General features: G+C 43.7%; 1 protein-coding gene and 1 long non-coding RNA gene across 2 annotated transcripts; one reads left to right on the top strand and one right to left on the bottom strand.

Annotated features, from left to right (window-relative positions):
- Positions 1-683: 683 nt before the first annotated feature.
- cspg4 (chondroitin sulfate proteoglycan 4) lies at positions 684-73287 on the bottom strand. The gene is made up of 11 exons (XM_030096610.1): positions 73173-73287; positions 28479-28642; positions 23128-26682; positions 21135-21323; positions 20684-20959; positions 16201-16377; positions 8135-8333; positions 7693-7824; positions 6221-6381; positions 4300-4483; positions 684-3403 (listed from the first exon to the last, which is right to left on the bottom strand). The coding sequence occupies exons 1-11, from the start codon at positions 73246-73248 to the stop codon at positions 1569-1571; spliced, it is 6948 nt and encodes a 2315-aa protein (XP_029952470.1). The 5' UTR covers positions 73249-73287; the 3' UTR covers positions 684-1568.
- LOC115392133 (uncharacterized) lies at positions 30510-32248 on the top strand. The gene is made up of 3 exons (XR_003931820.1): positions 30510-30669; positions 31688-31772; positions 32121-32248. It is a non-coding gene; the product is annotated as an uncharacterized LOC115392133 (long non-coding RNA).
- Positions 73288-121896: the final 48609 nt, after the last annotated feature.

Genomic DNA, 121896 nt, shown 5'->3' with positions numbered 1-121896 from the left:
GAGTCTCTAATTGCAGACTTGGAAATTGGACACATCCCAGTTTGCAGTGACCTCACCCCTGTTTGTTGGCCAATTCGGATGCGCTGAAGAGCAAAACTTTGGGGAAAAAAACAAAAAAGCAAACCAAAACATCCTGCCTTGAGTAGTTATGTGGTCAGTGCTGTGCCAGTCCAGTGGGTTTTACAGGAACACTGAAATAATGAGAGGTGAAAGAAGAGTTGAAGAGTTTAGCTGAACCTGTGCATATTGTCAACACAAGCTTTTTTTTAATGTGGAACGGTTCTTGTTTTTCTTGTTCTCCTTGCACACTGAAGTCACTTTTGATGCAACCCAGACTTCAGCAAAAACTGCTTTTCCTGACAACTTCAGCAGAGCTGTAGAAGCAAACACTGTTGACTCCTGCAGGCCATTACCACCCATTTTCTAAAAATAATGATCTCCTCGGGCAGAGATATTGATGACACGGACAAATTAGTCTGCTCAATGTATCAAGTAGCAGATTGTTTTGAAACGATAACCTTGTTTAAACCCAGATCATTGTCTTTTCTCCAGCTTTGGTGCCGCTACATAACGTAATTATTCGGTCGAGAAGCCCAGAAATATAAATATAGCAGTTTTCAAAAACATGTTGCTTGAACATATCAATAGTTTGCATATTTCTGGAGACTTGCTTTTTTTTCGTTAGGATTTCAAAATAATAGGAAAAATAGCTTATTTGCTCTCTTGTAAAGTGTTGCATGAAAAAGGCTGATGGTTCTCACATTTCTGTTGGTCAAACATAAATGTTTAGTCAGAAAACCATCAGCTTAGTTTAGCTGAAAAGCTCAAAACAACATAAACCCTTCATCTGGAAATGGACAGTGAACCATGTTCCTCAAGTGGATGCATCAGCAGATATGAAAGTAGTACCGATCCTGATCCATCCCTCAGAAAGAAAGTCAATGTTTTCTAAATGTGAATGTTCACCTTTAAACTGAATTTACCCCTGAGAAACGACACATGATGGTACCTTTAAAAAAGTGAAAAATCAATAGAAAACACAAAGAGGCAGTTTGTCATCTTCTTGCTAATATGACGTATCTTCACTTCACTTAAGTACAAACTCATCAACTTTTCCGATGAACCCCAAACCAAAACAAACAAGAACCATAACTCCAACTTACTTATCCACTCAAATGAATAATATTGGCCTATGATATCATATGGAATACAATAAGAGAGCACACCCAAAATACCTTTCTCTTTTGTTGCAAACATAAAGCATGTTTATGTCTTCATTTGTGCCCTTCGACAACGGAATGATGAAACTAAAATAAATAGACATGGCACAAACCTCCTAAGATAAGAAACTGCCTCTTTCTTTGCCAATCAGTATTCAGTGTTTCGTTGCCTGAGAGTCTGTCCACAGTTATGCTGAGATAAGTAAAACAATTGCATCCAGAAATTTCTATCATTTAAACTGCTGTGGCAAGAGGTCTTTAATACTGAGAGGAATGATTTTTTTTCTTCTTCTTCTTCTTCCAAACACTAGAGGATCAACCTCCCTCTGTGTCCCATCTCAAAGTGTTTCAGACCCAGTACTGGTTCTTTTTCAACGCCGGGTTCGTTGTCCGACAGTGCTGCAACAACTCCGGGTCTGCGTCTTTGGAGTTCACGTTGGACATGGGGATGTTGTTGGCCGGGTCAGTTTTGCGAAAGGTTTCTGCGCCAGCCACCTCTCCGTTTTTGGGCGGCTTGGACCCTGCCGTCTGGACGTCGTGCTTGCCCGTCTTGTTCTTTCGGATCAGGTAGTAGGCCAACATGGCCGCCAGCAGGAGGAGGAGGAGGACTACCAGGATGGGGATGAGAATGGACCAGAAGTTGGAGTTCCGGGAAACTGCTTTTCCATGGGAGCCCGGGTCAGAGGGTGCTGCGGTGGTGCCATCGCCATAAGGCCGGCCCCCCCAGTGAGGGCCGGCTGGAGTGGCTACACTGGGAATGTCCTTGGGGACGTCTGATGGAAGCCTCAAGAGAGTTGCGGGGTAAACTCCAGATGCATTGTACGGGCCAGTCTTGAAGGAAAGCACACACTCTGCAGGAGGGACCCCGTTGGCTTTGAGCAGGAAGCGGGCCTCATCGTGTGTGGAAGTGCCACGTGATCCGGAGGAGCCGTCAAGGATTTCCATTGCCACGCGGCCCTCATCCAGTTCTTTCTGACTGAACGAGTCCACAGGCTGGCCTGCCTCGGGACCGCCGGACCTCACAAAACGAGCCCCTCGAGGCTGCTGGATGACGGAGAAGCTGGGGGAGGTCCTGGTCTTGTTGGCCAGCGGTGTAGCATCCAGGAGCTTCCTGTCCAGTTGGACAAGCGTGCCCTGAGGCAGAAGAGGGTTCTGGGCAATGTTGGCCAGAGGCTGCACGGTGATGTTGAGAACAGAGGAGACATTAGCAGCCTTACTCCGAGCTTCAAATGCTACACTGTCTCGAGGCGAAGTGGACTTGATAAAACGGACGCTGACTCTGCCTTCTTGAATCAGTTTCTGGGTGAAAGCAGACGTAGGCAGCCGGTCCACCATGACAGCTGCATACTTAGGAACACTTGTGATTTTGTAAAGGATGTCCTCCTCAACGGGGCCGCCTGTGGTGGCTTTTAGCATCTCTTCTGTGAGCAGGGTCTCATCGTCGCCCTGTTTCACCTTGATCTCAGGGGCTTTGTCCAGAACGAGCGTGCGAGCCAGGATGCCGATGTGCAGCGTGTATGGTTCTGTTTGGTGTTCTCCATCTGACAAGATGAATTCAACGTAGCCACCTGTGAGACTGTCGTCACTGTGGAAACCCACCTCCCCGTGATTTACCATCTCTTGTGTGAACTCAGAGAGCGGATCCATGGTGCGCACGTTCACAAGTTGACCATTGCGCGGCGCTTTGGTCACTCTGAAGTGCACCTCGTCTGGTGGACTGTCTTCGTCTTGGGTGTTGAGATGTTTCTGGGTCAAGGTGGTCATGGAGCCTTGAAGAACTTCCAGAAGCGAGTCCATCGTGACAAGTTCAGGAGGGTCAGATCCCCGCCGTTTGATGGAGATGTTGAAGATCTCCTCCAGAACCACGGACTCGGCAGGCGAGGGCACACCGCGGCCGTCCGTCTTCAGACGGGCCCTGAAAGAAAAGCTGTCGAAGGAAGCGCCTGAGTCGTCGTGAAGGTACTCCAGTTTTCCTTGAGCTACATCTTCCTGCATGAAGGACGGGGCATTGCGGGGCAGATCCTGACCACCCAGGGTGATCCGACCGTGATCCGGAAATCGCTTTATCTCAAAGACCACATCCGCGTCGTCTCGCTTCTCTTCAGGCAGGCTCGCCAGAAGGTTGGAGGCATCCAGAATGGACATGTCAATGGTTTTCCTCTGGCCCTGCACAACATCCAGGCCTGAGGAGAAACAAAACATGCCAGCAGTATTTTAAATGTTATCAAATTTGTCAGGAAAAAAAGACATTTAGCATTCGTTTTTTTTCTTTCTCTCGTTGACATTAAATTATGCAGCACATCGCATTCGGGCTGTTGGCGGATTTGGAGCGACAGATGGAGTGGGGGCTTGTTGTTTTGGAAGCCACAGAAGCAGAGGCGTTATAAATCCTTTTATAACTTTGGATTGTTTAAGCAGTGAAGAAAATACAGTAAATTACAAGAATATTCACAATTAAAGGATGGGCTCCAAGTTCCCAGGAAAAGGTTAGATTAATCATTCATAGGAACCAATCTTATTATGATCAAACTCAATCTCTGAGGTGAGTCACCAGTGACTGGGATTTTAGGATAGACTTCGACCTTTTTAAACCTCATTCATAAACATTATCTATTGTTGCACTCTTTTAAAAAGTAACATAAAACTATAATCCCCAAAACTTATCAGAGTGTGGATCGTAACCATATGATTACGTTCTTTACCCTACAGTAATGCATTCGAATTTAATTCTACATGAAATTTAATAAAAAAATGAACACAAGAATAAAGTTAGAGGAGAAAGATGCAAAAATATTCCATTTGGATTAATCTTACATGCAAATTATGTTACATCTTTTGTCTATTGAGCAACCAAAATAAGCTGGCAACAGCCTTCACTACATCTCTGGTGAGTTTAAGGACAGTTTGTTTTTCTACTGAATTAATTAACATTCTAAGTGGGTGTATTGCTCGCTCAGAAAACACTAAAAGACTTGCACACAAAAGTTCTAGTTTTCGATGGATTTCAGGTGAATTCATCCTCTTGAGTCTGCCTTAGAGAAAAAGTTGCATTTGTTATTTTTTATTTTATTTTTGTTACCTTTGTTCTTCCACAGCTGGGACGAGATGTTTCGGTGAGCAGCGTAGTAAGAGACGGTGATGGGCAGGATGTGGCGCACATCTGGAGCCGGCTGGGACGACAGCGTGAGCTCCACGGAGTCCCTCACCACCCAGAACGGCTCCTCGGGGATCTGATGCTCGTAGTAGACGGCCCCTGCCTCCAGCTGCAGGTCAGAGGAGACAGAATCGGGGACGTTCAGATGCTTCCCACTTTAGCAAGCGTTGATCTTTGTATTTTCTTAGTTTGCGGTACGAATGTCCACTTAAATGACCTGTGCAGCACAACTGAAGTTAAATGAACTGATTCAGATGGTCATTTATTGATAATTTATTTCAATTTGACTCGCTTTGCTGAAATAAAATGCCTGAAGTTCACCAATAAATTAAATTATTTATCTAATTTCTTCTGACGTTTGTGAAAGGGAGTGGATTTGGCTCGGACGTGCTGGGATACAGGGTCCAGGAGCTGGAATGCGACTTCCTGTGAGGTCTCTGTGTCCCAAACTCAACTCCCCTCCGTCTCACACAGCCGAGCATACGTGCACGAGCGAAGCGTGCTTTTGTGTTTCTGTCAAACTGTGCAACTTTCAGGAAAAGAATTTGCTCTCATGGCCTTCCAAACATGGCCAGAGATGGAAATGAAGAAAGCATTCATGATTTATTCCCAGGTGAATGTGAACAAACTGTCTAGTGGTGTGCACTGTAATTCCTGTAAAACACTAAAAATCGCACTGGAGATGTTTACGTCTAATTTTTTTTAATTAGAATCAGTGGGTCTCAACTGAGCTCAATAAAGTAAATAAAAACGGTATTGTATGTTTGCAAAACTCAAATTAAAGAGAAAATATTCATATTTTTTCTCATTGATTTCTCTCTCGTTTTTTTTCATTTTTACCACCGATTAGTTTTTAAAGTTTATTGTTTATGGACGAGATAGACGTTCCTGCTTTTCTTCTTCTCGCTCTTCACTGTGGGGAGAAACTGGCGTGCCTGGAGAAAACCCACACACACTCACCCACACACACACGCACACACACACAAGGAGAACATGCAAACTCAGCACAGGAATGCATTAGAACTCATGACTGACCAAACTGTGAGGCGAGAGAGCGAACCACTGCTCCACCGTGTGACCCCATAATTGTGGCTATAGCACCTGATTTGACAACAAAAAAAAACTTTAGCATTAAAACTAATATAAACTAAACTAAAAGCTTTAAAAACTAACCAAGCCAAAAGAAAACACTAAAGGCAAAATCCACTGCAGCGCCCCCAGACTAGGATAACCTTGGTTACAGCACTGGGACTGAGACAGGCTCGGGCTTTTCCTGCTTTGAGTTTTGTGAAAATTAGATTTGTTCATGTCAAAGAAAAACCAAAACAAGACTCTTTCGGGGAACTGGAGCAGACCTGGGGATATTTGAATTGATTTGATTTTACTTTTGTTTGCGAGTGAGAGTGGAAGCGTCTGCCAGCGTGTGGGTTTACTGCACTATTTCGGAAAATCAAATTTTGGAAAGAGTCCACAGCCCTTTTTTTTAATTTTTTTTTTTTTTTTTTTTTTTTTTTTTTTAAAGGAAATCTGGAGGGAAAGGAGTAGGGAACCATCAGAAAAGATCATCCGATAGATGAGTAATTCTTTGAAAGGGTTTAGAGTCACACCCCGATAGACCGTTTAATAGAAAAGCATGTCAAGAATAAATGATTATTTTTTAACAGTTTTCTAATAAGGTAAGGCAGCAGGAGTTAAAACTGGTTTATTCTGCTCAGTTTCACCATTTTCCAAAAGATCCATGTGAAAATTTAAATAAAGCGCAATAGTTGCGGTTTCAGAAAGCAGTCTTGGGAGGTAAAACCAGAAAATATTTCTGCAACACCACTCACTGAATTAAAGTTACTACCTGAGTCTGTGAGAACTGGTTGATCTCCTCGTACTGGTTCCTGTCGTTGGCCAGGATCAGCCTCCCCAGACGAGGCGGGCGGACGAGCGAGTAGCTGATCTCGTTCCCGTCCTCGTTGGTCACGGCTCCCAGGTTGGCACTCGTAATCTGCTGCCTGGTTCCTGCGGGAAAACAAGCACACACACATGTTTTTCTGGGACAGTTCTGAGGAACTCCACCGTCTGGCTTCGTGAAAATCAAACAAGAATTTATTAAAGCCTCTAAATTTGGAAGGGATTTAAGCATTAGAGCAGAAAAGCTTCACAATATTGATAAATGATGTAAAGAATGCAGCAACAGATTTTATACATATAGTGTGGATTAGTAAACTTTCACACCTGAACACTGTGGAGGTTTAACAGCTGACTCAGGATGATGCGCAGCAATCTTTTTCCCCTGTAATTCATACTTTTGGCCACAAGATGTCCTTGTTCAGCAAATGTTTGATTCAAGTCCAGTTCCTTTAAATTCCAAAGTGATCAAAATAGTGCTCTGTTTGGCACATTTACATCAAAAAGAAGAAAACAAACCCTACATCTGCTGTAAAATAAGTTGAATAATCGAAAACAGCCGTAAAACTATCATAATCCTTGATTAGTCAGAGCTTGATTGCTTCCACATGTACATATTTTTAATTCAATATGACATGAATCACTTTCACATCCCCATCTGGTGCTGGACAAGACTGTATGACATTGAAATGTGTTTCTAATTTATTTGTCTGTAAATAATCCAGAAAAAAACACAGTTAAAGTAACTTTGATCCCCATAAGGAAACACAAAACTGACTTAACACCTCCTTAAGATTTGCAGTCATAAAGGTCGATCCTGTTTGTGCAGAAACACCTGGTACAGTGATCTAAACAATGAGCAGAGTTAGTCACTGCATGCAAGAGAAAACAAAATCAGCTTTCTGACCAGGGAGCAAAAGCAATGACATGGTTACATTAAAAGGATTGCCATGTAAGAACTTCAATATTTTCTGTAGTCTCTGCTCTTACACGTGTCCTTTCATCAAAGTTTAAGGATATTTCCATCCTATCTGTCGCTCATTGTCAGGAGTTTATCCTTCTTCTCTCTCCTGTGTGATGAGTGTTGATATTAAAGGTGTATAACTGGACTCAGAAACTGACATGGTGTCTTTATTATGACTAGAATTACAAAGAAAATATCTTTAACTCGTTTGACAGATGAAGTCATGGATACCCTCACAGATCAGGATTTTCTACAAACTGTCAGTGTCGTTTCAGTATCGGCGATGCCAGCTGTGGCTGGTTTCAGATCAGAAAGCAGCTCGACTGTATTGGACACCACTATTCTCAGAACACACGTGGTTTAAAGCGACACCCGCCTGTTGGCGTGAGGCAGACAGGAAACAGAGACGGCAGAAGCTGGTATTGTCTCCACTCGTCTCCGAGGTTCATCCCTCTTACCTGGAAAGACCATGAGGTCCTCCTGCGTTACCATGGTGATGGTGAGAGGCCGGGCCGTGACGACGAATCGGTAGAGGGGAGACGTGTGCTCGCCGTCTGTCACAGTGAAACTGAAGCCGCCAGACTCTTCACCTGGAGGAGGAGGAGGAGGAAGACGAATGATCACTCCTTTAGTTCAATCTACCGTTCTGTCTTTATTTGCTTCCTAAACTTTATTCCTGCTGACTGCCGTTATAGATGCAGAGGGCAGCAGCGGTGTTTAATAAAAGGCGTGTCTGAGCGGAGTTTCGCACACGGCACGGCCGCAGTATATCCACGGGGTTTAATTGGCTTATTGATCAATACCAGTGACATACTTATTACTCTACAGAGATACGGAGGCAGCGGAGAGGCAGGTGGAGGTCGTAGATAGTAACCTCATTACACCGCAGCCCGGCCTCACCTTCGTGGATGAAGATGACCTCCCCGTTGTTGATGTGCGCCTGCGTGAAGTTGAGGACGCCGTCCTCGGGCGCCTCCTTCAGCGCCACCACGCCGTTGGTCTCCATCTCCACGTGGTAGACCAGCTCGTCGGGGGCGGTGTCGGCGTCCTCGGTGCTCAGCATGCTGGAGGTGATATCGGCCTCCTCGCCCGCCAGAACCTGCGAAGCATCCAGGTGAAGTGAACGGAGGGGGGCGGCGGTGCACATATACAGAGAAACAAAGTAGAAAAATCAGCAAGCCGACTCCAAAGTAACAATTTAAAAGGTTAATTATTCCTCCATGGCAGGCCAGACGCTCCCGTTATCAGAAGATGGAGCCCGAACGACTCTCCCTGGGTAGAGGGTCTTTAATGGACTTCTAATGGTCGGCCGGCTGAAGGGAGCATTAAGTGAAAGAAATGGGCCAGATCCTGGGAAAGGCATTCTTAAATAGCAGGATTCAGTTGGGGGAAAGTGAGCCGCGGCTGCCCTGCGGTAAGAGGTGCGTATCGATCTGGAGCGCCGCTCGCCCTCCGACGCCGCCACTCCCGTCTTCCTCCAAGACCCCAGATAGAGGAGAAGACACCAGACGTTAATACTCCGTCGCTCAGTGACAGTCGGCTATATTTAGAGGTGAAAACGCTGCACGGCACGTAATATTCACATGTGACATGTGGCAGGAGTTATTTTCTCGAAGCGCCAGACAGGCTGTAATGAGTGGCTTTTGTGTTGGGCCCACTTTCTCTGAAGCTGCCTTATTTATCTCTGTGCCAGCTCAATCCGCCGACTTTCAATGACCCTTAAAGAATGGCTATGAAATTGACGGTGGCGTGTGCAAATTAAGACACGCAGGCGGAGAGTGAACGGCACTTTCGGTTGAAAAACAGCCGGTCGAAACTTCAAAATAAAACATCTGAGCGGAGTGAGGTGAAACTCTAGTCTAATGAGGACACGGGGAAGAAAAGACCTCAGCCAAGACAAATAACGGCCATTATTGATGTGTAAATCAAAGGCGGAAAAAAAAAAAAAAAAAAATGCAGCGATTTCAGAAAACTCTTTCCTGTCATGTGCCAAGTGGTTCATGGGAGCTGAACCCAGCAGATCACACAACCCAGTCACGCTACATTAACAGTGTCAGCTGTTAGCCGCTTAAGGGTGGAGTTTATTTGCAATCTACTGTGACTGCAGCCAAAATACTTTAATTAAACTCTCTTTGGGACATTCCCCTGATTTAAATAGCACCAGCCTCACTGACTCACTCTTATTTATTCTCGGTACAATAGATTAAAGGAATTCACACTACTTTTATCGCCGTGTCTGCTGAGCAGAGCTTTGTTGCCAACATGCATGGATGTTGGGAGCTACTGGAAAATGTCAAATTTAGTCATTTGAATCAGTTAAGATCTGTGTGTAATGTGTATGTAAACCTTGGCTGGGTTTATGGTAGGAAGTCGCATAGATATTTAAGAGTTTATCAGATGAAATGCGCACGTTATCTGTCTGCTGCAATAACAGTTGATGTTGTTAATGTGGTCGTTAGGTTAAAGCTTGGCTTCAGCTCAAATATCCACAGAGAGTGTTAGTAAAACACCGTACCTCTGGCAGACAGTTGTATTTACTAAATATTGAATACTGACAATCAATACAACAATACGTGATTATTCCAAAAGTCCTTGTTTTGCCTTTCCTTCTTCATGTTTTAATACTGTTCCTACATGATTTCCACAAGTTCCGTTTCATTTATTCAGACCTCCACGAGCCGCAGACTCAGCAGTGGCTTCTCCTCTGGGAGTCCGGTTCAGCTTGTTGCATTCAGAATCACTGGAGTGAATATGTGAAGACTGGTGCAAATGTTCATTTTGTAAAACAGAGCAAACGTTTCTATGTATCTATTCTTAAATTTATCATACTTATTTTTCAAATAAAGCGCTATATCGTGCAAGCTGCCGGCCTTTACAGAAATATGCTGTTTTGGTCAGCTCAATGTTTTTTTTCTTTTTTTTGGGATATCTAAACACCTCCTCACTCCAAAAAAAAAGGAAAGAAAAAAGAAGAAGAACAAGAAAAAAGAAAGCACAAACAACAGCAACAAAAATGTCATCAAATTTTGGGGGAATTTTGTAAAGAACAGTTTTAGTCATGACTGAAGTGACTTGACTGATCATCCATAACGGCATATTTTCTAATTTTTTTCACTCCTCCAAAGTGAGTTCAATCTTCACATTTTATGGCTTGGCATCACAGAAAAATATTCCTCTGTATCTTCTGCGGCGCTTCACACTCCTGTGGACTGATTCAATAGAACCAATGTGTTGTGGAGTGTATAATTCAGTTTCCTTACAGACTGCTGCTTATGGCATCCCATTCAATCAGAGCTCTCCGAGCATCAACATCTCAAACTGCCGTCCGTCAATAAAAACACTCGGGGTTGTTGTTTTCGTTTAAAAGCTAGATTTCATCTTTGTTCCATTTACGCTCAAGTGTACACTGCTGCTAGACTATTAATAGGAAATGAATTTAAGCATTACTCAGAAGCAAAAGGGAATCAGAAGGACAGAATGTGGCAAAGCAACACATTTCTGGAGTTGGTTTATTTGCAATGATTCTCATTAGTTAAGTTGCACATAAGAAGAATTGACAGAACTACCAGTCTAACAACCTATATAAAGTTTTTTCAAGTATAATTGTTGGCTGAACCGCATCGAAACAATCATATTCAAATGTTGACTTTGACTTGTTTTGCATCAAACCCATTCATTCAGCTGGGCTGATTTGGGAGTCGCTGTGTGGAGATGTGCTGACATTTGGAGGTAAACGCAGGGCGAAGCTTTCACAAAGTCCATCATGTTTGGAAATGAAAACAGCCCAGGTTTTGAAGAGTTTGTAGACCATAGCTGGTATTTTAAATAAGCTCACATTGTAGTTTACGGGTGCCTCAGATCCTGTTTGAGCTGCAGTGAAGTTTTTATGAAGGCCACCTCATTTGGAAAAGCTAATTCATACTTGTTTATCCTCCAGGCAGGGCTACTGTCATTCCCTTAAATATAAAATTCAAAGAAATGATCCAACATGTGGAAGTCAGTTTCAAGAACTGACCGAAAAGTCAGTTCTTTATTTTAAATCACTCACTTCTGTTGAATGGCTTTTATTCATCCGTGCTGTTTTTAAGTCTCCTGACGTTTCAGTCATTATTCTACGTTTTTCCGGTTTTATCCCCCGTTCTTATCGTAAATCACTTTGTATCCATAGTTACTAAGTACTACTCCTTGTGACCATGGTTACAAACCAAGAGTGAAAGATAAAAACTACATCCAACAGGAAGCATCTCAAACACCAGCAGCTCTTCAGGCCTGATGGCAGAGCTGCACGGGGCAGGAGAAAGCCCACCTGAACCAGCAAAAACCTGCACGAATACGTTGGTTTGGACTCTCCTCTGCATTGTATCATCCTACATCAACACGCAGAGCTTTTCTTCCCTCCAGCCTGTTGTTGAGGCTCGCAGCGATCGTATGATATCAGGTTTGAGAGATCTCTGCCTCCTCTGGGTGCTTTTCTTCTGGGGCCTGCGGTGAGAAAGGCTTCGCAGTTTGTCTGGGGGCTCGCCCATGCTGGGAGAGTGGAGAATAACCCAAACATTCGGAGCCCAAATCTGCACTCGGCTGGAGAGGGTGGAAGAGGAGCTGTTTGCCTTCAGGCAGAACACCCACCATCCTCTCTGCACTGCGGACCAGACAGCTACTCGATGCATGCCCACCCCTTTATTTTATCCCTCTCTTCATAAAAGTGCACAAAAAAACAAGAGAGATAGTCCTTCTGGTGGCTCCAGACGTGGTGCAGTATGCAGAGATGACTCAGCTGATAATAGCACCACCCACCTGGACAATATTCTCAGCATCAAGAAGCACTGTAGCAGGCCTAAGTGCTGTAATGACACAAAGACATCATTTTTCACCATGAAAAGAGCTCATATTATCCCACATTCAGCTTCTGGCAGCACAGCGCTAATATTGAGAATGGCGAAGAAGAGAAAAGGCTCTCTTTGCGTCAAATACGGGACTTATTTCAACAACGTTTGGCGACTGAATCTCAGGTACAACAAGAAAACGTGCCTGGATTCTTATTCACTCTCAGAAAACCTTCAGCTTCTGTGCTGGTGTTCTTCTCATCGTTCAGACTGAGGGTTTGTTTTTCTTCATACACTCTAAAAGAAAAAGCAAACACCAAAATGGGGAATTGACATGAAAACTGGAGCAATACCAATAAGCAAACTATAAACAAGCAAAATATACATTGTGATGGTAAGCTTATAGTAAATATAGACAGTTTCATGATATTCTTTCATGTTTTTACCAATTGAAATTCACTGAAATTGAATAATACTAATAATAAGACAATCAAATAAATTAAATTGTTGTATGAACGAAGCATTCTTTATTTTTCAGAGAGGAACCTGTGGCCTGTGGATTGAACATATTTGTAAAGTGTGAGGTGTTGTCGTAGAATCTGTAGTATGCATCAGTGGACTGTCTCCCAAAAATGACATTGTTTATTTTTCATTGATTTCCAACCATTGAAAAAAAAAAAGACAATTTATCCTATTTCATCTTGTTTAATCCTTTAATCTATAGACTATGATACACATGAGGGCAACGCTGATATTACATAAGTCCCAAAGTGTGCAGGAGATTCAGGGCAGAATATGTTTCCGCTGCAGTCCCCGCCTCCCGCCACTAGATGGCCCCGTTATCCCGCTCTGCCTCATGTCCAGACATCACAGCAACTGGGGCAGGTAATCTGAAAATGGCCCTGCTAATTGATGGTTTATATAACAATCAATGCATTTAGCACCAAAGAGGATGGGCTGCAAATGCAATTTGATTGAACACAGTGGCTGATATTTCATTTGGAGGCGGTAATGAAGTCGCCACCACCGGCGAATGACTGAGTTTGCTGATGACTCAACAGGATACCGCGGCCTCAGAAATGCTGACGGCTCTGAGGGGCGCCGGATGTCTGAGGCCGGGCCCCTCAGATCCTGGACCGGTTTCAGGTCAAGGCCCACTGGTGTGTTGAGTCTGAAGCTGCACGGAGGATCATGAGAAGTATTCTGTTTAGATTTCAGCAGCACATCTGCAGCTCTGACGCCCAGATGGACAGCATGGCCCATGTCCTGTTTTATGTCTCCACGAGGCATGAAACTGACTAGGATTGGTACGATAGACGGACGGACAGATAGATGGATGGATGGTGGGAAGAATGCAAACAGCCAAGAGGAAGCTGGCAGTCACCGGCCGGCTGTAAAGTCTAATCAAGACCAGCTGCGCCCTGCAGACCGGGCCAGAGGGCATCGATGGAGAGCTCGAGCCACGTTCGTCATCGCGTCTGATCAGAGGTCGCTACGCTCACACGCTTCCCGCCTCAAATCAACCCGAGCGCCGCTGTGCGTGGGTTACGCTTCCACGTATCATTATGTTGCATTCTGCAGCCGCAGCGGAGGAGTCGCGGGGATCGGATGCCGCCCTCGCTCCGCCAGAGCCGCGGTCTCGGCGACCATCTTGGTTTTCCAAAAATACGGGTTGCCAGGGAGACGGGGGAGCCACAGGCAGAGAGAGAGCGGGGAGGGCTGAACGACACAGTCAGGCTTCCAGCTCTGTGAGCTGATTACTGCTGGCTTTTTCCAACTGCCCGGGCGCCACCGAGCACCAGAATCTACCCCGCAGATCCGCACACAACTTTTCTCTCACAGCTGATGTAGATCAGCCTGAGACCTCACAGGAAACTGGGTGTGAAACCCGCTGCAGATTCAAATAAATCAAGGTGAAAACTAATAGAAACACTTTTTTTTTTTTTTTGCCACTGTGCTTTAGCGGTGTGGCTGTACAGGCGTCACATCCTCCTCTGACACTGGATAACGACCGCCAAGCTGAGTTATCAGAACAACCTGAGAAGAGGAAGACACTTAATTTCACTTCGAAATCCAATGACGGTGTTTCTGTCCGCGACTAGATAAATCAGTTATGAACAGTAATTAAATCAATTATAATATTTTAGCAGAATCCCACTGTGAGAGATAAAAATCCCAAATTGGAGTCCACGAGACAAACACGAGTAAGAAAGATTCAGCCAACAAAAGACTCACATTAGCATATTTTCAAATAAGACATATTCAAAATGTCATTATGCTTTAATTATTTTATCAGACTTGACTGTTTAATATGATCGTGCATTTCTGAGTGTTTCATTTCAGCTTGGATGTGTGTGGTGTGTGAAATGCTCATTTCAGTGGCGAGCATCTTATTGTACTGCAGCTGCGTTTTAGACCTGAAATAAAAGAGCTCAGCGGCTTCTCCGATTCTCTTTGACAACCTGTTGCAGCTCACACACTGGAGTATCGCCGGTCTGAGGATAGGTGCACTGAGCAGCACAAAGCAAGAAGAAGAACAAGAAGAAAGAAACTCTTTTGAAGAGGGAATAGACTTACTCGTTTACTGATTGAAAGCAAAAACTGTGATGGAGCTGATCAATAAGGCGAGGCTGCTGCGTGGCAAATATTCTGATATGGTGAATGAATATTATCTCCTGGCCTTCGTCTTTAAGGACATTTGATAACTGGCATCTCGACCTAGCAACAATGCATAGTCAGACTTTGTTTTGGTTTGCGTTAAATGATGCACATGAGTCACATGCTGTGGTATAAATGACTGAAAAGGTCTATTCAGCTGCTTCCTTTTGAAGGAGTCACCACAGAAAGCTATTATGGCTGCATAAATTGGGATTCAAACCTGGGTCCCCAAGACTTAAACTTGAGACTTAAACCAATGTGCCACTAAAAGGAAATGCTGGATGGTTGATTGAGGGTAAACAGCAGTTTCTTTAGTCCAGTGTTTCTTGGCTATGGCCCCAGAGTGCTCTGTGATCTGTGGGCTTCAGACTCGATAAGAAACCACTTCAGTTTACAAAACGTTTTCCGTTCACACAAAACCACATCAAGAAATCTGTCCACATAAACCCACCAACAGCAGTGAGAATGCTGCAGTATTTATCCCAGGCCTGGAGTGGTGCTCTGAAAACCACCGCTGGAATCCAAGAATACGCCAAACACTGGCGTTTAATCCTCCGATGTTTAGCTGTTGGCTGGCGTGCAGGTTAAGGGAGAGGTGGGGCTGGGAGCCAATCAGACCGACCGACCGACCGACCGACCGACCGACCGACCGACCGGCCAATCAAACAGACACAAACACTTCAGCTGTGAAACCACTGAACATCACACGCCGAGCCTCGGAGTCTCAGCACCTGTGGAGAAATTCTCTGCCTTCTCTTTAGGTGAACGGAGTTCATACAGGATTCATGACGGCCGGCTGCAGCTGCAGCTCCAGCAGTCACCCTATAGATGTGAGGAGGTTCAGTAAAGCCTGCAGAGTTCACTCAGAGTTCTCTGCTGTTTAAATCGACAACTCTGTAAAAGCCCAGATTGATACAATCATTGCACCTTTGTGTCTTCATCCCTTTGCGTCTTCTCTTGGGTGGAAATTCAGATCCTGTTTGGTTAGAAAATCAAACTGAGACTCCAGCAGAAGGCTTTTTCAGAAATTGACCTCCTTCCTGACACATCACAATCTCATCTGCTGTTGTAAAGCCATTAATCTGCCCATCTTTTATATTTTTGTGTGATTTGTGCATCACGCCAATCATGCAAAGCGCGGAGCAGGTGGGAATTTCCCTCAGCCTGTCAGTCAGTTCAGAGCTTCCCTTCAGCACACTGCAGTGACCTGAAGTAAACTGAAGGCAGGCACGTTCGCTTTCCCAGTTCCCTCTTTTTAGGATGAAACACTCATTTGAGAGTTTTAAAACACCCCAATAAAAAATGTTTTTTCCTCACACAGAATGAAGAGTGCGGTTAGTTTAGTGGAAAAAAGTAGCCAGCTAGCTAACATTTACAGTTTATAGCTATGAAAGAGTTTGCCCCAGCAGCATTTCCAGCTCGCGTGGCCTTGAGTGCCCCGGAGGAAAGGAAAGAGTAACACCTAATGCAGAGACGGGGCCGTACCTCCAGTCCCGTGTTGCGCGTCAGTCTGGGCGGCTCGTCGTTGAGCGGGATGACGGTGACGAAGACGGTGACAGGGACGCTGCGGCGCTCGATCTCGTAGGCCGAGGCGGAGAGCGTGAAGCTGTCCTCCGTGCTCTCCGTGCTGTCGTGCATGTAGTAGATGTGTCCAGATTTTATCTGCAGGAGACAAAGAGAAACCAGGCGTCACTCAGCCGACTGTTGTGGATTTATTATTGTCATTACTTTCCTCGTTAGCACAGGGAAAGTGGACGGGATCAGTCCGGTTCTCAGGCCTTTCCCGCCGGCTGCTCCTGGTCTGCAGACGGTTTCGGCCCAAAGCAACATCTCAGGTCTGCTCTGTTCGGATCCATCCACAACTCTCAGGCCATCTGGATCAAACATGCTTTCTGTTCCCAGATTCAAAGCCTAACATGCAGAAGCTGCTTTCAGTTTGCATGTACCAAATATTTGGAAGAAACTCCAGACTGCAAGACGGCTCCGACACTGAGCTCTTTCAGAACAAGACAAAAGAACTTTCTGTTTTTTCTTTCAGCCAAGAGAATGTTCTACCTGTATCTTTAAATCTTATACTTTTAGCTCTTAATTTAATTGAACTCTTCTGAATTTCAGTGTGCGACACAAATGGAATTTCACCTTTTTCTATTCTGCTAAGTGACCGGTAACCTTTTGTTAGTTTTAGATTTATCCAAAACAGTTTTTCCAGTTTCTAATCCAGAGGTTACTCGGTTCTTATGAACTACATGACAGATGTAAGGTCAGTCCGTACACCCGGCACTCTGTGAACCATCACAGAAACATTAGCTTAATAACTACTTCATATCTACTCTACTTTTACTGTTTTTCATTCCACTCCTTCATATCACTTGATTTAAAGAAATACCGACGTCCACAATACATAAGACCAATGAACTCATGTAAATTCAGCTCAGTGTTTCCAAAATTTGATATTATGTATAAAATTCATATAATATAGACCACATATCTTTTGCTTTTTTTAAAAAAACATTCTATAAAACACTTGAACTTATCTAAAATAGGACTGTGTCGAGGTTTTCAGGAAATACGTCACGACTGCACTCCGGAGCAGGTTCCAGGTTTGAAAAGCAGTCTATAAATTTGCTCTTTCACCTTCTTGTCGTGGGTTAGATGAGAAGATCAATACTGTTCTCAGGTCTGTTTGTTCAAGGTGTCACAGAAGAGACAGAGACAGAAAGAGACGGTTCGCCTGGCGCAGCATAAAGGCCGCTCTTTTGCATAAATTACACAAACAAGATAAAATCACTTCAGCCTTGCTGGTGAGTGCATTTCCTTCTTTCATTATTTTTTTTTATAGTCTTTACTGCCTAGCTCAGCTAACTATCTTCTGGCCAATTCCTAAAGTTCAGTGATCAGATATGAGAGTAATAAATCAGCCATGAATGCAGATAAAAATGTTTGTAGCGGAGGACACAGCACACAGTCCTGGAGCCAGACTGTATCTCTGGACGGTGCTGAGCAGATGATCTGAGGCAGCGTCTCAACGTTTGGAGCTTTAATGAGGCTTTTAAAATCTGACAGCAGCACAAGAACAAGGAGAAGCTCATCTGTGGGACAAAACCGAGAGAGGATCCAGATGCACAAAGGAATCAGTCAACCATTGTCAAAGCAAGTCGGATGGAAAGCAGCACCTGCGGCCGGCCCAGGACAACTCTGTTGACTTCCTGCGTACAGAAGAGCAATCTCAGCACTCAGCTCCGCTCGTTCCTATTTTTAAGATGGGGAAATTTGACTCGGATCAAATAGTCTAACTACATAATTGCTTCTTCTGATACGTTGTGAGAAATTAACGGAGATTCAAGAGTGCTTCTCTGCGAGGAGGACAGCGAGACGTTTGTCTAGACAAATGCCAGTAAGCTGCTGGGATTGAGGGGACCCGCTTTCTGAGGAGCAGGAAGAGCCAAATGGATCCCATATGACTGGCATCCTTCTGGAATAACAACCCCCATCATCATTACCGATCGGGGAAAGTCTGCAAGACAATCAGTCTGCTGGCTGGGATAATAAACAGTGGGTGGGTTGTTGGACACGAGGCCAGCTCTGAGAAAGACTGATGCGTGAGTTAACACAGGCGGTGCAATTTATTTCACTTTCAGCTTTTGACTGATGCAAACTCTCCTGCTCGGCGTGACTGTACCGCAGGAGCTTTCTCACTTTGTTCAGAAAAAACGGTTTATGGACAGAAGTTAAGTGAGCAGTGGACTTTGAAAGGGGGACCCAATAGAGAACTGGACCCGATTCATATGAAGGTGTAGAAGAGCAGAGCGTCTCTTGTCACTGTATCGTTGGTGCCTGTATTGTCGAGCCGAGCGTTTTTCTGCTGATGTGACGCACGTGGGCCGGACGGAGCAGACGTTTTCTTTACATACTTGCGGTCGGCGGACATGAGTCTCTCTGGTTCTTGTTTGGGAGAACCGACTGACTCACTGTGATTCACGGCGAGTGAGTATAGCAGCAAAAAGATTCCACACACTGACTGCTAGCATGAAGAATGGCTTCATTTTTTTTAAAATCTCTTTTTCTTTTCTGGCTTCCTTGATGATGCGCCAGACGATGTTCATCTACGCTCACTTTTTGCTGCTCTGCACTAGACTGAGCCGAGCCTTTAAGAGGCAGCGTGAGGGGAAAGCAGGAGGTTTGTGTGCACACATTATTATAGGAATATACTGGGCCAGTTTATTTTGGCTTGAGGCGGTCCAAAGGCACCGTCAGTTTTTCCACAATGGTTCAGCAAAGCAGAGAGGAGCAGGCCAGAGCTTGAAGCAGGAGCTATAAGATATGTGTCTCAAACCATGCTCGTCTTTTCAGAATGCATGAGATTTTTCCACTGGTTTCTACTCATGCATCTTTCATATTTTCCTAAAGCTGGGGTGTTTGAACCATAGGGAGGGAGACCAGATAGCTGTAGCATTGGACGCCAGAGTCCCCTCAGCCCCTCTCCATCATGTAACACACAACAAACTCAGAACAGGAGTGACTGAGGAAAGTTCCACGATGAAGCCTCGCTGCGGTAATCCTGCTCTGGTCGTCATGAGGGGAACATATTTTAGTTGTGGGAGTTATGAGAATGGGATGAAGCGTGGATTATAGTTCATTTGGAGCTTTGTGTGAAGGTGTGTAGTCATAGTTTCAAGTTTTTGTTGTCTCTAAAAACCGGAGGCAAGGCCCCACGCAAATTTATTGTATTTGATGGTTGAGAAATGACTTTCGAGCAAATAATTAGGTAAAGGTTAGGGGAAAGGTCGCAGAACTGCATTAGGTCAATATGAAGGCCCTAAAAAAACAAACGATCAGGTTTCTGTGCTCCAGTTCTGCTACACTTGTGTGACAGCAACCTGGTTACACACTTAAACACGGAGACTTTCGCCAATGTGAGGGCAAGAATTGAGTTTCTCATGCATAATACATTTAATTTAACGCTCACACTCGTTGTTAGACCGATTTGTTAAGTTTCTAGTTCTTGTTGCCCTCAGAAACTGAGTTCTTTATAAACTTGAGGAGTCAAAGTGGTAAAAGACGAACATCCTGCGTGACATAAACAGCTTTGAGGACATTACAGATCAATGTCTGTGTGCAGCTTGACATGTGACACATATCGTTTTCATGTTTTGTTGTGTTTGTGGGACCATTTGAAAGACTGATACTGTCGCTGTGCAGCTTGTGGGTAAGAAGACATGGTGTTCCTGTGAATGGATGCAGTGGAATAAAATGCAATTTAGCTGTTTTATGCACAAAAAGTAGCATCAAAACAGTTTTAGTCAATGTGTCCATTTTGTCTTCCAACTTGCAATTTTGGGATCAACCAGAGCACCACAGAAAACACCGGTGTTATTATGAATTACAGTTTTGAAAAGTAATACAATGCAGCTTCAGACATGGTATTCGAGTGTGTGTGTGTGTGTGTGTGTGTGTGTGTGTTTCTTCAGACCCAAAGTGGCAAACTCATGAATCATTAGTAGAACTCAGGTGTAGGCCCTCCCTCTCCTTCTCTTTGGTTAGAAAGAAACAATTGGGCAAATTAATTCCTTCCAGAGTTAGACTGAGCATTTCATATTTCAGAAGAACATGTGGCACACACACGCCCAGCATTTGGTGAAAGCAGCCGTTCGGTAAACAAACTGTTTCTGGCAATAAGCAGGCAAAAAACAAATGTTGAAGTTTAAAATGGAACTTCAAAAAAGCAGGGAGGAAAGCCAAATGGTTAAAAAGATGGTAATATTTTTGCAGATTATGCAGACTTTCTTGTATTCCTTCAAAGAATTTACCCTTGAATTTCTATTTATTCTGCTTAAACCTCATCTGGATTGAGTGAAAAGTGAAAAAGTGCGAGATAAGAAATGACAGTGAGAGGTGACACTCAGCCGCTCTGCATAGCGTTTGTTGTTGCGAGGTGAGTGAATTCATGGCCAGGTTTTTCTCTACGTACGTCTTCCCAGGAGAAGTAAGGCAGCTCGTCTCCATCCACGTAGCGGATCTCCCCGTGCTCCGGCGCCTCGTCCACAACAAACTCAATGTTGGCAGAGGTGTAGAAGGGATGCGAGATGTTGACGACTGCCGTGTTGATGACTTTGCTCAGGCCCTCCTTCACGGTGAAGTTGAAGGTCTGGAGGGGGATGAGCTGCGGGACGACGTCCACGGCGACGCGCAGGTCCTCCACTGAGGTGAAGCCGTTACTGACATCAACTCGGAAAGTGTCTCTGCCCTGAAGGAGATGGATGTCGAAGCACATTATTGACAAACCGAAAAATAAACCCTGGATGTTCGACCCGTCAATCTGCTGTGGCCTCTCGTCTGATTTCACTCTCATTGTGAATATGAAAGGAACCGCGCTGCCACGTCTGATTTATTACAGCCGAATAAATTAAAGGGTAAGACACCTGGATGGATGCAGACACGTAGAGAATGTGTCCCTGATCAATGTCCTCCTGAGTGAAGGAGTGAATGTAGTCGAGGACGGGCGAGGCGGCGCCGTCCGAGCTGTTTGTCAGCCTGACCACGTGTCCGAGACGCGGAGGTTCTTTAATCGTAAACACCATCTCTGTTGGCAGAATATCAGCCTGCTCCACCTAAACGCAAAGGCAGAAAAGACCCACATTTAACACATTAATATTCAACATTTAATGTTTAAAAATGCAGCACAATTCCTGAAAAAAAAAAAACTACTGCAACTGATTTTAATGCTATTTTTAACACAAGAGTTGAACAAAGACAGAAGATTAGGCACTAAAACTGAGTAATTGCCTGAAATTCGAGAACAGATAAGCCTATTATTCAAAGTTCATATATTTGCATTTTTGCTGAGACACTGAAAATGTATGGAGACTGAGTTCAATGCGCTTTATGTGGATTTCAGCATCTGGGTCGCCTTTATTTTGTCTTTGATCCAGTTTCAAAAGGTGGTGAAAAATCAATAAATCATGTAAATGTCAGTTACCACATATGAAACCTTATTATTTGTGCAAATGTCATTTTTCTTTTTTGGATTTGGACACCAGTATATTCTGTATTCCCTTGAGAGGAGCTATTCAGAGCTGACAAAAACAGCATTTCTCCGGTGACAGTTGGCAAAACAAATAAAAGTAATGAAGAAAACTTGGGAAGAAATCGACTTCAGCCCGTTAATGCTGCTGTTAGATTGATGGCATTGTTATTTCCTATTTGAACTGAAACAGTATGGCGCATGAGTGCCAGTGCATATAATTAGTTTGTTGCATTCTGAGTGCAATGTTAACTTAGTATGGAGTGCGCATGTGAAAACCCTTCTGCAGTGTACATAATGTGGAGTGGAGACATCAGGACATGTGGCAACATTTAAGCCACACTGCAAGCTTATACTCAGGCGAGTTTATGGTCACCCCACTTTGAGAGGTTTTAATCAGCTCCCTGGAGCCAGAAGCCTCGCAGTGTTTAGCAACTACACTCTCATTTGGCAATATATTACAGACAATCGTGCTATTATATTTCATTTCATAATAGGGAAACAGCGGTAAAGCTCCCAGCATAGTCAATATTTTATCTCTTGTAAACGTCACTTTGTGAAGGTCAGTGTTCAATTTATTTATTTATTTATTTTTTATTTTTTTACTTTTTTTTTGGCGCATGTGGAGTCATCAACACTGCAAATTTAGAATATATTTTTATGAGATTCAAAAGGTCTGCTGGAAGTGTTCATGTCTCCAGTTAACCTATTCAGTTGTTTGCAATGCCTCCTGAGAAAATAGAAATTTACATGGAAATAGTTTGAAAGGAAGAATATTTAACCTTCATAATTGTTCTTTAATTTTAATGAAAGTCAAAAAACCACAGATATGTATATATATAGAGAGATTGTATTATGAATGGACGAGCAATTTAAACCTCATTAATTGCTTTCAAGACGAAGTGCAGGCTGGCTCATCTTTTGAATTACAGCGGGCTTCAGGAAGCTCCTTGGGGGATACTTAGTGCTCTGTTTTCCACACTTAATAGAGTGTAATTTAGTACATAAAACAAATTAAAAGCAGCAACTGTACAGTCATATTTAGCTTGGCTTTCATGTGGTTCTAATGCAAATTACAGACAACACTCCAAAACAGTAAAGTGTGCTCACAAGTCATGTGATCTGTTTTCACTGAGGAAAACCAGGATTGACGGGCAGAGATGGTCAATCCTGGTGCTGTTGCACATTTATTTTGATATTGTTCCAAATTTTTTTTTTTTTTGTTCCAAAATTTTATTGTTCCAAATAAAAAAAAAAAAAGGTTTAGGTTTGCTCATTTGTCAGAAATTGAAATAATTCAACATGAATCTTTTTCAGTGTAGCCTCTGATCACATGCGAAAGTAACTCAGTTCTTCTCAGTACATTGCATGAAGAGAATCAATAGGCTTACCTTGAGATGATCTTGGTTGATTACCGTGTGCTCTCCTTCATAAGAAATGATGACCTCATTGGTTATCACCTCAGGCTCAGAGAAGTAACCTTGCTTGAATATTTTAATCCTGAACGTGCCCTCCTCAGAGTGCCCTCTCGCCTGCACCGTGAAGCTGAAGGAGTCCTTGGATCTCAAACTCTCGTAATTGTGCTCGTATGACACAACTCCTTTTTTCAAGTCCTCCTGTGTGAATTCCGAAGCCTCAATTCCACTCACGATAATCCTGCCATCGCTGGGTGGCGACGTAATCTGGAACGTGATCTCGCTGTCATCTCTGATGTCCATGTTGGTTTCAGCGCTCAGCAGTGTTGTGTTGAGGGTTTTGGTGCTTCCATGATCAATGACGATGATTGTGTTGTTCACCACTCGCAGGTAGGCCTCGCCTGCCTGGATCTGAAGCAATGCGGTGGTTTTATGGTAACCATCAGACACCTGGAGTGAGAAGCGTTCCCGATCAGCTCCATGGTGAATGAACAGGACATTCTTGTCCCGCAAGTCTGCTTGTGTAAATCGGAAAAGGGGCAGGGATGGATTGGATGTTGACACAATATTTCCTGAGAGGATCCCTTCACGGGCGTAGACGATTTGAGTGTCATTGAAGCCCGAGTCATCGTCCCTAAACTGGATGACATCTGTGGTTAGCAACCGTTGACCGTAGCGGACCACATTGAAGACTTCATCCACAATCCTGACGGGAGCGTGCTCATTCTTGGAATGGATCGCTATTCTGAAAACACCATTTATGCTTTCTGGATTGTCTGCATCCTCCGATTGATCGCTTGCGACAAACTGGAACTCATCACTGCTTGTCTTAGAGCCATCATGCTTGTAAATTAGCCTATCAAGCTGGAGGTCTTCATTACTAAAAACTCTAATTGCTCCCTCAAATCTCGGCATTCCAGGTGGGGAGTCCCTTATCAGTCGTCCATACTTTGGTCCTTGAGTGACGCGATACACAAAATCTGAGGAGGTTGGGGACTGCATCCAAAGGTAGTTTTTGTTCAGAGTCTGCTCACCCCCCTGCAAGACAATCAGCCTCTCAGTGGTCAGAACTGGAGCATCTGCACTGGCAAGGATCTGAATGGGGAAGGTGTACATTGGAGAATATTGATCCTCAGCAAAAACCCTAAACTGAAACTCATCAACACTAGCTACAGCTCTACGTACCAGGACCCGATAGCTAACTGCATTGTCCAAAATGTCCCTCTGGGTAAACATGTCCCCCTCACCCAACTCTTGTTCTGACAACATAAGACTACCCAGTGTTGGAGGCTTGACAAGGATATACTTAACAGTTGCTGGATCAGGGTTTTTATCTTTTACTTCCGCCTGAAGCTCTGTGTATCCGATGGTTTGCTCTTCACCTGGCTCCATTTCCAGTGGCACTAGATTAGAAACTCTCACTTTAGCGGGAATAATCTTGACCAAAAAGGTGTTGTTCCAGAGGGAGAACTGCCCCAGGTGGGCGTTGAACTGAATCCGCTCCACCACAACATCCTCCTGGTCGCTTGAGTCAGTGCTGAAGTATATGAGGCGTTTCTGATCCAAATCAGACTGATGGAACGTTGAGGCTTGCCTGTACCTCCCATCACTTGTCATAACCAGAAGCTCTCCAAACATCAAAGGCTGTGTGATGTTGTACACAATGTCCCCACTGCGAGGGTGAGCGAGAACAGCCAGATTTTGGATGCCAATGGAGGCGTTGCCTCCTTGCTGCAAAAGAAGTCCGGTGTTGGTGACAATCGTCATATGGGGCTGCGCCACAGACACTGCAAAGCTGGTCGAATGACTTACTGACTGTCCATCTGACACTCTCAAGGTAAGTTCGGCATGATTCCTTCCTCTGTGTACAAAATAGATATTTCCATCTTTCAATTCTCTGCAAGTGAACTCGGAAATGCTTCTTCCTGGTTGCTGGTTATTCTCTAAGTAACCGACCTCCATAGAAGTATCTGAAGTCACTGTTACAACTAGTTCATCACATCTGGTATCAGAGTCCATTATTTTGATGAGACTGGGACTCAGACGGGTTCTGCCATTTTCTGTGACGGTGATTTCTCCTCCACTGAGTTGTGGGATATCATTAACAGGGAGAATTTCAACAGGGAGGATGTACTCATGAGGAGTTTTCAAGCACTCTGGAACATCTTCATTGCCATGGGCAATCACCTCAAGCTGGATCTGGTCCTGGTGCCTTTCGTTGCCATCATGCATGTACTTGATTTTTTGATTGATAACATCTAGAAGAGTGAACTTTTGAGTGCGTCTTGTGTTGATGTTCATATCGACTATGCCATACCAGGGATCATTCATGAGAGTAAAGATAATCTGAGACTGACGTAGTCCTGCTGCACCAAGGTCAAATGTAGGATGCAAATTGTTGATATCGAGAAGAACCTCCCCACCTTCTGGCACGAGCAGTGGGCTGACATCGAGAAGTTTTGTTACGTTTTTGAATATATCTAGTGTGTCATCTGTTGGGATGCATTGCTGTTCATTCAAGTCCGTATCTCCATACAGGATGCGGACAGGTGGGGATGTTGTGGTTGTCTCAGAATCATAATAACTTGAGTAGTCATAATCCTCTCCCTCACATTTAACATGAACATCCTTGGTCACCAAAGCATCCTGCAGACTTCTGTCTTTTTGATTTACTTTGATTTCTCCTAAGCAACCAATGAAGGACTCTGATGTCATGTCCTCCTCATCAAAACGATTTAATGGACCATTTTCTCTAAACACTTCCTTCATTTTTGCCTGGATGCCTCCTAAATACAGATTCCCAACCAATTCCAGGGTCTGTGAGGAGTCAAGAGGAAGGGTGGCGGACTGGCTGTCTATATTGAGAACAAATGCATCGTCAGCCACTTGAACCTTGACTCTATGCCACTGATCGTCATCCAGCTGCACCTGAGTGTTCTCCAGCACCTCAACACCGTTCCCGAGGTCCAGAATACCTTTGAGGTGGCCTTTCACAACTCCAATAGCGATGAAGTCTGAATCTCGGCCAGGGTGGAAAACAAGTAAAGCATCCTCGATAGTGGTCTTCATCAGAAACTCCAAGGCTCTTGGAGCGCCGCTTGCTCCACTCCAGGTGGGGAAAGAAACAAAAGAATCTGGTGTGCTGAAACTGGTTGCCTCCCCGTCTCCAGCCTCAAACTCGCTGCTGCAGGATTCCTTTGTGTGCTGGCATTGTTTAAAGGCTGAGCTCAGAATATCAAACTGATGGGACTCGAATTTGACTTCAGTTATGCAGCCGCGGAATGGGGGGATGGCAGTGCTGAGATAGGGAGTATCCAGGTCTGCTGTTCCTCCAATCCAAAGCCCCAGATCGATGTTGAGTTCCTCACCGTCGTCGTTTACCGGGACATACGTTGGAAAGAGCTCGTCGATGATCATAGTGAGCTTGCCATCTTGCAGGGTGAGTGATACTTTGTGGAAAAGAAGGTTGTTGAGCTGTACTCCTTGTGACGAGGTCAGGGTTATCTCACCAGCTCCCATGTTCATTCGTGCCTACGGAAAAACAGAAGAATCATTTAGTGCTGGCAGAGATGTATTTATGTGTTATGAAATTTTTAACTTAAAAATATAAACGTTGCCGGCACACTGGACGAATCTGGCCCGGGTATTTAAAGTTTGAAATGTACTGATGTCTAAGCAGACGTATCAGTACTGCATGAAAACACATTGGGGGTTGTGAGAATGTACCAAGGTTCACCTTTAACAAAAAAGTATAGATTTTTACTGTTTTGTTTATATTTCACTTAACAAATATGAAATATTAACTTGTTCATTCATAAAATACAAATAAATCACTTTTCATGACACGGTGTAGCAATAAATATCCTAACGCTGTAGGTTCAGCAACAGAAAAATAAAGTCATGGCATCATTGTCGGAATAACTATGTCCTTAAAATGAACTTGCTGAAGAAGTTTTACTGACTCCTTCAGAGATCTGAAGCTTCTTTCAATAACACCGACATCTTTTCTCAACATGCTTGACAGAAAAAGCAATTTAATTGTCATACGGCATTGACTGTATTTGTTCAGCGTGTCTGATATCCCTATAAAAGATAAATCCTGTCTCCTTTTCCTCCTCAAATTCTGAAATTTCACATTTTTTGATAGTGAAGCAGCATTTTCCTGCCATATGAAAAGCATTAATCGTTGCTTTGTGTGCTTTTCGCTGCTTCAAGTGTATGAAGCTGCAATATATTATCTGAAACAGCTATGACTTTAGTGAGACAACTGTAGAAAACAACAGAGTTGATCAATTTAAACAATTTAATTTATTAAGTATGAAATCTATGAAATCATATGAATTTTCATAAACTTGAAATTATGCTTATTACATTAGGTCTTTGTTACTTAAGTGAGTTGAGTGAATGAATCAATTAGTTATTATTCAACTGACACAACGACACATAACGACACATACTATCAACCTCCTATAAGGCTCTCAGTTATGTGCCTGGAAATAATTCAATGAGTGTGTGAAATTTTTATTGCTTTTTATAATAATTAGAACTATTACCGGCTGTCAAGCCAAGCTGACCTCTTGGAGGGAAAGGTGAAGCTAAGTGAACTGCACTGAAACAGCGCTGGATGGTTGATGAGGAACACCTGTGTGATTGTCTGGATGTGCAGCAGTGCTTTAAAAAAGGACACACACCCTCAGCAGAGGTTTGGTAGTGCCGGTGTTAGATGCTTTCCCAGAGGAAGGCTAGTGCCGTTTTAGTGAAAGTTACCTTGTGTAACCTAAATATGTTGTTGAGGGCAGAGAGGCAGCCAGTTTTGATACTTGATACTGACAATTTACTGCTTCCTACCCCTTTTCAGACATGTTGAATTTATGTATGTGACTGTATCAGTATGCATTTCTAGATAGGTGGGTGCATGCTTGGCTATAGATATTTTTTTTGTATCTATTTTCATAAAATATAGATTTATTACTCTACACATTATCTGATTATCTGGAAGGGCCTTTATATACAGTGGGGCTAAGAAGTATATAGTCAGCCGTTAATTGTGCAAGATCTCAAAGTTAAAATGACAGAGGTCTGTAATTTTCAACATAGCTACACTTCAACTGTGTTGTAACATTGTTACTGAATTTAACTAAAGACTAAAACGTGTACATGTGAGGCTTGCTGTATTATGGTAGCTTTTCATTCTTGCTCATATGTGCCTCTAATGTTGCTGAAATATGCAGGGTTCATCTTTCAGCGCAGTAGTTCATGTCAAGTCAACTACCACATGTGTTTTCTGTGAAGTTTTAGAAAGTTTGACATGGTTAATAATCCCTCACCTGTACTTTCCCGTTGTAGAGCTCAAGGAACAGGTAGTCCTCCATCCCTGCAGCCAGCAGCAGCAGTCCGCTCCGCCGGCTTGTCTTGATCTGAAGTGACAGGTGGAAGGTGGAGACGTCTTGGAAGGCTTGTAAACTGCAGACGCTGTCCCCAAAGTATGATTCTGGTGGGGGAAAAAAAGAAGTAAAGGTTATTGCATGTGAAGATGAGGATGAGGCATCATGTTAGCCTGGAGGTTGCTACGTAACCAGTGCCAGAAATGGGCTTGTTTGGATGTGAAAAATTGATGCACATATGAAGGTAAAGCACTTTGTAGATGGACAAAATGGTAACAATTCACACAAAGTGAGCAGAAAAAGAAAGAAATCAACAGAGTGCCACAGTTTCAATTCTCTCACATGAACGAGACGGGTATTTTGAAATGTTTTTGGGTTGCATTTTTGAAATTAAGCATGTTGTAGAATTGATTGCATCGTCTTTCAGATCATGATTTGAACACCTTTCCAACTCTTCAATCAAGAACTGTAAATGTAGACATTATTTTTAGGTGACCAAAAGATAATTTTGATTCTCTTGTTTAAACTGTAGTCTTTATCTGAACGTGACAGTTTGTTGTAAACCTAACATCAACTAATGTGTTCGGGGCTGCATTCTCAAAAGACACACATGGTCTTCTTATAGATTTTAAAGGTAAAGACAGAAAATACCATTTTTTCTGTCATAATCCAGCAGTCAAGCACACAAAGCAAACTGCTCTTTGATTCTTGAATATCAGTGATGCTAACTGCTTTGCTACAACTGAGAAATCTGTCAAACCACAGCTACGCACATGAGGGCAGAATAAACTATAATTATGGGTATTTACAGCACCTGGGAAGTATCTTGTTAATAATTGGATCAAAATCAAAATCGTAATCATCCTGAACACGATTCCACCATGAAGCCACGTTTTCTCTTTTGGTCAGCTAACATCAACATTTATCCTTCCTGTGTTAGGACCAGAAGAGAAACATAACCTATTCCTCAGACTAGCTAAGTGGTTACACTCGTCATCATGTTACAATTTAAATGATTGGTTTTTAAATGCTGCTAATCTGATAGCGGTATGATACCAAACTGAGATTTTCCAATATAAAGTCAGGAGAAACCCATTATGTGAGCGATTTCTCTGCATCTCTCTTCACCCTGAAGCTTTCTCATGAACTGATTTCTATAATATCAGTTGTCCCCCAGCTGCTCCTGGCTAAAGAGGAGCTCCTCCGGCCTCAAAAGGATTCTCTCACTGAGACATCAGTCATTACCCCTGCGGAGGTTTTTCCGGGCGTATAGAGTCTTGGGGCGCAGGATTTCCCAGGCTTGAGCTGCCTCATTTTCAGTGATATGCAAATGCAGCCACCTGCCTCCGACTTTGCTCTCTGGAGCCTCTGACAAAATGTAAACCGGGGAGAAGTCAATTATTTCCCAGTGCACGCGCTCTGAAATTAAACTGGACCTCCTCCAAGATCCTGTTTCCCTGACATGGCTTTTCCGCGGGCTTGAGCCAGAAGATGTAAAACAGGGGGCTTCCCATCGGTCGCCCACTCAGCCTCACAGAGGTCATAGTTCACGACACAGAAGCTCACTCTCTGAGCACATCATGCTTTGGAGTATTTCAGATCGAGATGCAGAGAGAGACAAGTGCTGTGTCACGACGGGAACATTCCAGCTAGATCACCGAGGCCAAACTGTTCCTGTAAAATCAACAGCAGCATCCAGCCGCCTCGCAGAAAGGCGGGCCGGACGCCACGAGGACCAAATCTCACACAGGACTCGAACATGAGCGAGTCAGAAAATAAGGCCCTAAACATCCACGTTCATTGCTATAAATGGGAGAAGTATTTTCTGGAGACTCAGTCAAATGCGAGCGTGCGGGGCCTTTAAAGGGCAGCCTGCGTCTGTGTTGCGTCCACATTAGCGCCAGACTGCCAGCCTGAAAACACCGAGGGGTACAGTCGTCCTGTCGTCCTGTACGTGAACCGTTCCATCCACAGATCTGCAACAGACACCGGACTTGAGAGCAAAGACAATCATTTTGATGTCAACAAGGTCGGAGGCAGAGCTTTTTATCATCACGCCCATGCTTTGGCGATTTCACTGAGCGGCGTTTTGCTTTGAAGGCTGCTCTGTCATGAAGAGAGTCGGTGATGAACGGTATGAGTACATGGCCAAACACACACACACACACACACACACACACACAGGCTTCCCACTACATCCTGCTGAAGAGCACGGCTCCTCTGCAGCCAGACAAACACTAGTCTGGTGTGCAGAAAAATAAATATCTCTGCATGCTGCCTGGCATTATCGCACAGTGAACTTTACAGACACAATGTGAAAATACCAACAGATGATTTTAGAAAAAAAAAAACAAAAAGAAAACCGTGAATACATAATTTAAAATGACAACATGCAAATAGCATTTGTATTGCTGAATTGAATGAAATTATCACAGTTACACATCATTCATTTTGAAAATGTGACTTTTTGGAGGCTATTATCGTTAGCTGTTCCCGCCTTTGCCTGAGGCTCTTACAGTGCAGTTCAGAGAGTTTCTGCTAAGGCGAAGGTACTCTAAATGAAAGACTAATTGCACAGGAGCCTCAAGGCTGAAACTGAAAAATGGGGGAGGGGGGCGACAGAATCTTTTCTTACAGGCAATTGCATTAACAAAGAAAATCGCAATGAGCTCCATGGTTCTTAAACCCGTGCTTTTGTTGGATTGTTCGCTGAGCATGGGGATAAAAAGCTGGAGGAGAGAGTGATGCCAAGACAATTCTGCCTGGGGATTTTCTGGTTCAGATTCAGCTTGCTGCTCTTGCCTTCAGGAAAGGCAGCACATTTTCTAATGATACACACAAACGCTGCACTCTGCGGTGTACCTGGACCTGGAATTCATTAGTTCCTCCGCTAAGCTGTGTAAAGCCTGCTATAGAATGGGCTACATGTGGGAAAAGCCCATTTTCAACATGCTGTCTGTCCAAGTGTCCCACTCTGCGACATTCGTTTTGTTTCCACGCTCTTTGCTTTCTCTGTCTTCAGATTTTCTATTAGGTGTGCAAAGAGGAAGCATTTGCAATAGGATGAAAGAAAAAAAGCCTAATCGTGAAAGGATTTCAAGAACGGAATTGCGCTTCTAGCAACATAACAACCAGCTCTGTTCATCCTGCAGAGACACAGACGTAGGTGTAGGTGGGATCCAGCGGAGGTGGCTGGGCATCATTATCTGCCCGGGATCATCCGTACGCCGGGAGAGGGTAAGCCGGGGCTGCGAGGCGGCGGCTGCCACACTCGCTGTCAGTCTGTGTGTGGAGGTTTACCCACCTAACAGGACCATCTCTGATCCCCTTCAGGCTACCACACCCCCCCTCCTCTTCCTCACACTACTTTTATTGTGCATCAGTCTTGGTCTGAGGCCAATGCAGATGGCTATAATTTGATGACTGACTGCACTTGTATTTATAATGCTCGGAGGAAACGGAGTCTTCCTCTCTTTCACGAAGGACTCAATGAATCAGCCTGTTGTCTCTCTCCCTGTCTTCCCTTCCTCCTCCTCCTCCTCCTCCTCCATCCTCTCCTCCATCCTCTTTTGGGTCTTGATGTAGCGACACATATCCGGAAAAGCTTTGGGGAAGAGACGAGGCTCGCTGACCACAAGATCAGGAAGATGGGAGACATGAAGTCGGATGGGGTCCTGTGACTTGCCGATGCCGATGAGTCAGCGTCACTTCGCCGATCTTTTAAAGGAGTGTAAAATCATGTCAAACAAACTTGACTATAAAATGAAAATGCTCGTTTTTGCCTCCGTGTTTTTGTCGCCACTAAAACCTTTAAGTCACATGCACGATATGTAATAGTAGCTTTATTTCCACAGGAGGATGCCCATCGTTTGTTTCTCAACTGTAAGTCTGCCATGGCAACTCTGGAATCCAAACAAACCTCTAATTGCGTAAGCCATGGTTAAACCTCAGCGAGGTTGCCTAAAAATAGAGGTTATGTTGGTCATCTCTTTCCTTTAGCTGGGCTGTGCCGACTACAACAGGCCATGCTGGCTTCAGGATATAATTATATGAAGCACAGGGTGTTGTTAAGCAGAGATAGAATGAAAGAGCTGCGAGTGTGGAACGACATTCACCATATGGCAGCAGGATCATTACCGTGATGGGCGATCGGATCTCTCACAGGGGTCAATGGCATTCGTGTTTGTGATAAACATTAGTTTTTCAATTATGCCTGCAGAGATAGACTCAATGGACTGTTACAACATGGATTACACTGCTGGAGTTGATGCACACCATAAATAACCCTTTTTATTATTAATTCTTTTTTGCAGAAATACTTTTTGATCATTCAGACCATTAATTATAACAGTGATCAAAGTAACTGTATAACACATTAAGCCAGTGGAGATCATTGTTGATGTACCATTGAGGGTTTTTGCCGTGATGGTAGAGCTTTCTCTCCAAAAACTTTTTAGACAGGCAAAGCACCAAATTTGTTCATGCAAATATTGAATAAGTGATTTATCTACAACAGCACACAACAGGCAGCATGTGATTATTTCAAAATGACAGCGACCATAGAAATGAGCCTTAAAACTTGGAGACAAATTAGCATTTTAATACGGTTGTCTGCTTCATGTGAAGTGAATGGGACTTTTTGAATTTGCTTTTTGGTGAGATCAGCTGAATGAAGCCTGTGGTTAATAAAGACTCAACTGATTTTATGAATGACGTCCGTAAACACACCATTTGCTACAGCAAGTACATTTTCAGAGACCGCTACACCAGAATAGGTTTTGTTTTTCAATATATCAGCTAAATGTTTCCACTGAACATTTGCAGAAAATACCAGTTTCTGTTGTTTTGGTTTATACTTAATTCCTGCAACAGTCTGACCGGTACCACCGCAGTCTTTCCCCATGATTAACCCTGCAACATAACCCAGGGATCCATGACCTGCATGTTTCAGATATCAGAGGAGTCCAACACCAGATAACAATGTATGAATCACCAGGCTGCAGCATAGCTCAGTGACAAGCCATCCAGGTGAGAATAAGCAGACAGGGGAGTCGGTGCTGAGTGCTGGGGTGATGGAACAAAGGGGAAGAATATGGGCTTTGTGTTCCCATCATCTGCTCCATCAACCTACTTCCAATTACAGCTGTTTCGTAAAGAAATCCAGTGAGCTTCCACCGAACAATGCAGCAATTATGGGAGCAGCAAAACGCATTTAGACAAAAGACATTTCACTGCGTAGCAGAGCTTTCTAAGATTCCCGAGGTCATCAATTAAGATGGTTTTGATAGTTTATTGTCATACATTCACGGATATAAGACAAGGATTTATCTACGACAAAGCTTCAACTATTCACCGAGGATCCTATTGCATGCGATGACATCTACTGTGCACACACTTTTTCCACCAATTATATCCCCGTACTAATCACCCCTCTTCAAAGGAAGCTCCATGTTGGCAGCATGTTTACAGACCTGATTTTTCAGCAGTCCAAGGAAGAAAATACTACTAGCCCTACATAGTTAAACAGCAGAGAGCAGAGCCACAACTCTGCATACCTTGACAGAGCTGCTTTATTAGGACCCCCTTCCTTCCCCACAGACTTTTCAGAAGTCACCAGGGACACACTTTTACAGGCTTTATAGGGCCATTTCTCAGACCTGACTATGCCGGTGTGAAAGCAGGCTGCATAATTTTAGCCTCCTTTTCAAATCCCCATCTACTTCGGCATCCCTCTGAGACACTCCAATGCAAGCGAAGAGGTACAATGCTCAAGAAAAAAAAAAAAAAAAAAAAAAAAAAAAAAGAAGGGCTGAAAAATAAAAAAGGAAAATGTAGGCATGTGGAGCCACAGTAGGAAGCCTCCTTGCTGGCAATAACGACAACTTTTTGGGCTCTTTTCCTCTCTGTAAAACCCGTAGTTACGCAACAGACAAGGGGTGGCGGCAGCAGCGAAAAATTATGACCTTTCCTCTGTGAAAGAAGAATGGCAGTGTAATGTAATTTTAGTCTCGGAAAATGGACTCGCGAGAAAAAGGGAGGGAAAGCATGGAAAAAAAAAAGGAGGTGAAAGACTCAGTGTTGTCTGAGTTCAGGCTGTTAATGTGAGGGGGGCGCCGCACAAAAGCAGACTCGCTTTGGAGGGATATTACAAAAAAAGGTAGTATTTTCTCCATGATAGACTTGCTTTGTTGAGGCCTAATGACTTAGCAAAAGGAAAAAAGGGAACCTGACAGATGTGTTTGTATCTGCGGCCATTTGCTCTCTTCATCAGGGAGTTGATATGAGATTGAGAAGGGAAAAATAATCAGGAGAGAACAAGGGGGTACAGGGGAGTTTCTTCCGACATCCAATCAAATCAGAGGGAAAAGGAGAAATAGTCTTGTTTTATACTGCAAAATTGTAGCCATGAACTCTTCTTTATGATCTGTGCGCTGCGAGCCGCTGCCAGGGAAAATATTAGATCCATTTCACTTCCACGTTACATGCTGTACCTCGTCTGAAGGCGAGCGCCCACAAAGAAAGATTGTGCTCCTTCAAAGGTGCACAATGGAGAATACAACCCAGCACTCACGAGTTTTCAAGCACTAGGTAAAAGCATCTTTTCCTGGGACTGGATGTTTGGGTGAATTGACGGATTGTTGGCTCATCAGCTCAGACCGAAAGTCTCATCGGTCGTAACGACTCCGGACCGATGATCTCACTCGCTTCACGACGGCGTAACACAAACACGGCCGTGAACAGGAGCATTGTGGAGACTCCGGGCTCTGCTGTAGTTTTACAGCTCGCCGATACAAAGCGCGCCTGTGTCGGCCCGGCCCGAGCTGCGGAAGCCATCAACTGCCACAGTCCCCGTGGGTGGGTCCTGTTAAAATAATCCCACCGCCCCTCCTCCTCAAACCGTTTCATCCCGCCTCACACCAAATGACCCCGTCCCCCGTGAAAGCTCTTGTGCTAAATACTCCCGTGCAGCCAGAAATGTTCCTTCGACTTGACTGTTTATATTGTGACTTTCTCTGTTCTCCCTCAGCTAGAGCGGAGCCGTTTACAGACAGGAGCTAAAGGACGATTTTTTACACACCAGCAGTGAATTCCAGAGTGAATCTCATCATGTGAAAAGTGGGTAAAACACAGCAGAGGGGAGAAAGTAGAGCCCAAATATCAATGGAAATCACGTACAGGCTATTAGCTTTAAGGCTTTTACAGCGTTCCATTTCTCCTCCTGCAGAATGGAGAGTGTTCTGTCCTTCTGCTCCTGTGCACCCGACTCATTCTTTCAATTCTAATTAAAGGTCAATAAAGGATTTTCATTATGCCACTGTACCTGATCAGCGGGAAAAAAAAAGAGCTTAAAGGTGAAAGAACGGACTGAGAGAACAGCACATACTGCACGGATGGCCAGACGGCTCGGGCTTTGTTCGCGGCATTGATGATTCAGAGAGCAATAGCAGCAGGAAATTAGCCTGCAGTTAAGTACAAGCACTTAAGTTTCTAACATTCACAATGTCAACACAAAGCGAGAGTGCAAAGAGGTTCTGTGTCCTGTTGCGACATCCTGATTAGTATGCATGATTTAACCAGATAACTCTAATGCTGGTTATTATAGGGCCCCAGTGTGAAGCGTGATATCGCATCACGTAAAGTAAATCTGTGGCTTTCACTAGAGGACATCATCAAACCATCATTTTCCCATGATGCAGGGCACTTTGGGGGATTTGTCCTTTCTGTCACTGTTCTGTCAGTTTGAAGGAAATAGTAGCATCATAAGGAAACTATACGCAGACAAGCCCCGAATCAGACTCAAATCAGGGATATTCTCAGTGTATGTTGAGAGCATGAACCACTACTCCACCGTGGCACAAAATCAAGGTGACTCTGGCAGCGTCCCAGCACGGGGACACAGGGTTCTGGAGCACGGGCAGCCTGCATCAAAAAGGCCTGAAGCCTCAAACCAGTCAAAACCCAACAGACATGCAAACCACTTCAGTCCAAGCTGGTACTGAGCATTTCTGTAAAGCACGAATAATGCTGGCATACTTTCACTTTATTGATTCCCTATGAAGGACAGTAAACATTTAGTACAGTACAAACGATGATTGTGCTGAGTAATATGCTGCTGGTTTCATGTGGATCATTATTCACATGGATGTTTCTCTGTGGTTATGTCAGTGTTCATGTGTCAGCAACTCTGCTAGTTTCCAGTTTGCATAACAAACTCTCTGAACCTCACGTATCTCTCTCTCGTGCGTGTGTGCGTGTGTGTGTGCGTGTGTGTGTGTGTGTGTGGGTTCAGAACCGTGGTGTCCACACAGGATTTTTGCATTTTCAGCCCAGTAACAGAACATATCAGATACACTTTGTTTTCTTCCCAACTGAACAGTTTTTTGAGTTTTGGTGTTGGCATTACCATGCCAAGGTCAAGAACACAGGACGCTCGCTCCTTGTAGTGTTGGAACATGAAAGAAATGTGGAAATTAAACGTAGAGTACATGTGTTTACAAAAAGAGACACCAGGTCAATGATTCCATATTCCTGATGCTGAAGCTGACAGTCATTCCATTAAACTGGTGCTATAGTGGCCTGTTTGTTTCTTTTCCCTCTTCTATTTTTCTGCCGAGCCTTAAATCTGCCGTGTCAGACGGACCTGTCATGCTTTACATTAGGTTTCTTGTGTTATTTTGAGACTCTGACTTCTGGTTTCAGGCTCCTTCCTTGCTGCTCCCTGCCTGATGTCTTTCAGCTGTGTCTCAGGGTGTGATTGTCTTCACCTGGTGGCTTTGGTATGTAATGGGCTTTTCTTCTGCGTCTAGCTTGCCGGTTTGTTTGCGTTTCAGCATCGGCTGTGTTCTTATGATTTGCGCGTCCCCTGTGATCCAGGCTTTTCTCAGTGTTTGGATTTTTTGGACATTTGGAATTTCGCCTTGGCTGTGTTGGTTGCTTGCTCCACCTCCACTTTCCCCCAATGCTTCTAATAAAACAAGCTCCTGTAACCTAAAACCACACAGTCCGGCCTAATGAGTCCTTCCCCAATCAGGAATCCTTGAAAAGTTCCATGGCAGCAACGGAAGTTGTCAACTTTGAAGTCTAAAAACGAAGCAATGAAATATAACGCTATGATTTAAGGTGTTGCGTGACACCTTTTTTGTTTTAGCCACAAATCTCCACTCAGATAGAAGCAATCGATTGAATTACTGAGAGTCTCAGGTATTTGCTTTCAGTGTATGCAAGTTATCACACAGAGAGGACTTTTGATAAGAATTCAAATAGGCACACTCCCCAAAATGCAATGCTTTTCAGTACAGAGAAGGAATCATTTTAGGTTTTCCTGTCTGAATTTACTACTTTTCGAATAAGCAGTTCGACATCTATACCGTGGCGTCACGTCGTGACTCATCTGCAATTTGTACTACTTGAACTAAACGCCAGTAACTGTGCACTTTGGGATTGTCCGTCTTCGTTTCCGCTGTGCGATTTTAACGCTTCCGTCATACATGCGAGTGCTTCCCCGTTCAAAGCTGTCACAGTTCAAGTATGATTGAACAGAGAGCGCTTGACAGCACCGCGGTTCAACTCGTGTAATTCACGCTTTTTGGCGGGATGGAGAACGTGGGCCCGCACACTCGCTTTCGTCCTGATCTCGCCTCGCTCGTGGAGAACAGTCATTTCTGACATAACATCAATGGCTCCATTCAGCTTTCAGGCGGAGTGCCCTTCTGACAGCAGTTAGCAGTACGAGCGCGCAAATCAGTCACTCCACCGCTAATTACGGGCTCGGCGGTGGCCTCGTGGTGGGCTGGAACACACTCTGCTGACGAGCAGCTCGTCCTCATGAATCACTTCTTTTTTGAAACGATGCAGAAGGGGATGAGATTTAGGGCCTGGATCCTGAGAGAGCTCACTCAGATCGGGTCCAGCGCTCCACAGAGATCGGTTTTTAGGTTGGTTTTGGCTGCTGGAGTCTCTGTAAATCTGTCCCAGACAGATCTCAACAATGAACTCATTTTCTTTCTCTCTCTCTTTTTTTGTCATCTTTACTCAGTTGGGCCACATTTGAGGCATTAATTCAAAAAGTGTCTACAGCACCAGAAAAAAAAGTCCAAATAAATGACACACGTCATAAAGCTGCAGGTCTCGTCGGTCGTTGTTGATCCAAGTCTCCAGAGAGGTCCACACTTTTCCATGAGTAAATCTGATAGTGAGGCCTTTCTATAAACGCGCTCCCCCTGAAACCCACCCAGCTCTGCGAAGGGAAACTGTGACACAGAAGCTGCAGTGAAGGGGGCCTCTCCAAACCTATATCCGGCTTTAACCTGGCCCTGCAAAGTCAGTGTGTGTTTGAGATCAGAGCGTCGCATCGGCCCCGTAATGAGAACCAGCTGAATGCACACACTGCCAGACTGCCCCCCGCCCCACCACCTCCAAACTTCCTCCCCTTTTCCCCACCATGTCACCACCTCACCCCAGATAAATGCATTAACCAGATGCCTCCTCTCAAACCCCTCCATCAGCCGCCGCTCGCTTCGAACCGTTCCATCGCACACACCCCGAGACAGGACAACACCCGCCGGCTTCTGAGTGGCCTTGAAAACACACACACGCACACACTTTTACTCCTTTCGCCGTGAGTCAAACACTGCAGCTCGACAGTCGTTCCCCCGCCGGCTGAGTCAGCCCCATCGCCTCCCGTCATTCACACAACCAGTTTTCCATTCGGCTACCGTTGAGGAGGCCCGCCCTGCTCCACCCTGCTCGTCCCGCCGCTTTCCCCCGGCTCTCGTTCGGGAAACGTTGAGCGCGCACACACACAAATACCCTCCCACCCTCAACCTCCTTTTCTCATCTCTCCATGCCACTCTTTCTCTACCCGCCTCTTTTTATGCCCAAAAAAAAAACAGCGCTCAACGCAGAAAGCCCGGGAACCTTGTGCAACGGCTCAAACAGAAGTCTTATGTTCCAGCTCATTTTTCCACAGTTCCGTACAGTTCGGTTCCATTACTGAGGGTGAAGATGGATAGAAGTGGCTTTAGAGGAAAATCTCGGTAGAAGGTCAAAGACAGAAGAATCCTCATCCAGTGCATTTCTTTGCTCATAAAAAAGCATTTTTTGTTGTTTATGATATGACAAGGACATTTCCCATATGAGCCGAATCAATAGAGTCAACACGGAAATGATTATTTTTACAAGGACGTGAAAATGTGTCCTTGGTCGTTTTAACCTTTGTAGCTTGTGAATACTGCTTTCCAGATACACACACACCTGGAAGTGAAAAATGCTCATTAGCGGTGGTAAATACAAAGGCTCACACAGCGTTCCTGCCCACATTTGTCCAGCTGCTCTACCAACAACAATTTTTCCCCCTTAATCCAAAGAAGAATTGCACCATCTGTCCATTCAAGGCAAATCTGCATACAGAAGACGCACACAGCTTCAGCGTCGGGTATGCACTTCAAGTAAAATGCTCTTTTATTGGACCTAAACTCTCATGCCACATCTGTGGCAACCGTTTAAACATGTGGCAACAAAATTGCCCCCGGGGGGGAAATTTGCCTGCTTCCCCCGCCAAATCATTCAATGACAGCAGCGGCCGCCGTGCGCGTTGCAGTGGGCCTGCGGGGCTGCCGCGGCAGCGCGCGTCCGTTAACACAAGCCCCTGTTTACTGTACGCCGGCTCACGCCCCTTGGCTGCCAGCGCAGCGGCGGCGAGAGTCCATACGCCGTAATCCGTGACGGCCGCGACAACCTTCACCTTGATGGTGAAACTAAAAATATGGAGCTCAATTCCTGCAGCTATTTGCCTTTCAAAACGACAGCTTTGCAGTTTCAAAAGAGAGAAAAAAAAAAAAAACCTCACCAGATGTTTGTTCCACATGAATAACCATATGCCGTGGCCGCTGACGTGAACGGCATTTTTACACTCAAACATGGCTGCCAGTCATTTTGTCAGCAGCCTACTTCAGTGTCAAACAAAACAGTTTTTTTTTTAGAACAAGCAAGGTTTTAAAATCATTTATCCTTTAGGAAATCAATTAATTTAACTTTAATTACATGTCCGAGGGGCAATGGCTCAGGAGAAACTGGGGGTCAGGGGTCATCCTCATCGACCCCATTAGGCTGTATTACATCCTACGTTCAATGTAAGTAAAAGCATTTAACTTGCAGTGCACAAAGTTTGACGTAAGCTTTTTCTGACCAAAGCAAAGGTCGAGAACATTCAACTGACAAATGCTACTTTTCCATGTGTCTCAGCTGTTAGGATGTTAAGCCTGACTACAATTGTCCTGTCCCCTTGGCTGAGTCTCCCTTCTGTCCCATGTCCATGTCTTTCTTTCTCTGTGCATCTGTCCCTGTGAGATTTAGCCCCTCCTGTTGTCTGTGTTTGGTTCTGCACCCTGTCTGCGTCTCCCATCCTCCTGCTGTCCGTGTCCCTCTCTGGTTCCCAGGGTCGTTAGTCTGATGTGCTTCACCTGTTGTCTTCAGCCTCGTCTCGTGTTCCTACCTAGTTATCCAATCACGTCCCGTCTCGTTGCTCCGCCCCAGTGTATTTAGGTCCTGCTCTGCCTGTGAGTCTCTTTTGGCTCCTTGTCAGCACATGATCCTGTCTTCTCACCTGCATCAGCCCCGCCTTAGTGATCCTCATGTTTAACAGAGTTCCAACTCATCCATGCTCACTAATAACCCTTAAATGAATGTTTCTGAACTGAGAGGAAACGGTAGTATAGACAAAACTGAGTAAATGCAGAGTGTGCTAAGCACTACAATTCAGTATCTTCTGTTTCTTTCACCAGTTTTCATTCCCTTACTGTCCAGTCTATATAATGGTCCTAGTGTAAATTTGACAAAATGCTTTTGTCAATGTCTTTGAGTCCAAGCAGGAACCAGGGCAGTCCAGCTCTGTGCTGAGAATCAGTGATGCACACGGGAACTATCTTCTTAAAAACAATAACATCTGAGACTTTTTTTGGCCTCCTGCATGTTTTTTTATGTTCTGGTCTACGACACAACTGCATACTCCATAAAAACCAAATGAATAGCTGCCTGCTGCTGTAATAATAAGCAGTTTTAAATGTAGCCTCTGTGCTCAGACATGGCACACCCACACCTGCACAAAGCCTCGTCTGCTCATCGTTATCCCCTCTGTTCGGCAGCATCTTCTACCCTCTTCGCTCCTCTCTCCATACTCTGCATTCACATCATGTTTTAGTCTACCGCTTCACCACCTTATTTCATTCCCTTTCTCATGCGCGCCTGGCTTGACTTGTTTGTGTTTTGGTCCTCGTCTTTGCACTCCTGCCACCCACCATTGTGACAAAGTTACTCGACTTCCACCATTACTGACAAAGGACGGTCATTATCACCAGCAGAGGCTTTGCTCGTCAGGGAAACACCGTCACAGGTCAGCCAAGGTTTTAACAAACGGCCAATTCTGCCGTTTTTCTCATCAGGGCCGTCTTCCTGTTTTCATGTGTTGAAGTCCTAACTTGTGACAAGGGTCATGAGCTAGAATTGACGCCACAGTGCCACGAGTTCGCGCGCAGCACGGCTCATTGAACTTCAGGCATGCCTCGAAGGCAGAACGCACAAAAAACACTTTTGATGATTTCAGACAAACTGTTCAGAGAGAGAATATGATGAAAAAGATGGAGCAAACCCGGAAAGTATGTTTGTGGTGGCAATATAATTTTTTATTTTTTTTTTTTCCGAAAAATAGATCAGAGATACATCAGAAAGCCTTTTTTCTTTTCTTGTTCCAAGTCAGCATGGAACCTAAGCAGATCGACAGAGAGGGCCCTTATTACATACAATTTGCATTTAGATGATAACAAAAACAGGGACTTTGAATGGGCTGTTGTTCCAACAACTTCTCCATGGATCTGACAGATGTAATTACAAGTAATCCACCTCATTGCCTCTGACTGATTACAGTGTTATTTCTTCATTTCATCTGAGGGATGCTGCTCATAATCTTCCTTTGTGTAATATCCCTCCCACCCCTGAACTCGAAGGCTGGTTGGAGCTCAGTGGTTCATCATGGTGTCAGACGACCACATGCACTGCAGGAGAAATCAAACGCCCTCCCGTACTCTGTCACACACTTCTAGAAAGACAACAGATCCGGGAAATTGTTGGGCGCGGGTGGCTTTTTAACTTGAAGAACTGATCTTTAGTGGTGTGCGTTGTGAAAGTTAAACTATTGTACACGCAGGATACAAAGACTTTAATTCTTTAACTGCTAAGTGCTGCCTCAGGTGGATTCATATACTTTAAATACATGATCTCAAAGTGCCTTTCAAAAGCCTTCAAAAAGTGTTATCAGCTGCTCGTATAATTATGGACAGATACCTATAAAGCTGCAGTGTTTGAATGTGTCTCAGATGTTTTACCATCAAACCAATAAGAAATTGTTTCAGGGTATCCTATCAAATTATTAAGAGAAGTCAATAATACAACATGTCAATAGCTAATAAACAAACAAACAAAAAAAAATCTGTAAATTGAAATCCATCTTGTATAGTGTGTAATATCACTCAAATGATCAGTTTCAAGGAGAAGCTAGTCTGCTTCAAAAAACACTCCTGAAAAACATGCAGATGATTGAATGCAAAATTTATAGAAAATGAGGCAAAACAAACATGGAACCATGAAACCATGTTTAAAAAAATATGTAGAATGAGTGTCTTCTTCCCTGTCCCATGATCTAAGTAATCAAGTAGTTTTTTTGGAAATCATGCACACAAATTCCTCTGGGCTGAAGAGGAGATGGTGCATCAGCTGATTAGTTTACAGGTCAAGAGTTAGACTTTCGGGACAGTCGGTAAAGCTCTCCTATAAGAATAATAAAGCTTATCATCTTTGAGATGGCATGTTCTCATGTGAGTATTGGGAAACTTCAAAGGAAAGGTTGCAACTTCAAACTACGACCGGTCAGAGAACAGCTTCACATCATCAATGGAAGAGATCCGCTGCTTGAAGCCAGCACTGAACAATCTCCCTCACAATGCTGCAGACAGGCTTACAATTATCTGACAGCCTGCTTCAGTCTGAATGTCCTGGATGAGAGTCTTTACAGCCTGTCGGTTCCTATAGTTCACCTCTGGGTCAAACTCCAGCTCCACAATAATCTGAAGACTGTGTTTCTGGTCATCTACTGCCTTTGATTGTAGATGCTGCTGGACTAGGTTTATAGGATTTGTCTCCACATGTCCTGCTTGCCATAGAGGTCTCCTTGAGGAGGCTTTGAGCACCTTTGAGGATCCCCTTGCTTATGGCCTGTGTGTCTGACTCCATCATGTTCAAAGGTGTGTTCATTAATGCTACAAGGTGGCCAACAGCTACCAGTGATCTTGCAGGCATGGACTGATTTTTCTTCCCCCTCCATCACAGTTATTGTGACATCAGACTCACAACACTGAATAAGCTTTAGGAGGTATGCTACTATCTTTTTGACTTGGTGTTGTAGTAGTTCATTGATTGTGTAGGTCAGACCACATGAGGGCTCAAGACTGGCCAGCCACTGCCCAGAAGCAAACCTGGCACTCTCTACAGCAGCTGTGCCTTCTATGATTGTAGTCTGGGCCACACCACTGTGAACAAACACGCTGTCCATGTTGCCATTGTTGAGATTGCTGTACTGTTCTGTGATCGGCAGTCATTTTGGTGAGGCTGTGTCCGCAGCAGCAGTTTGAGTTGAGGTCTCATGTCTCCAAATCTCCTTTTCATAGAAGCGCTGCACGAGTTTCCTCTTCCTCCCATGAGTTGAAGGCTGTGACCGGGTTGATGTAAAACTAAAGGCCTTGTCAGCAGCTGGGGTTCAATAGAATGAGTAGACCGAGGTTAGCTGAGTGAGTGGGGTCATTATATTGCTGTAGTCTGGAATAAACCGCTGGTTGCGAATCCGAGGAACCGTTGCAGTTGCTTCCGGGTGGCGGGTTGGGGCCATTTCAAACACAGCCCTGATCTTGGACGGATCCGCTTTCGCCTGTCCTCGCTCAGTGATGAACCCAAGAAAACCCAGACTTGGCATAAAATTCCCATTTCCTTCACAAAAAGCTTGTTCTCCAAGAGTGGTTGCATAATCAACCTGACATGCTGCACGTGATCCTCCATGCTCCTGGGAAAAATCAGGATGTGGTCCAGATAAACAAAAATGAAATGGTTGAGCATGTCTCTGAGAACGTCATTTACCAAAACTTGAAAAATGGCTGCGGTGTTCGAGAGACCAAAGCGCATCACTAAATGTTCAAAGTGGCCAGTAGGGGTTTTGAAAGCTGTTTTCCACACATCGCCTTGTTTGATGCAGAGTGCACACAGACCGGAGCCATTTTACCGGCAAAACGAGTGGCCTGCTCAGATCGGTTCTGATCTCATGAAACGCCTCCTGGTGTTCCTGGTGTTGCCTGAAGTGGTTTATTTAAACCAAACAGTGGATTATTGACAAATCTGAGCGGTCTTGGAGCCCATTTTAGAAAGATGCAGCCAAGGAGTGATGTGTCCACACCACGGGAGCGCTGCGCCGCACAATCTGAACAGAGGGCGAGCACAAAATGAGACACGGAGATCAGAAAATCTTTCCTAGAGTCAGAGACCTGTACCATCCGGGCTGGACTGACGATCTGGTGATCAGTGGAAGGCCCACTGAGATCTTTGGAGAAGTATTGATGAAGATGGCTCCCAGGTGTGCAGCTCAGACCTGCCGCCCCACATGTCAGCTCCGCCCACCAAACAGGCAGATAAAAAACATTGCATTGCTCCGCAATGCACACACAGGGAGAACATGCAAACCAACAAGGGTCTTGCAGCAGAGGAGAGTTCAAACAGTCTGAGTTTATCTGTGCACTCCCACCACCCTGCCTGTGTAAATAAGAAATACAGCAAGAAAAGCAAACATTGTTCAAAAGTTAGTTGGAAAGCCATATTCACTTCATTTCAGTACAATTTAAATTTTTTCCTGGAATTTCAGGCGCAGAAATTTGAAAGGCCCGCCAGAATTATGCAACCAACCTTCAGTCGAGCACATGGTGTTCATGCTTGTGTGTGCTGTGCTGTAGGTATGACTGGTGCATCTTCTGAGCCTCTCATCCATCATCTGACGTCCAGAGCTTTCGTCTTGCCAGAGCATAATTACATGTACTAATGAAAATGCCACACACGGGTGAGTAATTCGATGTTAAATGACATACCTGGGCACAGATGGCTTGCACAGATTCCGTTCACAGTGCCTGCCATGCCACACATAGTTTCACATACAATACTGACAGCTCCTCGACTATATTTAGATTTATGAGCACATTTGTTCATCTCATCGAGGCGCTGAATGGCTTTTTTTTCCCCTCCTTTCTTTTCCGCTTGGGTGGTGAATATTGACAAGGCTGTCAGACTCTGATGAATCTGAGGGTTGGACGAGTTCTTGGATTGAAACACAGCGGCGAGGAGACGGGGATCATCAATAGACATGGAGTGAGCGAGCTATGTGCAAAAAAAAAAAAAAAAGAGAGAGAGGGGAGTGTGTTTTTTTTTATTCACCGCTGGAGGCAAAAGCTCCATTGAGACCGAGTCACTGTCTTGACTGAAGACTAAAACAAAGCCCACAACTAAAATCAATGCTCGCCTCCGCAAGACTCCCCGGCCCAAAAAACTGAGTAGAACCTGATAGAGGCAACTTGTTGTCATCTTTGATGTGGTGGAGAATAAACATAACCCCCCGAGGGGATTTAAAAATCTATTCAGAGCGCTCGGTGATTCCAAGTATTGACCGTACCAAAGATTTTCCTTGTTAAGTTCGACTCAATTCTGTCTGGCACTGCTTTTTAATACAAAGATATGTTTTGCTTGTAATCCAGCCTGTGCTGCAGCAGGACTTCCTGCTTGTACACGTGTGCACACGCTTGGAGATTTTAAATTCATACATACAATGTAAATTTCACATTGCTTGAGTGAATCACTCTCATGGACAAAACTATGACTATAAAACAGCCATCACAGGGGTGCAAAGTCCACAACAACAACCAACCCAGAAGAAAACGCTTCCAACATGAAAACCAAAGCCACAATACAAACGCTATTGTCATCATTAAGTCACAACAGAGGCGCAACAGTCTGCAATACTAACTCAAAAATCCCCCAAACAAACGCTAAAGCTGGAACAAACAGAATATTATAAGACTACAGTGTCATGACATTTCTATTTGTTTCATGGGTTTGGCGTTGACGTGATCTCGCCATATGAAACACGGAGGAACGGTGCGGCTGTGAGGAAGCTGTCCGTTCGTTTTGTTTGCTTGTTACGTTCACACAATGCAGCACAGCAGACATTCGCAGCAAGATCGTATTGTGTGGCTTTTTTTTTTGAAATATGTAAATGATTTTCATTAAAGAGTCTACTCGCTCCTGCTCCCGGAGGATGAATGAAAGTATGTCATGATTGTGCTCTCGCAGATAATGGCTCCTCATGGAGCAAATGCTCCGTCCTTCACCTTCTTTCTTCTCCACTTCCCTTCTAATGTTTTATGAACATGTGCAGAACATGCTGTCGCTTGGCAGACAGCAGCTCCCTGACCACATATCTTACATGTTTAATGGTCCTACAGTTGAATTATAAAGACCTGCATGCGCACCGGATCACCTTTGGTGTTGAAAAGTAGACTCGGCCTCCAGTTTTTGATGCCACCTTTCTACTTTTAAAGCTATGTAGACGTGGAGTGTTGACCAGCAGCCATAAAACTGTTGGGAGAGGTGCTTCTACCTCAGGATATAACTTTGAAATCCAGAAATCAGTGAGCTGCGCTCAGCGTCCATCTTGTCTTTGCCCACCACTCTGAAGCTTGGCTCCATATCAAAGATTGTGTGTTGTTAAATTCGACTTTAAAGGAGCAGCAGCTTTTCAGTGCTCAGTGGACTCAATTTCGAGAAACGCATTCAAAGCCCGACTGTGCACGAGATGTGGCAGTGTTGGTTAGATCAGATGGTGTTTTTTAAGCTGATCTAAGTCGCTATTATTACTATTATAATCATTAAATCTGTATTCTCCCTCGGAAAGAAATGATTAAAAAGAAACTAAATTTCATTGCACATTTTTCTTGTTGCAAACTCAAGGTTTTTTTTTTTGCCTATTTATTTTTACAGGATATATAATCTGACCACATGAAATACAATCTGAGATGAAAATATATAAGAATGTATTCAGGAAGAGATACTAATAGACTTTATGCATTACGTCTAAACATTTAATCAGTTTTGAATTCAGTTATACAATTTTTTAGTTTGGATTTATTGTAGATATTAACTAGATAAAGACACAAACTGATCTTGTTAAACAGCATGAAGAAACTTCATCAGAGGTGTGCAATTTTTCTGTTTGGTCTGATTAACAGTCAGCCTGGAGGAGAGGCTCAGGGAGGCTGCTGGAGAAAGGGCGAACACCTGTGTCCAATCATCACTGATTACCCCTCTCAGCAGAGGCTGGGTTGAAAAAGGGTGCGGCTCCAGGAGGAGTGAGGCCACGGCAGTCGACAGAACTTCTCCACTGTTAACCTGATTAACATCCATAATTCACTACTGTCTTTGTTTTGCTGCCTTTCTACATTTCATAGTCCGTCTGGAGCAGGAAACGTCCCCCCCACTAAACTCTAAATTACATTGTGTGGAACTGTTGTTGAATTTACATTGCAGAATAATTATTTTGAACCAATGCAAGCACAAAGCGACCTCTACTCAAACGCAGATCTTAAGGAATCACACCACAATTGAGGAAAAAAAAACCTCAAAGAGATTTTCTCCAGCTTGTCAGATATGCTTTTTGCAGAGATATTTTCATGTGGATATCAAAACAGCAGATAAAACGCCATGAAACTCGGATCTTTCAAGAATAAACGTTTCACAGTTCTGCTCTTTCATCTGCATCAGACTTTCTGAACTTCCTCATGATCACAATGTGCTGAATTACTGTTCCCTCTAGATCCACAGCAGCATGTCAATGTCTAAAGCAGAGCTTGATCCCAATCATAGAGACAAACTTTGTATCTGTTGAAAAAAGGTTGATAATCCCCCCCGAGGTTTGATTTTTTTTTTCTTTCCCAAGGCATCAGCCAGGCTTTCTCTCTCACGCTCGTCCTTCCTTTGACCTTCTGCAGAAATCCCCGTTGCACACCTGCAATTTTGGAAGTTCATTGCGATTCATCAGCTGTTACTTGAACGTTGGCCGTGTGAAAAGCATCTGAAGTTGAGTGAATTAACATGCACGGGTCGCACCGTCTGACTCGTCCGGGACAAGCAGGAGTTAGCAAACGCCGAACTTTTTCCCCCTCCCTCTTCGGCTCATGAAAGCGAAGATGAAATACGCTCACCTGTAAAACACGGGGCGGGTGGCGGGGACAGGAGGCCTCCTGCGCTACAAAACCCGAACTCTAAACCATCTGCAGATGTGCTCGCTGGTGCCGAGCCGCTAAGTAAGCAAACCCCACACGGTGTCGGTACGTGTGAGGACGGAGCGCCACGCCGTCACACGTTCTCCATCTCACACATGATGATATTCCACACCAGCAGATGTGATATTCATAAATGTGAGGATTAGCTTCCTGAGAATTTCACAGATCTGGGTGATCTGTCAAACTGGCAACCTGCTCCCCGTCGCAGCTCCTCTGAAAGCCTCTGTCTCCAGCATCAGATGTATTTATGTGTTAATCTAAAACTTATATTCTTGAAGGATGGCTTGATAGAACAAAAGCAAGGCGATAACCTTGAAGCAATCAATCAGTCTGAGGCTGAGAAAATCTGAACCTGACGCCGGTCCCTGTGTTTGGACGGAGCCTGCTGTCGTATACTCTCAGCCTCTCTCTAATGCAGGAAGTCATTTACATCACCTGCAATGCTGTTAGTTGTTTACTCCTGTTTGAGTTACAGATTAAAAGAAAACGGCTTACAAAACCATTCATTTGCCGTCCAAATAACACACGCGAACCCAGTTGAAAGCTATCCGAACGCAATTAAAATTCCTCTGGATTTAAATACATTCTGGAGTGCGCATGCTAACGGGCCTTTTGGGAGCCTTCTCGGACTAATCGGAGAGAGCGGGAAGTGTGTTCCTTCCGCTAATGGGCGAACACATGATTTCACAGCTCCCAATGCGATTACGCTCTTATTAGGGTCAGACATTCATAAAGACTCATTAGCAGTTTTTCTCATCATGTGTGTGGGTGATATCGTTTTTTATCTCTTCCAGTGTGTGCAGGGTTGTCTTTGATTCGCAGTGCCTCAATCCCTATGAACCAATTTGTAAAGCCTGCGTCTAAACTTGCCCTCGACTTGAGACAAAAAAGGGTGAAAGCCTCTCTCGGCCAGTTTGATGTTGCAAAGCATCAAAAAGCTCAGACTTAAATGACTTTGAGGGCTTCATTTTCAGTCAAATTAAAAGTCATCAGTTTTGGACCTTGAGCTTGTGGCTCAAGGCAACACAACTTGTGAATGTCAAGTACAGGAGGCGTGCAAAGGTTGGAAAATCCAGCACAACGCCGTCAGCTCTCTCACAACACTTGGAGGATTGTCCCGGTCTTGGACAGCCAACAAAAAAACAACAGCATGTCTTCGTATTTTCAGCGAGGTTACTGTAGGTAATCTGGGCTCACTGGAAAAAACAAAGAGCAACATTTTCCTGAAAATCGGCAGCCCACCTGCAGAGACGGTTTACGTTCAAGCTAATTGAATAATGTGCCAGCGCTCAGCAATGGCAGCTCAATTAATGGTTAACAAGGCGCTGCAACAAATGGTTGGCTGTCTTTCTTAGACAAATAGGCCTTTTTTATTTTAGGCACACTTAAAGCAGTTGAGTCAGCAGTTTTATAAAGGCACCATGACATTTTATTTCCTCTCTTTGAGTCACTGGTGAAGGGTGTGGTGCTAGACTCCACGCCGATAAATCTCAGAAAGTTTTTAGAACATTTTCCCTGTTTGGTTAATGCCCAGTGAGAGCAGGTGTTATTTTATTGCTTTAATATCAACTACAGAGTAGCTTTGTCCGAGCGTTACCTGGTGTGTTATTGCAGTGGTTTTTGGAGCATATACACAGTGAAAAGAAACTCTTGTGTTTATAATTTGGTTCAAAGTGAATATAGTCTACCCAATCAAAACCATGTCGGGGCCATCAAACTTCTGATTCTCGTTTGCAACAATGCCAGAAAAATTTGTGACGATGTCAAACAAATCCAACATATGAATTTGTTTTGATCATACCAACCTTTGGCATGGGTTCATAGGTGTATCTGTTCGTGTGGGTAATGTGATTCTTTCAATTATTGATCAAAAAAACACATCCTGTTCTTCAGGGTCATGGTGGAGGAGATCTCGGTGAACTATGGGCAGGGCACTGAATTGTCTCGAGATATTAATATCTGAGGAGTGTCGGATATGAATAGATCGATGATGCTCGGATGCAGCTGAATCCGGTTTAAGAGTGACGGATTGATCCTGTCAGACTGAATTCTCAGCTTGAAGCTCTGCTGCTTGGCTTATTTAAGTACCATCTTTCCGGCATCTAAAGAGCTTCGTTATGTTTACAAGTCAAGCAACTGATTGGAAAACCTCTTCAAAAGCTCTGATATAAATTGCTGCTTTGTGAGAAAGATTATTCACAAGTGCTATGGATTGCGAACAAGTGTTGATTTGTCCAAAAGTGAAGATTGGAGGAAGCTCAGTCTAAAATTGCCGTGGCTCTTCAGTGTTTAGTGTACTGTTTGGCCTTGTTTTGCATTTTAATGCTTTATTCTCCAGTCGGCGTCTCCCCGGTGTCCAATTTCCACAGTTTTCCATGTGTTCCTTGTTAGTGTTCTAGTGCTATTGTGTTAGGTCTTGCAAATTCCCATGTGTTCCCTGTTTTATTTGAAGCACTTCTCTTTTGTCCTTCCCTTTCTCCCAGTACTTCCCTTCAGTTGTCTGATCCCCTCATGCCACACCTGAGTCTGGCTCTGTTCGTACTCCTCAGTATGGTCATGTGGTCCTGTGCACCCGATTGTTCCTGCTGTGTCTTGTTGACCTCTTCTGTGTTTGGATCTAAATATCAGTCCACTTTAACAACTGTATTTACATTTCTTTCAATGAGTGATGAATAAAAATGGTTGAGTTCTTGAAAGATCAGATTGTCCTGTTCACTGATCAAAGTAATCAGATTTGACAGGCATCATCAGTTTAATGCATTGAGCACGCGTGTTCCCACATCTATCTGCCCATACGAGACTATCAGCATTACAGATGGATTTATTAGGTCCACTAATCAAGCTTTTACTTTTCCTGTCACGTCTCTTGTGAAGCATCATCCTCCTCTTGTTCAGTGTATGACGGGAAAAGAATTGGACAGAGAGCAGTGGAAAGCAATGCGATGTACTCATTTCAACCAGCGAGAGCTGATCTGATCTGATAGAGGTGTTTACATGAAGCCACTTTATTGGAACGGCTTTTTACCGGATTCCTTTTGGTCAATGTTACTACAACTGTGTGTTTTTGTTAAGTTACTTGTCAATCCCCATCATGGCATCAGTGTTTACCGATTGCATTTTAATTTGTGGTTCCTATATCGATTGCTTCGAGCGTTTTTCTCCATCATACCAAGAACATGGGCCTTTCTTCTTTCAACATTTACCATACAGTCTTCTGATTGCTGACTTTAAAGTGTTTCTATCATCCATCAAGAGATTTAAGAGGTTTGCCAGGAACAACCTATTAAGAGTTAATAGTCAACAACAATATGAAAAAACTTTGGGGGAGAAAAAATTAGCATCGTTCAGCCATCGTTCAGACTATAGCTTGGCAACCTGGCAAGCGTTGGTCTGGTTTAACCCAGCACAAGACAAATACAGACAATCCCGAACACTCACATTCTCATCAATGGGAAACCTAAAGACAATTCAACTCAACTTTTCTGGAAGGAAAACCAGAGCACAGAGAAAAGATGTACATCAGTCAAGCAGAATAATAAATTTCAAAGAAAATGCTTTAAATTAAATTACGGTGTAAATATAGTTCATAAAGCAGTTTCTAACTAACCAACTGTGCTTAGGTTTAACTTGTGTATGTTTTCTTTCATCTAAGTTTTGATATTAATTTGAAAATGTCAGTGTTGTGAGTCATCTGTTTGACCGTATGTTAAAACCAGCCATTTCCCTGAGCTGTTCTTACTTTGGAACATGACTAAAGTCTATCTTATATTCAAATTTGACTCATATTTCTTGGCAAGCACATAAGTTCTGAAGTTTTTTTCTTTCTTTTTTTTCCACATAGAACACAGATAAGGATAAAAATAAAACAACAAAAGCGAATGTATTGGCAGCGGGGAAAGTGAGAAGCTTAAAATGCATGACTCATCCTTGTGTTTTCATGCTTCAGATGGCCACACACATTCAAAAAACTCACACATACACGCATAAACACACAAGGATCCCTTATTTCCTGTCTCTCGAAGAGAAGAGAATCCTCCCAATGAGCCACAGATACGCTCGATTCAATCCACTCAGGCGAAAAACAGACACAAACCCAAAGCTTTTGATGCCGATAAAGGCCCTCCAGATTAAGCATATGCATGTGCTTGTGGCATGAAGGTTACAGAGGAGGGTTTTATGACTGCAGGGATGTCAGTTTGAATCCCCAAATGAGCTTTGGGGGGAGTTGAGCGCTAATGCCATTTCCTCCCACTAAAAGAGGTCCAAGGAGGTGCCCTTGAGCAAGACACGTAAGCTGCAGTTTAACGGCAGCGGCTCCCCAGCGTGAATGTGCCTAATGACACGAATGTGAAGCGGAGTGTGGCTAAGTGTTGAAAAAAATCCACCTCTTTGAAGCTCTCATCACCCCTCCGCACACCTGCCATACGAGGAATAGATCAGCCTTCATGGCTCCGCCGCACAAAAAAACGGCGAACTCTTGACAAGTCGGAGCGCACGAACCAACGCGCTTTCAAAATCGTCACAGTGCGCGGCAGTGTAGAATGACAGCAGACGACTTCAGAGCCTCGGATCGGACGCAAACTGAGTCCCGGAAACGTAAATTGCGGATTACGTCGCGAAAAAAAGGCGAACTGAACTGATTTGTGAAGCTGATGACATGGAATGCTTCGTTTTACTGCGCTGGTCTTTTGACTCTGCCAAAGCTTTGAGGTGGTTTTGAATTGAGCAGAAGTATGCTCTTTTTTCTTAAAACATCTATAAACTGACTGATGCAAAAAGGAGCAAAAAGAAGAGAAAAAAAGTGTGTGTGTGTGTGTGTGTGTGTGTGTGTGTGTGTGGGGGGGGGGGGGGGGGGGGGGGGTCTGCGTGCAAAGGGGACCGTCCACCCCCCACTCCAAAAGAAAACAAACCAAACAAACGGCACAGAAACGTATTTTTCAGAAGGCTACTGTAAAAGGAGCCTTTGTGTCCTTAAAAAAAAAAAAAAAAAGAAAAATCCTCCTCCAACCAACACTTGAATAAGTGCAGCAAGGGAAACGGACAAAATGGAAAGAAAGACTCAAAAGAGAAAGTACGCAATGTACCCACTGGGAGGAGGGGGGTTTTCTGGTGAGCGGCGAGAAACATTTATTTTTGGGGGGGAGAAAAAAGAGCTCCTTCTGGACGGCGTCTGATCTGCTGCTTCACCAGAAGGGCCTTGGCGCAGCGTCAGGGTGTTGGTCTGATTTCCAACGCCGTCACTTTCTGCGCGACGGCCGCTTCATGAGACCTTAATAACGTGTTTTATTTTTAACCGCCCGGCGGGTCTGATGTGGTCGCGCTGACGGCGAGAGTGGCGTTCAAATGAGAAGCTGCCGTTAAAGTGAGGCGTGCACACACTGCGGAGTCCTGACGGAGGAGAGCAGCAGACGGAGGATGGACTGTTTCTTCTCACTCTTTCGCCTGCCGCAGATGTCGACCAAAGCTAATGGGCTGTGATGCTTCTGGATGCTGCAGCAAAAAAGCCATTTCAATCATTCCAGATGATCCATGTGAGACTTCATGCCTTTGGCGCTCCGCGGCCGCTGAAGTCCTTTACTGTGATGGCAAATGCAAAGTAAGAGATTGCACAGCTTTGGACACACGCGGATCGGCCAGATCACACAAAATACGCCTCCATATAAAAATAATAATTACTCAGTGAGCAGGCAGTTCATCCAAAGGTCTCTCATTTCTCCTATACACTGTTATGAAATCAAAACTTTTCTGGGTTGAGCCATTCGCTGCGTCTCCAGTGTTTGCATCCCAGATTATTATACTGGGACTCAAACGCACACATGTAGCGCGGCATATGTTATACGGCTTTTCAAAATTCATAACGCCGGGTCCTGTGAATCCAATGTAAATGAGTTCTGGCCTTTAGTTATGAATACATTTACAGTTGTTTATTGGAATTTAAATGAGGTTGAGGAATTAAATTCCACAGGCCAAATGAAAGCGGCCCCATATATTTCTGACTGCTAATGAACGCTGCTCCAAAATGCACTGATTCTCCATAATCCTGCCAAAGGCATTCGATACCATCCAGCTGGCATTCAGATGTTCTGCAGATGCACCCCTGGAAATAAACGCACGCAGAACTCCGGGCTGCTGAAATGTGTGAACGATGCCGTTTCATAAGCGCCCTTAACTGCAGGGCTTCCAGAATGGCAGTGTGGATGTGAGAGAGGGACACAATGGCCCGTTTGTTGTCGAGAGTGTGAATCTCACGCTATACTCTCGTGTCAAATGAGGTGACCAGCCGTACTTTGCTGCAGAAAAACATGTTGGATCACCAGCGCGGTCTTTCTGAAACACATCAAATACACACTCACACACTGTAAAGCTGCACATACAGTGGTAGAACCGTGCATATCTACAAACACACATCCCAAAAAAACAGAACAAGCATTCATAAATAAGCTTTAGATGCTATTTGTGCTTCTGGGACGCAGGCAGGAATCATTTCAGTGAGCTGAGAGGAATGTCATTGGACGAGACCACGAGACCTCGGGGATTGGCTCTGTAAAACGCATCGAAATGTGGAGGGAAAGAAAGCCAACAACTGAATGCGGGGGCTGCTAGTTTTATAAAGTCCTCCTCTCGCTCCCTTTTTTAATTGAAAAACTGCTTTCTAGCCACAGAACAGTATCCAAGCTGTCTTGGTTATCTGATCCAAAATCATGACCGCTGCGGTTGTCAATATTAAAGAAAAAAGGACGTCAATGCATTGCTTTATATTTCCTTCTTTTTGTGTTTTGAAAAGCTTCTTTCTCTGCTTGTGAGCCAGCAGCAGACTCAGAAGGGTGAGGCAGGGTGGGGCACAGCCTCAGTCCTGTTGGACTTGGCATTCAAGCCTCCACGCCACCGCAGCATCCTCCTCGCACAATGTGCACTTCATGTCCTCGCTAAAACCGAACCATATGCCCACTGCAACACTCCTGAGGCTCAGCCCAAGTTATTTATCTGTATTTCACTCAACAATGCAGAGCAGCTCTTTTTTTCGTTCCTTCCCTAAACACGGTAGTTTTGTACCTCGAGTCTCACGGGAAGAAAGTATATTATATGCGTAACACCGAACACCTGCTCTCAGTTAAAGCCTCATTCATAAATCCTCGACAACAGCCCGTTCCAGCACATATTATCCAGCTCCTCTTTTCCTCCATGCAGACGCACTGTTTTTTAGGGGGGCACTAACTTTCTTTTCTAATGACCTCATTCTGGAGCGAATGGAGAGTCGGCGTCGGGTTCACATGCAGACCACCGTCGGTAGTTTATGACTCGCGTTTAAAAGAGGCCCGTTCCGGTTAGAGTAAAGCCACCGTCGTCTGTGAAGCTGCTTTGGGAAACAGCCACTGATAATGAGACCGCTAAGAAGGGTTTTAGGTGGAATATCGAGATACGTACACTGTAGTGACTCCTCTCAGGTGACTTTGGCAGCAAGAGTCAAAAGATGTGATGCTGGAACTCCGTCATTGACTGTAATGTTCATTAGAAGCCACAGCATGAAGGTAATTGGAAAAAAAAACTAAACTTTAGGATAAGCTGGTAATCTTGCCAGCAATGGGGTGAAATGCTTGACATTTGCTCTGTGAGCGGTCTCAGAAAAAAGGGGTCACTGACATTACCAACATCATCTTCGCTGCAGTCGCACCGCTTCTGCTGTTGAAAATGAAGATGCAGGAAGGGAAGTGATTCACAAACCAGCGGTTGGTGACGCCTCTGGATTGATCAAACTGAGAAACCACGAGCAGCCCTTTTGGAAGTGGCCTGCAAACCTCTGATGACTGCTGGGAGGAGTGAGTCGCTCAGTGCTGGCTTTGTGCATGCATGTTTCTGTTTCTGCCTTTTGGTTAAAAGAAATGACGCTTTGTAATTTAGCACAAATGTAAACTTAGAATATGCACGTCTTGTTTGCGTGTTGCTGCTATCTACTGGCAACACCGCCTATTTAGAGTTCTGCTTAGCTACTGCCTTTAATTTGGCACAAGTGTTTTTCCCCTTAAACTCCAACACAGCCGTCCTGGGACCAACAGTAGTAACCTGCTGTCAATAGGAGTCAAACTTCTATCTCACAAGCTTTATTTCCGACGTATAGGCCAGACACTGGCTCTGATTCTAATAGTGAAGAATGTTCATTAACCAGATTTCAAACCAATATCAATCAATATTGGACTTATGCACTGAATCTAATTCATTATTTTTGTTAAAAGAATATGAAACTAGCTCCCTCATAGTATAAAAAACAGGTTTTTCTCTCATCAATTCGCGTGCATTCATTAATCATGGTAATCATACCGCATTCATTTAACTGAAATCTTTCTAGTAGAAATATGTACAGGAAGCTAAAGGTTACAGTAGATCTTTCATCACGTTTATGAATGATCTTTTCCTGGTCTTTAGCGCATAATCATATCCTCACCGCTTCATTTGATCAGATTTTTCAGCTCAAATGGGCCAGAAACATAAAATATGCCCCTGATGTGAATAAATCTATCAGCATCTTTAAATGTGACGAGTGGGTTTTAAATAAATTGGAACCCTTTCCAGGGTACCCTTTCATACCAAATCCATACTTTATTAAGTCCGGGCGAGTACAGGAAAGTTTCACTTAACTCCACCGACCCGTCGTTGCATCTGTTTTGCATTTTCATTCCTACTGGTCCACAGTGCAGAGCTAAGTCCCCCATCAGCCCCCACACTGTATCCATGTGGCCCGCTGACAGCACAGGGAAGCCGGCCTGCATGCTCAGAGGCAGATGTCAGGTAATGGCTGAACATTCCCTGGCAATAACTCAAACATCCAGAGACCGTAGACCGAATCATGTTTCTATTAAAGTTCACCTTTTTCCCGCTCAGCTCTGTAGGTGTGGCGCTGAACTGGAGCGCTCCGGCTCAAACACTGAGGGGACGCTTCTGGAGAGGAAGCGCCGGCTTCTCAGAGGAACAGCCAGTCGATTACGAGAAACTGAAGGCGTCTCATTTGAGGAAGAGGGAAGGTTACGGCAATGCCACTGCATGCCACAGCATCTGTTTAACAAGCGCATGCTATAATTTCTGTGAGGCTGAAAGCAGAAGCGGTGAGCCCGTTTCAGGTTTCACTTTCCAGTCACTAATGAATTCTAGTCAATGGTCTATTATTTCATCCCATACCCGCTTTAGAACAATATATTTATATCCAACATAAATGCATCACTTGTATTTCCTTGTTTTAAGAATGCTTGGGAACAACATACAGCTTTATGAATGAAAAACGCCGTCGTCTCGAGCGTCGACAACAGTGTTCGATTACATTCCAAAGTGAAATCCACGATTTGGCAAAGCAGCCTGCCCGTTTTATTCCAGTTCAACTTGCCAGGAAAATATTTGTCCTCACAAGTGGCTGCATGTTGGATGACATGATGAGTTTACTGCAGCAACAGCTGCTGAGTGCCGAGACTTCCTATCTCTGCTTTGGTAATTTGCTATATTGAGTTTTTTGGTGGGAAATATCTTGAGATACATACATATTTTTGGGATTTTTCATATTTTTCTAACTCTGATTGATTGTATCAAGCTCCCACTCCTGGACCCATCCAATGTGCTGTCTGGTTTGATAATGTCTGCTGACTGAGTGGAATACATTAACTTCGCTCAGTGGAAGTTTTTCACCGGGCTGAAACTGGTTTTCAGATTAGAATTAAATCTCATTCTAGGAAGATGTTCCTATTTTACAGTAGGACCACACTTTCTGGGGATCGGATATCTTTCTATTTTGAGCCGCCGGCTTCTCTTTCACTGTCTGCCGGCGTGGTGTGAAAGCCTGCTCATGTAAAAACCTTGGATGCCCCCTCCGTCGACACGTTTCCCCATCCAATGTGACTCCGTTCACTCAAACTGAAACTTTAAACTGATTTAAAAGTGCATTCAAGTCTTTATCTATGATTGAAACTCAAGACGTTGATCAAAATGAACACTTTGGAATTGTTTTTTTTTGTAGGAACATTGTGTGAAAATGCAGTAGCATGGAGACCTGATGTGACCTCTCAGCGTTCTTCTGTGATCCTTCTCAGAGGATGAAACTGATGTAACGTGAATACAAAATGATGACACAGCAAGAAGCTTTTCAGACCTGCAGAAGGGTAACGATGCCAGCTAGGACTTCATTTTCTGTTTTGAAACATTTAACTGAATGAATCAAGCTGCAACAACCCAGTGCCCAGTTTTGACCTTTTTTGACCCAATACTCGGTGAACAAACAATATATTTTCTTAATTTGAGACTGAGTTAAGCAGAGACCTAAAGTAGTAGTGTCCAGAAACTAAATGAGGACTGTGCCAGTATCTAAATCTAAACTTCAAACTTAACTTTACAATTAAGCTCATCTGAACTGTACAGACACATGAAAACTGATATGTCTGTTTCAAATGGTGTCAACGCTCATGCTTTTGTACTTCAAAATGAAGAGCAGTGTTCTTTTATATCTAATTAAAATGGTAACAGGAAGAGGTAGCGCTGGTGTTGATACAGAGAAAGAGGCTCAATCTGAGGCAGTGGTGCGTGAGGCCATTAAATACCCCGATAGCTTCCACCATCAGTTATTCACCTCTAATCTCGACGCTGCACCCAAAGTTATTGGCGCTCCCGGCCTGTTGGTCCATATCTGTAAGCGTCCAGGGAGTACGGACAGAAGGCTTCCTGCGGATCCGTATTTTAACACGGAGCATGAATGAGTCTCTAGTCTGCTTGTGGATTGTGAGTTTACCTGAAAGTGAGTGAAGAAACACCAGAAGCTATGTTCTCATAAATATATGAGAATCGAAGAATCAGGTGACCAGAAAAAAGCACATTCAGCCCCCCACCTCTCGTCTGGCCTTAAGCTAATTGCAGCCCAATGGCTATTGGTCCCCTCATGTGTGACAAAGTGCTCTTTCTCACTGCAGATTAGCTTTATAGCCTTTGGGGGTTATTAAACAAGAATTGGACCGCAGTGCTGTTGGATGGGTCATGTGTGTCACTGGTTCTCTATAAGACATAAAATTGGCGCTCTCATAGAGTTTCTTCTCTACTTTGTTCAAACCAACTGTATTTTTTTATGTCCTCGCCCTTCGGAGGACAATAAAAACAACTGTAAAACCATCGCAATTAAGATTACTAAACTGAACTGAACCACGTTTAGAGATTTGGGCTGAGAGGGAACTTGGGAATGTGCTTTTTTGGCTGTAAAGGGACAGGATGCTCGGGGGGGTCACACATGGTCAGCTTCCCTGTTGTGTGTCCTCACATTCCCCAGGGAGCTCTTCCCATGGCTCAGTCTGACACAATATGGTGCATCAGATTGCACACTTGGACACAAAGCCGCTGCTTGCTCTGTATGCATCGTGATCCCTCCTGCCATCTACATTTTTTGTTTCTGATCATGTGTTGACTTCTGTGCTTTCAGCTGCTGCTGTCAGTCAGAACCTTTTTTTTTCCTCCCTCAGAGTTTCTTTATTCTTTCTATCTGATGTCAAAGGAAATGAAATATTTACTTTATTTCTTTGTTTATTCCTGTGTGCAATCATTTTCAAATTTGGCCTCGCTAAATTTCACAAAACGTAAACCAAATCTGGGAAAGTGAGCGTGAGCTGAAAGGCCCTGAAACAGAGAATGCATGTGGGAGATGAGTAGAAATCAGTCATGTGGGAACAGAAATGCCAGGTAAATGTACGTTAACTGTTGGAAATGAGATGTAGTCTCAAACAACCACATCATCAGCAAACTGTGAGACATTTTCAGGATTGTTAGGTTTGAGTGACACCATGCAGACTGGACGGTGGTCCGAGTTCTTGAGTTTCTATAAGATCCAGAGGAGAAAAGATCAGTTGCATCTTGTAGAAGTATAGTTAAACTTTAAGTGCTGTCCAGTGGCAGTGGTAATTTTGACAAGAGCAATGGAAGCTTGAATCATAACCAACACCTGTACTTTGGAAAATACGATTGTAACAAAAAATCTTTGATCAAAGTCTTTTAAGGGTAAATTTCAAAACACTTGCTGAACGCTGATGTTCTCACCTTTCTTTTCCCTTAACTCTGCCAAGAAACAACACAAATATGGTGGACTGAAGAGTTTTTTCATGGTTGTGTAAATGTCATGGCGATGGTTTTTGTGTTCATTCAAAGCTTTTTGGAAAAAGAAATGTCTTCGTCTCCAGGTGGACTGCATTGAAAGTCTTACTTAACATGCAACAATGAGTCACTTTACAGCAATATGCATAAAGCTGGAGCTTCAAAGCGCTATACAGTCTAATGAAATGATGTACAGGTTAAGAAGTCTCTTTCCATTAAATATCTACGTATCTAAATATACTCAAGAACAACCAATTGGACCATTGCCATTGAAAGCATGAGTCATGGTGAAGCTTTTAAAATAATTAGATGAAACAAACTTTCAACCCTTTTACTGCTGGATCGGACTCCTGAATTTACCCAGTAGTTCATCGTGAAAAGTCCTATTATATGGACAAAAATTAGAACTTTCAGATCAAAATTTTTAAATCCTACAGACCATAAACAATGACTTTCTCATTGCAAAAGAATGTATTCCCTTCATCACACAACATGTTGAAGATTTCAGGCCCTGCTTTGGCATGGCTGTGTGAAAGCTTCAGCTCACGGCTGCACAGGGAGGTGGGTTGTGTGACTTGGCAGGGTGGTGACGTGTTTCGGCTCCGCTGTGCAGCTGTTCTCTGCTTCATGCTACTGCAGACAGTCAAACCAAACTTCATGGGACACGTTATTTCCTCTGGTTATTTCAGGCCTTCGTAACTGGCGGGATGACGACACTCGCTCCGGTCCTCTAACACAGGGGATCTGTGTGAACCATAGTGCGTGAAGGCTGCGCGCCCTCACACACACACGCACACACAAACTCAGCCACAAACACACACACATGCACAAGATCCCCACCCTGAATACCCTTTCCCCCCTCCTTTCTCTTCTTTCGTCAACCTCATGTGAAGCAACGAGCTCTTTTGTTAGTCCTCCCGTCTGGCTATATTTATCTGGAGTTTGCTATTCCAGAAAGTCATCTGCCAGATCCCGGGCCTGGTGCTATCCCCGGCTCCCTTATTTCTGTCTCAGGCCAGCCTGTAATGAGGCTGTCTGGCTTGAAATTACTGTCAGAGTGCTTCACGGTCCCTCAGCGGTGTTGATGAAGATCTTCAGTCATACCGGAGCTGGATTCAATGCGTCCTGACGACGAGTGTTTAGAGAAGCGGCCCTCGTAACCGCAGCTTCCCGCAGCTGTGTTGTGATACAGCACAAGATTCACCATAGAGATGTAAAAGGAGTAGTCATCTATTTTACTCTACTGGAAGTCATCCATGTGGAAAATAGAAGGAAATTATGCTGCATTTCACCAAAGTTACCCATCAGGTGCCAGGTGTGTTTGCCAGAATCTCTTCTGCCTGCAACCAAATTACACCAAATGGAAATATCTTATCTCCCCCCCGAGGTTCTCCTATCACGGCACTTTGCAGCTAAAGCTCAGTCTTGTTGTTTAGGAGCAGAGGTTAATACCAACTCCAAGTGCAGAACTAATTAGAGGCACAGAGCCCATTAGTGTGGAGTCTGATGTCTCATGATGAACCACTTTGTGCTCGTGAGTCATCCGTCCTCTGGGCTGGAGGGAGTCCCCTCACCCGCACTCCGGCTCTCTATATTTAAGATACTGAGTCACATTCATCTGCAAGTTAGCACTGCTGGACTAGCAAAAATAACAGCCTCAGGTCTCCAAGGGACTGTGTAAAGAAAACAATCCCAGACTCTGAGAACCCCCCCCCTCCCACCCCCGTGTGAATGGCTAACTGAAACCTAAAGATGATTGAAACCAAACTCACGTTGGGCATCTACACACTACAGTTTAGTTTTAGCTTAAAAAAAAAGAAGAGTATGAACAGCAACAACAACATGGAAAGACTTGTGGAAATGTAAGACTTTGCTTAACTTTTCCATTCTTCAAGTCTGCTGGTGACTTGGTTGCACAATACAGCAGCCTGCAGCGTATTTTCACCAACTGGTACAGCGTGGTTTGTGGAAATTAAGTTTTGCTACCAGTGAGATGTCTCTGAACTACCTCTGCTGCAGCATTGTTACCATCTGCTGTTCTGTTTTAGGTTTCAGTCCAAGTATTCTCACAGAAACAGTAGGACACTCACTGAATGGATGACTCTACGCTGCCTGTAGATGTGAGTGTGTGACTGTTCTGTTATTGATTGGTGGCCTGTCCAGGGTGTAACCTGCCTAACCTGCTATTTGGGATTACCTCCAGCTGCCTTTACCGAGAACTAGATAAGGGAGCATCAAAGCTGGGTTGATGGATGGACTGTCTCTTCTTGAACTTGGTCGTCTTGACTTCCTGCCATCATGCCCTCCTCAGCCCCGCCCCTGTGATTCACCTGTGTGTTCCACCCTTGTGTACATTACTCATTTTTCTGAGTTAACGTGTGCCAGTTCATCTTGTTCCCTGTTCCGAGTCCCAATGTTCCCCAGTGCACGTTTCCCTTCATGTTTTTGGATCGTTTCTTGTTACTTCGTTTCGCTCCTTTCTTGCCCTTCTCATTCTTTTTTATCTGCTCGCCTGCGTTTTGAGCGTCTGGTTATTGTGGACAATAAACACTCTTTTTTTGCCCAAAAGCCCCGGTGCATGAGTCATGCTGTTGTGTCCGCGGTATTTGTGCCGTTACAGTCGGCTGTGGGGCGGATTGGACCACCTCGTGAGCCGGTTTTGGGCGGCATGCTTGACACTGTTGTTTCAGAGTGCTGGGATATTTTAATATGCTGAATGTGGGGTGAGTATAGCCTTACCAAAGGGAAATACTCATATTGTTGCACAAAGAAGTGTTTCCATCTGCTTTAACAATGAATGGCAAGAAAGAACATGGTGAATTCTTTAAGGCTTGGCTAATTGCGGAACACTGGCTTTCTTTCTGGCCAGTTGTTTCGTCTATATTAGGAAAGAGAAGCAGGGGGACACAATCTGATGAAAGCCCCCGGCTCCCCGGACGCCTGCGACCGAGCGAGCGAGCGAGCTCCAGATGTTGGAGCGGAGACCGACGGCTTTTCCCAACACGTCTCAGATGAATCAGCCCAAACTGTGGAAACATTTCTCATGATTCATGCTGCTATTTCTAGTGCTTTCTGTTCCACCACAGTCTGCCTCGTCTGGACGGGGACATGTGAGTTACACGCCGCCCGGCATGTTCAACAAAGCAAGCATTGTTCCCGAAGCCAAATATGGACATTAATTTACATCACATGGCCATGGAAGATAACGTCTGTTGATATCAGTAGACGATAAACAGGAAGGAAACAACTTGAAGATGAGAAATCAGACTAATTCAATAAAAGCACTTTATGGTAAGGAGACTTTTTGTTATTCATTTTCCATTTAATTTATTTTCTATGGATAAGAGGAACAATGGCAGCCAGAACAGAATGGATTTCTCCTCTGTCAAATGATAAAACAGAGTATTCTCTTTAAAAAAATAAAAAAAAGGAAAAACCCCACAGAGGCCGCTCGTATCGAGACATCTGGTCATGCATAATTCCTGCTTATTGAAAACTTGGCAGTTCTGTGGTGATGAGAATTTTCTCTGGAGTTTTCATTTTTTGGGCACTAAACTCCCCAACAGCTCTTATCAAAAATAAACACACACAGTTCAGCCGCCGCGCCGGGGTGAGGATATAAGCCTGCTTCTCTCAGGGTCATAACACACTTTGACTATAAATGCTCCACTTCAGGTCTCAGCCTGCAGGTACCCTCATGCTAATGCACATCATGCCGCCACTGTAGTGCTCCAGTCTGTTCTGAGGGGCTTCATTCTGCACTTTTAACTCTTATTCACCGTGTGAAAGCACTATATATTAATACAATAGCTGTTCACTACATTTAATAGTCAACATTCATCTTTTTCCTGTCTATAGTCTGCTGCTGAAACATCCAACATCCTAAAAAAAAAATAGTCAAAACTAATCTGCACCACTTGGGTTGTAAACTTCCAGCTAAGGACATACATCATCCCGACACTTTCCCAGCATTTACTGTTGGATTTGCCTACAGCTGGTTTACCCACTTCAATCCTGCCTGAAAAGTCTCAATGAATATTAGAGGGAAGCCCAGGAAACGCTACACAAGCAACAGCATGAATCCACTATTTATATGCTTTAAACCATCACTTAAGGTCAGAAATCTTATTTTTCCTTAACTTGTAGCTGCTTCTGTGACTTCTTACCAACAGAGCAGTTTTACCCTGACATGCCCATCAGTGTCACTTTGAGTTGAATTGAATGACAATTCTCTCACTAAGACTTTATCTCACATTTCACATTTTCTGCTTATCAGATCTTCACCTCCAAAATCAACATATGAACAAAATGTTTTTTTTTTTCCCATTTTGTGATGAATCTGATGCTCTGACCTCAGCATCACAAAGACCGAGAAGACTGGAGCAACACACTGGTCTGCAAAGTTCGTGCGAGTGCACGAGGAGAACTTTCTGGCCACACCATTCCCTTTGCTGCATTTTATATGACGTTGTTAAAAAAAAAAAAACAGGACGTGATTTGGAGCTGCTGTGGCATTTCTGAAAAGGAAAAGTCTGTTCCATTTACTATGTAATCTCAGTGGTGCATTTCTGGTCTTTCTGGTTTATTATTGCACTGGATGTTAATATATTATTCAGTCGTGCTGCTGGAATTCCAACTCTGTGTTCGTGGACGCGACCGCATTGTGCATGAAGGACAAAACCTTTTTCAATAAATCAGGTAAGTAAAATATTACAACCGCCACATAAATAAAAAAACAACAAACTATTTTATGACACCACATGTGACAATAAACAATCATTACCATCATTGTTACAGAATTATGAAGTCAACAACAGGAATATATCAGCAGTGCGTTTTAAGAGGTGCTTATTAATGATGAGTTGTTGGTTTTAGTGTGTTGTACGGTTTCATGGCGTTGCCATATTCCCGGCAGCATCTGGTCACTTTGATTTTGCACACCGTGTTCCAAAATATCCCTGAATAATCTAACATTGCAGAAGTGTTTGGAGGTAAACTGTTGAGTGTTTTCCTTGTTCGCTCGTGCAGCGGCGGCGTAACCCCCCGCTGTAGGTAAGACTCTGTCCAAGCAATTGCCCAAAATTGCAAGGCAACAAGGTAATCACAACAATTTGAGATCCCAAATTGCCACTTACAGACTCGAAATCTGGAAGTAAACCATCCGTCGCTAAACTGCTGCAATAAACAAACCAAAAGAAGAAGAAGAAAAAAAAAAAAAGAACCCAACCCTCCCATAAATCTGTCTGACTGATGTGAAAAGGGTTAAAGCAACACATGAGGCCGCCATGAGCTGACCTCTGACCTTCCACCTAGGGACAGAATCTGGCCCAGCGTTTGTGTACAGAAACCCCTTTGTGTACACACGGCGGGCTAAATGAGGCCTGTGTGTGGGCCGTCTGCCCGCTCTAAGCAGATCACAGCCCCAAAAAATAATCCGAGCAGCCCGTCACCGACAGCCAGCAGCCTCAAAGATCGTCTGCCAGGGGAGACGCAAGTGCTTAAGGCGAGGGACTTCTTTTGGGTTTTTTTTCTGGGTTCTTGCATCACAATGAGAATAAAGTGAGCTATGATATGCGCTTTTGAAGCCTCCGAGCGCTCAATGTCAGCGACACATTCAGAACCAAGGCAGCGCCTCTCTCTCAGTTTTCATCCGGCACGTCTGCAAAACCCTGTGAAGGACGGCCTGACGGGTTCATCGTGGCTTCATATGAGACCATCAGGCCCATCACACCAGCAATTAACTGTTTGCACTCAACACTTGCTGAACAGATGACGCCTCGCTGTGAGAGAAATCAGAGGAAAAACCCATGGACAGTCAGATGATCAGACCGGGGTTAAACACACCCGCAGGGCGCGGCGCAATTAACACGCTCTGCTTCCTCTGGGCGAAAGATGTGCTGTCGGGCATTGTGTCGGCTCTCCTCGAGCTGCATACACATTAGTCTATGTCTACAATTAGTCGGTGTAGATCGGAGCTTGAACATCATGCAGGCACCCGTTTTGTAATGTAAGTTTAGGACAAATTAAAACAATCTGAAGTAGATTTTTACTCAAAGGCAAGGACTGAACAACCGGCGTTAGATCCAGCCTCACTACACAATGTTGTATGGAATTAACCACGACCTTGAGGTATTCGGATTGCTCAGAGTTTGTAAGCCCCGGGCAGGTGAGCCTTGCTCTAAGGATGGCCAAGTTATGGTGGAATGTAAAGTAACAAATTCACTATTTGTTTCAAAAGACTGTTGGAGATTTGGTCGATACTCTAACTCTGTTGAGACTTGTTTAATGTGAGAGTATCTTCATGGACAGTTCCTAGAATTGGGTTAAAAGAGTAAGATTTTACAATTTTGGTACATTACAAGATAATTAAGAAAATCCAACCCTTTGTTTTGAGAAATTTTGGTTTGATCACCCTTGTTTGTTCTCTACGAGGCCTCACAGATGGAAACCCCCCCCCCCCCCCCCCCCCCCCCCCCCCCCCCCCCCCCCCGCCTGACTCCCTTAGATGTAGTTAAGTAAAAGAGTAATAAAATTGGCTGAGCCCCTTTTTTCTGAGGGGCTTTGCAGCCGACATGCTTGTCTGACCGCGGTGGATGAACAGCTGGATTTAGACTTGCTCAAGGACACCTTGACTGGACTTATTGCTGTCAGAGGAATCAAACCTCTAACAAGCCCATTATGGGCCCGACAGTGTAATGACGGGGCCGACTCTCTGTTCTCCACTTTGTAGCTGCAGGTCAAATCTCAACTCTTACCTGTAGTAACAAGAAGGAGTTATCGAGAGGAAAGAAGCAGGTTGAAAATGCAGCTAACTTTGGATTCTTGCAAGGATGTTTGCCTGCGGCCAGAATACCCCCCACCAAAAAAAAAGCAGAAAAAAAGCAGAAGAAGAAACGGTTAATAAACCATGACTCACTGAAACTTTCTCTCTGAAAGTGGAAGGATGAAACATCAGCCAGGCAGGAGTGAGGGAGGCTATTTCATATGAGAAACATTATCAATATTGATCGGCTCCCATGCTCAGAGATGTTATGCGGGCCTCATTTTCATTTTGGAAAGCATCTCACTTGTCAGTGAGCAGGAGTGTCTTCAAAGTGCGAACGTGACTCGCGTTGGAGTTTTAGAAGAACCGCACTTCTTCTGCAGCACAGAAAACCTCCAGAGTTCACAGTCGTTTTTAAAGAGACATAATGTTTGGATGAAAAGTGATAGTTTCCTGTAATTACAGGATGAATCGGAGAACAAGCGAGCATCAAATCTACTGGAAGAGGTCATTTCAAGTTAAAACTGGTGGTGCAAAACCCAAAAAATGTTTCAATGCAAACATTTTTCATGACAGAATATATTTTGTTTTGAGTTTATTGTCAATTAAAAGTATTTGATCTTATTCTCCAAAATTAATATTTCAACCTTTAGGTCCAGCCAGGCCTGAATGGAAACATCTTAACACTGCAATTGCTGAATAAATATAAACTACGATTCCTAATTTTTGTGGTACAGAAAGCAAATCTGAGACCTGGAATCACCACATTCCTTCGTAAAGCAGCCGGGAAAGCAAGCTTCCTTTTTACTAGACATGAAAACCATGCACGATGCTCACAACTTGACATTATTCATGGAAGGTTTTGTCAAGACATAAGTACAGTAAATGGAACTTTGAATGTACTTGAACCACTCAAACTAGAATCGTGGAACTTGGAACCATCCTGTGTGCAACAGAACTGAACCGAGTTGACGCCTCATCTCTGTATATGACCGCAACTGTAAAATCTGTTCAAATGGCTTAGCTTGGTCAGGTAAAACAAAATGCCAGTTTTAATGTCTTGGTTAAATGTAACATAACCACCAATGTCATGATAAAATGATAATAACATTAAAGCATTGAAGAAAACATTGTGAAATAATAAGACTGTATTTCATGGAAACAAAGTTGTTCTCTTTTTAAGGAGTTTTTGTGCAGTTAATGAATGAAAAATAGATATTCATTTGTTGATGATACAGACTGTGAATGTTTTCTCACTTTCTTATTGAATTTTTGCTGAATTACATTTATGGACAAGATTCTGACTTTGTTCTCCATGATTGCATTATTAGTTGGTACATTAGGTTCCAAATAATTCAATATCATTGATAACAAAGTCACATTTAGCCTTTTATTGTCATTCTTTATCATGATTTCTTTGTAGAATCGTGGAAGATTTCTGGAGAGTGAACAGATTATCAGTCAGATTTTGTGTAGACGTGGATAACAGAGGAGCCAGGAAGCTAACGTGAACACCGCTGAGTTTCTGGCCCTGTGACATGTGGGGGGATTCCTGCAGAGCCAAAGCAGACGAGCAGCAGCGAATTCTGCTCTGCACTTATAAACACTCTGATTTTTCTTGTTTGGATTTTCTCCAAAAGCCACATTTCTGTTCTGTCCTAACACGGCGTTTGTGTTTAGACTGAGAGGTGAGGGGAGGGTTACGGAGCGGCGCGACCGGCACAACGCTAATCTCATCAATTTCCCAACGCAAATATTGGACTTGCATGCAGGCAACACGTGGGGGCCTCGTCCACGGACGCTCCGCAGAGTCGAGACAAATCCCGCATTTTCTCCCTCCTCCCGTGTTACCATGGCGACGGGACACTCGAGGGTGGATGGCAGGCCTGCGTGAAGTCTCCGGATGCAAATCCCTCCGTTAAGCCTCGCAATTAAAAATGCAAACACATTCAAGTGCAGGGATCTCCAGAACACTCTCAAATGTGCATAAAACATCCCATATTGTTTGTAGTGGCTGCTTTGTCGTATTATTTGTTATCTGAGCAGCTTAGGACAAGCATCCACAATTAGGTATATGGTAATTTAATCAAAGCGCAGATCAGACTTATTGGTGGTGTTTTCACACAGCATTGGTTCCGCCAGCAGAGATTCTTATTTTTTGTTTTGTTTCTGCCCTACTTTTCTTCATGTGTCTGCTCATATCTGGATTTTAGAAACGGCAAAAACATCAGAACAAAACAAAGACGGCATTCGAAGAGGACACAGCGGGAAGGTTCCTCCCATGTAAGAAAGTGAAATGACTAGCGTGTCACGCTGGGTGTGGCGCTGGATGTGTGGCTTGAGCTTCAGAGCCGATTGTGTGTACATTACGAGGAAAAATAAAATCAGGCCAAGCAAACAACATGCATGCAGCCCAGAGCAATTTACGGTTTGGAAACAACTACTGTCCTTCTCCAATTTTCCCAAAACTTCAGTGAAGCGGCGGTTAGGAGGCGGGCTTGTCTCCTGCTGGAGTGATACAGGGCCGCGGGGCGGATGAAAGCCTCCGAACAGGGACGTGTCATGTCCAATTTCAGATCAGGCCGCGATAAAGTGAGCATCCCTCGCTTTTATGAAAGAGCTCTCACATGACTGCTGAATGCCGAACTGCACCGGCCGTCACTTCTCAGTATCAAGAGACAGACAATTCTAAATCCCAAGGTGACACTATGGCCTCTACACATGATCTGAAATAGGTGAAAACTAATAATATTGTTTATAGGAGCAGTGAAAAATCAGGGCTTGTTAAAAACACCAACAGAAGGCTGAATATCAAAATACATCCCCAGCCAAAGACACAAATTCTGAGATGTTTTTGGACTTAAAAGTAAAATTATAGGATTAATTTACTGAAGCTCAGGCTGCAGCATAGTAGTTATGTTTCTGTGGTATGTAGGCAGAGAAAACACAGTGGTGATTGATGGGGAAATTGAAAGGTTGCACCATACAGCTTCCATGCCGCTGTGCATGAAGCTCCCAGAAGAGAAGTACTGTGCTCTTTGACAAGTCAATGCAATTCCACAATTCGAGGAAGATAGATTTGGACGGACATCATGAATCACTGAGCTATCTACTCACCGGTTAGAATTAAATACATGATTTTGAACTGGAGGAGAAAAATAGACTACAAACTGAGTAATATAAAGTTGCATTAAAAGGTCAATAACAAATTAGGTAAAGTGAATGGGGAACAAAAACTTGAGTGTTCTTCTTGTGAGAGTGAGTAACAGGTCTGTGCTGGTTAGAGTGACTCAGAGCTAAAAATATTGCAGAAAAATGTGAAAGACGACTCACCACAAGCCTTCTGAAGGCGCCAGCATTGCACTTGAAGGACTGATATGATTGAAATATTACTATTATTAAAGATGCAGTGCTGTTCAAACATACATTTATTTTGATGATGGATACAGATCAACAAAATTCAACACTTATGGTATTGTTAATGTGATATGTAAGGTCTTCAGGGTATCACAATCTGAGAAAGTGACATCTTTGATATAGCTAACTTTTCTGGACAACTATTTCAGCGCTAAATGTTCTTGGGTGTGTTTGAATCGGTACAGATGGGCCAGAATTTGTCCCCTCAACACCTGATGAGAGGTCTCTGGAGGTGCCAGCGACTTGAGCAGCACCTGGGCATCCGTGGCGCCCGGCCCGTGGCATTTCGAGACGTAAACAAGAGGAAGAAATTAAGCCCTCGGTGAGCTTTCTGGGTAGTTTGAGGAAGAGTCCCCCAACAGCTTGTGGCAGGCGCTTTGCGGAGGCCAGAATCTAATCAGCGACTTGGTACATCTGGTCAACATTAGCATTTAGCTCTCCTGGGTCAGTGGGTGAGTACTGTTCGCACTGAGGCGGCGGCGGCCGTGCCAGCAGATAATTAAATGAGGAGGGATTGTTCCACGGTGCAGTTTCCCCTGCCATCGTGCCGATCGAGGGAACCTTTGATGTTAGATATGTGGGGAATTGCTTCTAATGCATCGTTTAACCACTTAGCGCCAACTGTGTGTCTTCATAAAGGCGCTCCATGCTGTTATATGAATCCCATGCAAATGCAATATTAAGGCCACCGTTTGCTCGGAGCTCTGCGAGTCTTTTGGCAGGTTAGCAATGTAAAGGAGTTTTTTTGGCTTGTGGTGAATTGATCACAGCGAAGCAGCACCGACCTGCTCCGCGGTTCAGCTTTGATTCACTGCCATTCGAACAACAGCGGCAGATAGTCCTGTGCTCACATCAAGAGACAGTTTTTCACTTTAGCTGCCAAAGAGACACTCACGGAGAGGTTTTTGCCCAGACTTAATTGGAGTGGAATTTGCAGTGAGAGACTGAAGATCTGAAAAAGGAGGTGGGGCGGGGGTATCAACAGCTGCTCTGAATCTGGCTGAATCTGCCAACTCGCCATATGTACAATTTCATGCCGAGGTGAGCTGGTGAGGCTGCTGTATTTTCCCATCCACACGCAGAACGCCGCGCTTCCCACACACACTGTACTTGCAAATGAAAAAAGATGAAGGCTCGTTGCGTCACATCATCTCAAGGAAAGTTTATCTGCAGCTCTGCCTTCAGTGTGTATGGCTCCATTGTATGGGCCTCCGCCATCCTCCCCTGCAGCTCACACTACCTCTCTCATGCTCTCAGCAGCTCCTCTCTCTCTCTCTCTCTCTCTCCTCGTTTCTCCTCTCTGGGCGAGTGAGGAGCAGCTCCGACCGCCGCCGTGCACCTCCCTGTGAAAGAGCCATTCACTGCTGCCGGCAGAGGGACCTGAGCTCTGAGGGCTTCGACTTCACTGCCTCCTGCCTTTTGGCAGCAAGTCTCTCAGTGCAAACACTCTCAAGGTAAATGCTCGCACACATTCAGCCGGGGCACGGACATGAAAGTGGACGCATTAGATGTGAGACTGACAGATGTTGTCTCAGACTCTGGACCGGGGTCAGGCTGCGGCACATCTCTGTTCCCCCAGTGGATTGAGTTTCGTCCAAGAAAGGCAAGGTTTCTCTAGAATGAATGGCATGTGCTCCGCAGGAGCAAATAGGAATATAAAAAAAAGAGGAAGGAAGGTCTGAGGGGGAGTTACTAATAAACTTTCTTGGAGGAGGATGAAGCTAAAGTTAGTTGAGCTGCAGCTTGAGGCGTTCACGCATCGGCCTGTCATCGTTTTGATTGATGCACAGGGGAAGCCGGTGAAACTGATCTCCTCTCGTGCATCTCTGGCAGAAGAGGAGCAGGAGGGAGTGCTGGTGGGTGTAGAGGGGTGTGTGTGTGTGTGGGGGGGGTGTAATCCAGGACACTAACAGAGTGATCTGCTGTGGCACTTACCTCCATGGCCGGGGCTGGGCAGACAGCAGAGCAGGGTCAGGAAGGCGCCGGCCAGGACCGAATGCAGGGCTCTCATTTTGTCGTCGCTCAGAGTTAAAGTCCTCCAGGCTCCACGTCAAACACACTCCATTCAGAAGGGACTGAATGAGTTTCCAGTTTTGGGACCTGCTACAGGATACTCCTCTATGTGAAGGGGCAGGGCCGGGGAGGGACCATGAGAGGGACGCCCTCCTTCAGCCTCCCCCTGTCTTTCTTTTTTCACCAGCACACACACACACACACACACACACACACACACACTGGAAAATCATACCCTGCCTTCCCTGCTGACCAGGCATTTACTCACAGATGTAAGACTTACTGAGACTGAGTTGCATGTCAAATCACACACATCTGGACATGCACGTTTCCACACGTTACCTACATCCACCGAACAACCTCAGAAAACACACATGGCCTGCCCGTCTCTCTCTGTCTCTCTTCTGACCAACCTGGATTTGCGGGACTCACTCCTTTTGTCTCACTCTGTAATTGGAGTGGCCTTTGGAGACAGGCAGCAGACGTCTGCAAGGATAAACCTTTTACTTTTAATTAAACACAAATCAGGTTGCCTAACTCTCTGGGCGCTTTATCTTTTGCCAGCCCTTCCCTTGATCAATGTCTCGCTCTTTATGTTTTTGTACAACAAACCTGCTCCCAGAAGCTAATTAAGCTTACACTTGAGCTTTGAGTGGTTGCTTGTGTTGGATTTGCATGGTGCGCCGGCTTCTCCACCGACAGGCGGAGGACACCGGGGGAAAAGTTTCACCGCTCCAGTTATCTACAGCAGTCGGAGAAAGCCTTTAATCGAGATGAATGCTGTCGCCGATTGTTCCTGATTTGGCACGTGCTTGGGGTTCTGGTGACGAGCATGCTCAGGCGCTCCTCGTGAGGATTGGTATTTCCTGGTTGGACGCGAAGATTAAACCTCAAGTTCGCTCTCAAAGCCTGAACGTTTAATTTCACCTGTCTCACAGTCAGCTGGCTGGCAAATTATTCCTCCTTCAGACTGACAGCTGAAATGGGAATACAATTAAAAATTTCTTAACACTTCCTCTCAGGTGTGGCGGTGGCTGCTGACTGCAGCCCGTGCACTTCAATTAGTCTTTCTTTTCTTTTCAGCTGAACAAACAATCCCTCAGGAATGATGTTCAAATTAGGCGCCATGTGCAATAAGATAAACCGCTCACAACTGGCAGGCGACAACCAGGAAGCGCTTCACATAATTGTGTGTTTGGGAATATCTGTATTTTCCTCTGCACAGATCAGAAGTGTCAAACGCAAATTAGTTGGAGGACCAAATACAGAACGGTCTGATCTCAGCTGGGTGAAGTGGGTGAAATGACAGCATGAGATCCTGGAAATACCGGCAAATACAATTTTCTGTTTTATAGGTTCAGTGCAAAAAAAAAAACAAAAAACAAAAACACAGGAAAGCATCAAATGAGATGAGTGCTTTGATAATGACTCAAGAAAAATCAGATCTGCCCGATTTGACTAATGTGTGTGACAACCCCGTTGCCTTTCGCAGCACACACTTTCCGCCTCAGGTGAGCACGTTTTTAAAACCTTGTTATGGATTTGGTCTCACGATTCTGCTATGATACTCAAGCTCCGTTTCCATGATAACGGCATCCTGAGTCAATGGAAATGTAATTTTTCCAAAAAGGGTGCCACAGTGGAAATTTTTGAAAAAAAATCTGACTCTCTCTGTAGAAACTGGGGAAAGAGCAACTTTTTGGAAACGCTTTGAAAACATAATTTTCCTTAAATTTGCAACATGGCTGTAATAAATAGCTCCTCTGCAGATACTGTTTTCCTGCAGACTATCATGACTTGTGACCTGGCACGCTTACTGCGTTATTGTCACTGTTTGTGCAGTTTTTGTGTGTACAGACAATGTTTTCAAAACATTAGTGAAAAATGAAATCACAAAAATTCTGTTTTCACTTGAAACACCATGTATATGGTGTAATACTTCAACTCTGCAGCGTTCTGTGAAGAAATTAGGAATGTCAGTTCCTCATTTTGAAAAAATGCTAATAATGTATATATAATTTGTGATCTCCAGCATTTGCCACATTGGTCAGATGTATTGTGTGGAGTATTAAATATATTCATCCCTGCAATGTGATGATAGAACCATAAAATGCATTTATCAAGTGTACTTGATAAACAGTGCAAACAGGCAAAAACATGGAAAGTTGAAAGCACATTTTTTAATACTTTATTATTTATACAAATTTGACAAATCCTATTGAACAAAAGGTAAACCTTTAATGGCTACTAGATTTCGTCTCATTTCTACCATGTTTTTTGTTGAACACTGCGACATGTAACAACGCTGCCTGGTTCAGATCATCCACGGACGCCTGGGATTTATAGATCAGTTCAATCAGCTTCCAGTTAGGGAACATTTCCTGTGGCTGTTGTGATAAATCAGAATAATGGTTTTAGAGAGCCACACTGACAGAAAGCTGAAGATGAGAAGTTACATCTGCCTCTGCAGTCGTTGCTTTGACTTGTTTTACTATCTTTGATTAGAGAGGACAGGAAATCGCAAAGCTGCTCTCTCGTCCTCTTTCTCCCTCAGACATCTGGGATTACACTTGGAAGCAGGACGCCGTCCTTTACAATGAGTTATTGCACACATTTTTGTTCTAACTACAGTTACAAAATAACCGTTTAAATTATCCTGATGTCCGAGATTTGTTCAAACCTTACATTTCTCATACACACACTTGTTGAAACTTCCAAATAAAATGCATGCTACTGAAGAAAAACATAATGCACACTCAGATTTATGTCTTTGCTTTCTACCAGATCATACTGGAGGGAACTACAGTCTGCTAACTGATTGATGTGCAACATCCAACTGTGATTTATAACGTGATTGAAGCAAAAACAGCTGATGAAACAGCTCAGTGATCCATCAACTTTGGATACGTTTTCTGTACATTCTGCTTTCACATGCAAAACAAAGTTCAAAATCATTGAATTTAGCATGTTTTATACAGGATCTGAGTGACTCAGGTCCTTTGAGTTTTGATATTCAGTCGATATTCCTGCTCTGGGACACTTCACAGCTTTAATTCCAATGTGTTTGCAGTTAGTTATTCACATTTGAAATGTTTGTTGAAATGCCTGGAGCGCCTGAGATCAGACCATATGGTTGACTCCTTCATGATTTTAAGAATTTACACTCCTGTCAGTTCTTTCATTCACTCAACCTTAGGTGGGCAATTAAAGCACAATGATCAGTAATGTGACAAACAGTGATTTATTGCAGCATTCTGACCGCTGATTGGGGTTTTAATTCGTTTGATGGTGTCGGGGTGTGTGTGGCTGCAGATAGGCTAATAGCAGCCGCGTGGCGTATTTCTCATCAGACTCGAGCTGCATCGACTCCCCTCTCAAAAGTTGTGTCTCTTCAAACAGACTCACTTCGACACTTCCCGAACAAACTTTTGTACTTTTTGCAGCTTTCATCAGGATTTCTCACATCTGTGCAGGAACTAACAAGCTCCCCTTCAAGCGTGTCTCCTCATTGGTTCAGCCGCCCCTCCTATGGCAAACAACACCCCTCCACTCCAACTCAGGTGGTTTTCATTTGCTGGAAAACAACAGCAGACACGCCGAAGATGAAACAGACCTCTCATCTCTCGCCGCCGGCCCCGGAGTGCGAGCGACCCCGGCCGTAAGCAGACCTGTAAAATAACACATGGCACCTGTAACGCGACACTATTTATTGCAGGCAACCTTTCCTGACACGCCAGCCTGCCTTGATTATTCCAGCACGACGCGAGTCACAATTAAAGCGCTCCTTCTGAGCCCCAGCCAGCCATTTGCGCCGCTGCCGTGCTCTCGCCTCCCCGGGGAGGCATAACTCTCCCTGGAGGGATGTCACCCACTGACGTGAGTGGGCTCCCGCGGTACGCCGGGCCAAGCTGATGTAACCCGCGACACCGGCGGCGGCGGCGGCGGCGGCCCTCCCTCAGCATAAGCGCACCAGATGATGCAAGGAGATGTGCGTGAAGCCCCCTCTTTTCTGAAGGAACTTGACGCTTATTCATGAGATTTCCTCGGCTTAATGCTGCGCGGACACGCTTTGATTAAAGGTGTCCTGTGGAAACTTGAAAACAAACGGCGTTTTGTTTGCATCCAGCAACACCCAAAAATGCATTCTTTGTTTAGTCGAGGCCTAAAAACATCCCGATCGCATTTCCCCACCTCGTCAAACATCTGCTAACTATTTTTTAATCTTTTGTTTGCATCGCTTTGTGTATTTCATGTCTATTTTTAAAGCGGCGCTGCTGCATTTTATGGAGATATTTATGCGCTCATGTCGTGCCTGGGACTCCTCGTTGTGGTGAAAGACATAAAACTCCTAAAGAAAAGCATTGATCCTAAACATCATGAAGTGAGTTTTAAAAAATGCCTTTAATTATTTAAGAAAAAAACTTTGTTCCTGGCCGCCAGGGTGCAGCATCTTGAGGCGGGCCTGCGAGCAATCACTCGCCTATTAACACATCAAACAGATACAGAGCAGCATTAGCATTCATTTGGAGTCGTGTTTCTGAGCTAACTCATGGACAATATGTTTCACATCATAGCCAAAATGGGAAAAAAAATGGCAGCGGTGCAACGAGAAATTAACTGATTTCCATCAAAAAAGAGAAGGAAACAGATGAACGCATGCAAGCAAAAGAAACACAGCGCATTGTTTCCAGCGGTACATGCACTGAAACCGCATTTGGCATGTGGTTCCAAGGCCAGACTTCTAGGATTGTGCATGTGTAATTCAAGAGCAGACAAAAAAGAAGTTTGTGTGCCGGGTGTCTTTGTGCTCCTGGATTTCTGCAGAGAATCCTTCTGCTGTTTCCCAAATCACGCTTTTGCACATTTAGTCCATGAACACGGGCTGCGCGGCGGCTGCGTCATGTTAAGTTTCACACTTGAGATGATGCCTGCGTGCCCCTGCTAACAGCCTGGAGCTGCCATATTGGATCTACTGTAAGTGTCAGAGAGGATCGGGAGCGTTTTTCCAGCGCTCTCAGTTCACCGCAAAACACAGAGCAATGTAATCAGGCGGAGGCGACGCCGGCATGGCAGTCAGGAGGCAGGTTTGTACTCCACGCCTTCAAATAAGTTGGATTTTTTTTTTTCTAAAAAGGATTCATATTATCACAGTGTTCACTCACACTCCCTATTCTTAGAAATGAAATGAAATATGCTCACGTTGATAGGTATTATCAGAGTCAGCGTGAACAGATGGAGCGCTCGGCTCTGCGGCGCGGCCCGGATGATGTGTTGAAAGTCCTCGAAAAGTTAAGTATGAAACGCTGAAGACCAGCAGCAGACCCCAGATCTACAACGCCAACAGCAACGGATCGGAAAAAAAAAAAAAAAAACAAAGTGTGAGGAGGTCAGAGGTTGCGGTCGTTGTTTTAAGAGAGCGCTCCGTGGTGGCGCTCCGCTAGAAGTAATGCTAATGCACGCATCACTGCAGGAAAGTCGCTAGGTGGTTTGTGTTCATGTCGATTAAGTTTAGTGTGTGTGTGTGTGTGTGTGTGTGTGTGTGTGTGTGTGTGTGTGTGTGTGTGTGTGTGCGTGTGTGTGGAGACATTGAAAAACCTCCAATCTGCTGCGTAAATAATAGTTACTGCAAATAGAAAGTAACTATGTGGAATACATTTTTATATTTCTTCAGTCTGAAGACTCCATGAAGCAGTAACTTGTAACATGTTTATAATTCATTTCCCCAAATACTCCCAAATCTGGAAAATGTGACTCACTGCACTTCACACTCCATTACTGAAAATTTCTTCATCATGAAGGATTAACTTATCGCATCTTAATCCTCCAGATACTCTCACATTTTGTTATAATGTGTTGAAACATGGCGTTGTGGATTCAGTCTGTGATCATTTGTCTTGCTGTGAATATCGCTAAAGTTTAATCATGTCGATGCTCATCTATAGTGTCGATGATCATGGAATGTGGAATGTAATCTTCCACAGAGAATAAGTCTTTTTTTCGTTCAGATGCCACATACTGTAAATGACTTTGCTTCGTCATGATTGTGTATTTCGTGCACAATCAAGTACAGTTTCCGTTAAATTAGGCATAAAGTGACACCTAATGTCATTTTGATCGGTAAGTTGTGTTTATGAGATTCTTATGGAAGAAGACATTCTGGTTACATAACATTACGTAATGCAACTTAATGTCATTCTTTACTGAGAAAGACGTAACTCCTGCTCTACCCACTTTCAATTTATTAAAAAAGGTGAGAAATAATTACGCATTCAGACTGTTTATCATAAAAGTGTGGGTGTTAATGCATAATAATGTGAAAAGTTAAGAGGTTTTGAGTTCTTATATAATTCAGTGAATGCATAACACACTGTTGCAGGCCTAAAATAATAATCCTGTGCACACGGCTGAATTCCTGTCACGTTGTTGTGATGTATTATCTGAGCTGTCAGCACTGTGTTGGTCTTATTTACTCATTAAATTCAGTTAAACGCACATCATTGAGCAGGAGGAAGATGCTCTATAATATCAGTCTCCACAAATAAAAAAACTGAGGCAAATACGAACAAGAGCAAACCTGTTTAGTGGAAAAGTATCAGAGCTGCTAAAGGCTGGTATTAAATGCATGATAACACACTTAGTGAAACTTCAATAACTCTGAGTTACTCCTTTATGATTAGAAAATATCAGCATGCAGTATCTTCCAAAAGTGGTAGAATTGCATTGTGGTGCTCATTTTATACTCCAGAAAAACTTGAAAATAATCTTCTGACGAAGCCAACCTCAGTAAGATGATCAGATTATGAGCCTGAGATAAATTTCCCCTGAAACATTTGATGTAGAAACAGAATAATCCAATATAAGATAATGGAATTAGGAGCATATTAATAGAAAGAAAAAATAAAACTTTCAACAGAATCATTATTTTCTTATTACAGTTCATTAAAGCTGGTTGGAAAATTCAAACAAAACAATCAATGTTTAGCAGTAGTAGTATTAGTCTGTTATTTTGTCTGTTATATTCATCTTCTTTACCACTTTATCCTGTTCAGGGTTGCTGGAGTCAATCCCAGCAATCTTATTTTGTCCCAAACTTTTTGAGATTTCTCCAACTTTGGGAAACAAACTGTGAGTAAACATGTTCTTTAGTTTAAACAGGAACTTTTATTGACACAACAGGTTGTCTGCAGTATATCTGCAACATTACAGTTCCCTGAACACTGCCCAGGCTCCAGAGAATGTGTTTAATAATATTATTAAAATAAAGTAAAAATCCCGTGATAAAGCCTCACTTTAACTTTGAAGAAGTTTTGGAATCCATTTTCCCCCTAAATGAGTGTCACACGTTTGGTCTTCCTTGCTTGTAGGTCATTGCTTTGTGAAATGAATTCAGAAACTGCCCTTTAAATAGAAACGCTCGCGCACCTCCCGCAACAATACAGCATATTAGATTCTCATCTCGCCGTATTACACGACGGGAGCGTCGCACTAACTTTCCCGAGGTTGGAGTCAGTTCAGCAGTTTTTATCAGATCTCATTTCTCTCCCATGTTGATGTAATCTTCAGGCGGAGCGGTCGGGGACATTGTGCCGAAATATCATCTCCCAGAGCATTCTGGGAGAAGAAGCTCGGCTTTCACCACCCAGTCTCAAATATCAACCGAGTGCGTCGCAGCAGTCGTCTGGTCAGAACTGCCACCGCACTCTGGGAGAAAGAAAAAAAACAAACCACCCTCCAGACTTGATTAAACTACAGAAAGCATGTCAGTGTTATTGGAAACCTTTCTTTCTTTCTTTTTTTTTTTTTTTTTTCCACTGTCGGGATACAAACTTGAGCCAAATGTCAGATAATGACAGTGGTCTGTTTGGATCACTGTGATTTACTGCTTTTAAAACGCTGTAATAATCAAGTTACTCTCTGAAGCTTCACTGGAGAAAAGTAGAACAGTTTCATAAGAGATTTAGAACTTTGTGCGAGAGGCTGAGCTTCTGCCGTCCCTGCCGATGCGAGCTCCTCCGCCGTCCGTCTCCGCTGTGTGATGGCTCACTTTTCATTAGCCTAATTGTGTGACTAATGTTCACGTTTCCTCTCGTTTGTCTTTGTCCGTCGGTTCTTTGAGGATCAGTCGAGGAGGAAGCGCGTGGAAAAAGACGTCCACTAAGCAGGCGTTCAGTCTTACTGCTTTTTTCCCCTCTGCGGCGGCTTTGGAATTGAGACTAAACCGTAACCATCTGCAGAGCATCACGGGCCCCAGCGGGGTCTGAGCAGGGTTTTCTGAGTGGAAAAGATTTTTTTCTGAGGAGGTTGTAGGTTGCAAACCCTGACCTGGAATGGCACGGGTCAAAACTTTGATGTGAGGCTGTGAGAGAAAGCAGAATAAACACGTCGGCTTGCATTTCCGTAACCACTGCCATCCTCCTTCTGTAGCGCAGAAATATTGATGCACCTCAGCAGAGGAAAGGATTTCCTGTTTTTGGTTGCATGCTGCAGGACGACATGGTGGACCCCCTTCACTGAGACCAGCAGAGATTTCTACCACAGTCCACCAGATCTAATCCATCTGAAGCTGCTGAAACACATCTAACCTTTGAAATAAGTAAAAAGCTGCTCCTGAAGTTGTACACATGTAATTTTCCTTTGCTAATTTCTGTCTCTCCTATCAAACACACAAGTAAATCAGCAGAGACGGTGAAATTCAGAGTGTTTTCACGTTGGATAAGGTTTACCCTATTTGTTTTTGACGTTTTCATGTGAAATGGTGAATGGACTAGACTTATATCACACTGTTTACTGCTTGAACAGAGCTCAGAGCGCTTTACACTGCATTATCACATTCACCCATTCACACACACATTCACACGCCAGTGGAGGCGGCTGCCAGTCGCTCCATCCTCAGTTTTGTGAATCCTAGAAGACCGCCGGAGCGCTCTGTCACTCAGAATCCTCGTGATCACACGAGACGAGTCTGTCGGAGCCGAACCCGAACTTGCTGCCTTTCTGGGGTCGCCCAGGGGTCACAGGTCACACTGTTGGTATACATACTCGAACAAGCGTGCTTCAGCACCGCCTTCTGGCGGTCAGGAGGGATGAGATGGAACTTTTGTTGCATTTTGTGTGTCTGTTTGCAAGACAACTGTACTGAGAATCAATGAAACGGCAACTTTTGTAAAACTTTTCCTGAAACTTTTTGAAAGTGCTCCACCTACTCCAGTTAGTAGCTGGACGATAACAACACTGGCAGCCTCCAGGGGGTCATGACTCCCAGTCCATATACATATCAATAAAAAGCAATTTTAAAAAAAAAACGTTGACCGTTACAGATAATATCGACATGAGCAGAGTCAAACTGAGACGTTCACACACACTCGTTGATCACTGAGATGCCTTCCTGCATCCACACTGCAGGCAGTGTGAACACGTGTGGCTCCTCCAGTGGGAGGAAAACCATTTAAAGGCCTATTTATGTGCATAACATTAACACCACGGACAGATTAAAAGAAAAAAAACAACGACAGAATGAATAAATATTTACAAGAACATGAATTCACACGACAACCTTCAACAATACTTTTTCTTCCCTCCATGGTCTCACCAGACAGCAGCTCTCGGCCTGTGCTTCCCCTCCTCATTACAGTCCGGGATTTCTTAAGCAAGCAGTTTGTCTGGTCTCACTCTGCTGCCTCACCCCCCGTCGAGCAGACGGCCAGGAGGAGGCCAGCATTAGAACATACAGCCCTTCTGAGAGCTTCGGCCCTTTTGTTTATTTTTTCAATTAAAGTGGTTACAATTGACTAAGGAGCACTTTTTCAGCTCTGATGTTTTTTTTTTTTTGTTTTTTTTTTTTAAGTCAACTGCGGTGACAACAGTTTTCGGGCTGCCAGGCAGAGCAACAATCATTGTGTTAATAATAATAACCTTACTGTTAGACCTGCATCCACACTAAGGTGTTTCTAGTGGGAGCAGCTGGAGGTCAGAGGTCATGCAGGGGCCCACATCTAGCCCAGCTTCATCTCGAGTTGGCCGATCCAGTAAAATATCGCCACAATATCATTTCTATTTGAGCTTTAAACTTTTGTTTCGTTGAAGTGAAAAGTATATGTGAGGAACTTTTTCACAAAACCAAACTATTACTAATGAAAATGAATATAATCTGAAGAAAAAAAAAAAAAAAATCTTTGAAATCTTCACAATTTGCATGTTGGTTTAATTGATGCTGCTTGCGTCCCTATTTTGGTCCGTGGGGCCTATGTTTGACACCCTCGCTCCAACCTCTATAAGTAATGAGATATTTTCCAGAATAACTACTTACTTATCATTTGCAGGGACAGGCAAAGAGATTACTATAAATGACTGCTGATGAATTTTAATAGACTTTAAAGCAGAGTCTTCTTCTGTGCTTGTATGGATTTTCTGTGGATATTCCAGTTTTCATACACGTTTAATCCTCAATGTTCAGGTCGGTCAAACCTTACTCATCCCTTCTCCAGGCGCCTCACTTTGGCGTTTGACTCTCAAATGTAATGAACATTTCCAATCAATAATGTGCACTTTAACTGTGGAACGCTCCACCTGTACCAGAACCTTCCACCCTGCTGTTTGTAGTCGGATGTGTGGAGGAGAATTTCTGAATTTTAAGCGTTTCTGTGCAGCAGCAAACTCCGCAGCGGAGGGAGGAATTTGTCACATAGAGTATTAAGATAAGATTAGCATGCCAGAGTCTGTATATCATTGTGTAACATGGGCTCAGTGCCAAAATTGCTAAATATGTCTTGCACTGGAGGATGGAGCGCGGGCTTATATGGATGGATTCTCGTCGAATATCAAATTAGATATGTTTATTTTGAGCAGGCTGAATCTATGTCCAGCGAAGGCTCAACGGCCGGGGCGTGATTAACGCACCTCACGCTGCCGGAGAGGTGCTGATTGATCTTGGATTTGCAGATTGGAGGCCGATGTTTATGCTGAAAGTCGGGCGAGTAAAGCTGGGAGAATTACTGGGAGGGGGTTTTAATCGATACGCGATCCGGGCCGCTCGGTCGGCTCCGGCGCCGGTTTTCTCCCCTGACTGGCAGCGGCTGATAACGTCAGTTCACTCACAGGACAGATCCTCAGCTTTCAAAGGATTCCCAGTGACCAACAGCCAACATCTAAAAAGCCATGGCAAATACAATTTCTCAGGCTCCCGTTTCGTTGTGCGACGTTCGCAAGGCGCTCGTTGTCAGAGTTACTTCCTTCCCGCTGTAAGCCTATTACTCTCCCTCTCCGACGGCGTCGGCTTCGTCTGTCTTCCTCACCTCAGCGTCGGCGTAACGCAGCGGCCGGCCTGCTCGCACGTGTCTTTTTCCCCGCCATGTTTATTAAAGATGATAAGTCCTACGATGATTTTTGTGTCGCCTTAATATTTTTTTTGTCGACTTTTCACTTGTTAGATGTTCGGTGGAGGAGCGGAGAGGATTAAACTCGCCAATCAGGCGATGCCACTCGATACCTCTGCCGTGTTTTGGGAATTTACTGTAAAACTTTGTTTCAGGGTCTTAATCTCCATTAGTTGTGAGGGTTTTCTTGTCAGCGCAGGGCTCCCAGACGAGGCGCTCGGTTTGTTTATCTCCTCCCTGACAGCTTTGTGAGCGTCCCTAACGCGACGCTCTGGGAGCCACTGTCAGGAGACACGTGGACGATCCTCAGGTATGCTGGGACCAAGCGCTGTCCCCCCCCCCCCCCCCCCCCCCCCCCGGTTGATTATGTTACAGTATGTGATCAAAGCTACTTCAGCAGCACAGTGGACAGAACACATCGAATGTGTTAAAAATGGAAACTATCGCCTCACACACTGGGTTAAACGGCTGCGATCATCTCTAAACTGCAGCGTTCCTTCACACTGACGCCAATATTTACTACCTGAACCGCTGATCTACTGAAAGGACACATACTATTGATTTATAATGTTTGTTTTCATGTTCGTTAAATATTATGTTGCAGCTGATAATGTAATGGTGGCCAATAATGTAGTATTTACCAAAAAAAATGCCTTTTTAGAATTAGGAAGAAAGTCATAAAGCCAATAATGGATTAGCAATTTGATAAAAAGTTGTCATGATCTTTGCCGGTTATTCAATCATGATGAAAGCGTTTAAATATTGTCTTCGAATGTAATAACTGATTTATAAATAAGTGTGCATTTCTTGAGAATCAAATTTTTATCACAGACTTTTGCAGTTTTCTTAAAGGTGCATAAAGGAGTTTGCACGTTTTATGCGAAACAGCGACCCCTGCAGGCCTTGGGCGTAATGCAGCTTAGTAAAAAACTCATGCCTGTGGCCTTGCTCGTTTAGTAGCGCTCAAGTAAAATGTAAGTTTCTTTTACCTGGTGGAGTCTGTGCTGGAGCTGTGGCAGTGCTAGAAGCCGGTCTTTTCTTACTTTCTGGAAGCTCCTGCTCAGTTGTTGCTCATTGAACGAAACTCAAGGAGCCGGAGCGCGCATTACATCATCCCTTTCAAATTCTCCCCAAAAAAACTCTGGTGCCGGACCGGCACTGCAACTTTCAAGTGACTATTTAGCGCTGTTAGAGGTTCTTGTAATGAATATGTCAGGGCACATCATTAAAAATGTGTAACATATTTATGGTGGAAAATAAGTATTTTTAAGGTTGTAAAACTCCTTAATGCACCTTTAAATGGGTACAGTGGATGGAATCGTCATATTTGTTCACTGAGGATACGTAGGCTCTCTATTCATGCCTATACAATTTCTGTGTTACTACATAAGTTATTAAGCTATTGACTTTATTATGTTAAAAAAGATTCCGATATAGGCAGTTTTTTTCTTTATTGGATGCTATAACTCCGAGGACTTTATGTAAAGCTTGAAATGTGATTTCTAACATTTGAAAACATTTACTTTAAAAAATGACGTTGAAACAGGCGAGCCGTGAGCTGAGATGCTGTTAACGTGGCGTTTCCTGATCTGGCTCCACTCCGCCTGTAAGCAGGGCCTGATGCTCATTTCGATGTGACAGCCCCAGCTGCCCTGCCCCAATAGTAGCTTACCACCACCCAGTATGGTGTGTGAATGTGAGTGTGAATGGGTGAATGTGATATTGCAGTATAAAGCGCTTTGGGCTCTGTCATTGCAGGGTAAAAAGCGCTATGTAAGTGTAGTCCATTTACCATTTACCAACGCTGCTGTCGATGTGCCATGTGAGTCGCGGTGTTCATTCTGACCGATTTCCCTCCAAACACACGCAAACCTCCAAGCACGATGTACTCGTGAGAGCAATGCAGTTTAGCTCTCTTTATAGGGGATCTTCGTAAATCAGGACCATTGTTGTCAACCGTTCATCGATAAGCAGTAAATTGTTAAATAAAAGTTTAGCTTTTTTTGTCATTGCTACATTGATTAGATCAATTTCTACAACAACACATTTGGAATTCGGCTGTAAAGCTTTGTGTTTACTTAAACTTTGATTATTTCTCTCTCTGTTTATTCCAGGTTTTTAATGCCTTTTCACTCACCTGCATGGAGGAGATACAAAGAAGTGAGAGCAACAGTCGACTGTCTCACTCCTGCTTCATGTCCTCATTGAAAATTTCAGTTGAAATGTTTCTGTGAATCAAAAATCCTTTATTTGTTGCATGAATAACAACAACAAACAAAAAAACCAACTTTGACGATGGTACATTCTCCACTGTGAAGCGTAACGCCCCGGATGATCGTCCCCGGCTGGATTTTCCCTCAGATCATCAGTGTGACAGAAATCTTTCAAACAATCAACTGTGCGGCGGAGACGGCACACGCACGCGCCGCCGCATTCAGAATTTCACGCCACGTTTCACTCGGCGAAGAGAGAAGGGAGCCGGTTTGTGGCGCCGCTCGCAAATGAACTTGCTGAACAGGAGGGAGGCTGGGCGGGTGGCAAAGCGTGTCTCTGTAGCGCTGAGCCCCCCTGCTGTGAGCGGGGGGATACTCCGAGCGTCACGCCGCTTTAAAGCTGCAAATACGCATCTCCAAGTAGACTGAAGTTACTGTAAGAAGCTGCTGGTTCTGTGCAGAAGCATCCAGGCAGCAGGAACCGATCGAGAACCAAGAGTCCATTCATGTGAGACGCAGGACTCCCTTTTCATTTCATCTGATGTTAAAGAAAACATCCTTTGATTTCACACCTTAAATCAATAAGTAATGCTCTGCGGCATCTTCCTGAAACACCAGAGTCTGCAGGAAGCCCTCCATACAAAACTGAATTCAAATTTTCTTTGTAGGAATTGAAAAATGGATTTTTGTTGTCCGGCAAACTTAGCAGTTCTGAGAAATTTTGCAAATGCTGACAAGAGCGATGAAGGCAGAAGACGTGGTGAAATGGCAGAACTATCGAATTCCAGTGTGTCCGCAGTGTGCTGCAATCAAGAGGTTTTCAAAGAATTTACACACATGCACACACGCTACCACCACGCCTCTCGCCATGTTTACCTTCATTATGGGCCAATCCCAATTCTACCCCTTACCCCTACCCCTATGATATGCGCGTTCACGAGGCTTAAGGCCTATCCCAATTCTCCTTTTTGAATAGGGGTAGGGGTAAGGGGAAGGGCTATTTCACCCCTTTCAGCGAAGTCTGCATCGATGCTCCCTATTCTCTATAGGGGTAGGCGGAGTTTCACATTGGCCAGAAAAAAACAACATGGCGCCCACCACGGAGTCGCACAAATGTAAGATTGCTTTCTGTATACTATTTAAAAAGCTATAAAAAGTGTATTTGCTTCACTGAATTTATAGATAAACTAGCGTGACAGTGTCCCAGTCATGGATTAACGTTTTAGCGCTGCGCAGCACCGTTTCCAATCGTGAATTTGTAACTTATGAAGCGCACTAATCACTGAATTAACGTCATCCTTTATCATGTTTTTAACGTAATATGTTAGACACAGGGACCCCCGATGAAACCCGACTGCTGATTCAGTTTAGAGCCGGGTTCCTCAATTAGCGGACCGCGGTCCACAACCGGACTGCGGCACACCTCGCTGCTGCCCCAGGGCAAATGTATGGAAAAAAAAAAAGAAAAAAAATCGTTCTTTAAACGCTCCATGTTCCGTGTGAGCACCGTTCTGCACCGCGCCGCTCTGCGCGTGTCCAGCGCACTCCGTCGCACCGCACTGCTCGGCAGTCCTCGTTATCGCCCCCCCACCCCTCTCCCACAGGGCGCTGAAGTCCTGACCCATGCTTGTATATAAAAAGCAAATGTGGACCTTCAAGATTTGTATTTGAGGACCCTGGGTTTAGAGGTTAAAAAGGAAGAAAAGTTTTTGAAATCAAAATACAGTGCCAAAACACATTGGGAGTAAATTATATTATTCGTCTAAGCTATAATATGTCAGTAATAAAACGTGTTTATATAAATATATCTGTATTACTTTAGGAAATTCATAAAAGAAAATGGTTTGGAAGGGGAAGTTACAGCCCAGCAAGCTTCAAAAAAGTGGGAGAACCTCAAAAAGAAATATAAGGTAAATAATAATACCATTTTTTAAAAAAATAAAAGTAATTTCTAATGTAATTTCTATCATTTCTAATATCCATAATTTTTTGTGGTTATAGGAGTGCGGCGGGGCTTAAAGGGCCAAGGGGTATCCCAATTCATAGTGCTGCAAAGATAGCCCTAGCCCTCAGCCCTATTCTAAAAGGGGTAGGAGAGTGATAGGGGTAGGGCTAAGGGCTAAGGGGTAGGGGTAAGGGGTAGAATTGGGATTGGCCCTATGAGACATGGTTGTTTGGAGCTGTTCGTATGCAACATTTCCTGTTAAAAACCAAGAGGAAAATATCATTGAATTGTGTTTTAAATCATGAAAATCTTCATTTTAAAAGACATCCACTGATTCCAGGGTTTTTGCAGCTCTTGCAGTTGGATCTCTCTGGCGCCCCCTGTGGGAGGATCGATGCACTTTGAGAACAACTCTTCAACATTACATCAAGGAATTATTGCAAATTTAGGTGCTACAGTATATCGTTCATGTTTTCTGTTGTTCTCGGTAGATTATATTGGTTATGGTCATTTGTTTGTGCTTAGCAAAATTTGAACATGTTGATTTTCTTTTCGGAGTTAAATAGAAAATATGTTAAGTTGATATCACAAACAGTTTGATATGTTTGAAATGAGGTAAACTGGCAGTTTTCTGCATGTTTTAAGTAATTTATTAAATCAGTGCTCACAAAACCAAACAGACTGCTGGTTCACAAACTAAACTAGCAGATTGAACAATCCTTTTGGCCACTTGCCCTTTTTCCTCTCTGGCGCCCACGTCAATCAGATAAATAGCTTCGGGTAAATAAGTCTGTTGCAAACAGTTGGATTTAATTTTCTGTTTCAACTCATTCGTTTACATGATATTTTCATGTGAAAGCAAAAAACTTTCATAGTGTTTTAGGTGCTGTTTTTACATGATGATGGTGCGCCGTGGAAATGAAAATACAACTTTGTAAAACTGACTGAATGGCGCCGTGGACGAACACACAGCATGACAACACAACATGTGGCTGATTTGTGCTTAATTTCCTTTTCTCATTTCGGACAATTTTCTAACTTGAAATTACAATTTCTGATCAAATTTAATCATTTCCTGACTCAGTTGAGTGAGTCTACTTATTTTTCGTGGTTATTTTGTGGCTCAAATTCGGCTGTTTTGCATCTGTGCGAGGGTTTTGAGTCATGTGTTTTGTCTCCCTTTGGTCATTAGCCGTTGTTTTGAGTCTCATATTGATCATTCTGAATTAATTCCGGTCATACGGTGTCACACTGTGGTAATTAGGCGACTCTTTGCAGCTATTCTGTGACACATTCGGATAATAAAGTCTCAGACTTTTGTGCCGTTGTGTGTCTTTCTGGGAGAAACATTATTTTCTTTGTCTTGTTCAGACAATTACAGCCAAATCCAGTTCATGTTATTCCAGTCTTAAGTTGATCGTGCAGCATAAAATAATCATTTAGAGCTGTAATGCACTGGATAGATCACATTATATTAAAGCACTGCAGCAAAATTTGACAAGGAAAGAGAGAAAAAAAAGTTAGGAACAAAATTTGACAAAGGATATAAAAAATGAAAATGTTTTGTGCTGATAAGAGAATTCATGCTTGTCAGACGGAAAAAGGGTGAAATTGCAGCCTGGCTGACAGTCCCACAGATCTTTGATCTTCTAAGATTTGTGCATTCACTCAAATGTCTATGAAAAGATGATCTCTTTCTAAAAAATGTGTTCCTCCACGGTACACAGATCGCCCTATTGCTACTCATCCATGATACATCCACGCCTGCGCCGTCACTCACCCAGACTAGGCATACTGCACGTCTGTCACGTCGCTCTGATGGACCCGGACGCCGTTCTCACCTCAGAGCACGACGTACAAATGGACACGTGTGTATTCACATGGTTAAACGTGGATGTGCATGCTAGCGTGTGGGTGGTGAGACATTCAGAGAAGTCAGGGAGCATCCTCTGCTCAACAGGAAGCTGAATTACAACATGTGTTGTTTTATAAGTAATACAGAGTGTTTATGGTGGAGGTCGAAGGTCACAGATACATACTGCAGCTCTGCTCAGTGCTCACCGGGGACTGGAGGGACTTTACTCCCTCCCCCTCCGTACCGCCGACGGAGGGTACCATGTGCAGCCGAGAGTCATTCATTTTTTAAACATTTAAGGAAAACCTGCTGGGAGCCTGAGAAAATGTTTGACTGTGTCTTTGTGCCGTGGTCGGCGCTTGTTCAGACACAAAAGACACGCTCAGACGCCGAGCTCAGCACAGTGCGACAAGGCGATTATTTAAAAAGAGGAAAAATGAAGCTCCATTTCAGTTCTCTCACTGATTTCTGTGCATCCTCTGTTCTTGTATTCCTTCTTTTTTTTTTTTTTTTTTTTTCTGGAGAGGTGCTGGCTGAGATCCAAAGCACCTCCTCTCATTGCTTTGTGGAGAGTTGGGAGAGCGAGCGGGAAAAGTTTCATCTCTCAGCCGGGGAGGCGAACACTGCGAACCAAACACTGCAGCCGACTGAAGGATTCCCGGGAAAACTCCTGATTTACTGACTGAGCAGCGAGCAGTCAGTAGATCATCAGGCCTGCATGCAGCTCCAGGGGCAGGAGAGCATTTAGCACTGCCCTCTGCTGGAGGATCAAATAACCTTTAATAGCCTCCCATCAGGCCCTTTTTCCTCCACATGTGCATCCTCTCACATGTGGAATTGACAACAATCAGATGACGGGAGGGATGCGTGAACCGCCACAATCCTCCTCCTCTCCGTGGGAAAGTCCTCTAACAAGCGGCTTCGGATCCGCGGAGCGGGCTCTTCGGGTTCTCGTGGAATGAATCGACTGTGTCAACAAACAGCGTGGCGGATAAACAGCCGTTTCCGCCCGGGTGGGATGAGGCGGTTGGAAGCACGTGGTCCGTCTCTGGGAACAAGCGTGCCTCAGTTTAATGCCGTCAGTCAGCCGCTGTCAAAGGTCAGCGTCACAACAAATAATAAGAAAATGCCTTTTTTTATACGTCACATGTGCAAGAGGACGTGATCTGAGCTGTGGTAACGTTGTGCTCATTCAGCTGGGAATTGCGGTTTATCAGTTGGGAATTTCCTATAGTTTACAACGTTCACATGATCATAACAAACAAGCGTCATGGCCGCCTCCAGCAGGGACAGAGACAAACACCCTCCCAAACGAAATGAAACCATTTAGTTTCACAATCCATGAACGCACATTTGCTGCAGCTTCGATACGGAGCTCCTCGTTCATAGGAGTGTGGTAATTTACTGAATGCAGATATGAGTATAATAAAACAACCTGACACTTTTTATTTGTGCACAACTGTCACAAAAAAAAAAACAAACAAATCAGAGCTGCTCCTGGGAATTCTCCAAGACCTCCCGTTTTCCCACTCGGAGTCTCCCAGCATGTCGGATATTTCCCACCTCCCAGTTCGTCATAAACTCACCATTAACAGTGTTTTTGTCAGATTTTAGTTCCTCATGATTTCCCAGGACAGCCGCCTCCATCCTAGAAATACAGCTCCGCTGTATTAATAAAAATCTCTCCACAGCCCATAATTTCACCGACATTCAACTGCAAATTATATGTCCATGCCAACAATCAATCTGCGAAAAGATTTCCCGATTTTCAAAGAGCCGCCTTAACTTATTGTGCGAGCTGTGCAGAAAAACACGTGGCGGTCCATTCACATCTCGACAAAGCGCCGTCCCAGAGTGATGGAGCTGCTCCTCGTGAGCAACACAGCACAGATTATGCACAGTGCGGCATGAATGGCTTTTAAATCACTGTTTTAAAATGAACAAGATGGCCTCCTGTGGGCTTCTGTCAGACCCTGATGAATTGAGTGTTATCACCAGTGGAGCTTCAAAGGCGGTTTTGTTCACGTGGAATTAAAAAAAAGAAAAAAAAAAAAAGAAGAGTCCCCTGTGTAAAGACCTCCATCCAGATACAAATGTGGTGACACAAGGCAGACACACTGTGGAGGTGTGTGTGTGTGTGTGTGTCTGTGTGAGTATGTGGGCTCGATGTGAAGCGAACGCCCACTCCTGTGTCCTGCCAGCCCTGTAACTCAGCTCCATGAATACAGCGATGCTGAGCCCTCTTTTTTTTTAATGTTTGTGAGTTATGGTGTTTTTTCCCCAGCAGACCTTGACTCTCTCTCTCTCTCTCTGTCTCTCTCTCTCTCTATCGGTGCATCTCCTGTCTCCCCTCCCTGCCTCGCTCTCTTTCTCCCCGGTGCACCGGGGCCATTGTAAAACACTGGCCTGAGTCCCAGGCCCTCAGGAGGCTCAGAGGCTCAGGGTTGACTGATCGCTGGATTTCACCACAGGCTCCCAGAACGGGGATTGTTCAAGAAGCTTTTCCTTCCCACTGAGACCCCTGTGGATTAAGGATTCCTGGCTTCTGTTGCAATAATAAGGCCTCACACACTGCCAAAAGAAAATGCTGCAGCAGAGCTCAGCACTGCTTCTGCTGTAGCTGCTATGCGTTGCCATATTTTCTGTTTATCACGTTTTGCCTCGCATCGCAATAACCTTCAAAAACCCCTAAGGTTTAATATTTATGTAGGAAATATCTGGTGATCAGAGCTGCGCAAAGTGTTCCGGTTATGTTATTAGTAAAACAGTTTTTTTACTGGTTGTGTTATCCCTGCCAGTGGTTTTAGAGCCGCTGTCTCTCTCGGGTTTGCTTTCCAAGATCAGCTTCGTTATATTTACACTTTACTGTATTTGAAATCAATCATTACATTCAAACTCACTCTGTCTAAGAATATTAGTTTAACTCCACACTACGGTGGAGACAGGCCGGCACGTCTTATTCATGAACGACGCTTTTCCATCACAGGTGAAGCACCTGAAGTAAACACATGCAAGCTGGAAGCGTTGCCGCGAAGACGGCCTCCCACACGCCTGACACCAGCGCTCATTAACACGGCGATGTCCGTATATTTTATATACAGTGCATGAAGGCCAGCGGCAGCTCTGCAGCCGGCGAAAAGTGCCTCAGGAAATACGCGTATGTTTCCCACGTCGGTCCTCATGAGCGCTTTATTACTCACTCAGCACTCCCAGCCGAGCGCCGATAGGTCGGATCGGAAACCAAACGCCAGCCAGATGCAATAAAAGGGAAAGAAATTCCAAAGCCGAAAAGATGGCCGCCGCGGAGGGACGAGGCAGGAAGAGGGGACAGAAGGGGGAAGTGTACAAGAAGGAAAATCAACATTTTAGTAGCAGTAGTTTTCCTAAAACTAAACAGTTATGACCAAAAAGGACTACAATCTTAACTTCAAGCCAATTCTAGTAATAATTTCTGGTTCCGCTTCACACCCAAGTGGTGTCAGATACAACAATAACTGAATGGAGTACGAACAGCAAAATCCACAATCTTTTAAAGACCGCCGGGACAGAATTATCACAGAGAGAGCTTCTTTATTGAACTTCTGCTTCAAGGCTTAATATAAGTATTTGGATTTAGATCAGAGTACTCAACATTTAGCCTGTTCTTTTATTAATGAAAGGGGGAAAAAAATAGAAAGAAAAAGGTGATTGCAGCTAAAGCATAAAACCCTTCAAGGGGTAAAACGGATTCTGGACTATCTTGACAGACAGCTGCGCAGACACACACATTTCTGCTGACAGCTGGAGCTTCACACATACATTTTGTTTGCTTCCATACTGAAGAATAACAGCTGCAACGTTTAGAGACATTTCCAGCTAAACTTCCCGGCTAATTAGCGATACAGCTAGCCAAATGGTACAAACAAGGTTATTTCCTTTAGTGGATGTTTGTTAGCTCAAGATATGTATCTGTGCACGTGGGAGGGAGCGGGTACATTTGTGTTTGTGAAATGAGAACAGAGAATAACACTCAATGTTTGACACCTACTCTGACCAAAGTGACTTTGTCCTGCTGTTAGGAGACATTTTGCTTGCGTGGTACAGACTCTACATCTGAATGACTTGTTTTCCCCCTGGAGTAGCTGAGAGGATCTCTGGGGGACAGAAGTCCATGTTGGTTTTTTTAACTATGCGTTTGCGAGAGCAGGTCAGAGGACTGGAGGACTGATGATGGAGGCGCGGCTGATTTGGTGTTCCAATGTTCCCAAACTGACCTTCGTTGGTTTCAGATGTCGTCCACTCTAACCTGACACAATCCTGAGAGCACCGAGGACCTGTACACATCAGTGAACTCTGCTTTGATTGGTTGTTTCCACTATCAGTCAGTTGAGGGTGGAGGTTTCAGACACCGCCAGTTGAATGCGGTGTGATGTATGGCAAGCCGATCAGACAGTCGACTAAGGTTTGCTGCAGCTGCCTGATAGATAAGTTTTACTAGTTAAACAAAGTTATTTTCACACTGTAGTACACTGAAACATCAGATGTCTTTAACTTTTTACACAGTCTGATTTCACCTCAAAATGGTCCTTAGATTCTACTCTTTTACAGACTGATGGATTCTGTTCGGCCAAGTCAGCAAAGCGGAGGTCCATCCAACCAATCAGAGGGTAAGGAGACCATCCAGACTGCAGGTTGTGTTTGACAGGCAAATTAGGGAACTTCCACAAAATGAGGCGGCGGTGCTCAGACTGCTGCTGCACTGGTGTCAGGAACCAAGAACATTTTTATTTGGCATGGTGGAACTAATACCTCCCTAATGACTGACTTTAAAAAGATATTTTTTTAATTGTTGAGATGGGATCTGAACTAATAAAGACATAAAAACTTGATATTGCGTGCACACCCATGTGGAAGCTGCTCTACTAACTGGACACACTGAGGATTGTCAATTAAATAACACATTATAAAGTATTTCCATGCATAATATGATGCACTCTGCACTTCAATAAAATACCCACCCTACTTCAATACTCATTTATTTATGCTTAAGCAAGAGCTTCTAATCTCTCTTGTGCTCTCCTTTTAGCTAGTTTTAACAAGGAAATGCATATGTTCTTATTTTATCTCATTGCACCGAGATTCTGAAGCCAAAGAGCAATTCATTTACTTTACATGTATATTGATTAACTGTCAGTGAAGCTGACTTGACTTGAATACAGATATCTGACACCAGATTGTGCGAAACAGACAAATGAAAAACGCACAACATAATGAAAAACAAGTATGTCGACACAGTAATCTCAGTTAATCAAGCTTGTAGCTTCTGGCTTTCGTTTGGATGGGTGGATAAAACTTCTCACTTTTTCACTGTAAATATTAGTTTGGACATGGTTCCTTGGTCTCATTGTTCTCTTCCACGTCTTACTCTTCTGTCCAATCAGTGAGCTATTCAGCAGAATCCGGGCAGCTTCTCTTCATCACCCAGAACCAATGCTACTGATAATTGGAGGAGACACAGGGAGTCAACCCACAGTGGGAGGCAGATACCACCGGTGCCACCATGGAAGAGGCTTTCTAATCAAGCACTGCCTTTATCCCTCCCCAGGTGGAATATGTGAAGCACTGGATTTGAAATGAAAATCTCTGAACACACTCTGCAACACAAGCAATCCTCAGGTTGTCTCAGGAGCAGCAGGAGGTTCTGTCACAAAAATGAGGATCTAACTTTTTTACTTTGACGAATTGTTCAGTTCTATAATATACATGACTGGACTAACAGACCAGCATGCAGCAGAATAAGACGTGCATTTTAACCAGGAGTCTGAAACCCAGAAACACAGATATGACACAGGGCACAATATGGCGCAGCTAAAGCTGAAAACTGAGCCCCAGTCGCTGTCGGCTGCCTCCACGCAGCGGGCTGCTGGTGTGATGTTGACTGGCTGAGGTACAGTAGCAATAGTCGTCGCTAATGGCATATCCAGGCAACTGCCATCGGGCTGCGGCTCCAGATGGCTCTCTGTGGTGTTTTTTTGACGCCGCAGCCTTCTCTATGCAAATCAGCTGCAACGAGGCTGACCGGCATCGCCTCTTCATAGGAGCAGGATTCCATTAATGCCTTGGCGTTAATGGAATGCGACTTGCGAAACTCAATCAGACTTGACAGTTTGCCAAGAGCCTCGGACATCAATTGTCCCCTCATCATCATGCTGGCCTCCTGGCCTCCCAATAAAGGGCCGGAGAAGTGATCTGCGTTTCGTGACAAACGAAGCCAACATTCCAGCCGGTTAATACAAAGAAGTGTAATTTAATACGGAGGAAGAATGAGTAAATGAACAGCGATAACAAAGTTGGAGTGAAACACAAGTCCAACAACACCACTGATGCGGACAGATGCTAAATCCTTCAGACTCTGGAGAATTGACACAGTGCCAGTTAATTAAATACAGCCCTCGAAGGCTAAATAACAGCAACACAGCGCCCGAGATTTTCCATGCTGAGGCTTTCAGAACGGATTGATCTCACTGGCCTCCATCAACATGAGCAATGAATTCTAATGTAAGCCGGTCCGAATGTAACAAGACACCACTTCCATCGAACAATGGCAGAGGATTACAGAAGCCTGCTTTCCTGATCTCCCTAAGGTCAGTCGGAAAGTAATTGCTGGACTTTTGCACTTGATAATCAGAAAAAGAAGAAGAGAGAAGCTCACCAAGCCCGATACGAACGGACAGCCTCCTCGTTCCTACTCAAAGCAGAACCAGTCAATAACTCCTCTGTTAATCCTCCCTCTCGCTTTGAGACCTCTAAAGCAGGACTTGAAAGGCGTTTACGAGAAGATGGAGGGCGGAAAAGGTGGATCGTTATTTGTATCTCCAGAACAGACAAACAAAATTGCTCACCACGGCTGCTTTGTGGTTTGCTTTTATGCGGATTGTGATTTACCAGGCGCTTGTATCTCCACCGTACCCGCGTCAGACGTCCAGCCGTCCCGCGAAAGGTCCAGTGCTTCAGTGTTTATCCACAGGCTGCTGCCAGCTACCGCAGGGAAGTTATTTTACTTTGTAACAACCGCAAAATAGTATTGATTGCTTCATTTTTCCTTAAGTGCCACTATATTGACTTTATCCCTCCACAGCAGATGGAGATTAAAAAAAAAAAAAAAAACAAACCTCCAGGTATGAGTTTTGTGTGTGTGTGTGTGTGTGTGTGTGTGTGTGTGTGTGTGGCTCAGAGAACAATGTGCAACCATTCAGGCTTGATTTCAGCATCTGAATACCAGCATGTCGTATTGAGGAATGAACAAAAGACATTTATGATATTATTCATCGTTTTTAAACTCTGCTGTTATAACTTTATTGTTCCTAAACAGTCTCCATGAACATGATTTATTCTCACTAAGTCTGCTTATTAACAGGCTTCTTTTGAAAGTAGTCGCAACCACAACACGCTTTTGGTGAAAAATATGTTTTTCCTCTCTCTGATCCATGGCAATCGATCGCTGAGTGCCAAAAAGCAGCCGACAGCGTGCAAACAAGGAAGGAGTCACTTGTATTTTGCTCTCTTGTCAGTAGATTCCAGTGTTTTTTGAGAAATACTGTTCAAAAAAAGCGAATTTACATTTCTTTACTGACTGAACTCACTGGCGGTGTACGTAGATTGAAGTACATCTGGAGTTTGCAGGAGTCTTTACTCGGTGAGAGAAGATGAAGACGCTGCACGACGAGCTGGCAGCGAAATCCCCCTGCAGACTGAACATCCATACACCAAGGACGAGGGAGGTTAATGACGCACAGCTGCACGCAATCATGAATGCCAGCGTGCAGACACAGAAGGGCGCAACGAGTCCACACCTGCAAGGTGAGGAGGGTGAGACGCTCAGACTGAGAGAGAGAGAGAGAGAGAGAGAGAGAGAGAGAGAGAGAGAGATTCTGACAGGGCCATGACAAATAGGACTCCTTTACATGAAAATGGCATGTTGGTTAGTGGGCGCTGTGGGTTGTTTTTGCAGTGAAGCCACACACACACATGCACACATACAACAATATATTCTATATGTAATATGATATTGTCATTGTCCTTCTCCTCCCACATGTTTAGAAGCAGAGGAGCGATTTGCTACAGCCATGAGCGCATTTTCAGTGGCTTTGAGCGCCTCTGTTGTGTAAACAAACAATGAAAGTCTCCTGTTCTCACTTGAAAACATCGCCGTGTGGACCTCGTGCATCAAGGAGGCGACAGACACACATCTCCAAAACTATCACTTGATTTCAAGCACGATATGAATGGAAGTCACAGACGACGAGACAGATCCAAGGGGTCAAGCCATGCTATAGTTTTAAAACTGTCGATGTGACATGATACAGCTTTGTGTTGCAGCTTTGCTCAGGGACACACACTGCTGGTCTGTTGGTTGTGGGATTCAAACCAGCAAATCGCCAGTTTCAGACTTGTTTCCTGAACCACTCTGCCAATAAAGGCTTCATCATTTTTCAGTATGAATTAAAACCGGCTGCAAGACTTACGACCGAGATCCTCTGCCTGAGTGAGAGTGACCAAACAAGAGAAACCTTTTGAAAGTCATCTGTGTGGGCACGTCACGGGGGTCAAGTGAAGGTCAACAAGCTGGCCGGGCCTTCATGTTGATGGCAGCCTTGGTTCACGGCGGCCAGAATTTCACATGTTGGGAACGTTGTTACATCAGGCTCAGCTCAGCCGGAACAATATGACCGGTGACAGACGAGGTGAATCTGGTGATCTGTTCAACCTGGGACAGAACAGACAGCAAGAGAGCAATTTCTCCTCCAGACTGACATGTTGAACACACAAAAAATGAACATCTAGGTTAGAGCGTCTTTGAAACACTATAGTTCCTGTAACAATGGTCAACATCGATCAAAAGTGATGTGAGGAAGTAAAAGCAGTGATCCGGCAACAGGATATTATGGCTGATCTGTGTAAAATGTTCCATCCAGGTTTGTCTGCTGCATCGTAGTGATGCAAGTCCATCTCTGCAGCTGCTTTACCCGCTGGAGCTGATCGTAGCTGACAGTGGTCAGTCTGGACAGGTCACACAGAAATACACACAATGGTACACATAAACGCTCATTTTATGCTGTGATGAACCAAACACTGAGGTTGTTGGACTTTTATGTTAAAACCAGAGTATCCAAAGAAAATCTACACACAAACTCAGGGAGAACATGCAAACTTTTGTCAGTCAGTCTCGATACCCTGAAGGTGATCTGCTTCTCTATGTTTTATATTTACCATCTTTAATGACAGTATAATGCAGGTGTAAATATGGTCAGCAGCCATAATTAAAAACTAACTCTTTAAGTTAAACATCAGTGGACTGGATCAATCGTTTCAAACTTTTCATGTCAGACTCTGACCTCACTTTATGCACCAGCAGCACAGAGGATCTGTTACACCGCTCTACATCTCTTAGTCTTCAGATTTGACATTATATGAAGGTTATTATACGGCAGACAGGACTTAAGCCCGGTGATGTTGTCTGCTGCTGAAACACATCCGGCTTTGTCATTGTCTCATTTCCCCTGTTTCTGCTGCTCGATATGAACGGAAATCAAATCCTCTGATCTCAACTGGAGATTTAGCACGCAGAGAGTTGACAGAATGGACCGGTTCCGCAGTGTGTCCTGTGCCGTCTGGAGACTTCTGACACACGAGGAAGTTAGATTACATTACAGATAACTCCGAGCTATAAAGCTATACGGTCCCGGGAGAATGTGGACCAGGAGTAAAGCCACTCCGGAGGCCGCCATTGTTGTTATTGTCCATCGACTCGCTCCTTTGCACAAGAACCATTTACTTCGACTGTGGTGTGCATGTGCTGTTGCTGCAGCAGTGTTTCAGAAGAATTCATTTCTTCCCCTTGAACCATTTGTTATAGACTTGGATGTTTTTTTCTTTATCATTTTCAAAATAGCTTATTTATTGTATATTTGTTTTATGGATGTTACATCCTGCCATTTTCTCTTTGATACTGCTTTTATCTTTTTCAAAGGCTTGTGTGTGTGTGTGTGTGTGTGTGTGTGTGTGTGTGTGTGTGTGTGTGTGTGTGTGTGTGTTGGAAAGTGCTCTTTATACTGCTGTAGGTGGCAATAATAGTCCACAAAGCCAGGACACTTACTAAACTGTGAGATCCCACGCAAACGAGGCTTTAGTCTCGCCTCTCTGGCGTCTCGAGGAGGCAGAATGAAGCAACCAATGTTTCCTTCTTTGAACATATATAAGATGATTGTATACACTGCATAAACACGCATTTGTAAACACTTTCTGCACACCACTGGAAAAAGCAGTGTATTGTGCACACACCATGAGTGTTCATGTGTGTGATTGTCTTTAGTTTTCTGGTTTTAGGTAAAACATATTGCGTACTGACAGACTGAAAACTGTTTTGACTTTCCTTCTCAATGTCAAAATTTTTCAGAAATAAAGTAAAGCTAACAGGTTTTAATTCATTTCCCAGTCATGCACATTAACCTGGAAGCACCTGTAGGTCAGATTCAGAGTATTTCATTGAATGACTTTATAGAAATGTGTGTTTCCCTGTATTTAATTTCTAAAACCATGTGATTCTGATAAAGAGATTACATTAGAATGAAAAAATATCCTTCATTTCTCCCATATTGAACTTACATGACACATTTCCCTAAATATAGATGTATTTCTTTCATAATGCAGATTTTATTTTTGAATGTACATAATCTCTTTAAGCACTTTTTTGTTTAAGATTGATGTCCATCATTGCTCTGTTTGGTTCAAAGTGAGTTTTAATTTTCATGTCATCTTCCTGTTAGTTGCAGACAATGCTCCTCTGAAGGATAAGTTAGTTATCTTCCAATCCCAAGGTTTTTTTGTTTAGTTGACTATCTCACCCTCTAAATATAATGGAATGGACTTGGTCTGATTCCCACGTTACCACCAAGAGTGAGTATAAAAACTTTGTGAGTGAAAGGATAACTGTGTCAAAACATTTATATTGTGAGAAATCTGAAGTGGACCAACATTAGTGAGGTCTATTTACTGTCATCATCTTTCTTGCTCGATTGTTGTTACATCCTGTATGGAGGCAGCTTTAATATTAAATCCCAGTCTCGTTGTAACCTTTTGCAACTTCCATCCACCTGGAAGCATCCTCCTTTCAGTTGACCTGAATCTCCTGTCTGAATGCAGTCTGGCTCTTCAGGGAGCCAAATCCACTGTAACTGACAGCGCTGTGCAACTTTCCAGGCCCGACGTCCAGAGACCCCGCTCCACCAACTCAGGACAGTCAGCAGGTAAAACTGGTTCCATGCATTATTCTGCTTTGTAAAACACATTCCTCAAACAATGTAACCTTTTCAATATTTTCAACTCGATGCATAACTTGTTTGCTTTTCTAGTTTTTCAAAAATCAAGAACTTGAACACTTTTCCAACCACCCCATCTCTTTACAAACACACTCTCACAGTCACACACACACTGCCTTTCACCCCTCCTGCGCCCTCATTCTCAAGGTTCCTATGCCTGTACGTCTGCAGGCACAGCATCAGCAGCTTATTTTTCCACGCGAGAGGTAAAGTCGAGGGTACATCCTTCACAGCTTCCATACCTATGAAATAGACGTCTCTGCCATATAAATCCGTCTGCGTTCTCGTGGTTTAATATCAATCCCAACACATTCAAACAGGCTGATGTTCGGGGTCAAGGCGTCCGCGTTTCAATCCTCTGTGAAAAGCGGAGGAGCGACATGTTTAGGAGAATTATGTTGGAGAGGTGTTTAGAGGGAGCGAGACAGGAAGACAGACGTGAAAAGCTGATAAGAAGACACATGAAGAGAGGCAGCCCGAGCATAAATACGTCAGGAAGACAAACGGGTGTGGATGTGAGTGGAGGGAAGGCGTCTGCTCCCAGCCTCCCGGAGGTCTACCTTGGTGTGGTCAGAGGAAAGCTCTCCGAGGATGTCTTCTTCCTTTCAGGAAGTGGAGACGGTTCAAATTCCCCCTCTGGACACATCTGGCCTGTGGAGTTCAGCACATCTAACACCAATTTCCCGTACTTCTTCCTACAACACGGACCCTGCAGCTGACCACACTCTGAAGGGGGAGCTCTGCCTAAAGCTTTCCATATGTCCGCCGCATGATGGGCAGGTCGTTTATATCACACCGCAGCTCATCGGAGCTCTCGGACCTCGTTTGCTGTACGGCTGTCAGGAGTTCAAGCACTTAACCTGCTGGAGAAAAGCTCAGAGATTCCCTCCTCCGACCTCTCTTTCTGTCACCTATGCAGAGCTGAAGGCTCGCCACTTTCATTTGGAGCTGCCCTCCACAATAATAGTAATTGTTTTAATCTCCAGGGCTCACTGTTTCCACTAGTTATTGTCATTTGCATGATAATAAAGCAGAGAGCCATTCAGCCAAATCATTCCAATTTCTCTCATATGATTTGCAGTATTAGGAGAAGGTTGGGCAGCGCAGTGTCATTGTAATGAAGTCTCCACGCAGCGCGGAAAGCTGTGTACCCCGTGGCATTTCGGAGCGCATACAAAACCCTGTCACTTCTAAAAACGCTAAACTATTCCTTTGACGAGTGCGGCATTTTCCAACTTTCAGAAAATATGTATCGCATTGAGTGAAGAAGGATGAGGCTCTTCATACAAGGCGGGCTATTCCAGTCTGAACGCGGAGAAAAAGGCTTCTTGGTGCGGCAAAAACACTGATGCTTCAAAATGAAAGGTTAATGTAATGTTTTGATTATAAACCAAATAAAAGATAAATAAAAAAACCTCTATTTTGATGTTATCACACAGATGTTTCTCTTCACTGTGGGGAAAACTGAGCCTGCTAATGTGCTGAGTGCATCGTTAAGAGGAAACAGTTCATCCATTCTACTCTGTCTAAAACAGAACTGGTGCTGATACAGGCAGACACTCTGCCAGGCAGGGTGCTTCCCGGACAGGTCAAACCCAATCACACCGCTCCTACAGGCAGTCTTAGGTCCCGCGACAACTTTCTTTGCATTTTAAACAAACAAGGTTAGTTCATTAAAAGAGATTCTTCGTAACTGCGACAAAGGCTGAAACTTTGAGTTGCACAGTTACTTATCCTGTCCAGGTATTAAACTTATTATATACCTGTATCATATGCCTGTATCCGCTACTGCGGGCGTGGACATATCTCTCTCAGCTTCTATAACTAGTAAAGCCAGGTTTACACTTGAACGAGTTTTTGCTACGATGTTGTCGCGTGCCAATCTGGAGCCATGAACTGTTCACGCTACTAGTTCACGCACAGTTCACGAATGCACACGAATCATTAAAGACAGGTCATTAGTCACGAACTGGCAGGATGCATTCACGCATAGTTTGCGTATAGTTTATGTGCTTCCGCATTGGCACGATGCGGTTGCTCAATTCGGCACGCTATGTTAGTGAACTATTCGTTGCAGTGCGTGGCAGTGCGTGCCACGCCATGACTGGCACGCATCCTCCTGCATTGTCCCGACGCGTTCACGAAGAGGTCACGGACAGTTGGCGCATAGTTCACGGCCAACATGGCACGCAATCACGACAGGTTTACGCACACTTCACGCCACTTGACGAGTGGTTTGCGACTCGATTCGTGCCGATGCGTGCCACAGAATCCTGCAAGTGTAAACCTGGCTTAAGACAAATCTTTAGGTCAGTTCTGTTCTTTTTCACATCCTGTGATGCCTGTCCTTTTGGCTGTTTATATCTAGAAAATAAGTTCTTTCACCAATCAGCCAGTGTTCAAATCAAGAGGTCAAAATTCAATGATGTGAAAGCAAAGCACTTTCTTTCTTTGTCCTTTTTTTTTTTTTTTTGCTTTTGTGTTATATACTAAGCAGATATATTGACAGAACTATGATCTGGAGGCTGCAGGATCAATCTTTCATCTGATACTGAGACAAAGTTGTTTAATGGATTTTAAAGAATCTAATCCGTGTTTAAAGACATTGTCTAAAAAAGGAAGTTTTGCGAATGAATTGGTGGATGACAGGATTTAAACACAGCACGACAAGAGCCAATAATGAAACTGAGTCCCATTAGAAGCTTGATATGTTTTTTTAGCTTCACATGACACAAACGCCGCAGCCTGAAAAACCCCTGAAGCAACAGATCTGCTGTGACATGCAATGCAATATGGAGATGAAAGATTTCCTGTGCTTCCTTCAACTCAGCTGAAACTGTTGAAACAGACTCAACCAATCCATAACTGACCTCTACATCTCACAAACAGCATGGGAACAGAGCGGGTTTGGGGAAGACCGTATCAGGAAGCACCTGATTTGTGTTTTTCAGGGAGAGATGATGGGAGAATTTGCCACCGTCCGTCAGTACTGCAGCCGGACCTCGGGAAATGGAAAAAGACTGAAGAGAATCTCACTCGGTCATTTGTTGCAAACTCGGCTACAAAAAGGAACTCCGCAGCACCATGTGAATTTGGCAACTTAGAAAAAAGTCAGTTTGATTAAAACAACTCTGAACAACATATTAAATAGTAGTATATAATAGTATAATAGTATGTTTGCTTTTGAAACCGCCTGGAGCTCACAGCAGAGAACCACCTTTCTTCATATTTACAATGTACGATGTGTATTAATGGCTGTTAAAGTCAATGGGTAAAAAATATCATAAGTCTCCTTTATGTATGACCAGCTACTGCTGTTAAACTAATGGCTTCTGAGCACATTTTCCTCCACTATTATTTCTCTTTGTCTCAGTTTTCTCAACAAAAAAATGGACAAATTCCTGGTTAAGGCAAGTAACAGCAGCACCTTATCATTTTGGCTGATCTGTGTATAATGAAGCGGATAATATAATAGCTTGGCAGTACTGTAATGAAATAGTAGAAGATTGTGGCAGTTTATCCTCAATGAATGAATATGATGGATATCTCACTAATTATACTTAATTTTCAGAACTGAATTGCACAAACCCTGCAAAAAAGGCTTTCTATTTGGATTTTTACATTATTGGCTGCAGGTTTTAATTCTGTACTAACCCTAACTAACTAACTAACTAACTAACACTATTGCCAAAGGGAGAGCGTTGGAGTGGTATTGGTCCTCTCTTAGTTGGACTGTTGCAGGTTCGATTCCCCGTCTCGCCTTGTCCACACGCCAAAGTATCCTTGAGCAAGACACTGAACCCCACATTGCTGTGGATGGATGGACTTGAGCGCTTTGCATGGCAGCTGCCTCCATTGGTGTATGAATAGGTGTTAGCTTTTTCTGTGGTGGTATCCAAATGTGCAGGTACAACCCAGACGTCTGCGCCACATATCCAAAGTTGAAGTTCTATTAAAACAGCGATAAAATCTAAGTAAACCCAGTTGATCACATATCAAAAGGGTTCATGTGTACTGCAATAAAGCCAGAAGTTTGCTAATTCATTAATTACAAGGTGTTTAATCATGAAATTGTCCAGCGGAAAAGTTGTTCCTGCAGCTTCTGTAAACACGTTTGCCCATTCGAAAGATTAAAACAATGTCAAACAACTGTACCCCAATATAAGACAAAAAAAGCTAGAAACATTTCTGTTGAGCAGAGGTAAAACACCACCAGCACTTCAACGTTCGCAGTTGTGTTGAGAGCCAGTAGGACCGGATAAAGTCCTGAGTGAATGAGAGAAGATCCGGAGTCGCCGTCTCTGAGTCTCAACGCGATCGGCCCCTTCTGAGTCAAACCCTGGTTTCAGTGAGAGAACAACTGTGACTCACAGCAGCTCCCACATTAAGCTCACAGAGGAAAACTATCGGAGAGAAAAAACACAATCATATTGCTTCCCTCTGATGGGAAGCGAATGCACATTTGAGTCAAAGCCCCAGGGTTAAAGAAATAAATGACTCCAAGTGCAGCAATCCTGAGCAGTTAAGATTTTAATGCCTAAATGTTAATATGCTGATTATATTTCTGCTGAGGATTGATTGCATTCCTGCGCTCCGTCTTTGCATTTATTTCTGCTCCAGTGAAATGGCTTCATTTTTATTCCGAAAGTGTCACGTTGTAATTTTCATAATTGGCACCACAGAGTTGGAATTTCTCACCAATGGAGTCTGATTAAAAATGACACCGTCTAAAGGACAGCTCCGACTTTGATTCTGGTTGGGCTTTATTTTTCATAGTTTTCACACGTTTCTCCCCACTTAATACATTATATTAAGGTTTTTCTCTTGTTCTCTTCATTCTAAAACAATTACAATACATGCCACCATGCAAAAACGTGAGGTGTGGCGTGCTGATGGAAGCATCTGAGGTAGTTTTAGTGTTTGTGGTCCAAAAGCAAAGGAGGCCTCCAGTCATTATAACTGCAAGATGCATATGGTATCCAGTTTCCTGAGGAAACTTCCAGCTCATATAAGGACACCCTCTCCCACTGATCCCGATCATCTGCAGTGCTAACCATCTGGCAAATGAGCGCTGATGAGCTGTGGCGTGAACTCACTTAGTTAGCTGCACAACACGGGCATCGGACGAGTTGTTAGCAGAGGTGCTAACAATGTGCTAATCACCTGTCTTTAATGTTTGCTTGTCTAAGTTAATATTCCATAGTTAAACCACTTTTCTTATAGACTGCTCGTCCAGGGCGCAACTCGAGTCAGGACAGATGGATTGTTATTGCCGATTACTTTCAACTACAAAACCACCAAGTCCCAGGAGGATACGGACTGGGAGTCGTGACATTCTGGAGGCTCATGCGCTGAAGAACTGTTTACTACAGCAGTGGTGTGCATGCGCAGGAGCAGTGCTTTCAAAAAGTTATGTTTTTCTCATGTTTTCACAGAGACTCCAGGAGCCTCCATCAACAAACCCTGCACGGCGTTGCTGCACGGCGTCGCTGCACGGCGTCTCCTCGGACTCTCTCTGGGTCTTCTTTGGGTTCCTCTGTGTGCTCCTGATAGCTTCTAAACAGCTGACAGCTTCTAAACAGTGCTTTCAAGTGAAAACGGAAAACTTTCATTGAGTTTTGAGTGTCTACACGACAAAGCTGAAAAAGCTAAACCCGGACCTAAATCTAATTCAAACCCGAACCCAGACGCGTAGGTTACCGTCATCGTTGCCTCAGTAAATAACCTACGTAAATGTATACACACACGTAAACAGATTCAGAAGCGCGCGCGCACACACACACACACACACACACACACACACACACACACACACACACACACACAAGCACAAACTGCTAACAATCATCTACAATCATCAACAATGTCGCTAACAGCGTTTGTTGGCGTATCAACAAAATCGGGGGGAGCGAGGCCGCTGTCCCCCTTCACGCAGCAAGAATAATAACAGATTCCTCAACCTTACCGTCTGTCGGGAGTTTACAAATGAATCTCTCACTCGAAGGAGACGCCACAGCGGCATCAATCTGCTTTAGGTGAAGGTGAAAACATGGTAGCTTCCGTAGTGATGTTATTTGCTATACGTACGCACACTGCGCGTGTGCAAAGGGGAACATTCGGTGCTTTCAGCAGGTCAGGAGTAATGAAATAGAAACCTCATAAAGAGCTGCAATGAGTATGCCGAACCTATAGGCAGCAGCATAACACACAAAGCACAGCAAAAATAACAACAAATGGCATGAAGAGCTTCCTATTCCTTCAGTAACAATGACGCAACAGTGTTTTTTTTAAAACCAACAGAGACGTGGAGCTCCTTCTAAATGTGGCTTTCGTTTTCAAAACATGTAAAATACAATAAAACATCAACTGGGAGTGGACTCAAATTATCAGGACATATTGACGCTGCCTATAGAACAGTAACCAGTGGAGACTGTAATCTCCGTCGCTCCATGTCTACTTTAAAGCCGAAAGATGGAGTATTTCACTGACCTGTAGCTTCATTTACATGTAAAGGAAAAAGCCTCTCTCATCAGAATATTACCACGTTTGCTACAATAAATCAGATCCTCAGTCTGCACACACAGTGTTTCTTCTCTTTGATTTGATCAGGTTTGTGATATTTGCTGAAAGACAGTGGATGGACAGTGTTTTTTTAGACGTGAGCAGATTGAGTCCAGGTGTGCCTCACTGTCCTCCAGAGAAAGCAGGTCAGCCAGCCGTCACTGCCGGGGAATCAAGCAGAAACACACACCGAAAAGACAAAAGACCTTCACAACAGCGTAGGAGTGTGTGGCTGAAATGATCACAAGGTAGACTTGATGATCCTGGTTGTGTGCAGGGATTTCTAGATGAGGTGCTGGGATGTAAGATTCTACATTTTTAACATATTCGACCCTATCTCCATGTATTTGCATTGTATTCATTAATTTCTGATTTGACATCAGAAAACCGCTCATTTGCATAGTTTTTAACGCAAGTATTTATCATTTGTTAGAAAGTGACTTGGTAGAAAGCATCTGATCCGTCACTGTAACCTGCTGTGAGCTTAAGAATCCTTCCAAATACAACCAAAGACAATCCTGTTTTTGAAGATCAGAAATATCCTCAGCCTTCTCTAAATACCCCAATCTTATACACATACACACACACACACACACACACACACACACACACACACACACACACACACACACACACACACACACACACACACACACACACACACACACACACACACACCAGTGCATCGACCTTTTCAATAACTTACCTAAAAGCGATATGGACGCTGTCGCTCCTGCAGTCACATGTTTACTGATGCTGTTTACTGGATTACAGTTCAATTCTTTGCACATAAAAGTGAATTGTGGATTCCGCTACATTTTTGTCAGAATTTCATGACATAGTACCAATATTTCATTCTCCTTTAATGAAGATGACATGAAGGATGAACCTCTCCTGGGCATCGTTGAACCATATAGTGATCAAAAATGGACACGTCCATGACAAAGTCCAGGGCATGAGATTCTCTGGAAAGGAGTGTCAACTGAGGGTAATGAACTTAAACAAATTAACTTTGGGAAAGGAGTCAGTTTGACAGGTTGATTTATGTGTATACATCTATTAATGATAGTGATAATCTTTGTCATGTTGTCCCCCTGAGCTTTAACAAAACGGGCCCTCTGGAGTCCCCGATCATGACAAGAGTAAAAATGCACACTCATTATTAATCGCTATCAGTCATGATGTGGGCCCTCTGCTGCCTGGAGAGCGGCGACAGCTTTAAAGCCAGGTAGATCAGGACTGTCAGGCCTCTGGCCCGCTGGTCACAAACCAGACAGTGAGCAGGTCCAGTCTGTCCTATAGGATAGCACTGCACAGTTTAAAAAGAACAATTAATATTCTGGTACTTTTCATTTGTCCACTGGAGGTCACACTGTTTTAGTACAATTAGTAAACATTAACGCAACACGAGACCTGACATTCAACAGCTAACAGCAGCTAGATGCAGCAGTGAAAGCAAAACCAGTGTATTAACGCCCTTAGTGGAACGTCTAGTATGTAGCCTATGTATGAGATCGTCTGATGGTCGACTGTGTCTCTGGTCATATTGTGGCTAAAATTCAGGAGTTTCTTTTACTTTTCATGGTAGCTGCTTTTTACGTCAGTTATTCCACACTATGTTGACATTCTGACTCCGTCTCTTATTTCAGGTTCCCTTGTTTCCCCTCTTTGTGCGTGATTATGCCCTGATGTGTTTCACCTGTGACTGAGTGTGTGGTTATCTTCACCTGGTGGCCGTGGCTGATATTGGGAGTCTTCTATGTTCAAGTTGTTGGTTTCTCTATGTTTGTAGTGCTCTAATGTCTCAATCTGAGTTCTACAATCTGGACTTTTCCACTATCTCATTGGTATTGTCTGTGATCTTGAAGACTTTGATTTTAGTTGCTCCATCAATGAATTATTAAGAGCTTTAAAATGCAATTATTTCAAATGTTAGAATTTTGAAGGATTACTGTTTGAGGTTTTCCATCTCCAACTAATTGGACTGTGGTTTAATTAGTTGTAATAGAGAATATATAAAATACTGAAAGACACTTTTGGCCCCTTTTTTTCCAGCTGTTCACACCACTTTCATCCAAGTGCTGTCCTGGAGTCGTTTCAACCAGCCATAAGATTAGAGCAAGTCAAGCGAATAGCACTGATTATCTTGTCATCGTGGCAGATGTTAGTGAGTGGGGCATATCGGACAGAAAGTGGACTGTTTTTTTTTTTTCAAATTAGATGTGATTGGAACAGGAAAATTGCAATGTTCCAACATGTTGAGTGACTTTGACAAATTGTGATATAGATGACAGGGTCAGCTGCAGTTAGTGATATCAGCGCTACACGATATATTTAGAATTCGGTCTTCTGCATAACACTGATTTTTTTCCCTTGCCCCGCAGTCACAGTGGTTCAGATTGACTCATGTTTTTGTTGTTTTTCTTGTCTTATATGTGCATCTGAAGTTCACAACAGAAGGATTTCAGAGTTGAGGCAGTTTGTTTATTTAGTTCAAATAGTTTTCCACAGTTTTTTATTTTATTTTAGATGTATATTGCACATGTGTAAATTGAGACAAATGTGCTTTTTATTATCAGAATCTATCAGAAGAGACCTGAAAAAAGAAAATATATAAATATGTGGACTATGAGTTGCGTGGAGACTTCATGACTGACCTTAGGGGTCTTTTGGTGTGTGAGTCTCAGTGGGTTATGGCTGGATTGATGGCACTGTAGGCCTGCAGGTGGTCATAATGTTATGGCTGACGAGTGCACGCCGCTTTAGTTGCTTTCCTCACCACTGCATTTTATTGTCACCGAGTTGCAGATGAAGCTGGCTCCACTTTAACAGCAATAAAAAGCTTCTTATAAATACCTTAACTCAATTCTTCCCTGTTGAAACAATGTGATGAGCTGTTTTACAAGAGAGATGAGAAACTCTACTTTCCAAGTGAAAACATGCGCCAGTATAGAGAGGATATACATTATGTCACACTGGTGGCTGCTCTGAATATTTGCACTGCTTTCTTCCCCTGGCGTTGACTTTATTCTATATTAACCTCAGTTTGAGAAAACACTCGGTTTGTTTGGATGATTTCTGCTCGGAGACCTGTATTTCCTACGTTTTTCTTGTGATAAATAGAATCGGAGCTTTTTTCTTTCTTTTTTTCACAGAGGGCCTCATGTTATGCTTAAATGTATATTCTGTCAGGGAACAAACGAGGCTGTCGAGCTTTCCAGGGACCATGTTCTGCTGGTTTGGTATGTGTGCAGAGCTGCTTTTAAGTCCCACTTTGTCCCTGGGTAACTCTCTTTCTGTGGAAAAAATTCTCATTGTGATCACTGCCGCTATAATCTTCTTTGAGAACACAGCGGGTCTGTTCCCGCTGATGTTTGCAGACCCCGCTTCAATGAAATATGCCAAGACAAGGCACTTAAAAAGAGATCTGCAATTATTAAAGAGTCCATCAAACTTCAGCAAATGGCTTGTATTTATCATAGGACTCCCTCCCAGACACATGTATTAAAACATGAACGTAATCAGCTTTGAACAACGGTGTGGTATTTCCACTGAAAAGTCACATCCTGCAGCGGTTCTTTAAATGACATCCACTAATATGACTCAGGGTAAATTTCATAATTAATGAACACGCGGCCGTGATTTAACTGATCTATTGAACAGAAAGTGTCCAGTAAGTTGCTTTAATAATGTTTCAGAAGAGGTGTCGCCACTTAGCCCATCGCCATGGGCAATCTAACCTTCCTTATATTTAAGACCATAAATCCAGGATCTTCTTTCTTTCCAGCTGTAACTCTTCCTAATTATAGTAATTCTGAATATTCCCCTTAACTTTGTGGCTGGCTGCTTCTGGCCTTATTTCCTTTGTGCTTCCTGCATATATTTCTCTGGTTCCAGTTTGTTTTGCTCCATCAGCTGCCGTTCACACGGGTACAGTATGAAGAGGAGCGCAAACAACTTCCATCGCGTCGGGGGTGAAATAATCCGCCCGAGCAAACACCGAGCCTAAATTTGGGTTTGACAGTGTTGGCATGTGTTGCTCCATTGTGTTGAGGAGTTTTTAACATCGGCGCGCGCATTACGCTACGCTCTACTTCCTGTCAATCACCTGATACCCACAGGAGGGAACACGACACCGTGCAGGCATGTGGACGCCACGTAATCTGGTAACGCATGCACGCCGCCTCGATCTGGGGCGCGGGCGTGTCCTTGGGGAGGTTTAAAGTAGATTTAATAAAAAGTTAGTGGTGCCGACTGAGAACGTTGGAGGAGGAGGATTTAGGATCTGACGTCTGCTGACTCAGTTCATCGCCCCCTTCTTTTAAGATTTTTCTCAATTTCATCGTGAGAAACCAGCAGCTGGATCAAGACGTAACCTGTCATTAACCACAACGTAATCGGCGAATAATTGACGGGCGTCAACTCATTAAACTTCGGCGCGGTCACCTTCAAGCACACAATGGAGAACACAAAGGAACGCATTAAGATTGCCAGTGAGCATGAGCGCAGAGAAGAGGCGGCATACGTGGAGCGCCGACGCCCGCCTCGAGCTGCAGATAAGTCCCGGCTAATATGAACGAGACAGAAATAATAGCAGATAAATGAATGTTAACATTTACAGATGCACCGCAGGTTATTATGACTCGCCGGGCCGCAGTTATTTCTGCAGAGCCTGCAGCTGCTCCACTGACAATGAAGGGCAGCCTGACTTTTGGGACACACAGGAGGTTTATTTGAGCTTTACACTTGAATGAGCTTTATTTCCTATTGCCATGCCGCCTCGGTACACACAGTGGTGGCATGGTGGTGTCTCCTGTCCGCTGTGAGTTAGCGTGAGCGGTGTGCAAAGCCCCGGCGGGCTTGAACCTCATGCATAACATGATTTAGGTGTTTTCATATTTCTATGTAAAATAACGCAAAATTTGTCATATTGAGGGAATGCAAATGGCTTGTAATTCATAAAAATATACATGTAATGCATCATATACAGCCGAAAGGCAGGAACGCATAATGCTGTTTGTCTTTGATCATAATGTACCCAGGATTCTTTATTGTTCATGACACTGTGAGTTTTTCCTCACCACAGAGGCGATGTGTGCTTTTCTTCAGCACCCATATTTTCATAGATGTTTTAAAGATTCGAGCAGAGATCGAACATTAAGTTTAATCCCAGGATTTGAAAGCAAAACTTATTGATTTTATCACACATATAGAAAATAATTTCTGTCCGGTAACCTTTATGTCAGGATACATTTGTAGTTCTTTTTGAGATTCTGATCCTGTCTCTCGTCTCAGCCTCGGATTGCTTCACCCTGTATATGTGTGTGATGGTCTTCACCTGGTAGCAGGTTTATTGTTTCTTGCTCAGTCTGTGTTCGCTCTGTTTTTTTCCCACTGCTTCAGTCTCCTGTGCTCTCTGGGATTCTGACTTTTTGGATTTTTGCTGTTTCCGGCCTCAATAAAATGAGCTTCTGCTCCACCAGCAGCAGTGTCTGGCATCTTCAGTCCTTTGTTGAAACAACAGTGGCACTTCACCTGCAAAATTTGTGTTTCTTCATCAAAATCCTACTAAAATAGGGGTTTACTGTAATTCCCATTCACACTCCCAAAGGTCTAAAAGAATTTATGGGTGCTGGGTCTTTTGAAATGTGCTGTGCTTCTGTAATACGGAGGTATTTCAACCCCATGGAGGGGCTGAACTCCAGACTGAGAGTTAGAAATGCGCGTCTCATTCTGCTCTTAAAGCAAAAATAGCATATTTTTCTTCAGACACTCATGTATCATTAGTAATCCTGTAATTCCAAAGTGTTTTGGTTACCAAACAGATTATGCCATGCCTTGACTTAGCTTTTATTGTTACAGGATTTCATGGGAGTTTTCCACCCGACTATAACCAAAAACGGCTTTTAAAAAGCTGAAAAACATTCATCTGCCTTTTTAAAAACTGAGATGCAGGACGGCCAGTGTTAATTTACAGGCCAACTTATTAACCAATCTTTAACAGCCAGTTTCAGCAGGCAGCCACATCAGATTTCACGGGGAAACAAACAGGTGGCAGAAGATGTCGGCGAGAGTGACTTGGAGGAGCTGTTTAATGCGAACGCTACCTGGCTCCAGTTTAATCAGCCACCGAGGAGAGAGAGGCAGCCAGCGAGACGTCAGACCAAGCGCTGCAGAGGGGAAAAGAGAGCAAGAAAGATGTGCCCGATGCCTCGGGAAGAAAGAGCGAATGAGGGACGGCGAGGCCGAGCAGACATGGAGCCAGAGGAAACCAATTAGGACAGTGATGGGCACTTACACCCGGCTCTTATTCAATACTGCACAGTCTGTGAGGGAGTATTACAATTCCCTCAAGCTTGATGGAGTATTTTTTGTCTCTAGCTGACAACGGATTAAAAGGAGGATCATACAGATTTGTGCCATTACATGTTGCGCCTATGCACAAAAGAAAAAATCTGAAACTTTCTTGTGTAACATTTAGTCATAAAAAGGAACAAAGAGTGTCTTGCTCATATATTCTCAGCCCATATTTACTCTGTGCAGCACAATACTTGGAGATATTACTTCTATAATGAAATAAATCTTGAGTTTAGCTCATTTCAGCCTTAAAAATACAACATTATCGGTTATATTTTTCGGTTTTCAAAAACACATGGTACCAATTACATTTAAGTGGTTGGAAAAAAAGCACATCATCTCACTTATTGTCAGCTCATAGTATCATTATGTCTCAAAATAACTTCCAATTTGAACATCCAACACACAGAAATCTATTGAAGTTTTGGGCTCAAGGCAATAAACTGAAAGTTATTTCCCTAAAACTGATGGAAAATCTAAATAAAGAAACCATCAGCTGGTTCGAAGCTAATTTCCCGTCTATATGAAGTGTGTTTTCTCTATTTCCACCATTTTGTAGTCACTCAGCCACACTGCAAAACATTTTTAAAAGCACTTATACCAGCCAGTGTGGGGAAGCAAATGAAGCCTCTTCAGCTTTGTTGTGAACAGATTTTTCTTTATAGTTCAGTTAAAGTTAAGGTGATGGACGCTTTAGGAACCTAACCGGCTGTAAACACTACCCCGACTTTTCAAATCTGTTGCAGTAAAGAGTTTTCTAGCAGGAGAAGATTATCTATCTATGGTCCACGATGTTTGGGGTTTTTTTTTTTTTTGGGGGGGGGGGGGGGGCGTCGCTGATGATGTTGCAGGATCTGATCAGATGATCAGACGGCGATCTTGTGCAGTGTACTGGATTAAAGACAGTAAGGTCCTTGTCTTCTTCTCTGTTGTTATCGCCACTCAACAATACAAAAGGTGTCCTCCGAAAAACCACCACAGCGCAGCAGGATTATTGTCCAGAAAGTGAAGACAGAGCACGTCATTGGCTGTGTGAGATGTTGTGTTCCCACCTGATCTGAGAAGGTGACGCGTCTCATCATGACGATAGCGTCACCAGATCTGCTTCCGCTAAACACTGATGAAGGTATTGACCTCATCAACAGATCACGTTGAGCGTTTTTCTTCTTCAAACTAGTCGACTAGTTTTAATTAAGGATTTTGAGGAGTTAATTGAAAAATTGATCAGCGGGAATATCTCTAATTCGAGCTGATATTACAGATGATTTTGAAATGTAAATGTTTGAAGAGTAGCGGTCATTGTCATTACACTTCACAACGTCAGTATTTTCATGTTTGCTGGTTTTGCCAATGTGAAGGCATCTAACAGTCACCGTCTTTTTATCCGTCTCATTCAAATCTTACATTTTCAGCTGACTAGTAAAGAAAGCAGAGACACTCTGGACGTGTCAGCCTTTCACCTCGATTCTGGAGTCGTCATCAACGTCAAACAAATGTTTCTGGACTTTAGGAGGAAACCTGTAGAAAATACACACTCTCCACCTGAATCTGAACTGGATGGTGAATATCTCCCTGTGAGACCGGAGTCCTGATAACCTGACCACCTCAGAGCGGCAACATTTAATATCTGCATTTTGAAATGTTTAACTTCACTGAATATATATTTTGACCTTATTTACTCCAGAACTTCTTGACTCTCAACCTGAATTGTTAAAAAATAAAAAGAACGATCACAGATCAATTCAGTGTTTCAGATGGCTGCAGGCGTTGTGAGACATCAGTTCGGAATACGGCAGAAGTCATTTTACACTTTTAAACATCTCACCTTTCACAGTGAACTCTCTTTTCGATGACAGTCAGACAATAGAAGATGAATTCACTCTGATTTGATAACGTAATGAGATAGCTTTAACTTTATTGCTCCCTGCGGGAATTGTTGCCTCAACAGTCTACAATAAAAGCAAACGCACACACACACACACACACACACACACACACACACACGCACGCCAAGAACAAAACAGCACAAGAAATCTGATCCACTGAAGAGCGAGCAAATTAACTGCCTGCACTTTTTACCCATTTATTAAAGAAAGGGTGTCAGCAGAGCAGCTTCAGCCTGTGAACTGATGCAGAGCGATAAGAGACCAGAGGAGGGGTGTGGTGTTTTTTTTTTTAGGCTCACGGAAACTGATAAGTGCCCGATGCAAACAACAACAAAGATAAATTTAGGAACAGAGGCGTCTCCTCCTCTTGGTAAAATAAATTGTGCAAGGTCTGCTAAAACCGAGACAAAGAGAAACGGAGAGCAGCAGTGGATCGGGGGTTTTCCAGAGTGGGAGGTGGAGCCCAGCCTCACACACCTTAAACCACACCCTCTCCACACACTTTGTCTCACACCAAGTAGTGCTTTTGTTTGCACTGTAAAATCGAACAGCTTTCCTTCAAGAGAACGTTTTGTTTATGATTCACAGGTAGTCAAAAAGCAAAGCTGAGTGTGTCCTCGTCAGATGCTTTCCATTTGAATCTGGTAAATCTTCTTATATATTCTGCAGCAGTCATTGCAGTTACACTGGACTGTTTTGCTGTTTACACAACAACGTTTTCAAGGGGAAAAGGAAAACCCTGGTTGTGTTTTGGATATTTGTTTCCATGGAATCACTGAAAAAGCAACTTTTTAAAAACACTTGGAGGAAACGCTGCTCGCACAGCTGAAGTAAACAGCTTTTCTGCACGTAGACAGTAACAATGGCAGTGACTGGCGACCCATACTTTTTGAGTTTGAGTAACCCAGAACAGAAATCCAACTTTGTCATCCGTCCATCCAAATACGTCTGTACTTGCCATTGAGAGTGATTGTCTGCGGTTTCATTAAAAAGAAGACAACAGCTAAGCATTTTCAAAATATTGCAGAGTAAATGTGAAACTATTCACAAACAAAAAAGATGTTTTCTCACTAACTTTGAACACCGCATAAACAGGGCCTCGGGTCTATTTTATAATTTAATATCAAATGACAATGGATTTGCTTCTGAAAATACATACTTCATTAAACTGATTAATAGTTTTGCCCTCTACTTTTATCAAGGCATCTCCCTGACCCCCAGATTTTTCTGGAAGCTGTTCAGCACCACCCAGGGGATTCTCAACCCACGCCTCGAGAACCACTGCTGTGTATTTACTGCAAAGAACTCCGCGATATGTTGCAGCTGTAATTACCTTGAACAGCGATTTTCCCAATGATTACCACAATGCATCCTCTCATGATAATGTTTAATCCACATTCAAACTGATATCAGCCTTCCTATTTAATGCCATTAAAGCTGATACCCTTAATTAAACGTGTACAGCACTGAGTCTTGTTTATACTACCGGCACTTAAATCCTCCAGCAAACACACAAAGCCTCCTCCTCGCTTCCCTCCCGCTTTTAAGATGTAATTGAATTATCATGAGTAAATACCAAGGTATAAAGAGGGAAAGCTTTATGTCCAATCACCCAAGGTTTGTTAGGAAGCGTGGCATTAAACGAGCAAATCTCCAGGATGGAGCGTCGTCAGCATCACTTCTTGTGCTTAAGAAATCAATATATATGAGGACGCGCTTCACACACAGCCCCTGCCAGATTGGCGAAACAGGAAGAGATGGGACATCTCGGTCCCATTTCAGGAAATCTTCTCTGGTATTGATTTGATTGGAGAATCTCCTCAGGGCATTGCTAAGGCTCCTACAGACGATGTGAGATTTTAGCAGTATTATAGGTCTTTGCTCTTCTCCACTGTGCCTCGTGGATCCAGTAAACATGGCAACAACTAGGCCATGCTAAAGTAGGCAAAAATAATGTTACACTGTACGTCATCTGTTTACTCTGCTCCGTTGCGTTGCTTTGATCCTCCAGATTTTTTTTTTGTTTTTGCATTTTGATTCTGTGTTAGTGGAGATGTGTTGTGGGAGGCGCTGAGGGATTAGAGAGTAACAGAACCTGTGCAGCCTCTTCATGATAGAATGAGAAGTTCAGCCATCTGGGAGACGCTCGGAGTGGATCTGCTCCTCCTCCACGGTGACAGGAGTCAGTTGAGGCACCTGGTCGCCTCCCTTTAGAGGTTTTCCAGGCGTGTTTGACTGAGAGGAGGCCCCGGGGGCAGCCCAGGACCCCCAGAGGAGATTATATCTCTGGTTCGGTCTGGGAGCGGATTGGGGCCCCCCTACAAAAAACTGGAGGAAGTTGGAGGGGACACAGATGTCTGGACTTCCTCTATACTTCCACTGCGACCCCATTTGGACTACAAAGGAAAGAAGATGGATAAATGCACAGATCGTTTGATCAGTGGATCCATGGATATATGGTGAGTAGTTGTAGCTCACGAGACTTATGATCTCAGGCTTTAAATATTTGACACAATATTTATATATCACCCTGATTGCCTATATATACGTTCAGTGTTATCCTTTTCAAAAGGGTGCATTAGTCAAGTAAAAGGTGCATTACACAACACAAAAGCAGGAGTTTTTATCTGATTTTTACCAGACTATTTGCTTCATCACCCCCTGGTTATTTACCCATTTTGACTTCCTTGATTTGACAAATGTAGCTCGTCACTAGCAAAGGACACCCAGAGTAACAACACATCGGGTGCACTGTGGTGTAAGCACATACTACATTTCAGTAGGTTTTCTCTTTATTGACACACTTTCTTATTAGCAGAGCAGCTTTACAGCACGAGATTGTCTGGATGGTCGTTCACAGATGAGTACACCTCCAGGCCAAATTGGCCGGTCGAGCTCGAATCAAAGGGTGTTCACCTGGAGGCACAGTCTGTGATGCTAAAAAATTAGACCTAACTGGTTTAACATTCAACTCCATCAAGCAGCCATCCGGTCATTTATCTCCCATTTATGACAAAGTGGCTGGGGCTTTCAGACAGTAATGCGTAATTATCTACAGAAAAAGCAGGAAGCGGCTTTTAGTGATCTTCATTAAAATCAGTGACAAAACCGTAATTATAAAATTACAGCTATGATCTTCTATTTAGTCTTCAGCATGGTCAGAAAGACATATTGCATTAGGTGTGCAAAATGGAAATTAAAATTGAATGAGGGAGGACACATTGGCACCTGCAGTGTTTTACCATGCAGTCAAGGTTTTAAAAGGTTCTGACCCAAAGTCAAGGATGAGGATGTAGATTATACCCGACTTCCCCTCTGAACTACAGTGATTATAGGTTCAAATGCGTGGCCAACCTGGCAAACCTCCTTTCTCCATTGCTTATAAGACTTCAAGGTGCTTGGCGTTAGGCTTAGGGTTAACCTGCCCGAAGACAGTGCGGCGTCTTCTGTGAGGAAAGGATGGACTCAGACTTTGAGATGCTGAACTGTGTCCAAACAATTTTCCACTCACTTGGAGGTGAACTGGTCCAGGACGTGTTGGAAGTCTATATGTCATCGTGCCCAAATGAGAAACCTCTGCAAAGAGCAAAGGTGCCACCTTCTGGCCTCGCCACATGCGTGCCCTCCTGACCACAGCTGCATCTCGGCAGCCTGTCCAGAGAGAAAACCGATGCAGCATGTCCAGTGTTCATCTTCCTGTGTAAATGTGATGAGCCTTGTTCCCAGAGATCTGTCTGTTTTAATGCAGTGTTGACTGAGGGTCAACAAGTTTGGATCGGTCCATACTTTTATTGTAATTTGTTCACCAAAAAGGAAACCTTCAGGTCTTTAACTCTGGATTTTCTAGGAAAGCTCAAAACGTGGTTTGTGATAATATATTGGTTAAAGTTTCCATTGTATGTAGGGAATTTTCTCCGAAAGCCTTTTTTTTATCTTCCTGATCTCTTTCAGAACCTCATCATTACTGTTCACTTAAAGTCTCCCTTTTTCTCAGATTCGTTATTCATTGGCTCCACTGAGCATTTCTTCTCATTTGGTCTTCTGTGTTTCTTTTGAAGCATGTTCCCCTCTTCCTTTTGTCTATGTAAAATTTATTTTTCCAAGTTCACGTTTAGGAGAATGTGCTTTAATCGGCCTGATATTTTCTTGTATTGTCTTCCCTTTTTGCATTATTTTCAGAAACGAAAGTGTTTTTTTTTTTGGGAGAAACATGAAAAGGACTCAAAATCATAATAAAGTCTTCATAGGAAAGCATGCACTCTGGGAAGTGGGATGCCCTAAAATGTCTTTGAAAACAGGAAAAACAAACAAAAAAACAAAACAAAACATAATCAGTACTTTAAATGTCAGAAATCATGCATGTACACAACTTTTCCCTAAATTGTTGCATTATTTTCTTATGGTCTTTTACAGATCAGTGAACATGGATGATTGACTTACTCTCAGTCATGGTAGCTGCATTTGTCAGGTTTCTGTTGTGGTTGTTTTATCATTTTCAAGACAGCCTGTTCTCAAGGTATTGCTGTGTAAATTTCCCAACCTATTTCCCGAGCTCACCTCCTTGGTTTCGTTTGAGCTACATTTCGGGGACATTATTGGTAATACTAACATACTGAGCATGCAGGCGGATCGCGATTAATCCCACCGCAACCAATACAGCTTACACCAAATCAAACACGGTGGCTGATTGGATAAAATAGCTTTTCAACAAACAGCCACAGTCTCATTTTCTAATGTGAGTCCACATATCAATCTGCACCATGTCTTATCGTGGCTGGCGTTATTGAAACTTAATATTCCGCCCTGTAAACTACGTTTACGAGGGAATCAGTCTCTGGTTGCAGTTACACTGCAATCACATTGTAATAGGGTTCATGATTCCAGCCACTTGTGACTCCAGCAGAGCTGCACAGACAGATGAGACGTGGTAATCCCGTTGGGTGAAGCCGTCATTATTTCCATTTTAATAGGTGTTATTGTCATTGTCAAGGTTACAGCTGCAGCGATGCTCGCTGACATTTTGTGTTTGCGAAGTGTATATGATGCATATTCCCCCTTCACTGCACATCGTTATTGGATTCCCCTGTCATATTTTTGTTT

The sequence above is a fragment of the Salarias fasciatus genome, chromosome 7 (genome assembly GCF_902148845.1).
Source record: "Salarias fasciatus chromosome 7, fSalaFa1.1, whole genome shotgun sequence".
NCBI classification, from domain to species: domain Eukaryota; kingdom Metazoa; phylum Chordata; class Actinopteri; order Blenniiformes; family Blenniidae; genus Salarias; species Salarias fasciatus.
The sequence above is the reverse complement of the archived record's forward strand: the minus strand, read 5'-3'. Positions and strand labels throughout refer to the sequence as shown.

Coding starts and splice junctions, on each gene's coding strand:
- cspg4 (XM_030096610.1), bottom strand. CDS start 73,248: ATGAGAGCCCTGCATTCGGTCCTGGCCGGCGCCTTCCTGACCCTGCTC. Junction 28,643..73,172: donor GCCCAGCCCCGGCCATGGAG/GTAAGTGCCACA, acceptor TTCCCCCACCAG/AATCATACTTTGGGGACAGC. Junction 7,825..8,134: donor GGTCATCTTCATCCACGAAG/GTGAGGCCGGGC, acceptor CTCCTCCTCCAG/GTGAAGAGTCTGGCGGCTTC.